We start from the raw sequence: 121,896 nt of genomic DNA, 5'->3' as shown, positions 1-121,896 counted from the left end.
ATATACAGAGTCTAGGGTCCCCTGCTCATGTAGCATGTTGAGTGGGCTCAAATTTTGTGAACACTTAAAACGAGATCTATGGTACTTCAATGTAGGCCATGAGCTAGCAAACATTGTAAAAGGTCGGGAATACCCTTCCTCATGCTAATCAAAGGGACAAATCTCAAAGGTGAGGAGATTCTCTCTTAACCATGGCCATGGGTGAAGAAAAACTGGGTCCAAGCCATAAACATGGGAGTTCACATGTATTAATAACATTAGGTGGTATTATTAAGGAATTTGAAGATTTGTAGACAAAACTGAAGAAACAAAGCAAGTCAAAATACCACAGAAAGAGGCATAGGACAAGAAATGATCAACAAAATCCCTGAGAAACTAACCCAACCTTGCCCATTGTCCATTGCCATCAAACCAGTAGTGAACGGAAAAGGGAACCTATTTCCTGCACAAGTTACCCACAAACCATTAGAGATATACTGTACACATACTCAACAATAGAATTAAATTAAACATGTTAAATGGCCATAGGCCATTAATGTATCCGTACCAAGACACTGATCATCCGAGTATTAAGTATCTCCTATTTGCCAGTTTTTACTCGCCCCAGTAGGTGTTTTTTTAGGAAATACAGATATTTGATGGGAAAGATATTGCTGCCTGGGACTCTACAGCCTGCAGGCGAGTGCACAAGCATAGTTATCAAGGCGGAAAGGTGACCATGGCGTTTTAGAGGGTCAAAAACAAGGAGACACCGCCATGGCGGCAAAGCCCTAGGCGTACAAGGCGACGCTTTGATAACTATGCTCGTAAGCATCGCCCTGGGCAGGATTTCTGCCTTTCCATGGGGCAGCGCGGTACTTTTGTGTGCGTCTGTGTCTAGGCACAAGAGCCACGCGACCAGGTAAAGTTCTTTTCCCTTTATTTGATATATAGGAACCACATCAAAGCTAATGAAAGGAATACTTTGATAGGAGCATCCATGTAATTTGTGGTTCAAATATCTAAGAAGGTAATAGGAAAAGATATGCATAGGAAGAAATTAGTGTAGCTTTGACATTGGAAAGTGCATTAAATTTCTCTGTCAAAGAATAAATATTAGAGATAAACATGAAAAGGTAACCAACAGACCTTTTTCTCTTAGTTGTGGGGACAACTAACCCTCGTTTCTGCAAGCTCTTGAATCGATCACTTACTAGTGTGCAACAACCCTTGATTAAAACAAACAAATCAGCAAATTTCATGTTTTGAAAGAGAAAAAAAAATTGACCGAGCAAACCAGATAAAATAAGAGGTTAAGGTTTGCAAACCTTCAGCTTACGAAGGGATCCAGAGATGTCTTCTGATAATAGGACTTGATGAGGGGCAGGTTCAAATCTACAATAAAGAACTTGCACCATTCAATCCTTTCAAATCTACAATTAAGTAGTTACACCACTCAGTCCTGTTAAGCTAGAAGGTATTATCACATTAGGATGGGGAGACCATATAGATTACATAAACAAGAAATACATGTATTTGGACAGGAACGAGACATGTTGTCCCCCCTGCCTGCCCTAGGGTAAAAAGGGTGGTTCGGGAACCCCCTGTGCTTGGGATCTTTTTATTTCCAATATTAATCCAATAAGATTGTTGGTGTGGGGTAGGTAAGCTGAACCCTAGGTTCAAATTTCACACCCCTTTAACAAGATCTCAAGAAAACTCTAAACCAGATATTAGATTAAACAATAAGGTCAAAGTCAACCTTTTCTGATTGAGCCCAGATTCTGGTAAAAGGTAATAGACTGTTAGGATAATGAAAACCCAAAATACTGCAATAATTTATCGATCAGATTGAGGACAACAGTCAAAACAATATAGAATCTGAACTTGAAAACCCATAATTTGGAAGATTTTCTGTCACAGCAAATCAGAGGCGGCTCTGATCAACCTCAAAGCCTGTAAGGCCCTTTAATACCTCCAAATACGGAAGAATCTGACGTGCAGATTCCTGATTACAGATCTCGATTTGACAAAAATAAGGCCCTAAACAGGGCTACCGCCAGGTTTTGTTTTCTGGTGGTTTTGATGTAATTTTGATACTACTAATAACAGCATATAAATAGTATCAAAGGAACTGATAATCCTGTAGTCGACTCAATGGACAGCTAGGCGAAAGCAAGGTTTGGAACCCTCTCAAATTAAATCAAGTTCCAGCAAGCACACAAATAAAAGATGATAACAGTACTTACCTGAGAGAAGAAGCAGAACATAGAGAACGTGATATAACCATTCATTTCCCATCAACAAGTATAGATCAGAATCTCTCTAATCCTAGAGTTTCTCAGTCCTCACTGAGTCTCACAGCAGCAAAAGAGGCAAAGCCAATTCTCATTCATCAAAACTTAGAATCAGTTTATTTAAAAGAAAGTCTCTCTTGCTAAGCAAGAAACTTGCCTAACCAAACTCACATAGCCAAGAGGAAACAAAAAAGACACTTGAAAGGAAACTGATCTTTTGCTTAAATAAAACATCTTAAACAACTGAAATAAAGACGCTTGGCGAATCTGTAAGCCTAGCTTCTACCCATATTATAGGTCCATTAAAGTGACCCATTACAATAAACACACATTGGATCAAAAGCATGGTTCAAGAAGTCAACTATTTCAGTCGAAACCAACCGAATTAAGTCAGTTTCGACCCTGGTCATCAAGAAATGGACCGCGATTCAGTCGATTCACAAAATTTCAACCGAAACATTCAGGTTTTGGTCCAAATCTCGGACCAACTTGGTTGTGCTGTTTCATTTCGCCGAAACAGTACAACCATGGGTTTAAATGCTTAAAGTAGATCAAAATAAACAGTGTTTTGATTGCTCCGTCTCGATCTCCCAAGTTTCGTCTGAAGACTAAAAAGTTCAAATTTGAGTTGATTTTGACCATTCTTCTTCCATTTTTTTTATGGAACAAGCTGTTCTAACCTTGTGCAAGTCATCTACAACAAAGATTTGGTGGATTTGATGGAGATTGGTTGAAGATTCAAACCTTGAGGATAATATCCTTTTCCCTAAACTAATTTAGTACATGTTAGATAGTATTAGCCGATTATATGTTAGGCTTCAATTTATTATATGTTAGACAGTATTAGCCAAGTTATGACTCCACAAAGTTGGAATGTTATTTCTCTTATTCCATGGTTAAAAAATATATTTTCTTGCAACAATTGAACAATTTTAAAAAATACAGGGTTAATATTGAGTGATGGGAGATCAATTTTATATATGATGGCCATCGTTGGCCAATTTACGGCTGCATGGTTTAACTTTTTTTTCCTGCAAAAAAATAAAAATTTTCAATTAAAAAGCAAAAAATTATGGAAAATATCCTGTTTCGGTTTGAAAAAATAGTGATTTTTTTTTAAAGCATTGTGGTTATCTTTTCAACCAATAATGATGTGTTTATGTGTTGTTCCATACTTAAATATTGGTTAATTATGTTATTATTTTAAGGGAAATATATAAGACTTAGGTAGAAAGTAGGAAATAGCTTTCTTGTTGTCATAGGAAATTAATTGATGTAGAAAATTCAATGATGTGATATATTTTGTTTCAACAGTGTAAGAAGAGCACATCATGGCTTCTCAGGGAAAAGATGGGGGTTACATAGCATAGAGGCATAGTAAACTTATTGGGAATGACAAGAAGAAATTTCAATGCAACTATTGTGGGAAAAAAATCTTGGGAGGTGGGGCCACTAGGCTGAAGTGGCATTTAGCAATAGGATCTAGGGATGTGGCCAAGTGGTGTGACTCGGTTCCTGATGAGGTGCATAAGGCCCTGACTCAACTCATGGAGGGAGAGAGAGAGAGAGAGGAAAGCTGAAAAGCAAAGGGCAAGGGAAGAATTTTATGAGGCAATAGGGGAGAGATAGGCAGAGACAGGAGGAGGGAACTTGGAATCTGATTTTGATTCTGTTGAGGAGTTTGTCTCTGCCGATATGGAGACAGAGAAAGAGGCCAGACAAATAAGACACGCAACCAGAGTGAACCGTGTCACACATCAGATGGAACAGGATAGACACAGAGACTTCAGGGGAGGAGCTAGTTCCTCCAAAGCAGCAGAAGGGGAGGCTGGTCCTAGTGGTAATAGTTCTAGATCGGCTGCAGGAGGGGTTGTGGTCCTAGTGGTGCTAGTAAGGTAAGAAGAAAATGAAACGGTAGTAGTTGCCATTCAGGACGACACAAAGTGTGAGGACAGCCCCAACACCCCATCCCCAGGAGACAGTGGTGATGATGGTGAATTGATGATCCTGTTGAGATACTTCAGCAGTATCCTACAATTTACAGACCGAAGAGTAGACAACGAAAGCTGAAGCAGGTGTGGGGTCAAATGGAAGGGTATGATAGGGGAAGCAGTGTCAAAGTGGTTCTTTTACCACAGCATCCCAGCACATGCCACTTAGGGGACCTACTACAAAAACATGTTGACACAGTGGGGAAGGCAGGGGATGGAGTGAAGGTCATGCCTATGAGTTGATGAATGTGTATTTGTCCCAACAAAAGAAGTTAGAGGAGTACATTGAGACTCTCTAGGGTCTATGGTCAGATTATCGGGTCACTGTGATGTGTGATGGTTGGACTGGACCTACTAGACAGTCCATCATCAACTTTATGGTGTATTGTGCCTCAAGTTAGTTGATGCATCCACGGAGAAGAAGTATGCAAAATATAGTAATAACTTGTTGAAGAGGTGGTCCAGAAGGTGGGGATAGAGAATGTTGTCCAAGTGGTAGCAGACAACGGTAGTAACTTCAAAAAGGCGGGAGAGAAATTGGTAACCAACAACAGAAAATGACTTTTTTGGACCCCGTGTGCAGCTTTCTGCGTTGACCTTATGCAGAAGGGCATAGGGAAGAAGACATTAGTACGGCGTGTGGTCAAGAGAGCAAGACAACTGACCAAATTTGTGTAAAACCATGGATTTGCCCTAAAGCTACTAAGGACCAATTGTGGTGAAGATCGGGCAACACAAGGTTCGCCACCAACTATATTGCCCTAAAGAGCATTGAGGCAAAGAAGGTAGGACTGAGATCTATGTTTGTCTTAAGAGGAGTAGTTTGGTTGGATGGAGGTAGGTTTTCAGGGGGTAGAGCTGCACAGTCGACAATATCTAGTAAGCTCTTTTGGTAAGACATGGCGAAGGTCGCCAAAACACTTAAGCTGATGGTGGAAATGTTGAGGATGGTCGACTCCAGAAAGAAGCCTAACCTACCACACTTGTATGAGACAGTGGAAATGATGAAGGACCAAGTGGCAGCAGCGGTACCACGTGGAGGTAGGAGAAACATTCAGATCGTGAAAGACTGTTGGGAGAGGATACTTATGCATCCACTACACAAGGCTAGTGAGTTTGTAATTTATAGATTATACTTTGTACAACCCAAGTCAAATTACTTTCCTTTAATAACTTTATAAACATTTACAAATTACCGTAGTTATCAAGGCGAGAAGGCGACCATTGCGTTTTAGAGGACCAAAATTCAATGCAACACCGCCATGGCGGTAAGGCACCTGAATCCCAAGTACCACTATAAGCACAAACTTGAGTTGAATCAAGAGTTGATAGACGGAATAGAGGATGTGGAGGCCAAACTGGAGCTGAACGCAACTATTTAGTCATTGTGCCTTAGTGAGGTATACTTGTGTTTTCTTAAGTTATTAGTCCCATTAACACACTGATGTTGATGTATCAAAGTTGCAATGGAAATAGATGAAGGCCTTCGAGGATGCAATAGGAAGTTTCAGTCGTGCTGCCACACAGACCAATCAAGAAAAGACCTACTAGTGGGTCTATTAACTTAGTTTCTTTGTTCAATTCATAATTTTACATATGTATGTATCCAAGTTCTAGCACTTACCAAGAATATTATAATGCAGGTGAATGGTGGGTGCTCTATGGGAGAGAGTTGCACCTAACCTGAGGAAGATAGCAATTAAAGTGCTCTCTGAGAGATGTTCACCTTTGGATGTGAGCGCAATTGTAGTATGTTATCACTCATCCACTTGAAGAGGCGGAACTGATTGAGCCATAAATGTCTAGAGTAGATGGTGTTTGTGCACTACAACATGAGATTAAAGATGGACCACATAATGGGAAGGACAATGACAAAGACCCAATCAAACTCAAAAACATCTTCCAGATGGAGTGAGATGAGGAGGATACGTTGTATGAGTGGGTAAGGGATTGCGGTGAGTCAGTGATGGATCAGGCTGGTGGTAGGCCCGCCCAACCATGAGATTGTCAATCAGATGAGGGCAATGTCAACGAGTTCATGTCTTCTCGAGAGGATTGAGTCCATGATTGTCAAGGCGCCTAGGCAAACCAAGGCGAGTGAGGGGGGTCAAAAACCAAGGCGACAAGGATTCGCCTAGGCGACCAAGCCGACACCAAAATTTAAGGCGTGACAAAGACGCCTAGGCGATGCCTTGACAACTATGGTTGAGTCCACTCACAGACACCCCGACCTTTTGAGTACCAGCCTAGCGAGGAGCTGGGGATGATGAGGAATATTGATTGATCGCACTCCAATGACCGCATGCGTACACCGTCGCTCTCTGTTGTGGAGATGATGGTGGTGGTGGTGATGGAGATAGATATGCAAGCCTCCAAAAGGATTCTAACCGGGCTGAGGAGGCAGAACCGGTGCCTGAGTCTATCCAATTCACCGGAGAGATGCAAGTTTGATCAAGCTACCTAGGATGTCAACCATGGTGCACGTGCAAGTTATACAAGAGGCCCACACAGCAGATGGGGAGTAGGTGAGGAGCATGACAACGTTGACAATTGACATGGAGAGAGATGTTTCTTCTGTGTCTGACTCACTTGAAGACCTTGTCTAGAGGGTAGTAGTGGGGTTCTTGCAGCTGGGACCATTTTCCACAGACATATCCAATGTTGGGTATGGTGGGTTTGCTCAGCATGGCTCTTCATCTTCATTCCACACTACTCATGATGATTAGTCACAGCCTCATAGGGGGTGGCATCTTTCGTTGATATAAAATCTTCACCATCCCAGGCCCTAGCAGCAGCCCTATTAGACTGGTACAGTGAGCAGTCTTCACAGTGGAGGCACATTTGCGTCATCTTCCTGACCAGATACCTATATCCGAGGTTGGGATACCTAGAGTATGTTTATAATTTGACCTATCAGGCTGTTGTGTTGGACTTTGAGTGTTTCTTTCGACATACCATAACATGGCCACATTTTGTGATCGTGTCGAATGGTTTTGTTAGCATCAGTAATCTTCTTCATCTTTCGAGCCTGCCCAGAAATTTCTCTAGTTTTAACATAGAGGAGACTAGGAGGAAGGGCAGGGGACTTTTGCACCTTTGGGCTTTCATGTGAATTGTGACTTGTAATAATTGACCTCAGGGTCAGTGACTGTACACTTGCACATTTGATGTAATATTCTTAAATTTAATAATATTAAGTGAGTTTTTCTCCATTTGTCACTTGCAATTGCATATTTTAATTTGTTTCTTTATGTTTGGTATGTTATAGTACCAAATTGAGTGTGTTTTTCAACACCCTAAAGGTTCCCTGTGTTTAGGAATGTTTAATTAGAAACCAAGTTAGACGAATCCACCAGCCGACCATGGCAAAAAGTTGACTAGATTTTGGTCGACTCCCGAAATAATTCAGTTTCGACCAAGGTCGAAATCGACTTCTTGAACCTTGATCAAAGGCCCAACATACATAACCCAACTCAAAGCTTATTTCTAATAAAATAAGCTCACTCAGGTGATTTAACAGCATCAATTGTTCTTAACTGAAAAATAATTGTTGAACATGCAACCATTAAGATTGATATTCGTTCAGTACAAGTCTACAAAAGTTAATCAGAAAACACAATGTGCAATTGGTAACAAAGAATAATTCCTGTGGTGGACATAGATGTATTACGTATTTGAATACATCCATTTCCACAATCTTTGAAAGACATTAAATTTCAATGCCTCCTTTCATGCAAGGTTCTAAAATCCAGATCTCGGAACCAACTCGGTTCAGGGAAAAACCGAGTCGAGTCGAGATCTCGACGAGTTGGTGCATTTTTTTTTTCCGACTTGAAGCCTTATCTTGGTGGATTTTAGACTTAATTTGGATTTGAAACTTGGTATTCAGCCTATTTTAGGCTATTTAAACACAATGGCAGTATCAGATTTTGCAAAAACAAAATCCAAATATGAGTTTCACTTCGGACCATAGGTTGGTAGGTGATGATGTACTAAAATACCCTACTCTACTTATAATTTAGTAATAGAAAGCAAGCAAAACATTCAATTAATAGCTAAACAACTTAAATAAGAATCAGAATTGTTAAAGTGATATATCAAACTGTTTAACAGTGTTAGAACTATCATCACATAAAATGACTTTGAATCAAGTATTCAGTCCCCACTAGTGTCACATAGTCTTCCCATGACATAGTGTTGCTATAATGTTGCATATAGTGCTCCACAACAAGCATATAAGAGTTCTGTCGAGTTAGGTAAGTCAATACATAGTAGATGGGTAATTTCCATGGGTTAACCCGAGATCCGAGATCCGAGATCTCGGCAAGATATGGACAAAATGCCTCATAAAAATGGTTCAAAACGAGATCTCGAACCGAGATCCGAGATCGAGATCTCACACTTTTGGGACTCGCCTAAAGTCTCGTCTTGTTTTTTCCAAAAACCGAGAAACTCGACGAGATCACGCGAGTTCTCGAACTATGCTTTCATGGACAGTATGGTATACATAGTACTAAAACTCGTTTCGTGTTGGTCGAGATTACGAGAATTTCGAGTATCTCGGTCGAGTTGAAACGAAATGCAACATCGAATTGAAAAATGCAATATTTCGAATATTTTGTAAATTTCGGTCATCTCGTTTCGGAAATCTCGGTAATTTCGGTCATCTCATTTCGGAAATTTCGGTCATTTTTGGCATTTTACACCCACAGAAAAATACCATATTTCGACGAAATTTCGATATCTCGGAAATTTCAGTCAGACTGAAACACTGAAACGAAACGAGATTTAGTACTATGATGGTATAGTGTGCACATCTGAGCCAGAAGGTCCCTAATCAGATGGAAGGTCAAGATTTTCCACAATATCGGTAAATTTCCTTATGGAGTGAGTCAATTAAATGATGTTCATTTAAGAGTATTTCAATCTTCTCCTATTTTATGTTTCAACAGAACATGGGAAAAAACCCAACAAAGAGATCCCATAAACCTTTGGAAAAGCTCCCAGTTTTTGGGTATTGTGCCATTCAAGTAAAAGTATCAGTGTAAAACCTACTCAGGAACTGGAAACTTTAATATGAGTTCAAGAATAGTTACTTTTGCTTTCCCAAGCGCGGCGGAGCTGATTTAAGCCTTTCTTGTTTAGCTATAACACGCCTGACATGTCTCTTATGCTTCTCTTCATCCTCTTTAGCTATTTCTTTAATTATATCAGGTAAGCTGTCACCAAAAACCAGAGCCAGAATAGATATTAGTTAATCATCCAAACCACTGTATGCACAAGCATACAAGCACAGTTACCTGTCAATCTCCTTCGAAAGCTGTTTTATCTTCTTTGCCTTAGCTTCTGTTTTCAGCTGTTCCTTCCGTCTAGCTCTACGGTTCAGCTCCACATGGGTCACTCTCCTTGTTTTTGAAGGCCTGCAGCATGATGGTCCCAGCAAGATAAAATCCTCATGACCTCCTCTAATATTAGCCATAATCAGAAGTGAATGACATCTCACGTATTACACCAATTAGCATCTCCTGCATTTAATAAAATTATACCCAAAGATTTCCGGGAGTTCGCATCACTTTGTGTGCAATGCATTCTGTAAACTTCTTAGGGCTTAGTTTATTGGTGAACATAATTTTATTGAGCATATAATTCTTAGGTATCTGTATTAGCACCATCAACTAGTCACCTTTAAAAAATCCTACACTCTGAAATGACTTGGAGAAAAATCCAAAAGCACAAAAGGCCAAAAAAATAAAAAAAGAAGAGCACGAAGCAAACCTTTGCTCAGATGCAGCATCTCCATCATCACCTAAATTCTCCTCCTCCAAATCATAATTTCCATTGTCCGCATCAAGAAAATACATCTGAGCAAAAAATTTCTCACAATAAAGCTAACTGAAATTAATAAAGTTTTTCCAAATTAAAAATCTACTGAGGGTGGCAGAAATTAGTCTTTTAACAGTTGCTTTAAATACAAACATCAATATTCAGACTTAAATTAACCTTACAGAAGCCGATTTCAAGGCATACAGCAGAACTTTGCTGCACGACCAAGGTGACTTGGCAGTAGGTCTGTTATAGGTACCACCCTTGCCCAACCCATAAATCTTGGTAAATACAGGACACCAGCCTACTACAGTTTAAAAGAGTAATAATAGTAGCACACAGTTATTTCTATTATAAGGGCCATATTATTACAGAGTGGTTGCTGTGCAAATTTTAAATATTTAATTATTTCAATAATTTTAGATACAATTCAAATATATAATATTAAAATGTCGCAAAAAAATTTTGCACGCCTCACAAAGGCCTCCACATGTATCCTTTTTGCTGATGATATTGTTTTGGTGGATGAAACAAAAGCAGGGTACATGGTGTGTAACTTTAGTAACAAGACGACTAAAAATGAGGTGGTGAAAATTGATGATATGGAGATACTGCAAAGTTAAATTTTAGGTTCTTAAGTTCAATCATGAATAAAGGAGGAGAAATAGAGGAAGATATTGCACAAAAAATTAGAATAAGGGGGATGAAATGGAGGGTTGTATCCGGAGTATTGTGTGATCGACATATTCCTCTAAACTCAAAGGAAAATTTTATAGCACACTTCTACGACAAGTAGTGATGTATGGAGCTGAACGTTGGGGAGCGAATAAACAATATTAGTATAGTTGAAATGAGAATGTTGAGATGGAAGAGTGGTAAGATTATAAAAGATAAAATAAGGAATGAACAAAATTAGAGCTTATTTAGGAGTATCTCCGATACATAATGAGTCGACAGAAAGTCGTTTGAGGTGTCATGGACATGTGCAATGGCAGCTTTTGAATGCCCCAGTAAGGAGGACTGATTTTATTCAGATTGAAGGAGTTAAAATAGCTAGGGTAAGCTTAAAATGAATCTAAGAGAAGTGTTGAGGGAAGACATGCATAGCTTAGGACTATTAAAAAGTATGACTTTGAATAGAGCTGAATGAAGACAAATGATCCATATAGACGACCCCATTTAGTCGGGATAAGGTTGAGTTGAGATGAGTTGAGTTCTCAAGAGAGGCCTTCCCATGTGGTCCACCCAATAGTGACACGTGGAAGAGTGTCATGGCAATTCAAAATTCCAGCTACTGAATAGATAGGGCAAGGTCGGGATTAGCCAAGTAATTTAGGAATAGATCACTAGTAATCTAACCCACAATAGGATCACAGGTACCAAAACTGAACTCAATCTAATGGCTAAAATATAAGGGAATAAAAACTAATTTGCGTTCAGTAAAATAAAAATAGGAATAAGACTTGATTGGGACACTTTGGCTTTGTACCTATACTGTTTTGCCAAGGATCTCGTAAGCGGATCCCTTTTGATTTACGATTCAGGATCCTCAGAGAATTCATAAATAGTTAGGAGTTAAAGTCAATCAGTAATAAATTGAAAGTATCAATTCAAATAGCTCTATAAAGTATCAATTCAAATAGCTCTATCTGTCTGGACCTCATAAACAAAGAGTCAAGGTCAATATGTAACAGATGTATTCGTGTCTAGCTCTAATGAATAATTGTCCATGAAACATGCTCTCCAGAAATCCAGATTTGATGGTGTAGAACCTTCTGGAAAGTTGCAATTAAAAAAAAAAGAAACTAAGAATACAACAAAAAATAGAGAAGAAGGGGAAGGAGAAGGAGATAGATGGTTTTGGATTGAACCTGTCACTCTCTCAAGGAATCTCTCTCCCCACTGCATCTCACAGCATTCATGGCTATGAAACCAGAATTCTCTCTTTTCTTTAAATCGTTGGCTGCTGAATACAGCCGCATGCCTTTATTAATAATATCAATTGATTACAGCCATGGGTTACTTCCTTGAGTGGAAAGGAAATCCCGTACAAACTAGACTTTTTACAAAGTAAATCCAATCACATTAGCTAACAAAATAACAAATCCTAGAATTAGAAACTAATCTATAAAATAGAAACTAAAACCGACTACTTATGTCCCCCACGCAAAGACAAAAAATGAATCCTAAATTATCTCCTTGGCAGCTCAATCTCGCCTCTTTCCTCTTACTTTCAGCTTTCTTCTTTCATTTTCCTTTTACTGTCCATCTTTCATTTGTTCTTTTCCATTTCTCATCTCACTTTTCATCCCTCTTTTCCCATTTCTTCATTCCCTTTTGTTTAGACATCAGTTTTTCCTACTTGGTTTTGTTTGGATCCATGCAGCCGACCCCATTAAGTTGAGATAAGGCTGAGTTTGTTGTTGTTGTTGTTGCAACTCAATCTCTTAGAGAGAAAGTCTCCAAGCAATGACATGGGGGGGCCCCAAAATCTGAAAAATCTTCATACGAGCTGGCCATGATCTCTTCCTTGTTCAATGGTCTTTGCCTTCCAAAATACAGCTGGTGATCTGATGTAGATAAGTCACTTAGGGCTTATTTTATTGGAAATAAGCTTTGGGTTGGATCATATAAGTATTGGGACTTTGATCCCCATGGGTTTATTTTGTAATTGGCCAATTTAATGAGCCTAAAATATGAATAGAAAGTAGGAAAACGGGATTTACTTCATTAGTTTAGTTAGAATCCTATTTTGAGTCTGTTTTCCTTATTATTTCACTTTCTTAATCAATTTAGGTTACCTTATTAGTTAGAGATAGGGTTAGGGCCTTCCTTTTTAGTGTCTAAGTCTATTTTTGAGTCCTATATAAGTTTGCAAGGGAGACCAGCATTGTACACGAATTTGATTAATGAAATATTGGCTTTAGCCTTTGTAAAATCCTGAGATAGGTTGGGTGAGATGCCTAGGCTGAGATAGCCATTCCTTCCCCCCCCCAATCTCCTTTCATCGGTTATTGAATCTAAACCCTAATTTTGTTCAAATCGAGTTCAAGAGTGCTACAAGCTGCTGGGATGTCTTTCAATTAATTGTCACATCGATTTCTTGAAGATTATCACATCAAGATCATTGCTGCTTCAACAGGTTACAAATTTGTGGTTTTTTTTTATTTGTTACTTCAACCAAGGAAATTGTTCCCTCATTTGAATTTCCATTGTTCTCTCGTTTCCCTTATTTTTAGTTCCCATTGTTCTCTTTCTTGTTCTTTGGAAATTTTCTATTTGATCCTGCCTGGTATTAGACCTATTCAGGTTCTAGTCTTACATTATGATCACCTTTATAGCACAAATCGATATTGGCTGATGTGGCTGAATGGGGTCCAAATCATGGACAGGTACATGACCAATTCTACAGCACCAAGTGTAACCATTCAGAGCCAAGGGATGTATTGGCATTTCCCTTGTATTTCCCTCCACCCATTTGTTTCCAAACATTTTTCAAAAGTTCCAATTTTTGTAGTGAAACTTCTACACTTTATATTGCTGTGGACAACTCCTTCGTGCTGAAACTAGACATATAAACATGGAACCTGGCCCCTACACATCGGCAAGATTTGGTTCAAATTTGACCTTGCTTGTGGCAGATAATAGGGCTGTACAGAAAGGTCTTCAGCCTTCCTAAATGGGCCTTCCAGGAAACCAATGCTCAAAAACAATGGGAAACAGACAATATCAGAATAATATTAGTCCATACTGCTTACAAGTTATCAAGCGTAACTATTAAGGTAACTGGCATTCAATCCTTCTAGGCCTTGTACCATTATGACACCATAATTAACAATTACGTTCTAAAGGGCATGGGTCTAATACTGTACTGTTTTTCACATTTGTTTTACTCTGTCATTTCAATGCATTCAAGACCATTAAAAGGTTCAGGAAAATACAAAATGAACAGGAAAACAACTCACATTTTCTTCATCCACAGCTTCACCACGAACAGTTAATGGAACTGGCTCAGGTCCCAGTTCATTCTTGTATATTTTTTGCATTTCTTCTGCAACTGCTTGAGCCAATGAATCCTTGTGTCACAGTCAAACAAATAAAATAAGCATTTGTGCCTGAAATAAGGCCTGTTTACGTACAAATTGCCTGCACCAGGTTAAAAGGTTACCTGATGATCTTCAACTGAGGGATTGTATGAGCATCCAGGTGGCTCAACTTCAACCGCTGGAATAAGAGAAGGCTTTGACTTCTGACAAGACCTCAATTATCAAATCATTAGCTGGGGTCTACAAAGCACCTATTTTATGAGTATGTATAAGCATGCAGGCAACTAATAGAGTATGGAAAGCTTTTGGATTCAATGTCAGCCACCAACGGGTCCAACAAGTCAATATATGCTTCTTATTATTGTTGTTTGCAATGGGAGACCATCGTCTTTGTGAACATATGTCATGTTGTGTTTGTGTGTGTGTGTGTGTGTGTGCGTGTGCACGTTCATATTGATCACCTTGGGGGGAGGTGAAGTCCTGAAAAAAGAAGACTAGTAACCTTACCCTTTTGGCCTCAGCATCAACTCCAGCTGCAACAGATCAAAGGAAACCCATATGAACAAAGTCATACCAATACCTAAAACCGTAGACAACACACCAGTGGTAATGGTAATGGAAAAACCTTTGTCACTCCATAAGTCAACCAGACCAGATGCTGAGTCCTGTTTGTTCTGAGAGATGCAAACAGAAAGAATAACTTAAACAGAAAGCAGAACTTCCTACAAGTTAAATTAACATCTATTAAAGACATCACCTTGGAATCATCTTGTGTTTCAGCTCTTTTTGCTTTAAGGTCTTCACTTTTCTTCTTGGACTTCTTTGCTGTTGAAGATGGGATAGGCTGAACAAAGGGATTCCTTTGCAGCAAGCTGTCATAATGGAGGACCTTCTCCCGATGTTTTTCAATCTTCTTCTTAACCGACAAATCTGAATTGACAAATCAGAGAAGTTCCAATCAGTCCTCAAGGTGGACACATGTAATGTGTTCAGAGATATGCAACCCCCCCCCCTCCCCAACAAACACATACAAAAAGAAAAAAAAATAAAAAAAAATGAAGAGATTGGAGTAGAAACAAATAAGTATCTAAAAGAAATACATTGATAAAGTAAAAAATAGAAACAAAAATGTACCAAAACCTATCCTATCACACCCCGCCTTGGACAGCCTAGGCGTAGCATAAACCGATGCGGTCTCACACCCAACATAGCCAGGAAGCTCTGTGCAGCACAGTTACCAAGCATAAAAGTAAATAGTTCTAATAGCGGAAAGATAAGTATAAATATAAGTATTTACATTATGTCCAACGAGGGACCACATGGTATACCTGTAAAGTATGAACAAGTTATATACCCCCAAAAGAAAAACCCATAATTACAGACTATCAAAAAGACTATCTACATTAGTATTATACACACATCAAAAAAAATATAAACATGCACGACCTATCCCATCAGGCCCACCTAAGAGAAAGCACATAAATCACAGACGCAGGGCCCGTCATGCTCCTCGGGCTCTGGGTCTGTAAAGTCCTCAAAGGCATCGTCCACGAACTCATTATCAGGTAGTCCGTCACCTGCACAATCATCTAAAAAAGAGGGTTTCCACGAGTGTGAGCTCACACTGAGCCCAATGAGGGGGGAAACACACAACATACAAATGATGCATGATCATATATTTTAAATGAAATCATCAATCACACTATATGATGCATGTTCAATTCCATTTTTATTAATCCACCTAACAAACAGACTAAGTCATTGGTTTGAACTACGATATTGACTCGAAGAGTACTTTGGGTCACTTCTTTTATCGCCGCCGCACCCCCTCAGCCAATACAAATAGGGAGCCTGCCTCCACGCTTGGTACCTTGGCTTAAGCCTTCGGGCAGACCCCGATAGTCAAGTATCCCTGACCCTGGGTTAAATCCCTTTGTTCCAGGCGTCAGTAACCCGACTACCCAACACCTGAACCCCTGCTGGTAAGGGTTGTAGTTCGGGCTTCCCATCCTAACCATGATTTCTAGATGATGACATGCTGTGTTCAAGAGTGCACCGTGTTCCATATACACGTCCACTCAGGAACACAGGGTCACACAAATCATGTTATGCATATCCAATACAATTTGTCAAACACACCACAATAGTTCACAACCAGCCATCACTAAAAGAAACACATCATAAGAAATACAATAGTTTCTTTACAGTAAATGGAACAATAAATACTCATACATTATGATAGCTAAATTTACATCTAGGCATAAGACAAAAGCATTAAAAATGGAAGGTTCATACATATTAGGGAGACCAGATTTGAAATCCAAATACTAGCATACAGAAAATTAGATAGAAATCATCTAAACAAACAAACACCCCACTCACCTTGGGTGTCTTGATCAAGCTACTCAACCAAGTGTCCAAAACCAAGGAGAATGACTTCAAAGCAAGTTCAATGTCCTAATACAAAGTTACAGAAAGGTTAGGACACTTCCTAAAAGGCTAGAGCATCACCCCAACCCATCTAGGATCCCAAAAAGTCACTCAGGGAAGGCCGGAGCCTCTAGCTCCAGAAGGGCCGGTCAGCCTGCTCTGAAGAGCCAGCCCAGAAAACAGAGCCAAAATCAGCAACCTATTTGACTGGGTTTTGTCCACCAGGCTATGTTCAGCCATTCAAGGGTCTTAAGGGGAGGAAAGAATACCCATTAAGGGTTATTATTCATGGATTGTATGCATGATCAAGGAATCATACATACATTACACAATCTCAACCAAAATGGGAAGAGTTTGGAGATGAATTTGGTGAGTTAAGTGGAAGCAACTCATGGCAGTAACATTTAAGCTAAAAAGAGGTAAACTGAACATGGATTGAACTAGATACAGGTTAGGAGCTTACCTATAGATGGATTAGAAAGGATTTGGAGGAAGAAAATCCAACATGCAAGCACTCCAAGAAGGTTTCCAAGCCAAAATCACAAGCTTGAACACACCAAAACAGCAGCCCAACGTTTTCAGCAGTCTAAACTTTGAGAAATGAATTCTCAAAGCTTAGAGCCATATAAATATGTGGCCCTAAGGGCATGTTTGTTAAAGGGCAGAAATAGAATGAGTTTCTCCTTGATTTTAAAATGTGATTCTAAGCCTTAGTGGAAACCGATTTCCGAGATAAACTTATTAATACATAAGTTATCGATATGCCGGGGTCGTACCGATACGACACGGGGTTTTACAAGATTTGATCGCATTGGACCCACAAGGTACGGCTAAGCATCGAGCCGGCACGGCCAACCATGGTGGTAACTGATTCGAAGCCGGCCGAAACAAGTATAGAATAATTAACTTATTTTAAATTCTAAAACAGGTGTTATTACTTAATGTTCGGCATCCGCCACAGATAATTGTTGCAAGTGGTCCGCCAAACATCTCTCGCACGTAAACCTTATATGCAACGGGCCACAGGGTTCCTCGGATTCCATCAGGGCCTTGTTCGATGGTTCCTCGGCACAAGGTGCAATAGGGTGCGGGTTCGTTTCAACGACGGGCAATGCCCACAACGCGGAGATGGTCATGGCACCTAAAACCGCACCCGCAGGACCTATTATTTCAATAAAAAATTTAAATTAGGCCCGATTTATGAGATGGGTCTCACATATCCACTGGAAAAATTGAACAATACCTATGCCTTTAGAAAAGTTTTTTAAGACCTAAAATATCTATGTCAAAATGTCCATTTTGATCAAGTAAAAGTTTTTTAAGACCTAAAATATGTGTCAAAATGTCCAATTCGATCAAGTTCACGGTAGGGCATGAAAGGAAAAGTATAGCATTTCAGAACTATAAGGAGCCTACTTATCAAGTACCTTTGAAAGCTAACAACAAGACCTCCTCTAGGTCTCAACTGAGTGCACTGGTTCTCTTGTTCCTCAGATATGAAAAGACTGGATTCTTGTCCTTGTATAGCCTCATGGGGGGCCTAGGGCCTTGCATAGCATTTATGAACTTTTATTTCTCAATAAAATTTATTGATAATATAAAGTATTTTAAAAAAAAAGGAATCTTTGGGCAATAAAGAAAAGAACAGGAAAAGAATTTAGGCTGATATATTGTTGGCATTAGAGGGAGGACCTTGGTGTAACAGTAAGGTTACTCCATTGAGACCTAGTGGTCGCGGGTTTTAGTTGGGAAACAACCTTTACGCAAAGCAGGGGTAAGGCTGCACATATTATGACCCTCCCCAGACACCGCAGTGACGGGAGCCTTGTGCATTGGGTATTCCCTTTTTACATTGGTTGACATTAACATGCTAGTACCTACCCACTCATTGTCCCCAAGCAACGACCCATATTAAGGGTTATCCGCAGGGGAAAAAAATTGGTTGATCAAACTATTAACAAATCAACAAAATGGTAGTAGTTTTATTTTAAAAAAAAAAAACAACAACAACATCAACAGAGAAAAGAAAAAAGTCAGTTATAAATCTCCCACCTTATGTTAGCATGAGTTCAAGGTTCTCAGCTTAAATCAATGCAAAGCACTTGGTAGTAATGACCAGAACACCAATGGACAATACTAGGGTAGCTAGCACAAATTTCTCAAATTGGAACAGTGGCAAAAACGAGTTTAGATTTAATCAAGTTTCAGGGCTCTCCTGTAAGGTATTCATTTGCTTACCTTCGGTTCAGATAGAGAGTCGAAACTCAACGTAACTAAAATCTGTGTTTTGTAATAGATGTAGTCTCTCCCCAGTCCCCACCTCCCCCAACCCAACACCTATTGATCGAAATATAATTGTCATAGTTGATCCCATGGTTCAATTTTCTAGTCTACTACTCATTTTAGATGCAGCGAGTTAACTCACTACTCAAGTTGAAAAGAAAGCTTCGTCTTCTCTCAAAGCTAAACGAATTGGTTCTTCGTTTGATGTACGAAAACTAGAACCGACACAGATAGAGGAATCAAACACACCCTTTAAACAACAAATAGAGCTCACAAGATTGCACGAAACCAGCCACTCCCAAAGCTCAAAAGAAAGAGAAAATGAAAGAGAACAACACAACTGTAAAGAAGCAAAGGAGTTACCCCTAGTTTTGTCGACGTAGAAGAGAGACTCGCTCGGAACCGCAGTTAAGGATCCTCCACTGAGAGCGTCTTTGGTGGATTTCTCGAAGAACTCATCGACGTCATCGGTGGGTATGTTAGCCCTCCAAGCCTTCTTACCCTTTCGAGAGGTCTTCGCCTTCTTCCCCATCTCTCTCTCTCTTTCAGTCCCAGCGAAAACAGCCACCGAACCAACTGAAAAAGATAGAGCTTTAGGTTTGGGTCTGTATGAGACTGAACTCTGAATTTGTAACCTAATTTAATTTTCCTTAAATATCCCTATTTTATAATAGGGACATACCTGGATAAAGGGGTAGTTTTGTCATTTAGATCGTAGAATTAGAATTGGGTAAATTACACATCACCCCTGATTTTCAAACAAAACTCAAATCACCCATCGTTTTTAGAAAAAACTCAAATCAACTCCTCTACAGGAACATATTGGTGTAAAAGAACCATTTTACCTTTGTACTAAAACATTATAATTAAATTTACAATACTACCCTTCCTTTATCTTCAACATTGGTTAAAGTAGTTTAGGGATTTAAATTTAATTAACTGACTGACATCATCACTTAATAGCATAAAACTCACGGTAAGGACTAATTTGTCATATTGGGGTCTAAACCAGGGGGTGATTTGAGTTTTTTCTAAACCAGGGGTGATCTAAGTTTCGTTTGAAAACCAGGGGGTGATGTGTAATTTACCCATTTTTCTATCATTGCTTTTTGGTTTGTGAATCATTTAGGGCACGTTTGGTAACGATCTCGGGAGCTGTTTTTCAAGTCCGGGAGTGTCTTGGGACCAGAAAAATGGAATCTAATGTTTGGCAAAACTGATTCTGATTTTCACTCCCAAGAACGAACCGGGTACCAAAGCTGGTCTGGAGATTGGTTTGGAGAAACATGGTTACCCATGTTTCTCACTCCCAATATCAATTTTAGGGTAACTTGGTAGGTGAAATCCCGATAAAATCTTAAAATCTTTAGGCTTCTCCACGATAAAAAAAACGAAGGCTGCTGGACGTCTCGACGGCAAGACGCAAGACTCAAGAGCCTCTCAAGTATTCTTCTTCTTCTTCTGCTTCTGCTTCTTCTTCTTCTTCTGCAAATTCGTTTTTTCCCTTCATTATTGTTTTAAAATTTGTATTTGTATGCCTCTTTTTTTTCTTCTTTAAATTTGTATTTGTATGCTTCATCTTAAGTAGTTTTAGAAAATCTGCAGGTTCCATTAGAGGATGTTCTATGAGAGAGAGAGAGATGGAAACTATACACTATTTCTTTTGTTGGGTACGGTAACCGTCTCTGTGTTCATAGGAAAAAAAAATTCAGAATCTTTTATGTGGTAGCGATTGCGTATTCTCAGCTGGATTTGATTAGTGCTCGTTTTTTGGAGAGGTAAATTTCCTGGTTACAAAAAGATTTCTCTAATTCCCTGGTCACGTGTGTGTAAACCAAAAAGCTGCAGTGGTTTGGTTTTACATGAGCTTTGTGCACAATAAATCTGTTCTTGGAAGACTTGGCTTGAGTTGTGCGTCTAATATGGAAAACTAAAGTGCATCCAAAATTTAGGATTTTTAACTGTTGAATGGTGGAATTACTACTAGGGGGAATCTTACTCGGTTTCTTTGTGTTGGGGATGCTCATGTATTTTATTCAAAAGAAAAAGAGACTGGTTGACATTTATTTTTATCATGTCCTTTCTCTAAAGGTTACAGGCAGAAGGGGTATTAGGATTAAGATCAAAAATGATTTTTATGTAAATAATGGCAATAGTTTTAAATTTCTGTCCCAGACCATGTTTTACCAAACACCATTTGGTTCATGAATGATTTCGAGAACCGTTTCAGAACAGGTTTACCAAACGCCTAACAGTAGGACAAAAATGATCTTTCGAAGAAGAAACAGAAAAAGATCATTTTATCGAAGAACACCGTTCTCAGAACGGAATCGTTACCAAACGCGCCCTTATTTGATCTATAAGATCATCTTTAGTAAGCACATTTATTCCTAAACCATTCATTTTAAGAATAGCTTGGCAAGAGTCACATCGGCATTCAACAAAATGTTCAGATTGTTCGATTATAGAATCCTCTAAATCTGCTAGAAGTTATTCATCTTCAAGAGTAACTATTTGATTTATGTCATTAGAAAAACATTATGAGTCTGAACTATATAATAGAACTCGACACAAATGGTTCTTAAGGTTTTTATCTCTTTCTACTGCATTGATTTTTGTTTCAGTTCGGCTTTAGTTCAGCATTTATTTTTATAGTGCCTAACTTTCCTGCATTTATAACAAACATGTAATTTTTGCAAAGATGCATCACCTACTTGTTTAGGAAATTGTTTTGTATAGCGAATTTCACCCATTTTACCTTTCGGATAAGATTTCTTTTAGAAAAGCGGTTTTTTTGGAAAATATATATATGTTTTTCTTTTAGATTAGGAGGAGATTTTATAATAGTATTATGACTAAAATGTTTGCAGAAGTCTCCTAACTCTTCCCTGGCATCTTATCTCTATCTAACTGTGTCAAGTGCACCGTCAAATGTATCTTTTTGGTGCACTTGAGGTTGTACCGTACTTGAGGGGATAAAGCGTTTCCCCTCTTACATTCTAAGAGGACTAGTCGGAGTCAACCGTAGAACTCTTGGAAAATCCAAGCTTCTTCGAAACAGATGTTCTGTAGGGTTCATTAGAGGACTCAAAGATCTGAAATTGTTCTCTTTCTGCAACTTTCATACTTCAGCGAGCCTCTCCCTGATGACATTTTCAATCTAAAAGCATGCCAGTGTTACTCTCATTAAATTTTTCTTTTGTTTTTAGCATTGATTCTTCTTAACCGAGGGATTCACTATGAGATTTATTGATTTCAAGGCTTAAGGTTTACATAATATTGTTTCATAGTCTTGTCGTTCTTGTATTAATGCATTTCTTTAACAAGGATTCATCTTCACCAGGGATCTAATATAGGGTTTCACATTTCATGGTTTAAGGGTTTATGAGTTTGAGGTTTCATAGTTAATGATTTAGGTTGAGAAATCAATCTATGATGGAAACTATCTGAAATTGGCAACTCGTAGAAATACGAAAGAATCATTACCACAGTCGTAATATGGATACTAATCATGTAATTTTTCCTTTATTTTTCTATTTTTGGCTCCATCTTAATAGGAGATTCAGATCCTCTAGTGCCAAGGTCCTGGCTGCCATCGTGCTGCTAGGCATCTGGTGGTGCCACGTGTCTTTTAAAGCATTCGATGGTCGTATTTCAAAAAAATTCAAATCTGAGCTTAACGTGAAAATGACCACTTCAACCAGAGACGGACCCAGACCAAACCAAACCAAATGGTCATTTTCTAAAATAACCACCTAAGCAAAAGACCGAACGGATTCTTCCTCCCTCTCAGTTGCTCTGCTACAAGGCTTCTTCCACCGGATTCTTTGGATTGCTTGAATGCAAAGAATTATTGCTTGGCCTCTAACTTTCCTCGGTTGTGTATGGCCTAGAGAAGCACTCAAAGTCATTGAAAGAAGCAGGATTGCATCATCAAGCTAGCCTTTTCGTAGAAGTAGACTCATGAGGGAAACCTCTGTTCAAGGTTGTATGACTGCTAGTAGTCTGGAATTGGATAATGGACCCAACAATGAAATTTTCTTTCTGAAATTGTCTTCTTATATTCTGCCCCAGTTGTATGTATTGTACCATGAGATCATGGCCCTTGAGTGTAAGAAAATGGAATTTTGATGGTACACTATACTTGAAGGATTTCTATCTACTTAAACATTAGTATTACAAGATGTGCAACATTATAAAATGAATTCTGTTCAAAATATGTAACCCGAATTTGCTTCCCATAAATTGAGCAAATATTAATTGGCAAATGATGTACCAATGAACCTGTTTCCAAGTCCCTTACTTGCAGAACATACATGAGCTCAATGAAGTAACTGGCCAGAATTTGGTTCCCGTTAACAGCATAAGCTGATTCGAGCTTATCTTTCTCAGATTCTTGGAGGACATCAGTACAAGATCCAGTAGCCTTTGAAGATTTTTTGCTTTTGGACTTCATCTTCTAACAGAAAAACAAGTAAATCACATACAAGATCAAAAAGGAACAATGAAAATTCTTGGTTGTCCCAATTCAAAATAGAAAACAGTAAGCAAAGAACACATACTTCATCCCTAGCTTTTTTGCTTTTTCTCCAAGCATTTCAAACCCAGTTCTCTGTTGAAATCTTGAGAGGAAGAGTGTCGATTGTTGCAGAGCCACAGTCAATAAGAGTTCCGGCCAAATCCTGAAGCAGGGCAGATTTGGGAGAATGAATCAGCCACGAAGAGCACGCAGTTCGGTTGTTTCCTTGGGCTTTCGTCACGACGGAGGAAGATGAGCAGAAAAGGTTGCAGATGTGGCTTTCGTCGCACCTTGAGAAACACAGTTGCAGAGTCAGTGGAAGAAGCCTTGTAGCAGAGCAACTAAGAGGGAGGAAGAAGACGATGACCCCAAATCGAAACGTTAGGGTTCGTTCGGTCTTTTGGTTAGGTGGTTATTTTAGAAAACCGACCATTTGGTTTGGTCCGGTCCGTCTTTGGTTGAAGTGGTCACTTTCACGTTAAGCTCAGATTTGAATTTTTTTGAAATAGGACTGTTAGATGCTTCAAAAGACACATGGCGCCACCAGGATGCCTGGCAGCACGATGGCAGCCAAGACCTTGGCAGTAGAGGATTTGAATCCCTTCATAAGAGTAGAGAGAGGGGTACAAAAGTTCTTTGTTTCTTATGTGTGGGTCCCACTCCCAAGAATCATTATTACAGGATTTTATAAACCGCGCAAGCCCATTTTGTAATGAAATGTCATTGAATTTTTTATAGCATGTAATTTCATTTATACCTGAAAGCAAGACTTTTTTTGAAAAAGTGAACCCCAATCATGGATTTTTGAAAATTTTAGATTCTTCTATGACAAATCATGACTTTGAAGTTGAAGGTAGTTTTAGTAATAAAAAATAGTTTAGAAACATGGGATATATCTAGCTTTTCCCCTTAAGTTCATTTATCCTTTTAACACTTAAAATATAAGCTCCATATATTGTATGTACCAAACTTAATAAGATTTAAAGGAAAATATGATCTTATGATTTATAAAACAATAATCTTAAAGGTCTATGATGGAAATTTACATACCAAATGGATTTTTATAATTTGATTTTCTCCAATATCTTAGTCTTTCAATTCGAGTCTTCACTATCATAATTCTTTTTAATATTCTAACATGCATAGAGATGAAAGTCTTTCTAATATTCTAACGTGCTTATAGAATGAGAGAAAAAAGGAAAGATGCGGTGTATGGAGTATGGTTTATGGTGAATACTTTGGTGTAATGAGTTATTATAAACAAATATCACGCCAACAACGTATGATGATTCAGCGGTTGTGATGAATGCATGCCTTTTTAATGACTGTTCAACATATTTGACATGCATCTTTTCAAGGTAATGAATTGTATGTTTTATGTTTGAAAATTTTTATATTATAAAATAAATATTAGCGAAGAGTATTTGTGCACGCCCATACACCATTGGATGGAGGTGAGGGGTTGTGTACCATACACGGTTATGCTCATCCAATGGTAAATCTGGATCCTCTCCAACTCCTTGACTGCCCAACTCCCTCCCAATCAGACACAATTAGGGGTGGACCCCACCTTGGGCAAGGGCCCGGGGCGGGGTCCACCCCTATTTATGTCTGGTTGGGAGGGAGTTGGGCAGTCAGGAAGTTGGAGAGGAGCCAAATACTCCAATGGTTGGGTGTGAGACCGTGCACAAATCGTTTTGCCTAAATGTTATTACATTTATTAGTAGTACCATTTTTTATGGATAATTGTAAATGATTCTCCTTGGCGGTCAATCAAATAAATTAAATGAAAAATCTTGTTGTAATCAAAGTTGCTAGAAAAAATTCTAAAATTATTTTTTTGCCCTTTTAGTATAACACACTCACAAAAAAATGTGCAGCTTTTAATAATGATAAAATGACAAGTCACTTTTGAATTAATTGAAAAACTCCTTTTTACCATTACATTAAATAACTTTTGGGAATAAGAAAATGGGCAATGAAAAGAAGATTACAACTTTTCCCTTCACCATTTTAACGACAACAAAATACATTGTAAATTAAAAGTTAGAACAACAAATAAAGACAATATTAAATGAGATATGTTGGAGTTTATCCTTCGCTCTATTCCCTTTCCATATAACTCTAATAAGATTAAAGAGTAGCTTAACTCAAAATTAATGTTAAAATTTAAACACCACACAACCGTTAATAAATTATGAAGTTCATTTACTCACCAATAAATTTTTTTTTTTTGGGTTGAAATTTACTCACCAGTACTAAAGCATGTAATTATTGGAACTGTGCATTAAAAGTTAAGTCATGCAAGTGTAGACACAATCACATACTTCCGGTGAGTGTTACCAAACACAACCTAAGCTTTCAAATGTTTTTAAGAATAATATGTGAAGTTTTTTTTTTATCTTTTTCTTTTCTTTTTAAGTCAAAGTATGAAAATTTTATTAAAGGAAACCGGCTCTAGAGAAACTCCAAGCCACAAGAAAGAAAATGTACAATTTACGGGGTTGGATGAGGCCACCAAACATGAGATGGAGAAAACCTTGAGGCACCCTTTACCAGTAGACAGGCGTCACCAAATTAGAAATAATTAGTTCATTCAATCGGAGAAAAAAGTGAAACTATCCAGAGAAGGGTTTGTGAATCTCCTCAATATTTCCATTACAGAAATTGTTGACACGTGACTCAAGAACTTGATTTGATCAATTGATTTAATTTTTTTTTTCGTTTGAGTCAAAATTACACAAAGTTGTCTTACCAGTTTTTAGATTGTAAATATTTTTAAGCTTAATTGTATGGGCATTTCTGGGGGTTTTGAGTTAGAGAGAGCTTTTGTTGTTATAGGGCTTGGAGTAAGGCGGGCTACGTCCCCCTATGTTATTCATTTCTATATTCCACTAAATAAAATTTTAAGGCCCGGCCCAGGTTTTAGATAATATTCGGGTTTTAAAAAGACAAAATCAAAATTACACCTTTCATGGCATTGTTTCTTCACGAATAATATGTAAAGAAACAAAGAAACAGTGCCCTCAATGCTACAATTTCAAAACAAAATGTATGTTCACATGTTGCTCTTGCAAGTGGGTAGAGACCAAATTTGTCTTCGACACCCAAGCCTTTTGTTACCCAAATGAACGCGTCGATCATCTGAAAGAGCGAGCGAAAAATTAATCTCTCTCTGGTTTTACTAATCTATACCTTTTACTTTCCTGTTTGCGATTAATCTTTATAATTTGCTATGGACATGTTATTTGCAGTGAAAAACCGTTTAATTACTTTAGCTTATCTGGCATAGCAAAGTGTATTGGTTTACTTGTAAATAAACCACGGCTTTGTAGTTGTAAAATGAGAATTCAATGAGTTATGCTGAAATAAGAATTTCCCTTCACCGACAGCTCTACTTCAAATGATTTTAATCCTTTCTTTTGCTTCATCAATTTCATGCTTAGGATGCTCTGTACTTGAGGTTGGATGCCTCGATGATAAGCTTATATTGGAAAATCTATCACTTACTACAGATGTTTATATATGCTTAGTAAGCTTCTACAAGGACTGAAGGAGAGCATTGAATAGTTTGCAGTTTTGCTACCTCAGAATCTAAAGGTGGCTAATTCTACAGAGCTCCTTAGTGAAATGGGGTCAATTAGGAACCTTACAACCATATGACTCCAACTCTAGGGGTTCAACCTAGGAATCCACCCATCCCCCACCCAAAAAAAACTTGGAAACATAAGGGTTTCATTGATGGGTTGGTTCAACCCTAGACTAAGAAGCAACTATACCAAAGCTAAGAGGAAATTGCAAAATTGTACTATGCTAGAGAAGGTCTGACCAAAATTCCAATTTTAAGGGAGGAAGAGAAGGAGAGAGATTGGATTGCTCCACTCCCTCACACATTGTCTATTAAGACCAGTTCAAAGTAGCTTTTCCCACCCATGGTGAACCTTATTCCACCATGTTTCTTGCATGAGACCTACACCACCAATCCCATTATGGATCATATATGAAATTGTAACACCTAAAAAGATAGGCATAGAGAAAACCCAATCATAACCTTTGGTAGAGAACAGGTACAATCCCTCTTTTGTAGATGCCAATCTTCTCCCACACAGGTTGAGACATATCAAATCAAGGGAAATTACATTGCTTAGCATTACCAAATCAATGATCTAATGAAATTCAATCCTTATAGCAGAGGAAAACCATACTGCTCTGCTAATTACAAACATAAAAAACAAACCGATGCATAATTACATACCCATTGTTCTGAAGGTGTCGCTACTGCTGCAGAAGGTGGTTTTGGCTTTGCTCCATCCAGAAGGCTTAAAGGTCTTGACATGATTGTACTGATGAAAGAACCCCAATACCATGAATATTAATTCAAGATTGATGGTCCTAACCATTAGTCTCTAATTTACAAGACAATGAGAGGAAGAATGAAAAGATAGAAATGAAGAGAGGAGATGAGGTTTGAGACTCCATTTGTTTATAATTAACAGCTTATCCAACTTCGCACAAGGCGAGGCTCTTGTAGTAAACCTCTTGTGATAGGGAAGCTACAAGTAAGAGAGAAAACAAAAAGGTAGTTTAAACCAACGATTTAGAATATTTACATCAAATCACATCTAGTTGTGTCAATTAAGAAAATCCATAAATCACCATTCATTCATTCATAAATAACTGACAAAAATGATTTACCTTAAAAAATCCAATTCGAATCTTCCGATCCTAATTGGATTTCTGAAACCATGAATAGATTTGCCAATGGATTGAAAAAATAGCATATTAAATCAACAGTTGTTGAAATTCAGCAATTACAAAGGCCTTCCTACAATCACCTCAACTTGATTTTTCTCCACATTTATCTCTCATTGCCTCCTTCATTTCTCTCCCTCAAAATTTAACTCTTTCAGCCAAAAAGTTCTGAAGTTTTGCTAGTTTGCTTGTTTCTTTTAAGATTCTTAGTGAGTCCATACAAGTAAAAATTCATGCCAGAGTAATACCATTTAGACTGAAAATGAAAGTAAAATTGAAATAAGTTAAAAGGAAAATTAGAAGATTACTCTTTGAATTTCATATTTTTCTTCTTTTTCTTTTGTGATTTTATTGCATTAAAATGGAAAGAGCAGTCTCTACTATATGAATTTCATTTTTTAGTGGACTTAGGTTTATAAACATCTTTGTTAGCTATTACTAATTATTTCAGGAAAGAAGTAGGTCATGACCATGAATGATCTCCGTAAGTAATCATATTTACATGAATTGAAGCTTTACTTATGTTGCAAATAGACACAAAGCATCAATCAAAATATTTTACGTGCAAATACTTCTGGTTCTATGGTCTCTAAGAATAATTCTTTCTCTCAGGAGTAAATTGCTGTTAGTTGGGGCTGTTCTGAATCTTTAGATAATAAATACTTTCATGATTCAAAACGTATGGGTTGAAGATGAGTTGAAATCAAGGTTGGTGAAAAAAATCATTTTTTTTAATGAAAAAGAGAGTATTATAGTACTAGATAGGTCAATTTACATTATGGTTAGGACAGGGTTTGGTACATATATTGTTGATGGTTGACCGAGCTACGTTCAAAACATTACTATAATAGAGTTTGTTGTTACACCAGTTAAAACTAACTTTAGTGAAATTGGTAGTTTCATCAGCTAGATTGAAGTAAATATTAATTAAGTTCCAAGGTAAGTTCATAGAGTCAGTAGAGTTGAGGAGGGAGTAAAGTTCCCTGTTGTAGCATCATTGAGCTTACTGTTTGCCTTCATAGCATGTCTCCACCCCTATAAAATTGCATGAATTTCTGCTTATTTTTTATCTGTATTTGTGAGGTTACCTGTAGATGTTAGAGCATCCTGGCCAGCTATCAAAATGGAGAACGCCCAACTGGCTAATGTTACTTCAGAGTCATAAATGCCTGCACAAATTAAACTAGGGAGTTGAAGATCGTTGTTAGAAACCTATTGTGACTCATGAAAAGGATGTGTGCATGGCGGAGATGCATGTATATAATTGGATGGGGGGTGAATGCATAAATACTCAAGCCACCGAGATACATCCCTTAGAATTAACATGGGATCAGCCTTGGTCAATCCCTTAACAACTTTAGTTCTTAAAGACCAAATAAAATAGCAAGTAATAATAAAACTGAAAAAAAAAAACCCAAAGGTGAAAAAAGTCATTGAATCTTTTATATAATATGTAAGCTCATTTATACCCTGAAAGCATGACTTTTTTTTTTTTGAAAAAGTGAACCCTACTCATTGCTTTTCGAAATTTTTAGTTTCTTCTACCATGAATTATGCCTTTGACGTTAAGAGTATTTTTAATAATGAAAAATAGGTTACAAAGCTTTTGTAACTTACATGGGACACATCTAGCTTTTCCTATTAAATAATTTATCCTTCTAGCACTGAAAGCATAATCTTCATATATTGTATGTACCAAGCTTAATAAGATTAAAGAAATATATAATCTTCATGATTTATAAAACAATAATCTTAATGGTCTATGATAGAAATTTACATATCAATAGCTTTTTGTAATGTTGATTTTCTCCAATATCTTAGTCTTTCAATTCGAGTCTTCATTATCATAACTCTTTCTTATATTCTAACATGCATATGAGAGATGACTCTGGTGCAATGAGTTATTATAAATAGATATCACAATGTATGATGCTATCATGTATTCCTTGGTTTGTGATGAATGCATGCCATTTTAATGACTGTTCAACATATTTGACACGCATCTTATCAAGGTAACACACATCATATCAAGGTAATGAATTGTATATTTTGTGTTTTAATTTTTATATTAGGGGAGAGGTTTTGTGCATAGTGGTGCATCATTGGATGGAGGTGAGGGGTAGTGTACCATACAGAGTCATGCCCATCCAATGGTTGGGTGCACAAGACCGTACACTTGCCTAAATGTTATTAAGACACTTATTATTAGTAATACCTTTTTTTGCATGATGATTTTATTTTGAATAAATTACTAGTATCTCCTCTAGAACTAGCCCCAAACCCATGTAACCTCCACGTTTTTTAAAAATTACAACTGCACTCAGTTTAAGTAACGGTGTCAACTAAAACTCTGAATTAAAAAAAGAACCATTTTAATCATGTTGTATCCCGGACCTTTATCTGCTCCATTTCCTGGGCAGGTCCATTTTCCCAAGTTTCTCTAATAGGGAGGGGGCAAAAATGACCACCCTACCCCTGCCCGAACACACTGCCCGGGTGGGGTCCACCCCCCTCTATTAGAGGAACTTCGGAAAATGGAGCAGATAAAAATATGTTTATGTTTACCCTTTTCGTCTTCTTCCTCCTCCTCCTTAGAATAAGAGCTGCTGTTATTTTTCTAATCCTGTTTAGGATTTTTAGAGGAGAAGCCATGAATGCTGACCATGGAACTCAACAACCAGAGAGGGTTTTTCCTCTTTGTTCTCAGAGTCACAGCATATAAGTTACACCTAATAAAAATAAAACTTATCCATTGATAACAAAAACAAACTCAAAATGGATTCATGCATGAAATTTCGGAATTTTTCATTGATTTGATCTACCTCATAATTGTGGTGGAATTCATGTGCCTCCTTGCATCAAACAACTCCAGAATTGGGAAATCCTTCACGATGAGCTAATTCGAGCCATCTCTTCCCATCTCTGCTCCGGTGGGTTTCTCTTTCTCTCCCACGCTAATTTGATCATAGGCTTTGGGGCTCCTCCTTATCAACACTACCTTCATTCTTTTCCGCATCTCCATTGTTTCCCATCTCTAGCACTTTCTTGTAGGTGCTCTTGACTTGTTTCATGTTATCAACACCTTTATCTCTAGCCCTCTCTGTTTCTGTACCTCTTGCTTTTGCAATCTGATTCAATTCATGACGGATTCGTGGGTTCACCAACAGGATCATCAGCAGGAAGAGGAGAAGGAGATTTGTCCATTGAAGACTTGAAGATTACCTCATCCACTGTTGTGTTTTTAAATGGTTTTTAAAATTAAAGATTCAAAATATTATTTTGTTTTATAGATGGTGTGTTAGAGGGGAAAAGGATTCTGTCCAGCCCCACTAAATGACAACAAAAATAGGGGTGGGGTGGTCATTTCACATGTGGGCCCTAGCCACGGCTGGACATGAGCTAGGTCCGTGTTAGAGGTTTGAGGTCTTTCCTAATGGACACCTAAATAGCCAATAGATGTGTCTATTGAAAGACTTGTTTGAATGCCTAATAAACAAGGTTTGTGGGAAAAGACATGGGTTTGGGGTATATTTTTTGGAGACGTCTCTTAGTAGTGCCTCTTCCTCTGTTATATGAAGGGAGAAAATCTTGTCAATTTCTCTAATATTGTTTTGAAAACAATCTTAAATATTGTTTTCTTCTCGAAAGTAGTCTGTCAGTGTCTATGAGTTAGTGAGTATAGCCTTTGGGCTCCCTATGTAATTATATTTAGAACTGCAACCTATGTGATTTGAGAGTTGTTTTATCTTAGAGGTATAAGTGCAGGACAATCCATCATCTGGCCTAATCAAACATATTGGGAAGCGGTCTACCGACCATGAACGCGTCGACCATTTGAAAGTGCAATAGAAAAATTAATCTCTCTGGTTTTACTAATCTATCCCTTACACTTTTCTGTTTGCGAGATTGTGAAAATGTTTAAAAGAGGCGAAAACTTTGCTATGGACATGTTATTTGCAGTGAAAAGCATTTAATTATTGTAGCCTATGTAGCATTGCAAAGGGTATTGTTTAACTTGTAAAGAAACCAAGGCTTTGTAGTTAAAATGAGAATTTAGTGAGTTGTGCTGAAATAAGAATTTGAAGTTTCACCATGGCTTCCCTTCACCAACAACTCTACTTCAAACAATTTTAATCCTGTCTTTTGTTTTATTAATTTCACGCTTAGGATGCTCTGTACTTGAGGTTGGATGCCTCGGTGATAAGCTTAAATTGGAAAATCATCATTTACTACAGATGTTAATATATGCTTAGTAGGCTTCCGTACTATTAGTCTATAGCAAATTCATTTGCAGGAATTGATCCAAATGGTGATGGTCAATGGTTGAGGAGATTGGTAAATTCAGGCTGCATATGTATTTCAAATGATAAAAATAGTTGTTTTTATCGTCCAAGAATGTGAAATCAATCTAGAATACATACCAAACACAACCTCGATATTTAGATAGTTATTGAGTATGCATGAGATGTATAATTGAAGGAGGAGCTTGACAAGGGTCGAAGGAGAGCTTTGAACAACTCGCAGTTTTTGCTACCTCAGAATCTAAAGGTGACTAATTCTGTAGAACTCCTTTCAAAGAAATCAATTGTATTAATTATTAAACATGCTAATATATTTAGGAAAGATAAAATCTAAGAAGATGACAAGTGGCAAGTGTTGTAGGTTTGGTATTACTATAATGATGGCATGTGGAATTTTTTTAAGTATATTATATTTTAAGGGTCGATTCTAGGGTTTGGGGACCGATTCCAATCAATTCTAATATGATTTGGAAGAGTATGGTAGGTATTGATTCAATTACTGATTCCGTGTTTAAAATCTTTGTTCGAATTGTCCAATTGATCGTGACCGATCCCAATTCCAACCATTCTGGGCCTACCAATTTTTTGGGTCTAGACCGCTAGGCTTTCAGATTTGGGGGCCAATTCTAGAGTTTTTGAGACCATTCAATCTTATCCGGATCAGAATCTATAGGGACCAATTTGATCTCAGGTTCCAAATTTATAATTCTTTAAGTTGGCAGCTTAGGAAAGAATCTCTAAGTGGAAGCAATAGTAGGGAGGGAGACGTTTCATATAATAAGTGAAAGGACGATGGAGGAGAGAGTCAGAAAAAAAAATTCAATGTATGTGGATCAAGGTTTTAGGAATCAGTATCGGGTAAGGGATCGATCTCAGCCATTACCGATCCAGATTGACTTGTATCAATCTGGATCGGACATATTTACCCTTAGTTTTTCTTTAAAAAATAAATTTTAACCTTTTTACCTTTGATCCATACAAATCCACTGATATTGGATCACCCTAGGAGTGGGATTGGGGACCATCGATAACAATATGGATCAAACGATTCCATTGATCCAATATTGATCCCTAAAACCATGATGTGGATTCCTCTAGTGCCCGCTTAGATGACAAAATTTTTGTGGGAATTGTCATTAATTTTTTTGTTTTGCAGCATAATTTTTTTTTTTTTGGTTGGAGGCATAAAATCTTAGAACCTAGTGTAAACAAAAAATCGCTATTGTAAAGAAAAGTCCACAAATCATGTAATTTTTCCTTTGCTTTTTCTAGTCTGGCTCCATCTTAAGAAGAGGAGAGATTGATATGAAAGTTCTTTATTTCTCATGTGTGGTCCCACTCCCAATAATCATTATTAGAAGTTGTAAATCAGGCCGATTTTTGCAATGAAATGTCGTTGAATCTTTTTGTAGTATGTAATTCCATTTATACCCTCAAAGCAAGACTTTTACTGAAAAACTGATAAAAGTATACTCTATTCATTGCTTTTTGAAATTTTTAGTTTCTTCTAGGACGAATCATGCTTTTAAAATTGAAGGTATTTTAGTAATGAACAATAGGTTACAATGCTTTTGTAACATATCTAGGTTACATCTAGCTTTTCCCATTAAATAATTTTTACTTTTCCGCATATTGTATGTACCAAATCTAATACGAATTAAGAAAAATATGATCTTGATGATTTATTGTTGTATTTTTATAAAAGAAAGTTTCAAAATACCTCTATATGTTCCGACTCTATTTGACACTGGTCGGTTTTGATTGAAATTGATTGTGACTCTTGAAATGATACATCCCTTGGAAAGGGTATTACACATTGTCTCTTGTATTCAATTTCTCTCAAGTTTTCTTTCTAGTTTTATTGTTTTGAGAGGTCCTATTATTCCATTCCTGTTATTGACTGAGCACAACTCGTGTATCTTGACAGGGCTCGACCAATAAGCTAGTGCAACAACTACTGAAAGGATCAAGGGTTGTTTTATCTTGGAAGCTAATTCGTAAAAACCCGACTTGCATCATAGGGGGCTTCTACAGTCTTAAGGACAGTGTCCATTGATACGACTCAACCCCTTAAATTTCTCAACATAATTTCAGGTTCGTGACATTATATTTGGTGCTTGAGTTACCGACGTCAACTTTGGTTTGTCTACAAAACAGATAAGTCATTTAAACCCTTTGTTACACGCATTTTCATGTATAATTTGGATGATATATTTTCAACAATTATAAAACAAATCTCTAAAATTAAGCTTAGTCTAAGAGCAAACAAGAAAGTATAGGGAGTTTCAAGGAATGGTGTCTTTACTGTCAAGTCGGTTTACTTTCTTTTGGTGAGTTAAAATGAGGAAAGAGCGACCTTGGGTCCTTCTAATTCTCGCTTACATCCATAGGACCAAATTCCTACGAGTGTTTGGAATACCATTTAATCTCTACAGATGCTACCAAAGATAAAATCATTCATGTGGAGAGCTTGTGATGATGGTTTAGCATCGGGTGAAGGCCTTTTCTCACCGTGTTCTAATAGATCCTACTTGTCATAGATGTGGGGCGGCTAAAGAACATCTCTTGTTAGAATGTCCTTTCGTCAAAGCAGTTGGGATCTATTGATATGCCAAGACAAGATGGTTGATTGATAATCTCTCTCCCATACTTCGTTTATATGTTGACATTTGTGGTGTGCTAGAAGTGATGGAGTATTCAAAACAAAGAATTGGATATTAATTAAGGTAAGAGCATTCCTTGAGTTTCAGTTAGTTATTACATCTCCAAAACTTTCTTAGGTCAATTTGAATGCCAATTTAAGTCATGATAATGACCGGTGGAATGCCCCTCCACTAGGTTCTATAAAGGTGAACTGTGATGCTGAAAATCCTCAAGGAAATACTGTTGGCGTGTTATTTTTAGGGATTATAATGATCGTACTCTAAATGCGCTTTGTATTTCCGAAGTCTTATCCTGTGCCATCCAAAGAAAAGATCTAATCATTAGAGATTGAAGCACTAATGCAAGCTCATGACTTAGAAAGAAAAAATTTCCTTGTTGAATCAGACAATAAGGAGATTATTAGCTTTATTGAAGTTCAAACCGTATTTCACCTCTTGACATTGCAGCTGTCATTGAAGATGTTCGTGAGATATGTTCTGCTTTTGGATCTAATTCTTTTCTTTTTATTCCACAGGCTATGAATGTAATATTGTTGTTCTCCAATATCTTAGTCTTGCAATTCGAATCTTCACTATCATAACTCTTTCTAATATTCTAACATGCATATAGGTTGAGAGATGAAAGTAAAGATGATGTACGGTGTAAGTATGGTGAATACTTTGTTGCAATGATTATAAACAAATATCACGCCAAGAACGTATGATGCTATTGTGTATCCATTGGTTGTGATGAATGCATGTCATTTTAATGACTATTCAACATACCTGACATGCATCTTATCAAGGTAATGAATTGTATATTTTGTGTTTTATTTTTTATATAATAAAATAAATATTTTTTTGGTAAAAATATCATAAAGGGCATATTATATAAAAAAATATTTTTATAATTTCATATTTATATAACTTATATTATAAAATAAATGTTAGGGGAGATGTTTTTTGCATGGCCATGCATCAAACCATTGGATGGAGGTGAGGAGTCATGTACCATATATGGTAATGCCCATCCAAATGGTTGGGTGCAAGACCATGCACAAAAAGTTTTGCCTAAATGTTATTAAGAAACTTATTAGTAGTACCTTTTTTAACTTGTTTAAAAAAACAACAAAATCATATAGATAGTCATATAGGATTCTCCTTGATGGTCTACCTAATAGATGAAAGGGTAAATCTTGTTATAATCAAGGTTGGTAAAAAGAGTCACAAGTGTACTTTTTTTCTCTTTTAGTATAACATACTTTTTTTTATAAATGATGACAAATCTTATCATTTCACATGATTACACAAAAATATGCAGTTTTTAATAATGATTAAAAGACAAGTCACTTTCAAATTAATTTAAAAACCTTTTTTTACCATTACATTAATTAACTTTTAGGAATAGTACAAGCAATCAAAAGAAGGTTACAACTTCTCACTTCACCATTTTAATGACAACAAGATGTATTGTAATTTAAAAGGTAGAAGAAAGAATAAAGACAATATTTTTTTTGGGGGTAAGGGAATAAAAACAATATTAAGGGAGATAAATTGGAGTTTATCTATCACTCCATTCCTTTTCCATATAAGATTCTAATAAGATCATAAGAGTAACATAACCACCAAAACTACAAAATTAATTTCAATTAAAACACCATACGGCCATTTACAAAATATGAAGTTCATTTACTCACTGGTATTAAAGCATGTCATTATTGAAACTGTACATTCAAAGTTCAATCGTGCAAGTGTCGAAAATCACACATTTATGGAGAGTGTTACCAAACGAAATTGCATTTTCAGAATAATATATTATTATTTAAGTCAAAATGTGAAAATTTTAAGAGAATTAGTTTTCTATTAGAGTGTGGTCTACACCAGTACTCCCATGTGTTTATCTCTCTTCCTCAAAACAAAAGGGCAGAGGTGCCTTTTCATATAGGGATGAGAGAGACTCATGGGAATGCTGACATAGGCCATACTCCCGAACAGAAAACTTTCTCCCGAATATTATTTAAGGAAATTGACTCTAAAGAAACTCCAAGCCACAAGATGGAAAGATGTATAAGATAAAGGATGGATAAGGCCACCAAACATGAGACGGAAAAAACCTAGAGACGCCCTTTGCCGGTAGATAAGACTCACCCAATCAAAATAATTAGTTGATTCAATCAGATAAAAAGGTAAAACTATCCAGAGAAGGGTTTGTGAAGCTCCTCAATACTTCCATTACAGAAACTATCGACACATCACTTGTGAACCTGATTTGATCAATTGGTTTTTTTTCCTTCCTTTCTTTGAGTCAAATTACACCTTTCAGAACTTATCTTTGAAGACGAATAAATGGTTTGCTAAGCAGTTTAGGTGGTCCGTCTAAATCAGAAAAGAAAAAATGCCCTCAAAGCTACAATTTCCAAACAGAATGTGTGTTCACATGTAGCTCTTACAAGTGGGCAAAGACCAAATTTGTCTCACACCCAAGCCTTCTGTTACCCAAATGGTATCATTAGCAATTCTATCGATTTCAAACCCATGTATTCCAACCAGTCCATTCCAAATTAATTCCACTGAGCCAGACACACCCTGTTATGAATCCAGGAATCCATCACCTGACCTAATCAAACATATTGGGAAGCGGTCTAATGGCCATGAACGCATCGACCATCTGAAAGAGCGAGCAAAAAATAAGATAAAATAGATAATATGGATAACAAAGATATATTAAAAAATATGAACGATGAACAACAGAATATGATTTCATTTATACAAGATAAAATGGGAAGTATTAGATTTTATGTTCTCTTTGGGTGCGAAACCAGGAAGCATTATGCCACACAGCCACAGTATAAAATCAGAAGAATAATCTAAAGAATATATTATTCATTTTTAATGGACCTTCCAAGTCTAAAATAAGCATCCACTATTTGTTCTTCTTTTTAATGGCTAAAGATGGTGGGTGTAGTGATCTATCTATAAAGTCGAATAGTTGGAAATATCAAGAGACTGGTTTTTGTTCTCCTACAGGCAAGCTGGGATAACTAATATGCTCCTTGTCAATGGGAAATGCCTAGAGTACACTAGGAAAAATCATTGTCAAATATCAAGCAAGGTGTATTGTCTGGATAGTTTACCCCCAAGTAAATCTCGTTTCTCTATTGAAAGTTCTCATGCACTTTGTTGCATTTAAGAACAAGAAAAAACTTGCAACTACAAAACGGTCATCAATGGTCCTAAAACGGTTCTGAAATGTCATTTTTCTTGGTGAAGAAAGTGGTATTGGTCCCCTTCTCCCCCCCCCCCCCCCAATAAAAAAAAAGTATTGGAGATCTTTGACAACATTAATAAACCACATGGGAAAAGGGGTCATAACTATTACAGGGTCACCTCTGTCATAAACATTTGATTACATGATACAAGAGCATTTAGAAAACCAAAGCCATTCATCAGATCAAAATCAAAATTGGATCCAAGTGACCAAGTGGTGTAAAACATGTTGTCTTGTTGAATGTTGATCGCACACTGACATCAATATGATGGGGGATCTTGGACAGGAAAAGAGAGAAGTTGCATTTTTCATCCCTGTATGAAAGACTGATAGATTGATTCACCCGAGAAAAGCCCATTAGACACTACAGTCCATTGATCCAAATCTGGTCCAATCCCCTTGCCAAAGAGAATTTCCCAATCAGGTTGAACAGCTAACACAGAGTACGACACTTTGCAACAATTCTTACTAGTTTCAGCAAGCTTTTTCTCTGAAGTTTTTTGGTCTGTGGGGGTTGATGTTCATGTTACCAAATAGGTTTCAATACATAGTGCATGGTGTTAAAAACAACTTTTTATTGGTGAAGTAGATTACAAAAATGGCCAGTCAGAGTCAATTTTGTGTTATTGGCAGCCATTAGGTACTTTGGGGAATTTTAATGCTTTTGAGGCCTATTAGTAGTTTTAAATTGTAATAACTAGGCTGGCCAGCTGCTATGGGGAGGTTTTCTACTTCGTGGGTTGAGTCTTTACAAGGACTTTGAAAGTCCTAGTTGTCATAGGACTTGGAATGGGCACCAAGTCAGCAACTAGATAAGCACACAAAATGATTGAAGAGAATCACTTTAAGTCTCTATAACTTCATACATTTGGAGTGATGTCTCATGAAACAGTTGGAAGATGGAATATGGTCACAAGAACATGTCAGATTTACTTACATCCTGATAAATTAATAAGAACACAAAAATCCAAAGAAGTGATAAGTTCCAAATCTGGGGTGGATGTTTGAGATTGTTTCCTCCACATTTTTAAAACTATGGTAACGCACACAGGAAGATGCAAACACCATATCATACAATTCTACAAGTCCACCTAGCCTGGCCTTTTTATGAATTTACAAATCAAATTCTGTTTAAAGAAACTTCAATCACGATACTATCAGAAGCACCAGGAACTTGATTAGCCATATTAACCCTTGCAAACATCAAGGACACTATATTATGCAATTCAACAATTCCATTTAACCCAGCTCTTTTATGAATTCACAAACCAATTATTTATGGAAACTTTAAGCGGTATAGTACTAAAAGCACACGGAACTTGATTAACCATTAATCCTTACAAACATCAAGAGGAGGAGAAAAGGTCAAAAAGTGTCCCTACCTCATCAGTCACTGCAGCCCGTGCCCTACAATGTCTTTCCACAATTTCGGTTAAAACTTCTATAAGGCGCTTCTTCACCTCACCTGTTAGCATCCTCCCAGCAGCATATTCCTGAAAGATAATGAAGTAATACTCAAGTAAGAAAATGAACCAGTCATCCATCCAGCTATGTAAGAATGGATTCACGTGTATAAATTAATAGAACAGAGCAACGTAGCAAACTTTCTCCACAACATGGAACAAGATAGATTTGATGTGGTGATCTCACCTTCTGCATGTGTTCCAGTTCAGCATCATCTTCCAGGAAAAAACCAAGGTACTTAATTGGTATATCTACCTGAATAACATCAAAAAGAAATATGCCAGTCACAAAGCTAATCCATTGCAAACACTGAGCAAAAGAACTTTCATAACACAAAAACCAACATTCTGTGCACAAATATACACACAGACAACGAGCAAATTCTTGAGCCCTTGGATTGGAATTGGTAAGGAGGTTTAAGTAGTAATCTCAAAGTTCCAATTGAATGAAAAAAAAAAATCAAAATAAAACTACATTTGTTATCCATTTTGAAGGCATTGACCTGCCACAAAGTTCTGAGAGCACTTTGGCCCCGACTCGACCTGAAACTGATTGATGAAACCCCCAGCATTGTGTCAGATAAGGCTGCTAACCTCAGAATTCACATTGGGCTAGTTTCAGGCAGTGGGCAACTGAAGTCAACAATAAGTATAATGAATTGCATTATATATAAACAAATAAAACCATGACAGATACTTCCAGTAAAAGTATTCATTCAGAAGTGCAAAACCAAGAGACTGAGCATTATGAACTTCAGCTTGGATTAACTTTTGCTTCAAGGATAATAAATAACGAAACCTAGCAGGATCTAGCCTGACAGTTGACTTAACTTATAAGTAAATAGCTTTGTGTTGATTTCCAGATTAAGTTATAAGTTTACTGGTCAATCCTAGGGTTGGATTCAGGATAGGCCTCAACCTGCCAGATGAGCAATGCCAGATCTTTCTCTGGGAGAGACTTATAGATGAATAAGAATAGTTGTTTATGGTGGCCCATTTCGAATACAAGGGTTACAATATAAAATAAGAGGAGACACATTGGATAGGCTCCCATTCACCATGTTAACACACAAACAACTAGAACTATGGTTTGAAGAATCAGAATCTGATTGCCAATTTCCCACCCAATTTGAAGTGGAACCAGTGTTCGTTTCACCCAAAAGCTCGAACCTGTTAGGGAAGGAAGCGTCAATATATACATTAACACTCCTCCACACGTACAGGCCAAGATCCCATGGTCCTTGCACGTGGAGCTCATGCAGCACCGAGGACGAAGAAGTGTCGGCCCTTACCTGATTTTTGCACTTCCCAGGAGTCAAACAATCGACCTCCCGGCTCTGATACCATGTTCGCTACCGTTTCACCTTAAAACTCAAAGCCTCAAACTGTTAGGGAAGGGCAGTGTCAATATATATACATTAACAATCAGCTGATCCCCATCTGTTCCAGATGGAACGGGCCAAAAAAACGATCTGAAAAGAGGTTGATTTGACTTTAAAACCCAGAAAACATGTATTTCTCCTCCCTGAATGTTAAGAGCTTGATCTTTCCTTCAAATTTCAGCCAAATCTTCTCAAATTTGGGGATCCTTACCTTTTTTTGTTGATCTACACATCACAGTCTTTGATCGTGAAAAAAGTGAGTGGATTTCTACATCTAACCTCCCAGAATCTCACATCTTCAACCTCCACGCAGTTCAAGGCGAATAACTCGGCTTTTTAACCTTTTTTTTTGTTTATTTGTTTGATCTGTTAGTACATGGTGTGCAATACCTCTGTTTCCAATTTGAGTGCCTTAAATCGACTTTTATGTTGGTTTTTTGTCAAAATATCCAAAAAAAAAAATGTGATAATTTGTCCTCTAAAAAAGAAAATATTGAATGAATTGATCGTAAATTACGAGATTTTACAGAAAAACAGCAAACCCTACGGGTTGCCGCCACAAATTCCACCCCCAAAAACCATATCTGGATTGCGCCTCAATTATATCAATTGTACTCGAACTGTTAGATAATTATAGTCTCTACGAAATCGTCACTTTTCCAAGATAGAACAGAAGCTTTCTTTTGATACGAAAAGAGAGAGTTTTTTGTGCGAAGTTGACATCAAAGCTCTGTCTTGATACGACTCTTACCCATTAGTACACCTTCATCACTTTACTTGATGAGCAGAGCGGAATCCCATTTTTTTGGATTTTTTGATATCCAAAAAAAAAAAATTCAAATAATGATGGGACCACTCATTACACAGTGCATTAGTGACTTGTCTACAATTTTGTTTTATGCATGTGCTTTGAGTCTTTTGACTGAATTTGTTTTAAAAAATGACTTTTATCGCATTTTTTTGGAAATTTTCTTAATTATCCTAATTTTAAATATTTAAAGAAACATTTTTTTGAAAACCATGATTATATTTGTAATGTTAAACCACTGTACTGAATGATAAATTTAGCATCATTTGTGTTAACAATATTGCATTTTTGGCCAAAAAATAAAATGAACTTTCATGTTGTTTTTTCATTGGTGCAAAACAGATGGCCGGCAATCAACCTACTCAGTAGGCTAATCCCGGCTGCACATATGGGATCTAGAGACCGGAATTGGACAGCGAAAAAGTTCAATGCAAGTTGTGTAGAAAAACTATCCCGAAGGGACATCAACCGACTAAAAATGCACCTTGCAGATGTGACAGGATGCCTAGATGTCTGAACAGATGTTTTACTCTCTTTCCAAAGATAACTGGGTACGGGGAAAGCTGTATCAAGAGCCAGGCAGAGACAGGAAGAGCTCTTGCAGGAGCATACTGCACCCCAGTGATGTAATATGGGAGCCATTGATGAACAAGCAGATGATGAGTATGAATCCATGCATGCTGGAAGTGGCTTTATTGACATTAACTTGGAGAGAGAGGAGAGGAGATAGCATGCTGAGGCAGTTAGGTCTAGCTTGGGCAGTTTTGACTTTTGAGGCAGATGAGTAGGGGCGGAGATTCTCTGTTAGTGGACTATCTTCCTCTGCGGGAGTCGGAAGTAGTAGGGGGCCATTTCAGTGTGTTCTGCATAAGTTAGATAGAGGAACCGATTTGAGAGGACGTTGGAGAGGGAACAGGCTATGCCACAGAACCAAGTTCCATTGGACTATAGAGCAGAGTCTGCTAAACAGACAAAGACCACAGAATACTCCAGCAATAAGCTGAAGGATAAGTTCCAAAGGCTTTGAATGGCAGTGATGAAATTGTTCACATTCAATGCATGGTAGGGGTGTCAATACCTAAACCAAACTGGTTAAACCGACCCGAATGAGACTGAACCACACCGGACCGGTCTTATTGGATCGGCTTCAATGTGTGGGTTTAGAAGGCATTTGGTTTTGGCTCGGTTTGGTCTAACCCGATGGTGCACCGTTGAACCCGAACCCAGACCGAACCGAACTGACCTGGTCAAACCCTTAAAAAAAAGAGTAAAAACTAAACGAGTAAATGCCCTAAACGGCTAAACCCTAATCGATTCCTTCCTCTTCCTTATTCCCTTTCACTCTCGACTCTCAGCGCCTCAACAGCACTTTGCACTCAAGCCTCAAGGTCACTCAATGGCACCGGCACTCAGGCAACCGGCAACGGGCAATGGCACACGCGCATCCAGCAGCGGCACTGCGACAGGTTCTGATTTCCCTTGTTTTTTTTTCCATCTCAACTCTTGATTCTTTTCATTTTGCTCCCTATTCTCCGGACTCATGAAATGAAAGGAAGTCCTGTGCTTGATTGCAAATTTTTAAACTAGTCCTTCCCTACCCTGAGAACTCTTGAATCGACTCAACAATATGAACTCCAACCCAGCTGAAACTTTAGACAGAGATTCCTAACCAGCAGTAAGACTCCCCGATTGCAGGTGACAGAACTCACCATATGAACTCCAACCCATCAATAAGACTCCCCAATTGACAGTTTATTTACTCTTCACGATGACACTCGCTGACGGAAGAAAGTATTCTTATTTAAGGGCAAATCCAAATACGATTTGGTAGTTTATTTTAAACCATTCCAGAATTTTAAGTGTATCTTTTATTTATTTCTTGGCTTTGAAACCTTCTGGCTGCAAAGTCTCCGTTTATGTCTATGGAACCTGATTCAATTGTGACTCATTTTTTAAAGTGCTAGAAAAATCTATAAATGTGACAAACAATTTCATACATGACAGAATGTGTGGCTGGTAGTGGTTCAATTGGTGTTGTGTTTCAAGTATGGAGAATTGCTTTGTTTTTGTCTATGGAAGTTACTTTTTGGTGGCATGTTGTATTCCTCTCTGACAGAATGTGTGTTGTAAAAGAGAAAGAGAATACAAATAAGCACAAACCGAACCCTACCCCTATTAAAAAATCGGTACTGAACTGAATCCAAACTGATATCAACTTGTTATCATAAACTGAAACCGACACAAAACCAAACTGCACTGAAACTGAAACCGGACCAAAACCGAACATTTCTTATTGTTTCGGTTTCGGTTTCCCTAAAAGCCACATTGAAACCGAAAAAACCGAACCAACCGATTGACACCCCTAATGCATGGGCATTCCATGCTGCGAAGGATCCAACTTCAAAACCTATTAAACATTGCTACAGAGCAGGCAAAGTAAAGGCCCCTAACCCATGGGAGATTCAACATAAATTCCTGTCATTGGAGGTGGAGGAGCTGAAGCAGTACAGCAGAGGGCATAGGCTAAGTTGGGAGAGGAAGGAGGTCAGGTCACCAGAATATGTGAGTGGTGGACTTCGATGACTAAAAGAGGGCTCATCGAGTTTGTGGTATACTCAGATGGACATATGGTGTTCTACAAGTCCATTGATGCTTCTGGTAATCGAAAAATGGCTAATTTTATCATAGATAGATGAACATTATGGTGGAGGAAGTTGGAGAAGATTATGTTGGCCAAATGGGGCATTCTATAGGGTAGCAGGAAAGGTTTCTTGAGATTGAGTGATGTAAACTGGCTGTCTAAAACTAGCCGCAGGTGTAGGGATTCTTCCCTACACCAGCCTAAGTAACCATCGGGTAGGTGCACCAGTAACAGTCGTGGGGATTTTTAGTATTTGTTTTATTTTTATTGAGTTGTAATCTAATTAGGATTCCTAGTGCAAATCTGAATCCTAATTAGAAGTCCTAAATCCTAGTTAGCATTCCTATTTTGAGTCCTAGTCATAGTTAGGATTTATTTTATGTCCAGCCTTGAAGGCTATATAATGTAAAGAGCTCCATTGAGCCCCCACGATTTAATGAAGAAGATTATTGCTTTAATGCATTCCACTGTCCTGAGATAGGCTGTGAAGGTGAGGCTGAGATAGCCTTCACTGGTTCACTGTTTTCTCTCCTTTGAGTGCATTCAAGTTTGTCAAGTTTGTTGCTGCCGATTGTGTGAAGGTTCAAAGATTAGTTACTCAGATCTGTTATCAATCCAAGGATCCCTCCAACACAAGTAAGGTTTCATCCCAACCCCCCAACCCTTCTTCTCCTATCCATACCATCAAACCCTAACTCCATTAAACCCTAACCCTAAGTTCATCTAATCCTCCATTCTGCCCTAACCGATTGCATTAAACCCAAGCAGATTCTGGTTCTGGTTTTAGTTGCATTGACATCCATCTGGAATTACATTATTGAGAGACCACATTTATTTAGGACCCCTTGTGTAGCCCATTGGCTTGATCTGATATTGGAGATATGATATAAATTCCTTCGATCAAAGAGGAACAGCTGATGGGAAGGAGTACTACAACGGCAATCTACAACTTCACATTGGCTGTCAATCAGTTCAGGACGTACTTAGATGGTCATGATTAGTTGAGGCCTGGGATTACTCAGTTTGCTACCAAGTATGTAGCACTGAAGAGCCTCATCGATTGGAAGCTCGCATCATAGAGCGTCTTCACAGATGTTGTTGCCAACTCCGTCTTCCTCTGCTGCTATTGTTGTTGCCGCTGTGGCAGTGGTGATGTAATTTAAGACTAGATCCTGAATAGGTCTAATCCCAGGCAGGATCAATAGAAAACCCTCCAATAAACAAGAAATCAAATGAGGAAACCAACAGAACAATGGGAACTCAAATGACAAAAAATTTCCAAAGAACAAGAAAAAAAGCAATGGGATCTCAAAATTGGTTAGAGAAGAATGATGAGATCTCGAAAGATAACCAAAAGAAAGAATCCCACAAAATTAATAACCTATTGAAGCCATTGGAGCTGCAATTGAATGATAATGTAGAAGTAAAGAAACTCCCAGATGCTTGTAGCACTCTTGAACTCAATTTAACAGAAATTAAGGTTTGGAATCAAGAACCGGTGGAAGGGGATGGGGCAAGGGAATGGGAAAGGTTGGCCTAGGCATCTCATCCATCCTTTCTCGGGATTTTTCACAAAGGCTAAAGCCAATATTTCATTAATCAAATTCGTGTACAATGCAGGCCTCCCTTACAAACTAACATAGAAGACTCAAAAATAAACTTAGACACTAAAAAAGAAAGGCCTAACCCTATCCTTAACTAATAAGGTAACCTAAATTAACTAAGAATAAAGAAATTAGATTCAAAACAGAACTATAATTAAACTAAGGAAGTAAATCCCGTTTTCCTACTTTCTACCCATATTTTAGGCCCATTAATTGGCCAATTACAAAGTAAACCCATGTGATCAAAGTCCCAATACAAATATGACCCAACCCAAAGTTTATTTTCAATAAAATAAACCCTTTAGGTGACTTATCTACATCATGATGGCAGTACAGCTGCTTCCTCCTCCTCCTTCCCTATTTTCCCCTCCTCCCTCCCCCCTCCACAACCCCTTTTACCCTACACTTTTTCCTTGTTTTCTTCCATCTGGGTGCCTTGACCAGGTCCACAATGGGCCACCTAGGGACTCGAAAAAGCTTTGCCACCTAGGCAATGCCTTAACAACATAGGAAAATCCTAAAAGGACAACTCAAGCAACAAAATTGGAAACTACTAAGGACCCCTACAACTTAACTACCCATACTAATAACTAAACTAAGTTAAACCAAGTCAAGGTGGCCCATTACAATAAAAGCCCACTCAAAATTTACAAAAAAAGAAAAAGAAAAATTGGAGCTGATGTAAATAAGTCACTTAGAGGGCTTATTTTATTGAAAATAATCTTTGGGTTGGGTTATGTAGGTTTTGGGCCTTTGATCCCATGAGTTTACTTTATAATTGGCCAATTTAATGGGCCTAAAATATGGGTAGAAAGTAGGAAAACGGGATTTACTTCCTTAGTGTATTTAGAGTCATGTTTTGAGTCTGTTTTCTTTATTATTTCACTTTCTTAGTCAATTTAGGTTACCTTATTAGTTAAGGATAGGGTTAGGCCTTTCCTTTTTAGTGTCTCAGTCTATTTTTGAGTCTTCTATATACGTTTGTAAGGGAGGCCAGCATTGGACACGAATTTGATTAATGAAATATTGGTTTTAGCCTTTGTTAAAATCGTGAGATAGGTTGGGTGAGATGCCCATTCCCTTCCCCATCCCCTAGCATTGGTTATTGAATCCAAACCCTAATTTTGTTAAAATCGAGATCAAGAGTGCTAGAACCTGCTGGGATTTGTTTCAACTGATTGTCACATCGATTTCTTGAAGATTATTACATCAAGATCATTGCTGCTTTTTATTTGTTACTTCAACCAAGAAAATTATTCCCTTATTTAAGTTTCCATTGTTCTCTTGTTTCCCTTATTTTTACTTCTCATTGTTCTCTTGTTTCCCTTATTTTTACTTCCCATCGTCCTCTTGTTTCCCTTATTTTTACTTCCCATTGTTCTCGTTTCCCTTCTTTTTACTTCCCATTGTTCTCTTGGTTCCCTCATATGCATTTTGTTTCCATTGCTCTCTTGCTTGTTCTTTGGAGATTTTGTTTTTGATCCTGCCTGGGATTAGACCTATTCAGGTTCTAGTCTTACATTAGGAGCCCATAGGGCTTAAATGCATCAATGGTGTAGAAATATGAAACTAAGACTAGTAAATACACCAGTAAGGAGTGATGGGGTCCTAATTGACAGTAACAGGACAATAGGAAGTCCAAAGACAACTTGCATTGAAGTTGTCGGGAAAGACACAAGAACGTATCGTTAAATAGCTGCTATGGCTTAAAAGAGTAGAATGGTAGAAAAGGATTCATATAACCAACCTCAAATAGTTGGGTAATTGAGTCAAGTTTACTAGAAGGTCAGAAAAATGTTTTATCATGACAATTCTTGGTGCATATAAAGCTTACAATTGAGTTGAGTAGACTTGATGGTTAAAATCATCCAATGATTACAATTCTTAGCTTAGATAATTGTTTAGATGAGCCTTTCCAATTGGGGGTCCCAATCTTTAAACATGAGAAACTAAACAAGTTATGATAGCCCTCCATCTGTGCACCTTAATCTATAGAAAAGACTATGCCCTAAATTCACAATAGTATTGCTATACATCAAACTATACTTATACCTTGATTCTTTGAATATCATCAAGGTATAAAACCTCATTCTATTTTATCAGGTCACAAAAAAAAATTCCACAATAGTGGCTACTACAAGGTTTCATGGCCTTGGGTATCATTCATTTATATATTTGTTTGACAAGCCTATGTAATTTAGCAAATGAAAGTGTTTTGTGTTGTGAGGAACCTTAGGCAGACATAGTTGTGTCACCATGGCTCCAGCCTCTCCAGTCTCCATTCATAAATTGTTTAGGCATTTAATGGTATCTGCTAAATATCATGGCATGGATGAAGTTGGACTTTCCTGATTACATGGATTACTGTGCAGTAAAAACAAGAAACTGATACCTCTAGATTTGCTCCATATTTCCTGTGCTTCTCTATGGATTCTTGCCCACCAGAAAATGCATATTTATTTACCTGAGGATGGAAACATTCATCCTAGTTAGTATATTGGTATATATTATGGTAAAAGGCAACCTATACACAGAGGATGCTATACAAAAGCAGTAATCACCACCCAAAAACCCACTCCTTACATCCAAGATCCTCCCCCCTATAATTGCAAAATGTTCAAAACGCCCTACCCATTTACAATTTCATCCCAATTGTCCCATACACAAATATTATTTAGCCCCCTAATTCACTCACTTTAGACCATAGTTGTCAAGGCAACTAGGCAACCCAAGGCATTAGGGAGTATTAGAAGGGTGCCTAGGCGCTCGCTTAGGTGCTTCCTAGGCACCCTAGGCATCCCGCGTCCAGTAAATGACTATATGCAATAAAGCCATGTTAACTTTATACAATTATGAGTATATGCAACATGGAAACCATATCAATGCAATATGATATAATCCTGCCCGTAATGATCTAATATGAGAAAATCAACATATAATAAGCAAAGTATAGGATATAACAAAAGCATATTCATCGAAAAACGAAGCAATAAACATAAATCAACGTAAACTCGTGAAGTGCCAACAAGGTGTGTTGTCGCCTTGGGCCCAAGCAAAAGCCTGGACGCCTAGACGGTACCTAGGCAATGGCTTGACAACTATTCTGTATTCAATCACCCAAAAATCAGGCTCTCGTCTTTTTTTGCCACATCTGATACGCATTCCACCTTTGCTTCAAATATCCTTTAGTTTCATTCCTTCCAAAACATCAAAACACAAGCAAACGAAATCATCTGCCACAAAATAACAGCCATCCCTTTCATTGGGCCTCCTTCCATTGCACCAAAACTGCCAATATTGTAACCTGGAAAACCCAAGCCACCCCTTAATGCAATCACAGATCATAAAACCTTACTTTGGGATCACTATGGGTCCACAAGAGTAGTAAATAATTCATTTTAATGATATAATGGCAACTTTGTAAATAAATGGAAGTTCTAGACACCTTTTGACAAGATAATTGAATAGGGGACTATTTGGTAAAAGTTTGAAAGAAAGGTGGTTTCTAGCACTTAGAATAGAAGGGGAAAAGGACAGGAACAAACTTAAAGGAACAAGGGCTTTTGCATAATTCTCAAAGTTAGGCCTTATGTGTAAAATAAAAAAAGGATTTCTTCTTCCTTCGACAGAAGGGATTCACAATAGAACCAGCGGTAACCTACCCTATAAAACGATTGAGAGAACTCAACCGTAGAGGCTCCAATCAACGTGAAAGTTCAGATCTAAGTTACTAATCCACAACCCTATGAAAACCAACAACCATTCATCCAATCAAACAATCAGGAAATCAAAGAACAAATTCCTGAAACTCATCTTGGCTGTAAGAACAGGTTCCCATATAGTTGCAGTTTGATTCTCAAAATAGGAGGGGATTTTGGGAGTGATAATCAAGGGCTTGAATTGCCATAGGGAGGAGTGCTACTGCCCTAAATCTCAGACCAAACAGAACTGATTTGATGGGTTTGTGAGTTCTCCTGTGTCCCAATACTATCACCTAGCACCATCCATAAAATTCAAATTTCATTTAGTATGTATATATATAAAGAGGATAAAAAGACTCCTGATCTTATCCTGAAACTGAAACAAAAATTTAACTACACTTTATCTCCTACAATTCTACCAACATGAATAAAAAAATAACGAAAACTACAAAAGTAACCCCTAATTAACCCTGCATATAATGACATCAGCGCTCCCACTCTTAAAAGAATTTGACTCCGTTGAGTTAGGTCGCAAACCCAAGATACCCTTGTAATGAATTTGCGGGCACATATCTCGGGGAAGATGGCCAGAGTACAACTCCATGAATAGAAAGACTAGTCTGGTTCATAGCTGGAAACGGAATCTGTTGCCGTCAAGGCATATCCAACAATGCATGAAGTGACATAAAAAAAACATAAGCTTTCCTTGTTTCACTTTGATGTGTTCCGTGCACCATCATATAGTATGCCAACCTTACATTGCCTTGATTGTCCTACTAAACGTCACAACGCGTTATGGGGCCAACTAGACAAGACACCTGGTAGTAAAGCGGCCCAAACTGTAAATTAACTCGTACGACTACATCATCTTCTTTTCTAGCATCAAGCTCGAAACTTCACATATAAATTTTTTTGAAAAGTTGTCTCAACCATGGTCACAAAATGGGTCTTGTTGAGACACTTGCTGCCGAAGAGACCTTTCTCACCACAATTGTGACACATGACATTTTTTTACCACTGGCTACCTTAGAGGCCTCTAGCTTCTTTTCTTCAACCTTATGGATGGGCCTCAACTTTCCTTTCTTCGGTCTTGGGTATAGGCCTATAAGCTGAAGAAGTCTTGAGCATGTCCTTCAAGTAGTTGTACTTTTCTTCAACTGTCTTAGCATATGTAGCTTCCAGATCAACCAATCTGAAATCTTTGTTAGCAAGCTCTAATTGAATCTTTGTATTTAGTCCACTAGTGTATCTCAACACCTGTTGTTGATCTGTCTCTTGAAGTCTGCATCTGGAGGACAACTTCTGGAACTCTATAGAGTAGGTATCCACATCTTTATTGCCTTGATGAAAACTAACTATCTTGTGGAAGAGCATCTTCTCAAAATTAGGAGGAACAAATTTCTCGTTCAATATTTGCTTCATAGCCTCCCAATTAGTGACAAGTCTTAGTCCCCTGATAAGCCTTGATTGTAGCACATCATCCCACCATGAACATGCATACCCAAACAATTTGATGAGGATAAGCTCACACTTATTATCATCTACAAAGGACTTGCAGGAGAAAACCCTCTCGAGTCTCAACTCTAGTCGACCAGTCAAGTAATTGGCTATGGCGGTGAACTCAGAGGCATATCTATATATCCGTAGATTACTAAACTGAGGAATTGGTGTGGACAGTCTTGCTCAGTCTCTTTTGTTAATGTTTAGGCCCTTCAAAAATAAATCCACCTTGGAATTGGGGGCTGCTATGGTTGCCGAATTCTCCTGACATCGGGCTTCGGAATGTGCCATGCTGGTCAAGTTTCCCTTCAGTCTTTTGTTGACTCTCAATTTAGCTTATGCAACTCAAGGTTGGTGGTGTGAGGGGATCCAGTCATGGTTAGAAAGCTGCAAGAATTTCGACTCTGATACCAATTAATGCAATCTTGGGTCACAAAACCTTGCTTTGGGATTGTTATGGGCCCACAAGAGCAGTAAATAATCAAATTTAAAGATATAACTGCAATTCCATAAATAAATGGAAGTTCTAGACCCCTCGGGCAAGGTAATAGAATTGCAGACTATTTGGTAAATAAAGTTTGAAATAAAGGGGTTTTCGAGCACTTTTGTAAAAAATTCTTCATCGACAAAACTGATTCACAAGAGAACCAGCGGTAACATAACTGTAATACGATTGAGAGAACTCAACCATAGAGGCTCCAATCAAAGTGAATATTTAGATCTAAGTTGTTAATCTACAGCCCAATGAAACCCAACAACCATTCATCCAATCAATATGGAAATCAAAGAACAAATTCCTGAAACTTATCTTGGCGGTAAGAACAGGTTTTCATATAGTTGCAGATTTGCAGCTTGATTTCGCACAACAGGAGGGGATTTCAGGAGTGATATTCGAGGGCTTGAATCACCCTAGGAGGACTGCTACTGCCCCAAATCTCAGACCAAATAGAACTGATTTGATGGGTTCGTAAGTTCTCGTTTAGTCTCAACACTATCGCCCAGCAGGAGAAGATGAACAGTAACAAACTAGAGAATAAAAAGAATAATGGAAATTTTGAGGAAGAACAAAAGACAGAAGAAATAGGTGTTGATTAGGAAGGAATCAGACCTGAGTGGAGAAGCTTAAAAAGAGAAGAACTGTAGCAGAGAACTTACTCGAGTTGTGCAGGAGAGAGACCAGTCGTGCACAATACCATCCATAAAATTCCAATTTCATTCAACTTTAATCTGATTAATCATTGGCTGCATGTATGAATATACAGAGGATAAAAAGACTCCTAATCTTATCCTGAAACTGAAATAAAAATTTAACTCAACTCCATTTCGTACGATTCTACCAACATGAATAAAATAATACAGAAATTACAAAACTAACCCCCAGATTAAGCCTGTGTAACTGCATCACCACCTACCACAGACCAAAAAATCCCACCACCTCCACTGGATATTTTGACCATACAAATAAATGTCTCCCATTTGTGTTCCCCTTACGAGACAAATTCTTCAGCCTCCACCCCTACTACTGACCAAAAAACACCCACACTGCCACTGGATATATACATCCCACAAAGAGATGTCTCCCATTTTCTTGTTCTTCCTCACACAAGACACATACATTCCTCAGCCTCCACCCTCAAATAATCAGGTAATCAATCATCAAGATCTTATCTAAAGGCAAACAGCACATTAAGAAAGAGAAACAAGGTGAAAACCTCCGGTTCCAAATAATCTTATGGGTAAAGGAACTGCCTTCTTCATGCAACATCCACCCATCAGAATCTCATGAACCAAAAAAATCCACCCAAGTGAATGATATCAACCGTTCAATCAATTATGTAATTTAAAATTGTTATGATTTAGTTAAGTGTCCTACACTCCTACAGGGAAAAAAATAGAGTTAAAAATTATAGATCACAGTTAAGTTCATCCATCTCATTGATACTCGCCACCATAGAGTAGGCAATTGTCCTTAGGCACCAGATGCACATAAGAGGCAAATATAACGACTATCCAGCCTATCTGCAAAAGTAAATTTGGCTATAAATAAAACCTGGATGAGGAAATTTAAAGACATACTTTGTTTTTTATAACTTTTGCAGAGTCTGTCACATAAATTGCAGAATTTGGATCACTGGCAGACATTTTCCCTGTTTCCCCCTGCAAATTCCAGATAAAAGGAACAAATACTTATGCTTCACAACCAGCAAAATTAATAAGACGAAGAAAACTTAAAAGCTGATACTATGAACCAAATGGTCAATAATTTGCCACATATAAGCCAAATTCTTTTCCCCCCTTCATTGCTTGTTGTAGATAAATGCAAAAGTAACACACAATTCAGATCTTTTTACTGCTGCCAATATGCCACTAACCAAATTTTCAGGACGATAGATACTCTTTTACACAATCCTTTCAGAGTTTAAAGAACATATGCACAACCAATATTGTGTCCTCTAGAGAGAGAAAGCGTTGAACGCCTTTTCTTCTCCTGCTAAATAATCAATACTGTCCATTTGTTTCAACAGAAAAATATCCCAGAAAATTGACCACTAGTTATAAAACTAGTTTGGTGTTTTTTTTGGATGAATAAAAATTATATTACAAAGAAAAAAGGAAGAATAAACAAGCCTGAGGGCCAAAGGAGAGCAAGAGAACCCGCCGGGGGGGGGGGGGGGAGCAGCTAGCCTAACCATCATTTTGTTTGGTATTACTTCATCATTTAGTCTATTTCCTACTTTTATTGCACATGACAAGGTACAATAGCTGGGCATGGGAGATTAAGGAAAAGAATCCATCCATGTAATGAGCGAGGTATCCTTCATGGGTGGCACTAATATGACTGACCAAACCATTTATTTTAATAACCAATATATATATATATATATATATATATATATATATATTTTGGGTGAATAAAAAAATTCATTACTAAAAAGAGAGAACAACAAGGGGTAGAAGGAGAAAAGAACCAGAACCTCAAACATGGGAGGCTTGGAAAGAGATAGAGGAGAGGCCCCAGGAGACAACAATAAGCCTGTTCCTTGGGGAGTCAATACAAGAGGATGGAGGAGCAAAGGAGAGCCTAGCTTCGATTTCAAAGGAAATGGAATCCCAAATCCGTTGGTGAGATCGAGATTTGGATGTCCATTTCCTAAGGTTTCGCTCCATCCAGATGTGGTTGATGACTGCACAAAAAGCCAACTTGCCAACTGTGTCGCAATCATTGTTCAAAATTCTTGCAAAATCTCGATCGAGATTTCGGAAATTTCGACCTGCTCGAAACGAAATGCTAGTTCGAATAAAAAAAAATACAATATCTCGATTGAAATTCCCAAAATTTCGTGATATCTCGAGATTTTTCCAATATCTCGCGAGATTTCGAATTTTTCGTCAAATCACTTTATATAAAAGACCCCATTTCGTTAGTCTAAACAGCTCTGGTTTTTGGTTTTTGCTCATTTTTTCTTCATTCTTTCACTTCTCATTTGAATCCTTGCCACATCTACGCCGGAACCACTTGGAGAACACAAGATTCAAACTTCTTAGCACATCTGTGAAGCCTTTCCACTATGACATGGCATTCATTTGTCCTACAGTCGGAGAGCAATACACGTCGGCTCCAGCGGACCATGAGTGGGGTTGATTCTGGACGGCTAGACGGCGGAGTAGTTATTATTAGCAAATTTGTAAACATTTAAGTCACTTGATGAATGATGAGTTGATGACTACTTGACTTGTAGGGGACAATTGGGGATATTGTGATTTTGAATTTTTTATATCATCTTCTTAACTCTTAAGTTGTTATTTGTTAACTTATTATTGACTTAATGTCTTATGTACTTAATATTATGATTTATGACTTAACTTATGAATCGTTATGTTTCCAACTTAGTTCCAAGTAAATTTACTTAATTACTTGTTTAATGTACAATGTGTATGTGTAATTAACTAAGTTATACATTAGGGTTCGACCGTACATTGCTAGTCAATGGTGCAAATCCAAAATACCATTTTGGGTGACTATTTTTGCAATTTGAACATTTAATTGTGTTTATATAGCCTAAAATAGGGTCTCCATGAAGTTTCAGGCCTTAACTTGGCCTAAAACCCACCGAAATGAACTACCGAAACATACCAGAAAAATACAATATTTCAACCGAAATATCCGAAATTTCGAATATTTCGGATATTTCGGTCAGCCCGTAATACCGAAACGAAATGAGTTCTCGAACTATGGTCGCAATAGAAGATCCAGCAAAAGTCTTGTCTATCCAAATTCACTCTCTATTGAAGGGAAGAATACTCCGACTTCTAGGCCAACATTTAGCTAAAATTCCCTTCCAATTAGCCGATGAAAAAGGGCAATCAAAGAAGAGGTGCTCAATATCTTCCTCATTGTTCCAGCAAAGGCAGCACGAAGGAGAGACTGCAATCTGGCGATGGCGAAGAAAAGACTACATTGGAAGGCAATTGGAGAGAGCTCTCCAAGCGGTGAAGCAATGGCGAGGAATGTGATGCTTGAACCAAAGAAGATTTCTCCAGGGGACTAGAGAGCTCTTGAAGCGAATGTGATCCCAAGCAGCTTTAGTACTAAAAGAACCTGACGAGGAGGGCACCCACATAACACAGTTGCCTCTCCCAGAGGGACTTCGAGAGATAGAGGCAAGAGCTGACCAAATGTTGAGAAGGGTCTAGCACGCGAAGGGCCTTGGGTTCCAACTGATGGGGCCAAGAATAGCAGCAACCTGAGAGTTTCTAGGGAGACCCAACCTGTAGATGGTTCTTAGGCTGACTAGGTGGAGAAGCGTGCCCATGGGGTGCCAATAATCCAACTAGAAGGAAGTAGAAGAGCTATCTCCAATGCGAGAACAGAAAGCTCCTTGGACAAGGGAGCGAGCATCTAAAATCTTATGCCAGACCCAAGAAGCATCCGGGATTGTGGAGGCAGTCCATGAGGAATCATGCTTGAGGTGCCTTGAGTATATCCAATCAACCCAAATACTTCTCTTTTTGGAGACAATCTTCCAGATCAATTTGATATTATTTGCCATGTTAACCTCTTTGATTCTCCGAATACCCAAACCACCCTCTTTTTTTGGAAGGCAGATTGAAGCCCAACAAACAGGGCGGAGAAATCTAGAGGATTACGTGTCTTTCCAAAGAAAAGAAGCCATCAGGGATTCCACAGCTTTGATGGTAGAGTGAGGGAGCCCATAAATACCAGACCAGAAGATGTACGAGGATTCCAACACTTATTTGATAAGAACCAAATGGCCCGCATAAGAGAGAAGTCTGCCTTTCCAGAGCTTAAGCCTTTTCCTGATGAGATCCAGCATAGGAGTGCAATGATGAGCAGAGAGCCTAGCAGGAATCAGCGGGAGACCCAAGTATTTGGCAGGGAATTGGCCGATAGAGAAACCAACTTTCTCAATGAGGGAGGCTCTCTCCATATTCGAGATCCCAGCAAGGAAGAGAAGAGACTTAAATGGATTGATGCGCAAACCCGAGATCTCCTAGAAGTGCTGAAGACAAGCCATGATAGATTTAAAGGAGCTAATAGAAGCCTTGGAGAAGATCACGAGGTAATCTGCAAAAGCCAAATGGGAGAGCTTGAGGGACACTTGGGGATGGGGTAGATTTTGATCTGTGTAAGTTTGGAGATCCCTTGACAGAACTTCCAAGGCTAAAGTGAAAATGTAAGGAGAAAGCGGGCATCTTTGTCTGATTCCCATAAAAGTAGAGAAGTAGCATGTTGGACTGCCATTGACAAGAACCGATAGATGAGGCGTGGAGATGCAAGCATGGATCCAGTGAACAAAAACAGGAGGAAATCCCATCTTGTTCATCACATTGATAACGAAGTCCCATCTTAGAGAGTCAAAAGCCTTATGGATGTCTATCTTTATGAGGGCTGCTGGAGAGTGGTTGGATCAAGAAAAGCCTCTGACAATCTCATTGCAAAGAAGAATGTTATCAGCAATGCTTCTACCTGGGATTAAGGTCGATTGGTTTTCACTGACTAGTAAATCAACCAAACCCTTGAGTCTGATTGCTAGGATTTTGGTAATGAACTTATAGATCAAATTGCAAAGAGCTATAGGCTGAAATCCGACATCACTGAAGCCCCATCCTTTTTAGGGATAAGGCAAAGAAAAGTATGGTTTACCCTTTGATCTGGCTTGGATTGTAAAAGAAGCTTTGAATGGCTTTGATGAGCTCATTCTTAATGATATCCCAGGGTGCTAAAAAGAAACCCATGCTGAAATCATCCGGGCAGGAGCTCCTTTCACTTTGAGAGTTCGAATGGCAGCCACAATTTCTGCTTCATCAGGAATAGCTTGAAGAGACGGGAGCAGCTCCTCAGGGATGAACTTGTTGAGCAGAGTGTTGGGGAAAGGGCCAGAGTCATTTAAAGAGCCATTGAAAATATCCTTGAAGTGCTTCACAGCCATATCCTGTATATCATTTACCCCAGTGATAGTAGAGCCATCCGTATCCCCAAGCATGAGAATGGAATTTGCAATTGTCCTAGCTTTCAAGGAGCAATGGAAAAAGGCTGTATTTGAGTCTCCCAATTCCAGCCACTGGATCCTGGACTTCTGCTTGAAAAAACTTTCTTCCTGACCAAGAAGGGATGAGAGTTCAAGGGTAACCTCTTTTTCTTCTTCAGCCAAAGCAACATTAATAAATCAGATTGGAGCTGCATCTGAATGGTAGATAGCTTGTCTTTGCAATTCAGAACCTGCTGAAAGATATTACCAAAGGAGTTGGTATTCCTGAATTTGAGGGCCTCCTTGACATTGCGAAGCATTCTGGCAAAAGCAACAAGAGGAGAGGAGAAGGCATGGACAGGCTTATTCCAAGCTTCCTGAACAGTGGGAAGGAAAGTGGGATGGGACCGTGGGAAGACCACATGTCAAAGTATTTAAAAGGTTTTGGGCCAAAAGAAGTGTAGGGTTGGATGGGAAGGGTGATTGGGCAATGATCAGAGACACCTGGCGAGTCAAAGGTGGCACTGGAGGAAGGAAGGGAAGAGAGCCAAGTTTCATTTACCAAGAATCTGTCCAACTTGCAAGGGATGCGAGTGCTGCCAGACCTTTTATTGTTCCAAGTGAAAGATGGACCAGTCCATCTTAAGTCATTTACCCCTATGTCTTCAATGCAGTCATTGAAAGAGCTCATAGCTTCACTGATCTCCTCCCAGCTTCTCATGGCCGAATCTTATAACATTAAAATCTCCTCCAATCCCCCAAAGGGATGTTTCCATTCAGATTTGCAATTGAGCGTAAATCATTCCAAAGGGAGAGCTAGGGGTGTCAATAAAGCCCAGCTGGCCCGAACCCGTCCGAACCCGCCTTGAGCCCGGCCCGGGCCCGACCCTGATTTTTCGACCCTGAGGGCGGGTTTGGGTTTAGTTATAGTCTGACCCTGGCAGGGTTGGGTCGGGTCGGGTCAGGGTTTAGATCCTGGGCCTAGCCCGGCCTGGCCCGACCCGACCCTGTATTAATTATAGGTATATAATATTACATATATATATATATATTATATACTTAATATAAGTATTTTCTTGACAAAAAAAAAACAGAAGAGAATTGTACAGAGATAACTACTAGCTTTGTCATCATCATGAAGTGGGAACCCATAAAAAGAGTAGATCATCTACTATTTTGATCAGGACCATAAAAAGAGTCACTGACATGATTGTTATTTAGTTGTAGCCCCTATAAGCTTCCAAGCCTATTGAGGGGACACCGTTACAATTGTAGAGAGAGAGTCTATACACACGCCATTTTTTTCAACATATTTATTAGCTGTCCTACAGGTTGAGATCTTATGTTACAAAAACATGGTCTAATGAGACACGTGGACGGTGCCATAAATCAGGACCAACCCGACCCGGCCCGACCCTGGTAGGATCGGGTCAGGGTTGAGAGTTTCTTGACCCTGACAGGGTCGGGTCAGGGTCAGGGTTAAGGCCTCTAGGGTCGGGTCAGGGTTTAGGGCAGGCCCGGCCCAACCCGACCCATTGACACCCCTAGGGAGAGCCTTTGAGTAGGACAATTTGAAGCATAGACTACAGTGAGGAGAAAGTTTGATTGGCTGGAACAGTCAAGGAATTTCAGGTGTACACATTGGGAGGAAGAGGAGAGAAGAGAGATGCTCTATTTACAAGGATCCCAAAGAATCCAAATTTTGCCATTTGGGTGGTGGGGGTAGTTGGAGAGAAAGGACCAACCATGGGCAATGGAAGCCAAGATTCGACCAGAATTTGCCTCCTTTATATGAGTTTCTAATAAGCAACAAAAACTTGCACGAACAAGCGTAATATGAGATCAGACAGCAGCATGTTTTGAGGGGGAGTTTAGCCCTCTGGAATTCCAGAAAATACCCTTATTCATTTGGACAGCTGTGGGGGAGGCTCCAAAGGCTCACAGACCCGAGAAAAAAATGACCTGGTCAGAGAGGGGCTCGGCAGAAAGTGCTGGCAGGGGATAGTTTAGCTGGAGGAGCAGCAGGGGAAGAGGGAATCACAGAGTCCTGAGGAATGTGAGCCTGAACCGGGTCTAAGGGAGAAGATTTTTGAACCGGGTCAATGGGATCAATTTCAAATGGCAGGTTAGGAAGGTTTTGGTTCTCAGAGGTTAAGACCCGAGAACCCGAAAGCTGGGGAGAGGGGCCAGGACCAAGAATCGAAGAGTAGAAATTTAAGGTGGGGGCCACAGGGGGACAGGTGGAAGAGAGAGAGAAGTGGAGGGATGGGAGATGGGAATGAGGGGGCATAGACGAAGGTTTGGCAGTTTTCAAGGCTCTTTTTGAGATCCCAGAAGAAAGGGGAAAACCAAACTTCAAAGAGGAAAGTCTCGCAGTGGGGCGCACATCGAGGCTTGGCGACAAAGAGGAAGAAGCACTACCAGAAGGTCTTGGCACAGAGGAACCTCGAAGAGGAAAGTCCGTCATACGAGAGCAACTGCGATGGGAAATGTTGAACTGAAGCACCTCGGGGCAGGAGAGAGGATCTGTTGCATCATCAGAAGACAGGATGGAGAACCTATTGTTACCAGAGGGTAAGGACCCCTGGCTTAAAGCACGATCCCCTGAAGTCGTAGAAGCTTTCCGATGGACCCCAGCGGCAGTAGAAACTTTCCGACGAAGAGACTGTTGCTTTACTCTGGTTCGAGGTCTTCCATGAGAAGGGCCAAAGTCATCAGGTGAAGGCTACTGGGACTCGATACTTGCAGAGGTGGAGATGGGATCAGAAGACTTTGCGGCGCAGAGCTTAGTATCGTGGCCAAAAGATTTGCAGACCAAGCACTGAGGAGGCTTCCGATCGAAATGGATCTCTTGCTCGAAAGTGTAGTCATCACTCTCATGCACCGTGATGAAGGAGGGGAGGGGTTCAGCAGTAGAAACTTTGATGTAGATTCTTGCATAAGACGATCTTTCCTAGAGGTTCGAAGGTCAAAGAAAAGTGGGGTACCCAAGACAGAACCCACTGTGCGAAGTCCATCAGTGCACCAGTAATGGAGGGGTAGTCCAGGAAGACAGACCCAAAGGGGCAGGGAAGAAAAAACCACTCGCCGGAGCTGAAGCTGGCGGTGCCATTGCCGAAGGAAAATTGGGTTTTTCCCCACATGCCAGGGGCCACCCTCGAGGGCACGAACCTTGTCCAGAACCTCAGAAAACTTGAAAATAAAAAACCCATTATCGAGAAGAGAGATGTCAAGATTTCCTTGAGGACGCCATTGCTTGGAGAGCGATAGCTTCACAGTGTGGAATGCAGGTCTGGAGCCGAGAAAATTACCCACCAGACAGTTTTCCCAGAGCTTGGCTTCATCTTCGAAAAAGCCAGGAGGGCAAAGGGCCACTTTTGTAGAGCCAATAGTGGCAGGGGCAACAAAATGTAGCGGAAGACCATCGGAAGCAATAGAAGAAGGGTTGAAAAGGGCTTTCCAGTTGGGGGAAGTGCAAGGTAAGGTTGGTGGCACAGCGTCGGGGAGCGGAGGTGGTAGCTGGGGGGGGTGGCGAGGAGGAGGGGGAGGTTCTGGGGGGTGGCTGCATATCCCTAGACAGTCAGAGGAGAGGATAGGGTAAGCTGAGCAATTACAGAGTCCACCGTTGAAGAAAGCTCATCGCTGGAGAAGAAAGCTCATCGCCAGAGAAGAAAGTTTCACAATTTTAATATTCAGAAGCCTGCATATTCCTATACACTTTTCATTTTGTTTTATCCACAATTGGTGTAAAAGTTGTTGAAGTACTGTTCACGTGACACTGTTCACGTGAACAGTGCCTTGAACAGTGATTTGAACTCCTAGTTCTATTTTGAGAAGTACTGTTCGCGTGAACAGTGTTACGTGAACAGTATTTCAACAAAAGTAATTACCAAACAGCAACCAAAATAGATATCGTGATGATATTCATAACAGGAACGGTTACTATAAGATGGTAAAGATTACAAGGGTACAACAAAACTTTAGCATAAAGAGTTTGACATAAGAATTCAGCATCCATAATATCATAAGAGAGGAAGCAAGAGAGTAAGAGTACCTGCAGGGCAGGGAAGAATGATGACTCAATCAATGCAGGCTTCTGATATCCAATTCTAGGAGCAACATCTCGTGTCATTCTAAAATAAGGATCCTGAGCAAATCACCCCCCCATCCTCAGTTGGGGGTACAGGTTTAGTTAGGAAAAAAGAAAGATGCAGTTACCTTGCTTCTATGAGATGCATAGAAAAGAAATTTATAAAAGTCAACAGTGATAAAATTCTAGCGCAATAGAACCGTTTGAGTAGGAGAAGACCTAAACATAGTACTTGTGATTCATATGCATAAATATTACCAAATTCTCTCAGTGGCACATAAATACATTTGAATATTTGTAATTTCAGAGTTACCTCCCATTAGATGGGTTCACAAACGGAAAGTACCATAAGCAAACCTGATGAAATGATCATAACCTTCCATACTGTAAACATTCTTCTCCTGGAGCATTTGCATGAAAATTGTGCTCATTATACCCATCAGTGGGGAGGGGGGAGGGGGTAGTGGGAAGGGAGGAAGGGAAGGAGAAAGGGAGTCTTGAAAGGACGACTACGATCATTTAAAGTAGATTAATCTAAGATGCATACTGAGTGGGAAACACCAATTATGCAAGTCATCCAAATGGCACACGTCCCGCAGACATATACCACTTATGGCGTGTGTCACCATAGCCTACATTGACAAGTACCTAACTTAAGTTCCCAATTTCCAATTTCAGGAAACATCATGGTACTAACAAGAAGAAAAGGTTTTCAACTGTCCACGAAATTATAATAAAAATTATTATGCCAAAAGAAAGGGAATATTTTAGCACACATGAAAAGCAGGGAATGAAATTCACAGCAACAGAAACATCTTTAAAGGTCCGTTTGATGGCTAGTGGGAATGCAGGCAGTATGTACAGGCATACACATGTACACTCTACAACAACACCAAAAAGCCTCATATAACAAGAAGCCTCCCAATACATTCCCCATACACCCAAAATACAAATTGGAAGAGAGATGGTTATAGGCTTAGCACTACTACATTCAGCATTTTACATTTTAAGTTTCAATATCTTTCATTAAAAATTGTCAAATTTTAAGTTGACTAGTACACGGATCACATAAATGATATATGTTTCAAGTTTTTCACATGAACTAATAGATTCAGGAGAACCAATTAAAGATTTTAATTCAGAAACATAGTACAACTGCGTGACATCTCCAATACAAATAAATAATCGACACAAAATACCATACCTGGTCAATTGCACATGGAATCAAGCAACGGAGATCATCTTTGCCAGGGAAGAGGTGGGGGAATGAACTGGGGAAGGATGGAACAGCCTGCAATCAAATTTAAGATGTTGAGTGGGTTCAATAGGTACCAATGATGTATCAGGCTAACCATTAAGGGACAACCATAGATCGAGAACTCCTGAGATCTCGGTTTTCCAAGGGGTCGAGACGAGATGGCATACAAGTTGAAAAAGTGCAACAACTCGAGCGAGATCTCGAAAATCTCGACCCAAACTCCTTTATATGAGTGCCAGATCTCGGTGGGAAATCTTGGTATATAGACACCTATCTATGCAAACCTTGGTATAAAGACACTTATTTATGCCAGAAAGGAGGACAGATACTTATCTATGCCTAACATCATTTAAGTAAATGTTTTTGTAATTTTTTTGTATTTGTATTTCATTAATTAAGATATTATTCATAAATAAGCAAATACCCCCCCCTACTTGAATCCAATAAAAATTGTTAAAAATTATAATTCCAAAAGGAAAAAAAGACAACCCCCCAGTTCAAAAACAAAAACTGGATTTTTGGCGGTAGGTGCAATTTTCAACTTTCTAATGCTGGGGCTTTTCTCAAATCTAAAAATTCCATAAATCTTAATAAGGTAAAACATTACTAAAAACCAAAAGTGCAGTAAAATATTCATTTGCTTTGATGTCCAAAAAAATATTTTCATTCAGAGCGGTTTTGACAGAATTCGCGCATACTAAATTAAGTTTGACCGGTACATAACTCCTTCAATATAAATCAAATTTAAGAAATCTTGGACTTGTTGGAAAGCTTTCAATAAAACTAAGTACCAAGTTTCAAATCCAAACTAGGTCTAAAACCCACCGAAACCAGGTTTCGAGTTGGAAAAAAAAATGCACCAACTCGACCGAGATCTCGGTTTTTTCCAGAGTCGAGTTCCGAGTTTTAGTACCTTGGGGACAATACCTTAGCACAGCATTACTCATCCAATGCTATTTTAAACAGACATAGTTACTGCTTTCCTTTTTACTTTCTCTTTAAACCCAGTAGTTTTAGGGGAGGCAAAGTTCACAAATTTAATTTCTAAATGTGTCGGCCCATATTTGTTTAAATTGAGGTACCGTGACCATGTTAAAATTTTAATTCAAAAAGTGAAACCATAGCAATCAATTTCAAGTTGTTCATCATTACATAACATCATTATTTCCATTAAATATGACACTTGAATATAACATTATTGCCATATCACTGTTATATGGTAACAGTATATTGTATTATATTTCCATTTCAAATAAATAATATCAATGCTATTAATATAAAAATACTCAAAAGTTTAAATTGTACATCCATATTTATGTATTTAAAGCAAATAATGTGTGCATTATTAAAAACCAAAGTTCATGTTATCAATGAAAAGCCAGAGAGAGAGTCTAAATTAGCACTAGAAGTAAAAATAAGCAAATACAACTCCCATGCAAACATATAATTTGACAATCAAATGACTAGGAGAAAACCTACCTGCACTGGTGGAAAACTAATTTTCCCAATATGATCCTCAGCAGTAAAACCAAATATTCCCACAACCTACATTGCACCGCTTGACAAAATAATCCTTGTTATTGGGTTAAGTCAATCAAAACAAAGAGGAAAATGCGCATGACGCAATCACGTAAGAGAAAAAGAAAGAAGTTGTGAGAAACCTTTCATACAAGAGGTTTAGTTTGATCCTCACCTTATTGAATGTGACACACTTTGCAACTTTCACCATATTCTTGTAAAAGGCGCTGCAGAAAACAAGTGTAGCATAAGCACAACTGCACTAGAGCAAAAAACAAAAAAACAAAAAACTGACTTCATATCATGGGTTACATTAGCTAATTAGCTTGGAAAGCAAACCCAAAGCTAGTTCAATTCAATTGATAGAAAGTGTGAGCAGAAGTAAACAAGGAAATGATTTAAAAAATAAATCAATATTTAGATTGCCTAGTTCGCACTTAAAACCATATGCTGATTGACATGTTCCTCTAGAGCTTGGAAAAACTTGAAGATTGTGGGGACTCTAGCGTCTTTACTAATTACACATCCAAGAAGAAGAAAAACACACATTGGAGGCCTTTGAACATCACCAAACAAACCCAAGACTTAAATAATCTATATGCAAGCATTGTATGTGTTAGAACATCAGGATCCTATAATCAGACCAGAATAATAAGGGAATGAAGAAGAGAGGAGAAGAAGCACACAAGGTTCAAAGGTGGGAGAGAACCTACGGCTAGAACAGAATGTTCTACCGTAGGTCTGTCGCTCTTATATGTATAATAAAAAAAATATTGAGAGTAGAACAATAATGCCCCTACAACTTAAACGACACTGCAAAGAACTCCAGAACTGACACTAAATAGAGAGAAATACCAAAATACCCCTGATTCTAATACTTCAACACTCCCCCCTCAAGCTGGAGCATATACATCACCAATGCTCAGCTTGTTACAACAAGAACGAAAACTAGGAGCAAACAGGGACTTGGTAAACACATCAGCTAGCTGATTAGACAAAGAAACAACCGGTGTCTCGATCAACTTCTTCAAAACAGCACTACGAACGAAGTGACAATCCACTTCAATATGTTTGGTCCTCTCATGAAAGACCGGATTACTAGCAATGTAGATGTCTGCCTGATTGTCACAGTACATCTTCATAGGAATCGGGACCGGAAAACCCATCTCAAGGAGAAACGACCGAATCCACATCAACTCAGCAATAGTATGCGTCATAGCTCTATACTCTGCTTCAGCACTAGACCTGGAGGTCTGTTTCTTGCTCCGCCACGTAACCAGGTTCCCGCCTACAAAAGTACAATACCCTATGGTAGACCGACGATCATTTGCTAAACCTGCCCAATCTACATCAGAGTACACAACTAACCCCATATGTCTATCGGGACGATAAATAAGCCCCTTCCTAGGAGCACCATTCAAATATCAAAGTACCCGAATAACTACATCCCAATGAGACTAACAAGGTGATTGCATGAACTAACTGAGAACACTAACAACAAATGATATGTCTGGCCTAGTGATGGTCAAGTATATTAACTTCCCAATCAAACTTCTGTAGGAATGGACCTCTTTAAGAGGTTCACCATCATCAATTCCAAAATTTTTTATTAGGATCCATAGGAATATCCACTAGTTTGGCAGCAAGCATACCAATATCAGTCAAGAGATCTAAAATATACTTTCTTTGAGATAGGTTGATCCCCTTTTTTATTCTAATAAACTCAATCCCAAGAAAGTAATTTAGTTGGCCTAAGTCTTTGGTCTGAAAATGCTGTTGTTAATAATTTTTTACCTCCTTAATGCCACTCTCATCATTTCCTGAGACAATGATGTCATCTACATAGACAACAAGAACAACCAATTTCTCTCCTTAGCGACGAACAAATACTGAATGGTTAGAAAAACACTGAGAAAAACCATAACCAATCACAATAGCACTGAATTTCTCGAACCACGCCCGAGGGGACTGTTTCAGCCCATAAAATAGCCTTGTGCAATCTACACACACGTCCACCATTCTCCCCCTGAGCAACATACCTTGGAGGTTGCTCCATATAGAACTGTTTGAGTAAGTCACCATAGAAGAAGGCATTTTCGATGTCCAGCTGAAATAAAGGCCAATCAAAGTTTACAACCATAGAAATAATAATGCGAACGGAATTCAAGTGTGCACAGGAGAGAAAGTCTCAAAGCAGTCAACACCATAAGTCTAGGTGTATCCCTTAGCCACCAGACTAGCCTTAAGCCGCTCAACAGAACCATTAAAGTGATACTTAATAGTATACACCCACCTACACTTCACCAGGTCTTTGCCAAGAGGTAACTCTACCAACTCCCATGTATGACGAGTCAATAAGGCATCCATTTCCACATCCATGGCTTTCTTCCAAGCATGGAGTCACCATGGCGTCTAGGCTCCTTGGTCGCCTTGGACGCCATGGCGGTGTCGCCTTGATTTTTTACCCTCTAAAATGCCATAGTCGCCTTCCCGCCTTGATAACTATGCAAGGGCCTCAGTATGGATACGAGGAATGGTATAAATAGATAGAGAGTGAGCAAAGCTATGGTAACAAGAAGGAAGATGGGAGAAGAGTGACACATACTTATCAATGGGAATATGGGATATGCAACTAAGGATTTTTGGGTGCATGACCATTTACCTTTACGAACGGCAATTAGCAAGTCATCTGGTTCAGCTGGTAAGTCAGGAAGAGCAAGTAAGTGAGGATCCGCACCAGAGGTTGAGGACGGTGCAGAAAGAGATGGGGATGGACTGATAGTATCTGTACGGAGCTGCCCAATATGCCTCTTGCGCCGATACACCTGCAAAGGAGGGGTAGATAGAGGGACCAAGGTTCGAAAACTCGGTGCCAACTCAGACCCTTGAAAAACCGAGTTGAGTCGAGTCAAGTCGAGATCTCGCCGAGTTGGTGCACCTTTTTTTTTTTCTGGACTCGAAGCCTCATCTCGGTGGGTTTTAGACCTAGTTTGGGTCTAAAACTTGGTATTCAGCCTATTTTAGGCCATTTAAACACAATGGCACTATCAGATTGTGCAAAAACAAAGTCCAAATAGGAGTTTCAGTTAGTGGGAAAGCAGGACAGACACTTACTTATGCTAGAAACCAGGACAGACACAGGACAAACACACTTATTTATGCCTAATATCATTTAAGTAAATGTTTTTGTATTTCATTGACTTAAAATATTATTCATAAATAAGCAAATACCCCCTATTTGAATCCAATAAAAATAGTTAAAAAATCAAATTCCAAAAGGAAAAAAAGTCAACCCCCCCAGTTCAAGAACAAAAACTGGATTTTCGGCAGTAGGTGCAATTTTCAACTTTCTAATGCTGGGGTTTTTCTCAAATCTAAAAATTCCATAAATCTTATTATGGTAAAACATTGCTAAAAACCAAAAGTGCGGTAAAATATTCATTTGTTTTGACGTCCAAAAAACTATTTTCATTCAGAGTGATTTTGACAGCATTTGCGCATACCGAATTAAGTTTGACCGGTACATAACTCTTTCAATATAAATTAGATTTTAGCAATCTTGGACTTGTTGGAAAGCTTTCAAGATTGCTAAAATCTGATTTATATTGAAAGAGTTATGTACCGGTCAAACTTAATTCGGTATGCGCGAATGCTGCCAAAATCACTCTGAATGAAAATAGTTTTTTGGACGTCAAAACAAATGAATATTTTACCGCACTTTTGGTTTTTAGATTGCTAAAATCTGATTTATATTGAAAGAGTTATGTACCGGTCAAACTTAATTCGGTATGCGCGAATGCTGCCAAAATCACTCTGAATGAAAATAGTTTTTTGGACGTCAAAACAAATGAATATTTTACCGCACTTTTGGTTTTTAGCAATGTTTTACCATAATAAGATTTATGGAAGTTTTAGATTTGAGAGAAACCCCAGCATTAGAAAGTTGAAAATTGCACCTACCGCCGAAAATCCAATTTTTGTTCTTGAACTGGGGGGTTGACTTTTTTTCCTTTTGGAATTTGATTTTTTAACTATTTTTATTGGATTCAAATAGGGGGTATTTGCTTACTTATGAATAATATCTTAACTAAATGTTTTACAAAAACATTTACTTAAATGATATTAGGCATAAATAAGTGTATGTCTTGTCTGTCTTGGTTCCTGGCACAGATAGATGTCTGTCTACCAAGAATTTCTAGCAAGATCTCGAGATCTGGCATTCATATAAAGGACCTATATGGGCATTTTCCTATGTCAAACCGAGATCTCGGCGAGATATTGACATTTTGAGACTCGTAGGCAATCTGGTCTCGGGGTTTTGAAAAACCGAGAAACTCGGCGAGGTCTCGCGAGTTCTCGAACTATGAGAGGGACAACCATTGGAATGAGAGGAGGGTCAGACACAATCAAGGGATCACCCGGCAAGTTGTACTGATTAAGTAAGAGGTACCTTCAAAGAAGGTGACATCAGCACTGACAAATTGTCTCCGAGTAAGGGGGTCATAACACTGGTACCCCTTCTGGGTACGAGAGTAACCCAGAAAAACACACTTAGTTGACCTAGGGTCTAACTTATCACCCGGTTGATGGAGATTATGAACAAAGCAGACACATCCGAAAACCCGAGGTGGTAAGTTAAAAATCGGGAAGTCAGGAAATAATATAGAAAAGGGAGACGTATTGGCAAGCACAGAAGATGGCATTCGGTTAATTAAGTAATAAGCAGTAAGAACTGCATCACACCAAAAATGTTTAGGCACTTGCATATGAGGCATAATAGCACGGGCAACCTCAAGCAAGTATCTATTTTTCAATCCGCTACCCCATTCTGTTGAGGAGTATAAGAACAACTAGTTTGGTGAATCATTCCATTATCAACACAAAAAAAGGAAATTTCATTTTGAACAAATTCCAAAGCATTATCAGAATGAAAAACTTGAATGGAAGCTTTAAACTGGGTTTTTATTTCATTGCAAAAATTCTAAAATACATGTAAAAATTCAGAACGATCCTTTAAAAGGTATAACCAAGTAAGCCGACAATAGTCATCCACAAATGTGACAAAATACCGAAAATCATGTCTATTACTTGCACGACAAGGACCCCATGCATCTGCCAAAGAAAAAGGAGAGGGACTACGGGACACAGTACGAGATGGATAAGAAGCACGACGATGCTTTCCCCACTCGCAGCCCTCATACTCTAACCTATCTAAAGACTTAAATTGCGGAAATAAAATTTTTCACCTAGACAAGGACAAATGTCCTAACTGACAATGCCATTGCAATGGCAGATTCTCCACTAACAGTAATAGCAGCAGTAGAACCATATGGGGCAGCATCATAAAGATAATATAGGTCATCTTTCTCACGCCCTCCACCAACTGTCTTTTTTGTGTGAAGATCCTAAAAAAGAAGACAGTGAGAAGGAAAAAATGTTGCTGAACAATTCAGATTTTTAGTCAGTTAAACTGAAAGAAAACTTAGGGGAAATTGAGGTACATGTAATACGGAAGAAAGGGAAGGTTAGAGTTAATGCAAACAGCACCATGCCTAGTAAATGGTGTAGAAGATCCATTGGCAAGGATAACGGGTGGAGTATGAGAGTCAGAGGAAATAGAATTAAAAATAGACGACTTACCAGTCATGTGAGCAGAAGCCCCCGACTCAATAATCCAAGGTGTGAAAGTGGTGGAAAGGAAAGCAAGTGTATCTGCAAGAGCCAATGTAGCAGCGGAAGTAGATGCCCCAGTAGTGGAAGTGGATGACTCAAGACTCTTGTTGCGGCGCATCAGGTGATGAACCTCACCACAAAGATTGGTGGAGGATTCTGCCGCTGAACCTGATTTAGTATTACTGGATGCAACCATGTTTATACCTTCTTCAAGAGTTGCATGATTGGCCAAGTGTTGGGCTCATTCTGGTTTCCCATGCTTGGACCAGCATGTATCAACAGTGTGATTGGATTTCCCACAATAAGAACACTGCCAGGTAGCTTTGTCAACATGCTGCCCACCAGATCCACGGCCTCTACTAGTAGTGAATGCTGAGTTTTCCTTGGAGGGGGTATATGGTTTGTAACTAGCAGAGACAATACGTTGTAGCCTAGAGTAAATATCATTGAGAGTGCGAACCGAATCACCGGCAAGTAAGTGACCCTTCACAGCCTTCAGATTAGGATTCAATCTAGACAAAAATTCATTCTGTTAGGCCTTCAATTTTTCAATATCACTGGTAAGGAGCTAAAACACATTCAATTCTTCAACAATCCCCTTAAAAGCACTGTAGTACTCCTGAAAAGATTTATTGGACTATTGGAACCGGAATAGCTTCTCATAAAGCTCATAAATACGGGTCATACTCTTCTCTTGAGAATATGTCTCCTTCAAATCATCCCACACTCTCTTAGCAGTCGTGTGAAACATGACATTAGCAGCAATGTCAGGTTCCATGCTATTCCACAACCAAATCAGAATAATTGCATTCTCCTTCACCCAAATACTGTAATCCTTAGAATCTGGAGCCGGAGGATTAGAAATAATGTAGCTAAGTTTGTCCTTAGCCATAATGTAGACACAGACAGCTCGGGCCCATAGTAGATAATTAAAACTCCCCTTTAGTTTAATAGATGTAATCTGAACATTGACATTGTCTGTGGAAGTCTATACATCAGCCATAATAAGAGTAGGATCTTCAAAAAAAATAGTAAGAACAGCAGCAGTTGATTCAGAAAATTTTTCGAACACCTATAAGGCAGCAGCAGTCGATTCAAGGAGCAACAAACACACCTAATTCCAGTATGTACAGGTAAAAGGGAGCAACAACTAACTCCAGTAGGTAGAAGGGGTTTGAATCTTCAACAACAAGAAGACAAACCAGCAAGATAGAATCATAGAAGGCAAAATCGAACCAGCCAAGAGGAGATCGATATCAGGGTTTTGAGAAGAATACCCCAAACTTCAAATAAGCAGTATTGGCATTAAACCTGAGGTGCAGTCAACTGCAAATAGCCACTAGGAACCATAGCATCATAATCTTCAATAACACCATACAGAGGAGATCGTCATTGATAGGGTTTTGACTTGGAGTCAATTTTTGAAAGTGTAGGCAGAAGTAAAACACTCCATTAATATGGAAATGAATGGTTTTAACTCATAGTAACCACAGCAATAGGTGGCTGCAAACCACAAGGGAAAATCGTGGAAGAGAGATCAGCAAGGGAATTGTGGAAGAGACTCTAATCTGATTATAGGTGCTATGATACCATGTTAGAACATCAGGATCCTATGATCAAACCAGAATAATAAGGGAATGAAGAAGAGAGGAGAAGAAGCACACAAGGTTCAAAGGTGGGAGAGAACCCGCGGCTAGAACAGAATGTTCTACCGCAGGTCTGTCCCTCTTATATTTATAATAAAAATAATATTGAGAGTAGGACAATAATGCCCCTACAACTTAAACAACATTGCAAAGAACTCCAGAACTGACACTAAATAGAGAAAATTACCAAAATACCCCTGGTTCTAATAATTCAACAACGCAGAGAAAAAAATCTTGAGAACCAATCATACTATTGATTACTGCTCAAAGCGTGCCACGCTTCTTCTTCCTCATTATAAAGTCTCTACAAAGATATTTCAAATTAAGTTGCTTGTACTTTGGGGAGGATAACCGTGGACCTTGGTGCAACGGTTAGGTTGTTCCATTGTGACCAAGTGGTCACGGATTTGAGTCTCTAGAAACAGCCTCTCTACAAAGCAGGGGTAAGGCTGTGTACATTATGACCCTCCCCAAACCCTGCAGTGGTGGGAGCCTCGTGCACTGGATACGCCCTTTTTTTGTACTTTGGGGAGGATATACAAACCAGTTTCTTTGTGCGTCACCATGTCTTTCCTCTAGTTGTCCAATTTGTACCTCTTTTTCTCCATATAAAAGTTTTTAAAATAGAAGATCGACCAGCCAAAATCAGTGTAAGCAAGCATATTAGCCATTGACCAGTTAATCCATGGACATTGGAAGACTAGATATTCTATGTGCTAACAATAAATTCAAAGTCTACAGCTACCTCCTCTTAGATAATGCCTATAAATTACACCATTCAATAATAGGTACTGTGGATTATTCCAAGTTACAATGCGGACTTTTTTTTTTGTCCCTATTTTCTTAAGTGTTCTCCAGTTTGCATTTATCACATTGGGTTTACACAAAACATTAACCGTCAACATTGGCCTTTCAAACTTAGTTTAATATGATCTTACAAATCCAAAAAAATGAACAGAACCTCCATACAATTGAAAGCTCAAGTAGAGAAGGTGAATTATACTGACCCTCCAACATAATCAAAATCTGAGAAAATAAAGGTTTTGGTAATGTCAAAGCCACAAGCTATAATATCTTTTGCATTTTCACGAGCAAGTCTTTGACTCTCTTCCACTGAGAGGTTTTTCCACATGCATTTTTCGTCATCCGTTAGTTGAATTACCAATGGGACCTTGAAAGCGTCCTGCAAGTATCTGCATACGATTGTACACAAAGCTCATGAGCTAAACTCAAGACAGCACAAGATTCAAATATTATTCAGTTCTGAGGAAATGTACTTGGTGAACATGAATGGAATGAGATGGCCCAAATGCAGAGCTTCGGACGACGGCCCTCTTCCCGTATATAGATAGAATTTTTTGCCTCTTTCATACGCGTCGAGGATCTCATTAAAATCTCTATAAATAATTTCAAAAAATAAAATCAAATTTCGGTTTGTGCATCAATCCATGAACTAGACAAACAGGGAGTGATTAAGAAGAGAATATAATTGAATCAAGAAATAGAAACCTGTGAGCAAAGAAGACGCCTCGTCGAAGAAAGACATGAGGAGGGCGAGAGGTGAGACGTTCGACGCGACTAATTAGGGACTCTTCGAGTCTTTGACACCCGAACTTATCAATGAGCTTATCATAGTCGATCTTCCCTCCATCCTTTGCTGTTACTTCCCATGGATTCACAATCTGATCCTCTTCTTCCTTCTGCTCTTCTATTTCACTCTTCTCCATCTCTCCTTCTCTGTAATCGGAAGTCGAAACAGGAGGAGCAGAAGAGTGAGCACTGAGCAACAACAACAATGAGTAGGTGACGAGAAGTAGTTATTCGGTGTCTGGTCTTGCACACAGAGTCTAGTTCTGTAACCGTCGAATTGGTCTGAGAACTAAGGAGAAACTCACACAAGAGTCAGGTAGCAGGGTAAGAGTCTTGATGGGTCTCCAATCAGATTGCTGCATGTTAACAGAACATTCAGAAAACTACATTAGTCCAACTGCTGCACATTGTCAGAACATTCAAAAAACTACAGTAGACCAACTGCAAGGGTATATGGCGGAGAAACACATATAGTATAGAAATTTAAAAAAAAAAAACTCTCTTTTTGGTAATCTTTATTACATTGGATAGCCCATATCACCACCAAAAGATAAAATGTAGGAAATTACAGAAGAGTTTTTAATGGACTTCGGCTCATGTCCCCTCATCAGCATTATTCACCCACCAACTCCACACTAAAACAAGTGAAGAGGGCGGTGGGATGGGGGGGGGTGACTAACCACTCATCAGGCTCCGTCAAAACCAGGTGAATGTTAAAAAAACACAATCAAAACACACAAGCGTAGAAAAATCAGCAACTTTGATTATCAAAACAAATACTCGATTCGTATAGTATATCAAAAGTCTAGACAAAACAAACATGACCAAATACATAGTAAACAATAACGAGTAGAAAGCGGAAACATGTGTGTCATACATATACCACTCATGGTTAGTAAGTTCGAGTACGGCAAAAAAAGGGGTACGGATATGTATGGGTATTAAACGGACTAGACGACAATAATACTTTTCAAAATTTGGCACAATAAAGTGCGACGGCTATAATACGGCATGTGTTTAATACATGTTTAATACCGTTGATCTGGGAGCAAAAATACAGTCATATATTCACTTTGCAACAGACATGTACACCACCTAATAAACAAAATAACAGCATGTATCATTTCTCACCTAAAAGCTTTCCATCTTAGAATGACTTGTTGATTTCCAGCAATTTCTTTTTTTCTTTCCCCACTTTTGGCATATAAGAATATCATTAAAACTCCAAAACATATTAAGACTTCACAGATTGCACAAGGGAAGCTCCAGGAGAGAGGGGAGGGGGGGGAGTGATAAAAAATAGATAGAGTAAAAACAGAAAACAGCAACCCACCTCCGAGAATTGAGATTTTGGTATTCCCTGGCAGGACCAGAGTGGTATCTCGTAGGGTGTGTAAACAGATTTGTGAAGGACAGAAGGTGGCTAAAAACTTTACTTAGAAATACTCAATCACAATATCATTCCATTATTCAAAAATCACACAACAGTGTCAACCAGCTATTAAGACGCTCATAATTTTCTGAAATGAGAAGACAATAATGAGAAAACCATAGGTATAGAGTACGGACTACGGAGAAGGGGAAGGGACTTACCGATAAGAGATTCGCCTGTTGCCGCTGCAATCAACTGGAACAAAAACTCGCAGCTGGTATCAACTGGGAAAGAAACGGAGTAGGAGGAGGCAGCCAACACCCTCTGCGAACGGAGACGGCACTCAATTAGGAACTCCCACCTGCTTCTGCACTCTATTGGGGATTTGTTTGTTTCGATTTTAAGGTGTAAGACTATGTTTGGATGCCATGAAAAGAAAACAAAACAAAACAAAATTCAAAACAAAAAAAAAAAAATTTTGGGTAAATTAGGAAACACTTCCTAAAAATGGAACGAATCTCAAGTCACCCCTTTTTATTTAAAAATACTCATCCGTCTCCCTCTACAGTAACGGTGTTAATTAAAATCAATCCAAAAAGTGAAATGGCATATTTAACCTCAACCAAAATAATACCAATTTTGATATTTTCAATTATATCCCAAATCACCACCACCACCACCACCACCACCGCCACCCACCATTACCGCTGGTTCACCCGACCACCCTTGAACCCAGATTCCCATAAAAAAAAAACTCCTGGAATATTCTAAGGAAAACGGTCTCTCTTCTTGAACAGATGGCTTCTTCTTTATCCAAAGATCCCACTTTCACGGCAGCACTTGCAGCGGCCATCTCCGGAAGAATTAGACAATAATCCGTAGCAGTAAAATGGTGATTGATTGTTTCTGTAGAGGAAAATTTTCTTGTAATTTATTTTTTTCTCTCTAACTAGCCTCATCGATTCTCTGAACCGAAAATAAAATTTGTATGTTTCGGCATAACAAATCAAGAGAGAATTGATGATTTGAGGGCTGCCATACGTAGAAGACTAACCCCCCCCCCCCCTTTGAATCTAAGAAGTCACCATCTGATATTATGGAAACCAGCCCCCAACTATGACATGCACTCTGAAGAAAATATAAGGTATTGATGATTTGTTATGCCGAAACATATAAATTGATTCAAGGGAAAGAAACAGATTATACTCAAATAGATAACTTGGCATGCTCAAGAGGGTAGAATAAGAAAGAACTAGTAGCGGAGAATGAAAGGAGGGAAGTAAAGAAAACCCAAATAGAGAACATAATCAACGAAAGAACCTATAACCATTCTAAGGTTTCCACTTATGCAGCAGCTTGCAATCCTTCAACTCTCTTCTTACGTTGTTACATCACTTATATAAAGAGACTTAAAAATTTCATTAAACCTCATCTGTTTAATCTTTATGAAAGATCAAAGTATCAAAAACTTCGGGAGGTTCTCATATCACAAAACCCTTGACAAACAAACACTTAGCTGCCCATCTCGTCTAATTTTTATTTTTCCATTACCCATTGTTTTGGGGGTTCCAATCGCAGCAAAAATGGGGTTATCAAAACCGCAAACGGAATACACAATGCTGTGAGACTTATGGGCTTCTAAAGGTGAAGAAATGGTCAGCCTCGCAACAGTATCCCTGTTCAAAACGTAAACGAACTTCTGCTTCTCGCAAGCAGCAATCATTACCGCACGGTCGTTGGGATCAACAGTCGGGTACTTCCCCGGAACAATGCGACAACAACCCGAGAGCGGGAGAGAGAGGGGGTGTTGTTGGTGGGGGGGTGGGGGAAGATGGTGGCGTCGTGGCGGCGGCGGCGAGGTGGGGAGATGATGAAGACGAGAGGAAGAAGACCTAAATTTTGTTTTGGGGTTTTTAGATTCAATGGTAAAATAGTAATTATGCACTGGTCAAGGGTAATTTAGGGTTTTAAAATTATTTAACCAGGTGACTTCATAAGTTAACAGAGTAAAACTAACGGTAGGGATTGATTTGTAATATAGGTTTCTAAAGGAGGGGGTGTTCTGAGTATTTTCAAATATGAGGTGTGACTTGACATTCATTCCATTTTTAAGGGGTTCGTAATTTACCTTTTCTTTAGAAACAAAACATGTGAATTTGAAAAAAGAGATAGACACATAAATCACTATACCAATTGTTGTCTTGATTTTATTCTTTGTTTTTTTAATTATAAAGCAATTTTATCTCACGTTTTATATTCATATAGAATACATGAAATACACAAGATTTTGATAGAAAATACATGACATTAGTGTCTTATATGTAATAATAAGAACTTCCCAGTTAGAGGATGGGCAAAACCAATAAATTCCCTAAAAACATAGAAGAGCCAACTTGAGAAAACCACTAGTGTAGTCATGGCAAAACAAACGGAATAAACGCCTTCTTTGATGTCGGAAATCTTCCCCGATCCCGACATGTCATCTTGGCCACATTTAACATGTATTACACTAGGAGATGGATTTGGCAAAGAATTCCTCTCGTCTTTTCTTTCATATTCGACTCTAATAATGGCAGCTTCATAGGTTCGACCAGAGTAAGCACCCTCAAGCCCAAGAATAAGGAAAGAGTTGACTTTACAAGAATGAAAATGGTTGCCATGGTTCTTCAAGAAAGAGAGAGCTTCCAACATAGTCCCTCAGAATTCAAGATTGGACCAACACAAATGGAGGGATGGATAGTGACTTCCATGGAGCATCCCTAAGATGATCACAATAGCTTGTCGTATGCCTAAACGACTCACCATTGCTTCATCCAATACCTCAATCAACAATATTTGAATTGGAAATAATCATCACTAACCACTTGATGATCATTAATAGTTGAAACCACCAAAGCCATTTGATGAGCATATTGAGATGTGGAGCTAAATCCATTTGATGTAGAGTATAGGACTGCAACAGAGTCGGGTTGGGCCCGGCTTTATAGAACTCTAGCCCAACCCTAGTCCCCTTAGCTAGGCCCAGGCCCAACCTGATCCTGACTCAGGATCAAAAAAATCCAACCCTGATCCACCCTTGGGGTCAAGCTAGGCTGACCCTGATTGGCCCTGAACATGGGGAGGGGGAAGGAAATGCATGGGCTAGAATGGGCAGAGGAAAAAATTATCAATTTTACATAAAATAACACTGTAATAGAATGTAGGGAATTATATCACTTATTGTCTTCATATATAATATATTATATAACACAATGTGGGTGACGTTTAAAGTTTATATTATATCAATATATATTTTATAGTATTAACTTAAAACAAGGTCGGGCCTGGCGGGCTGAGCTAGGCTTAGCCCAAGGCCTTAACCCTGATTCAGGGCCAGAAATTTACAGCCCTGACCCGCCCTCGGGGCCAAATTTCTCAGCCTAGGCATTGTTCAGGCTCAGGGAGGGCCAGGGCGGGTTCGGGCTGACAGGGCCAAACTTGGACCACTAATGGAGCATATTAGGGTGTAACCGACTAGACACATTGACGAGCATTAGAATTCACAATAGTCATGGCTGACTAGAGATTTATTGAACCATGAATAACTCAGTGATTTGTAGGAGTTGGAGAGTTTGGGGGGGGGGGGTTGATCCAATGATAAACATGGAAGAGTTGAGGTGGTCATGTGGAATGTAATGGTTGAGCATAAATGATACTATATCCGAAGCTAAGTGGGAGCCATGAATTTGTTTGGCAATAAGATTGCATTTTGTATGCATTCTAGGTCGATTTCGCATTCTTAGATGACAAAAACATATATTTTTATCACCCAAGAATGTGAAATTGACCTAGAATGCATTTCAATAATTCGTACCAAACACAACTTGAGACTCATAACTACTTTCGGCTTTGTAGTGAGGAGAGAGAGTGGTGGATCCGGTAAGAGCTATAACCATGGGAAAACTGAGGTTACTATGTGGATAAAAGTGGGACGTAATTGAAGTGGTGATCGTAGCCAAGTTGGAGAGGCTGTCGACAACTGTAGTTGATGTGGTAATGTCCATAACGTACAAACTGAGGATTCCAGTAGCTTTTACCACATATGATCAGTGTTAATAAGAGAGAGACGGTTCCAGGTCTTACAATGTTCAAGCAACATTCTTATCAGAAGGATTTTTTAGGAGGCTCGGACACCTACCGAACATCCCTGAAGGATGGAACAACATGATAGAGAAGGTGGCGGAGTTATGGAGGAAAATCTGGTAAGAGAACAAGGAGATCTCTGAAAAGGGGGAGGCAAGGAAGTAGATTACATGTTGAAGGGGAGACAACCCGCTCTTGGACTTAAGACTATGCATGCTGCGTGTTTGATCTAGCAATCTTGGACAGTTGTTTTTGGTGAATTGTCACTACACTAAAAAAGAAAGAAGAGAACGTGTAATTAAAATACGTATTTTCTAACTTTGATAGAGTAAGATAGACTTTTTCCAGCTAACCCGTGATCATGAGAATCGCCGGCGTGCTCCAATCGTAAATTGGTATGAAAATATGTAATTTGATACAATTCATTCTTATCGAACGGTTTCATTTTTTAAACCAAATCGAATAAACCAAAACCAGCGGTCCATTTTGATTTCGATTTACGCCAGCGGATTTATAATAATATTTGTATCATATTGTCTAATTAAGTAGGGTTTCACATAATTTTGTACAAAAAGGAAATTTCTCCCAAAAATGATACCACTGCAACTGTCTTTTATGTTTTTTTGGGCCTCTATCTTGATAATACTCTGCATCTGGGCAAACAAAAATTAAGGACTGAAAGAAGAAAATGAAAATGAATCTCATGTCGATCTGTTCATCTTCTTCTGAATCAGGGAGCAGCAGCAGCAGCAATGCATGGTTAGTAGTATCGCACGGCTTAGTTGCCGGAGCTGCCATCGCATTGGCAGCTGGTGCTTATTTTCGTAGATCATCCAAATTACGAAGCAGAGTCGTTGGAATTATTCCAGCTCGTTTTGCTTCTTCGCGATTCCAAGGCAAACCCCTTGTTCAAATCCTCGGAAAACCCATGATCCAGGTATCCATCTCGATTGTTATTAGTAATGCATCCATTTTTTTTTTCCTCTCTTGGGCACTTGATCTTGTGGTTTTTGCCATATTTCCCATTGAATTTCGTTACATTCACATTCTTGTCGATTTTCTTTACTTGTTCTCTCCCTAGAAATATATTTTATGTCACCCCCGTGGAGATCTACTTCTCAGGTTATTGTTTCTTCATTCATGTTTTGGTTATTTTTATACCTATCACAACAATATGGGTGGAAATTGGAAAAAATTGAGAGTTGGAATTGAATTTCTGGTTAAGTTTGATAAGTTTCTTACAGAGCTAAAGTTGTTGTACATGGAATCACAGCTGGTTTCGGGGATTCTGAATGTTATGTTTTGTTTGAAAATTATAGGTGATGTGGTAGCTTAAATAATACATATTGTTACAAGAAGAGAACATCCTACAGATAGGGACATCGGGCAATATAGATTTGCCAAGCATATGCCGACAGTCTTGTTTATTTAATTTTCTTTGATGTTGTACCGGGAAGGATCTTATGGTTCTGAATTCTCTACAAGAATCAAATTGACTCTTCAATTGTAAATTAAGATTATTTTCTGGAATATAATAAGATTATAGTGACCCAAAAACCTTTTTAATTATACTAGGAAGGTATCTTCTAATTTGGAATCAAAGTATATTCCTGAAGTATAAAAGTCAGAGTAAGGTAATAATGCATTTATCAAAAGGAAGAGAGGAAAAAAACCAGAATAAAGTTAGGATCTGATAAGTGTAATTCATTAATAACATAGCAGATGAAGAAAAGGTTTAGAAACATATTTTATTTCATACTTCTATGAACAATTACTGTCATCTGTTGCAGTATAAATAATTTAGCAATTTAAATAGCCACAGTCTGTCAGCTTTTGCTTCATTGACCCCTACAGGGATTGATTAGGTGCATTGGAATTTAGTTAAAGGAGAAGCTGATGCCTTGGCCACAGGATTTGGTCTCTCAGCTTATGCTTCATTGACCAAAAGATTTTAATTTTTTGAAATCTAGAAAAGTTAAACATTGTTATTAGTGGAAAACTATGAGCGATCAAAACAGAAATATTATGGCATGCACATAATGACTCTTACATAATGTTTTTGAAGATATATAAGTGAAAAGATAGAGAAGAAAGTGATTTAAAATAGTAGAAATCTGAAGTCTAATCTGTTAAGTGTTTGCTTGATCTTTCGAAGAAAGAAAAAGTTGGAGCTTGCTTGGATCTAATGTATGTTCATGTGGTCCTAGTTACTACTCCAACTGGGACCTAGATGTCATCAGCAATGCTTGACGATGATCTGGTGGTCCTTTCTTTTAGGGGGGAAAGAATTGGCTTCTTAGGCAATGCTTTGACTCCAGTGGTATGGTTGAATGATCAGTTGGTCCATTCTTTTTAGGAGAAAATTAATAAAGCAGAATAATTTTCGTCTTCTTGGTCCATTCTTTTAGGGAAAATGAAGAAAGAAGAAGAATTGGCTTCTTGTTGTTGTTGTTCTTCTCATTGTCTGATAAAAGACAAAGCAAATCTGGTCTGTCCCAATTAAATGTGCTTTGCTATTGTTCCTTTCTATTTGCCATCTGTTAAGACACAAAGTTTTCAGCATATTTTAATTTTAAACATTTTACTTTGTCAAATCAATTAATATTTCAGGATATTATAGTGCAGACAGGTAGAAGTGTCACATTTTAAATTATTCACTTGCTGATTTAGTTGCTCTTGTACAGAGAACATGGGAAAGAGCCAAGTTGGCAACCACATTGGAACACATAGGTATGGATGCTTAACTGCGCTTCATATATTGAGATGGTTCATGGTTAGCATTGTAGTTTGTTGCTAGGGATAGGATAACACTCCGAATAATGTGTTTTGAAACTACGTGTTGCAAACCAGAGTTCCAAACTGAGATGCTCGTCTAGTAGTTAAATTTAGCTGTCGAAAGATGTTTTACAAACCTTGCTGAAGCTAAATGGTAGGAACCCGATTGATATAAAATCCAAGATAAAGTGTAACTGTGAAGGTTGACCATGCTGGGAATCTATACATTATGATCGATCATTAGTACTTTGTGAAACTCCACAGATGGAGGATTGGTGTGTCTTGTGGAGCCAGTTTAATACAAATGGCCAAAATTTGAGTTTCATGTGCTGCATATGTTTGATTTAGTTTAGTGCTATCCATTGTTCTTATAACATCTCTTATCATTGTGGCTCCTCTAAATCCATCATGATCCAGACACCAATTAATTTGACCTTTTAAGTAAAGCAGTTTTTTCTGCCAAATTCTTCTTTTTGGAGTTGTATATGGTTGATGCTAATATCATTGCAGCAATACCAATCAGATACTGATACCTTTCCCCTGTAATGTTAGTTACACAATCTCCCCCCTCCCTAAATACCAGGCATTAGAATGGAGGCATTCACCAATTTTTGGCGGTTGTCATTCCTGCCCTTGTGGTAAAAGAGGGAAACTTCTTTGGAGATTTGCCATCTTGGTAGATTTTGGTGCATTTAAGTAGAGCACAAAGATTCAGGTTAGAGAGGCATGATGGCCAACAACATGAAATAATGCTAGAGGTTTATCATTTAATAATGCACTGAGAGCTTGTAGTGAGGTGCTCAAGTCAGTCCCTTTCTCCCATTGGGGAGGACTCTTTGGACTTAGGACACCACTAATACAATAAAGCTTCCCCAGCTCCTTCTGTGACTGGGTATCATGAAGGTTGCATAATCATGAGCATACTTGGGCATTGCTGAGTTAATATATCACTTCTTTGGATTGAGGTCTGCTCACTCTAGGGCAGTCATCAGCTAGGAATTTTCTATGTCTATTTCCTGTGGAGACTCATCTTACTTGCTTATATGCTGAACCTTTGTGCACATCGAGGCAAGGTTCGAGATTTCGGTTTCGATCTCGAAACCAAAATATTTCAGGTTTCGACCAAAATTTGACCTAAACTCTACATATTTTGTTTGGCCATTTCAGTGGTCAAAATGGCCATATTTTGGCCTGAAACTTCAGGGAAACCTTAATTACGCATTTTTAAACATATTGGAACCTTTAAATCGTCAACAAGAAATCAGAAGTGGTAGTTTGGTTTCATAACCTAGGTTGGTACTGTATGTTGTACCCTACTGTATACTTTCTCAAATATGACCTATTCTACACATAATTCAGTAACGCACAAAATTCAATGAAAACAATAAAAATATGCATTAGTTTGAAGAAAAAACCGTTTAATATTACACAATGTCAAAGTGTTACAAGCATAGTACTAAATCTCGTTTCGTTCGGTGTTTTGGTCTGACCGAAATTTCGTTGAAATATGATATTTTTTCTGTGGGTGTAAAATGCCAAAAATGACCGAGATTTCCGAAAAAGATAACCGAAATTACCAAGATTTCCGAAATTTCCGAAACGAGATGATCGAAATTTCCGAAATATTCGAAATATTGCATTTTTCAATTCGATGTTGCATTTCGTTTCGACTCGACCGAGAGACTCGAAATTCTCAAAATCTCGACCGAGACGAAACGAGTTTTAATACTATGGTTACAAGTACAAGTGTACAAGTGTTACAAGTAGTCAAGTACAAGTGTATATCAAAGGTTAAAACACCCCTACAAAACCGTTTGTCCAACTCTATGGTAGTACCACATAGAGTTCTGGGAAGGCTCGAAACCTTTGGGAAAAAGAGTATGCATCTTAAGTTTGTATCTTACACAAATCATGCTCAAATGCAGCAAATTGTCTTTGTAGTAGTCCCTAACATTTTGTTCCAGCAAAAAGTGTAGATGATTTGGCCAAAAATACCAAATCTAGGGTTTTTTTTTTAGCTTTCCCCCTCTAACAAGAGAAACCACTCAAAACTTGCAATATGTGTCGAAATTTCGATTCATTTTAATTGAAACAGTGCTTTTATATGCACTGTTTTGTACCAAAACTGAGTCAACACCAAAACTTGCAATATGTGTCGAAATTTCGATTCATTTTAATTGAAACAGTGCTTTTATATGCACTGTTTTGTACCAAAACTGAGTCAACACCAAATTTCCGGCTAAAATGCCAAGATTTTGGTTGAAACTCTGAATCCCTACTGAGTCACACCCAGTTTCGTTTCAACGTTTGTCGAAACCGAAATATTTTGCGAAATCTGTGGTTTCGGCCGAGATTTCAAACTATGCACCAAGGAATGTTTTGATCTAATGGAAGCGTAGTTCTGGTGTTGGGAGATATGTTAGGTAAGGTGGATCTTGAGAGGAATCAATGTCCAGCTGGTACACTTATGGACATGTAATATTGGAGGATATCTGTTTTCTTATCTGTACATTATGACTCTCCTCAGACCCCGCAGTGGCGGGAGCCTCGTGCACTGGGTACGCCATATTCTTAGTTGCATTGTTTCTTTTCCCACTGTAGGAGAATTGTGCACTTTGTAGTTTGTAATAGTCTGATTTTTCGGTCCTCTTCTTTATCAATAAAAGTATCACTCTCCTGCATATTAATTGAAGATGAAGAATCACCATTAAACAAAATTGGGGGGGGGGGGGGAGACACAATATGAGGTACATCATCAGTCTCTGGGTCTCTTTCTTTATCTCGTATGATCTGCAAGGAACTTACCATGATGGTTCTTTCTTGCACTAGTTGTGGCAACAGATGATGAAAAGATTGCAGAATGCTGTCGAGGTTTTGGGGCTGATGTTGTAATGACATCAGAATCTTGCCGAAATGGTATGACTTTTTTGCATGTTCACTTGATTAAACTTCTTATTTTTTGATTCAGGTTTATGGATCACTTGCACTGTTTGTGTGGTTGGCAGGTGCTGAACGGTGCAGTGAAGCTCTTCAAAAGCTTGGCATGAAGTATGATATTGTTGTTAATATTCAGGGGGACGAGCCTCTCATTGAACCTGAGATAATAGATGGAATTGTTAAAGCTTTGCAGGTAGCGGGCTTCTTTGGTTTTGCATCAGTTTATTTGATGTTGCATTACTTTCTTGAGGAATTATTATGGTGGATGACCTTGTAAGCATAATTCTCACGTATGGAGAATATAAGCAAATGGTTGCTTTTTTTTTTTGTTGTCTTAGTTTTTATGGGTGCATGCAGAAGAGAATTTGATACTTCTTGCATATGTTGAATTCTTACTTAGCTGTTAAAGGACGTGGAAGAGTTGAAGTTTGTTATACTAGATGCTGAGTAGATGAAGTTTTGTACCTTGTTTTCATATTTGCTTAACGAAATTTTAGCCTTCTAGTATTTATCTTTTCTTGTTTATTAAGAATCTTATCCCTCATTTATCAATTAGTAAATCAATTTTCAATCATAACCTTACCCAAGCTTCAGAGGAGGGGGAAAGGTCAACTTCTTGTTTCTTTGTGTGGTACCTTTAACAAGTCAAGAAAAATATTTAGTTTAGTGCCCTGTGCCCCACAACATCTCATGTAGTCTGTTGATACCCTGTTCGACTCTTGGGATGAATTGTTGAACTTTAGATGATTGTGCCTTCATTGAACTGCAGTTGTTCCAAATGTATCATATGGGAGAGGGGGGGGGGCATGTAGAAGAAGAAGAAGAAAAAAAGAGTTGTTCCAAAATGGTAGTTATGGATAACATGTTCTTATACAGAATTTGCATACAAATACCACTAGGAAATTGTAGTTATGGATAACATGTTCATGTATAGTGAATTCTATCTCTCCACAGCTAATTTAGATCAATACTTGTGCTGTTTTAATAGAAAACACTATTACTTGCATTATTTTTTTATGTGATACTTGCATCTATTTCGTTTGGTTTGATTACTAATGGAAAACTAATGAATGTGCAGGGAGCCCCTGATGCCGTGTTTAGCACTGCTGTCACATCCTTAAAGCCTGAAGATGGATTTGATCCCAACCGAGTGAAATGTGTGGTAGATAATCATGGATATGCGATATATTTTTCAAGGGGGTTGATCCCCTATAATAAGTGAGTCTTTTGCTTTTTTGCTAACTGGGTTCTAAATCTGTGCATCATCTTTATATTAATTAGTGACATCAATTATCTGTCTCCAAATAATCCATAGGTCTGGGAAACTCAATCCGAACTTTCCGTATCTGCTTCATCTTGGTATTCAGGTATTAAGCTTCAGTTTGCTTGTACTTTTCTTATCTTGAATTCGCTAATTACAACAATGCATTTTTCATAGTTGTCTACATCCGTTACCTTGCAGGAGTTGCTTATTGCCTTCTAAAACTTCCTTTCTTTTGTCTTGCTAGTGCTATGATTCTAAATTTTTAAGGATATATCCAGAGCTTCCCCCTACTCCTTTGCAACTAGAAGAAGATCTAGAGCAGCTTAAAGTCCTTGAGAATGGGTACAAGATGAAGGTATCGTAGGAGATTTCAACAGTTTATTTGTTCTATTAGACTGTGACTAATGTTCTTTTCCCTCTCACTTCTTACACATCTTTCAATTAATTTTGACATGGCAATGCTTCAAGCTTTTAGCTTTAGGTAGCTTAATTCTTGAATCTTGAGTGTATACCTGTCTTGCATTTAAAATTTTATGTCGAACTCACTTTTCATATTTTTAATTGAAAAAAGTCACATCTGTGATCAAATGGGACAATCTCGGTGATAACACTGAGGATCAAGCTATCCTTATGCATATAAGCATTCTGGATTACAGTACAACCTCTTATAATTAATATGTATAAACAAATAAGCTCTTATAGCTAATAATATCTTGAGGAGGTTTCGTAGTTTATGACAACTACTTATAACCAGTATTTGTATAATGAATAAAATAAAATTTCTCCCCCCTCCCAACCCCCCCCCCCCCCCCCCCCAGGCAACGATCATTAGTTAAAGATATCTTACTATGACAATGTATCAATCATGAGAGCTGATAATTTTTACATATAGGAACCATCTTGTTATTTTTCTCTTTCTTGTGCTGTCTTGTCGCATAAACAAATGAGAAAGACAAGGATTGATAATTTTTAATAGCCAAAAGAGATGCAAAGGTATAGTTAGCTTTCCTGATTATTTTTTAAATTAGTAAGTCAAATTATTATTTCTATCATCATTCCCTTATTGTAATTTTTTATGTATTTAATTTCTTTTGGCAAAAGGTTTTGTACACGGTCGTGTATGGTGCACGACCGTACTATCAACCATTGGATGGGGATGAGAAACCGTGTATTGTACACTGTCATGCTCATCTAATGGTTGGCATGACCGTGTACCATACACGGCCGTGTACAAAAACCTGTCCCATTCTTTTTTTAAGATATTGGAATTCATAATTATGTATTTCTATCATCATTCTATTTTTTCCCCAGAATCTGTCAATTTCAGATAGTATGTCCTCACAGGTCAAATCATATATATATATATATATCAAAGACAAGCCAACAGTTCAATTATGGCCAATTACTCTATGCTTTTCATCTGTTACCTAGCCCATTCATTAACTTTTTCATGGTAGAAAAATATCTCGTAAGAAGAGAGTATTGGTTATTGTTGTTCAATACTTCATGTTAGATGATGGGTTTTTTGAGTGTAAATGGCTCACTAATGGTGGTTAACTACTTAACCCTCCCAAACTTTTTTTTAATCTTACATCATTCAAGTATCACTTGTGACATGCAATTATCTGTATGACAAAAATATATGTAGACTGTAGTTCATTGACCAAAACTTACGTCAGGTATGGAAATTTTGGCTTTTGAAGGATAAAGCTTGTACTTGTATCAATTATCAATCCTTATGGTGACCATTAATTATTTGTTACTTTTTTATTTTTTGATGTCTTGGATATTCTGAAAGTTGTTACCTTGGTATCTTTTTTAGGTGATCAAGGTTGACCACGATGCCCATGGTGTGGACACTCCAGAAGATGTTGAAAAGATAGAAGCTCTGATGCGTGAAAAAAATTTGTCGTGATCACTGAAATGCTAATGCATTAAAGAAATGTCATTGGAAGCACTGCATGACAGAATATTCAGAATATAATAGGAAAATGCTGAGAAGATAGTCTGATGCATGATAATGTTCCTGCTGTCTTGGGTTGGGGGGGGGGGGGGGGGAGGAAAAAAAGTGAGGGGGGTTAGAAGCAGTTACCAAAGATAGGGCCTGATTTTTTTAAGGTGATCAGTTTTGCCAAGGTTGACAGAGTGGTCTGACTGCAATCAAAATTTGGTTCTTCCTTATCCATGATATATCATTTGTTCATTTATTCGTTTTATTGATTTGTTTGTACTTTTATAAGTGTATTGTGGGACATGATAGAATAGACTTCACTATAGACAGACCAAGAACAGCTAGTTGTGGTAACTGATAGGATGTAATTGTATTCTATGTGAATTCAAGTTCAGATTTCCTGTATACAGAAATTGTTGGATTGGAATCCTTCTTCCGTTACCTAGGGAGAGGGGTGTGCTGGACTGCTGGTGCATCGACAAGGAAGCATTCTGTGGGACGGTTTCAGAGAGTACAAGGCTATTAGACAGGTAAAAATGGGATCCAATCCCAGGTTCCTAGGTCTATTCTATAAACCCTATTGGTATACCATCTGCTGGGAAGCATCCTTAGAAGAAATTTTACAAAGAAAAAATGGTTTTCTAGGTGGGTCACCTAGATTTCTTTACTAGATGAACATTCTGAATTCAGCGCGCAGATGGATGATCAATTGATAGGGGTTGTTTAATTTTGCTGCTCGCCTGAATTTGAGTTTAAGGTGAAGAATCACCTTGCCACATTTCTCATATTAGTGGATCTTGTTCTGAAGACTAAGGTTCCATCTGTTTGCGAGTAAAGGGTAGGGAGATCAGAGTAAAAAAGAATATGAAATTTTTTTTGTTATCATGATTTTGTAATTATCTTAAACTCTTACTAAATATGGTAAATCAAACTTTTCGAATGAATGGAATCGTTTATTTTACTTCTTAAATTCAAAGAATTGATTGCAAAATGTAGTAAAATTAATAGCAAATTTGAGATTTTTTTGGAATCAGTTACACAATAATGTTAAAGTTCCCATTTTAGTTTTTGATTTAGTTTAACTTCTATTCCCTTCATTTCCTTTGCGAGCAGACAGCCAGAATGAATCCAAACTCCACCCCTACCTAAAGCTGCATTACATGTATAGACTAAATTGAATTTTTTTTTTTTTTTTCTTTTTTCCAATCAAACAGTCTGTCCTCATTGGTTACAATGGTACTGTAGTTCTTCCATACTCAACAATAGTCATTTGAAGAATTTTGATTACTGAGGAATGGAGAGAGTATAACCATGCTAAAACCCTGTTAGCAAGAAAGCTTTACCTACTGATAACCTGCCAAAGAAAATGTTGAAATCCAAGTTTTGTTTAACTTGAAAATCCCTGAACCATGGACAGACTTGGAAGAATTATGAAAGAACATAGAGGTCCAAAGAACAAAAAAGGAATGAACAGCAGAAGGTAGGGGTAGACGTTTCTCAGTCCCGAAGACCAGAAATAAAAAGGGTTATATCTGCATCCATAAATGATTCAAGTGCAAATAAAACCAGAGGTTTATTCCCAGCAATTGAACCACGGCTGACACTGTTAAAACAAAAGTTCACAAGGACTCACCATCACTAAAATTTCGTCTTCCTAGATGCAGATGGCAGATCTTAACCAAAATTTAATTTATAACTGCGAATGGAAGACTCTAGGATCCACATTACTGTCAGGGCTTCAACAATAAAAAGAGTGATCCAATAGAACTCTTGCTATCAGTTTTTTTTTTTGGGCTTGATACAGAAGTTTTTATCTCAACTTTGTAAATAGTGTTTCTTTGGTGGAAGCATATTAATGTTGATTTCACTTCCTGTGTTTTCTTCTCCCATGCAATAATGTGTCGTTGCTTTAGACCCCAGTGTAATGGTCTGGCTTCTTTTTGCACCACCTAATGCAGCACTGCATCATATCCTTCTAATAATGATAGGTGTGATCACTGTACATATGGGCTGTCATGTTCAAGGATTGGAGCATAGCTTCTCCTCGTCTGTTGAAGCTAAATACAGAAATCCCGCCATTATTTACATCAACTGCACGAAACCTGGACCAACATAACCATGGTTAGTTTACCATCGTTCAAAGTGAGGCAACGCAACTAAGATCTCTTCACTAAATTCCACAATGAGAAGGCATAAATGAAAACTGCGAAGCTAACTAAGAAAAAATGCATGTAAACTAGGTTATCTCCTAGGGACCAAAGTCAGAGTAGTGGTGGCATTGGGCCAATATGCATCTCTTAAGCCATTTCAGTTACAAATTAATAATAAATGAAATTCAACTTGCCATGGAGGGCCCTTGATGACTGTTGGTCATTGCAACCCCAAAACAGGGCCTAAAACTTGATTAGGGTCCCTAAATTGGACATTATCAATAATCTAGACCCACTCCCCATGTAGCTCAAGATTAAAGAGCAGTTGAGGTCTATCAAGGTTTCATGGTCATGGCAAGCCCAAAACAGGACCTAAACTCAATACTGGCCCCTAAAGTTGGGAATGGCTAGCAAAAGGCAGCCAACCAGGGATGTCATGCATGGTAAAATTTCTACTAAAAGTCCTATGGGTTGGAGGCCCCACATGGGCAGAGCATGCACAACCTGGAAGATCATGCAGTCAAGGCACAGGGTGCCATAGTGCCTAGCTTGGCACAACCTCCCGGGGAAGTCACTTATCTGCACCCATTTTTCATGCCTAGCCTAAAGGATTCAAAACAATCGTTTACACACCATGGCAGTGGAGATGCCATGTGGCTACACAGGCAGCATATCAAGCAAAAATAAGGGCCATGTGGCCACACAAACATGACCAGTTCAAGCAATTGCATAGGCCAAATGACCACACAAGCATGGGCAAACAAGGGCTAAATGGAAGTATTACATGGCAAACCAATATTTACTAGGTAATAACAAGGATGATGTATGAGGACCAAAAGAAGCACTCTCCATGCTTTGCCTCTGATAGGAAGAATCTTGGGTGGTCGGAAAAACACCTTTTGACAGGTCTCTTGATTCAGATTTCAGTTGCTAGCAAGAAGAGGAGACAGACGTCTTGCGGCTGCATTAAATCAGGATTTCCTTTTGGTGTTGCGGTTCTTGAACCTAAACCAGTTTTGGTTTGATAGAAGCGGTGGTTCAGTTAGTGGGTCAGTCCAATCATGGGGTTTAGATGTGGTTCTAAAAAAAGGGCGTACCCAGTGCAAGAGGCTCCCACCACTGCAGACTCTATTTTTATTATTTTATTGATGTTAGTTGACTGGAAATAGGATTGTTTAATCCAGTCCTTAACAGAGTTAGTTGCCTTATATTATTAGTATTTGAGTCCGTTTAGGACACTCCTTCACAACCTGTGGCTGGGAGTTTCCTAGTTATTTCCTGTTTTATTTCTTTTCTTTTATAAAAGCATGGGAAGCTAAACAGACCCCATGATTTGAGTTGAATGAAAGATGCCTTTTGCCTTTGGTTCTGTGGTGATTCAGTACATATCTGTTGGGGTGATTCAGTAGAAGCCCTGATGGTGATTGCAGGTTAGATTGGTGGTAATTCCAGTATAGGGATCAGGTGGTGATTCCTGATTCATATCCTTCTTTTATTTTATTCTTCCAATTGGTTCTCAGGACAGTTTTCTTTTAACTTTCTATCCTGCACATACTAGGTTTGCTATTCTTTTTAACTTTTCAAGTTCTGTTTTCAAACCTTCTTCTAGTCTATTGGTTTTCTACTTGAAATCCAACTCTTCAAATCAGAGTTTTTTGACATGGTCTTCAAATTTTGGTTTTATGATCCTCCCCAAACCCTGTAGAGTCGGAGCATCATGCACTGGGTGTGCCCTTTTATACTGATCTGAAACTCTAGATTGCATTTTTATTGTCAAAATCCTAACTTTCTAGTTGATTTCAGGAAACCTACTTCAGGTACACCTCCTAAATTTCTGGTTTTCTGAATCTGAATTCTGTACTCTGTTTTTCTGGGTTTCAGTTCATTAGTCAAAATCTGTTTATTGACCTATCTGACTGCTGGTTTAAATCCCTGAATCTATCCTGCGATTCTGCAGAAATTTAGTTTTCCTAATCCATTGTAAATCTTACCATTGGATCTAAGTTGCAGAGGTTTCCTTTGACCTTCTGATCTCTGTTCGAGTGTTTCTCAGCTGGAATCAACATATCATTAAGTTATTGACCTCCACTGAAAATTTCAGGTTAATCTGAGATCTCATAAGTGAGATCTCTCACTTTGAATCAAACAAGATCTCACTTCGAATCAAACCAGTTCAACGATGGTTCTGTTCGATGCAAAGGAGAAGAAGATAAGTGTGGATATTTATGATTAAGGATTTCTTTACATTGGTTTTCCCAAACAGCCCTTGTCTTTTAAAACGGTTCCTATCTTAGCCCCAATCCATATTAAATTTCAGATTGATCCTTTTCTTTCCAGGTTAATTACATTAGTCCCAGTTCCTATTTGCCAACAAGCAAGGTCCTCATTGTGCTGTGAAATTACGAAATTGTCATTAATCTTTGATTAATTGAGTTTTATCATTCGGGGTGGGCCCATAGTAACCCAAAAGTAGGGTTTTGGAACCCGTGGTTGCATCAAGAGGTCTTTAGAAAATAAATATGTATTCTTCCCTCTGGCCTGTATCATATGAAAAAATCTTCAGTAGTACTGTATTCAGAATTTACAAGAGGAGGATCATATTCATTGACCAGAAAACAAATAAAAATCAAATTAGTCATAAAATTAATATAGGTGTTTCAACAAAACCAAGGCTTAAATGGCCAAGTCAATACAATTGTTTTCACAATGCTAGGAAATAACAGCTCTCACAATGATGGATCCTTTCTCTACACTTTTACTATGTTCAATGCTGTATTGTTAAAAGATGCTATATTTCATGCTTCCACAAAACAATAGTATTACTGAAAAAAGATTATAATGGTCTAAAGTATTGGGACGATGGTCATCATTCAAAAGAAACTTGTCTGCATATATAACATAAAGGTTTGGGGCACTGTACACTATAATAATGTTACTGTAACAGTTTTCATTAAAATCAAGCATAAAATTACCTCTCAGGGCCAAGCCCAAGCGCAGTGCAAACCAGTGCTCTCAAGATCGACTTGTGTGTAATAACCAAAAAATTTTCCCCCTGACGAAACAAAAAAGGTACAAGGAATAATCAGAGAATTTGATATCTTGAAAAATCAATTTTCAGTATTGCCACCGGGGTAGGGAGGTTTGAGAAGTTATAAAAGAGATTACAGGTGCAGATAAGATTTCCATCCACGCTTCTTGTGCTGTTCCCCATAGTCTCTTAATAGGGTAGACACCGTTCACATAAAAATTAGCTGGATCTTCTCTCCACGTACGAAATTCCTCTGGATATTTCTTCCTAGCATCCACTGCCTCCAAATTCTGAAGATAATTAAGTGGGGAAGTGCATGTACGATTGAGTGAAAGCATGTGATCAAGGAAAATAAAATAAGAACTCACCATTTTTCATGCCCTCTAGAAAGAACAGGTGGGCCTCTTTCAGTGAATCAAGGAAAACCAGTGGTTCTTCCCTCCCTTGCCATAAAATTTCAGCAGTTGACTGCAGCAAACACCACAGTTGAAAATTAACTGGATGAAGCAAGCTTTTCCATGAAGTTTGCTATTGAATCCACTTAGTTGTAGCAATCAAACCTTGGCACGAGAAATAGGACTAGAGAAACACTGATCAAAGCATATATTCGCTAACGCTCTCCTGCACTTATCTGCCTGTATTGCTCCAGTGTCTGTTAAGATGGACAAGTTTGAGCTTCCCTAAACATGAAAATATAACTAGGTTAGGATGCATCTCACGATACAAAGTTAAAATTGAGGTAGGCAACTAATCCACAAGAGCCTTCAATGATCAAGAACTTTTGGTAAAAGTATAAAATAAATTGCTGGAAGGGGGCTAAATGCCCTTCAATCTAATACATTAAGATGAGAAGAAAAAGAAATTAAGGATGGCCACTAGATATAATCCTAGAAATTAATTCCCGAGTTATAACCTGGGTGCAAGTAGGTTTAGAACAACAGTTTATGCCAGCTGGGTTCTTTTGAATATCTGGACAAATCTCATTGAAAATTAAATTCTCACACATGCATGCGTTCCACTCAATATGATACCATTATTATTCAAAGTATGTTTTCTCATTTCTCTTTTCATACCTCTAAGTGTCTTGCTATTTGGTAGTTACAATAATAAGGATTGTTTGCATCAAAACAAAACCCAGTTTCCTTTTATTTGATGAGAAGAAGATTATTAAACTCTCTCTTTCTCTCTCTCACTCACACACACACACACACACAAACACAAAGCAGTACAGGGAAGTCTTCCTGATGTAAAATGTCCTTTCCTCAAATACCTACTGGTTGTAAAATGTCCTTTCTCAATGACTTCTTCTATTCTATGAAAAGGCAATGAGAATTAGTCAGGTCACAAACTCTAGTGTCATCCCGTACCTTAAAAGTATAGTCACTAAGAGAGAAAATATATAAACCAGGGACGAGGCAATCTCCAGTCAAAGAACCAGCTCTCAGGCTCCATTTCATAATTTAATCAGACAGACTAAACCGGGGAACAACAAACCTGAACCCTGCTTTCTTCATTCCAAGAGCTAAGACCATGCCTGACAAGGGTCACCTTTTTTGGTGAAGACAACAATTCATGAGTAAGCGATGTTGTTGCTCCTTTGAAATCATATGCACCACCAGTCACAGAAGAGTCTTTCTCAAGTTTCTCTGTCACATATACATTGTAGAAAACCATTTACAATTTGGATTCAAGAACATCTAACTGATTTGAATAGAAGAAGCTGAATAAAGGGAAAGAAAATTAGCAAATAGACTGTCTTCAATTTATGTAAGACCATTTCCAATCTGGTCTGAAATCAATTACTTTGCATAAAAAACTGTTTCAATCGCATCCACCAATTACAGTACAGAGTTTGTAAATAAGAGGATCTGATAAAAGACAATGTTCCTATACTTTGTCTATTTAAGGAAACACTCATGGGAAAAGACTAAATTTTGCAGCAAGAAATTGAAAAGGGAAAGGGCAAGCATAGACTTAGCAACCAAATTCCTACGTTGAATTATTCATCTGAATTTCATTTCTCCTCAATATGCATTTATTACCATCCACATCAGGATGAGGGACAACATTCCTTTATTACCCCTATTGTAATCATCAAATTTACTGCATGAAAAGCCTTTTCTCTTTGGAGGGCTGGATAGAACCCACCAGACCAACCATTTTATTTTTCACTTTTCAATTTATGCAACTCTCATTACTGGGAGCTTCCCCAACCCCCCCCTAAATGATGTGAGGACTGAGGAGACCACTTTACATCATTTTCTGCAAGACTAACCAACAGTTTACACTCTAAGGCAATTCAACCATTGAAAGATAATTGAACCCATAAACCACTTGCAGACTTTTTCAACTGTCAGAAAATACAATTTTTCTAATTAAGAGTTTCTTTCCTTCGTTATTAAATGATGCATTTGAAAAAAGACAACCTTTCCCTCCATTCGTTAAGAGACTGGCCCTTTTTTCACATGCTAGAGTAATGCAAAAATCTTGCAGCTAATTCCTAGTGAGTATATTGGGATATACATATCTTTCATCCCAAGAAAATCCATTAACTTATTACGAAAATTAGGCTGCAGAGAAAGCTCTGCATTTCCTATTGACATTTTTGCCTTACTGTGCCTAGTAAGTTGGTTGGCATTTGAACCATTTTTCTATCATCCAAATTAGAGAGTAGGTCCTAGATTCTGCTCTATATGATGCAGTAAAGTCTAAACTAGGCGCAAAAGTTTGTGGAATTCACTGTGACATTGAACCATAGCACTGGAGACTGTCAGAGTACACAAAGTGGTATATTTCATCAAATTACATGCTATAAACACCTACCAAGAGAAAGTTCTTCATGATGGCTTACCATAAGGAGCATGTAGCTTAAAACTCTGGATCCAAATCCGTAAAGGCACCATGAATTATGCATGTAAGATTAGAAAATCCAGTAACAAATGAGTACATCCTTCAATTAACAGTAATTTCAGCTTATTATAATTACCATTTCCAAATCAAATAGAGCTTCAGAAGAAAATAACCCATTCTCCATAATACATGCTACTCACCACTTCTCTCCCTTATGACATATACTAACTGAAGAACTCAATTAAACCATCATTAAAAATTCTTTATACTAGACAGATGTAAGGAGGGTTCTTGTTGTTTCAGTAAGAAAGAAAGACTAGTAGTCTATAAAATGAACCATATTATAAAACGACCCACACCCATGATTTCCAAATTCATGGTCAGACAGTTCTGTTTTCTTCAAAATTTTGTGGTGCAACACCCAAATGTTCCCCCTCCTTTCCCTTTTCTGGCCTTTTAAACATTTTGCAATAGCAATTTGGCCTCTTGGGTACTTCTGATTTTCAATTCATGCATCACTTTCCTTCCATTCTACTCTTGAAATCTTTGCAGAGTCCATGTTCAAGTCTTTAAGTAGGTAAAGATATGAGAGAAGGGTCAATTTACCAGTTCGTACAGAGACATCTGGATAAGAAGATGAGCACCAAATTCTTACAGAGGTCGATGGACGACGCTGAAGAATTCGAGGGCTTTCATCAGTAAACGAGTTCGACCAGAAAGGGCGGCTATTCACGACGAGATATGCGGAACCCATCTCTTGAAAGCTGAACTTCCGCTCTACCCTTCCGGCTGTATTTAAACGTTTTGCTTTCAATTCAATTACCACTCTTTACCGGGAAGCAATTCTCAGTTCCACTTCCCTCGAAGAACTGAAGAAATTTTTTGTGGTTCTATCCAGGCAACCAATCAAGATCATCCAATGAAATGTTGATAAATTAGTGTGAAATCCGGAGCTTTCATTCTAGCCCACTTATCCTGATTCCTGACCGATGATAAGCCATAAACATGGAATTACTTGGGTGATATTAAGGTTTTGCCTATTCAAACTGGCTTTGATTTTGATAGATGTGAAATGGGTTTGAAGAGAAGAACCAAGATACTGATCAAGTGAGCAGGAATATCCGATATTCATGGATTTTGGGCTACAGCCCATTCACTGGTTGCAACTTGAGCAGCTAAGCCAGATTCTTTTCACTGATGCTACTATCAGGGAGATTTTTCTTCTTCATGGGTCATGATGACAGTATGATGGATATAATAATACAAAGAAGAATATTTTGGATATTCGACCTAATATTTTGGACACGATCGTGCATGCTTACACGGTGTGAAAACTTTCCCCAAATAATAATGATAGTAGACTCATTAGTGTTTCCTTTACCTCAGAAGAATGAAAACTTTCTCCAAAAAGAATGAATGGGACTATTTCTCACAAATGCTCTTATGATTTCCCTCCATTAGTGAAGAATACCAGTGGCTAGTGGTGCAACTTGAGCCTGGCTAACCTAGCTAACCTATCCTAAATAGGTCTGATCAACTTGAAATTTCCTAGGTTGTGCTGATTAGGGTAAAAAATGCAAGTCTTAATAATCCCAAGGAGGGGCCAGGGCTAGGGTTTTAGTGAGGTAGTTAGGCCATTGTTGAAAAATCAGGTTTTAACCTAAGCAAGTTGCTCAAGCCAAGTCAAAAGATACCATAACATAGGTCAAGAGTCATGTAAACTCGTCTAGCCAGTTTCAAAAATTGACCAGACTTGGCTTAGAGTTGCTTGTGACTCTATATTTCTTTCTGATTCGATTGTAGGGTGTCCCTCCCCCTCCCCCTCCCCCTCCCCAGTTTCCTATCATTAGACCATATCTTAATGGTCTATAACCTAGCCATTTATCGAAGATGTCTTCCCCAATCGATCAAAAACGATAGATTTCGCCATTTTTCAAGCTCTCACTCCATTCATCCTCTCCTTCAATTTCCCTAAAACTTCAATGAGAAGCAGTCTGACAACAAGCTGCTGAGATTCATCCACCCCATCCTCTCTCTCTCCTCTCCTCATGGTAATTTAGTCATATGAAATTCATCATTGAACAGGTTTGTATTTGTAGAAACTCAAAGTTCACATAGATGTGATTCATTGATTTTTCCTATATTGTTTTAGGGAGAAAGAACACTGCCTAGTCGCATGACCCCTGCGTCCACACACAAAGGAGGTGAAATGACGACCCCGCCTCTTGTGAAATACAATAAAATTCACTCCTATTAATCCTCCAGTGTGCCCCAGCATTGGCCGAATTTAGCTCGTCTCCAAGGAGGCATGTGCCCAGGGGGCATCCAGTGGTTGAGCTGTGCCACACACATTTCGGCGCACGCCTAGGGATGGGATGTGTGCGGCACAACCCAACGGCTGGCAACGCCTTGGGCATTCCCTACTCCCTAGAGACGATCCTGATCCTCATTGGCCTCGCATTGGTGCAGAGGCTACACGATCAGGCAAGGTTTTTTCTTTCCATTGTTCTATTTTTAAATAATTTTCACCCAACAAATTTTTTTTTAAAAATAATTAATACATGGGTAGTTATCCATATAACAATTGAAGGCGATGTTTATAAAAATCACAAGACAAATCTTAGCCACCTATTTTTACAAATTTTTTTTTTTTTAATCTAAAGAGTTGGAAAAGTCTATTTATCATCTGTCCATGTGGCAGAATAGATGCTTTGTAACATTTGAAAGACTAAACAGACCTTTGTGATGATAATAATTCCCCTCAATAAATGTTTAATGAATAGGGGAAACATGACTTAACATATTCATTATGTTTTGAGGAAGGCGAGTTGAGTTGAAAAAACCTAGTTTTCCAACAATGGTTAGGCTGTATGGTCAACTTGGACCTAAAAATCTGACAGGTAGACAATTTGCTCTATCTACCTACTGGCAGGAGTAATCAAATCAATCCTCCTCATAAAACTGGTGGGCTACTAGGATAACTTAGCTTAATGTGTCTAAGTAAATAATCCATACCAATCCCATGTATTTACATGTTCTATATATTGTTCACTCAATTTTTAATTAAGGGAGAAGGTTTTTTACGCCGCTAGTGTAGGGAGAATGAGGGTGTGAGAAGGCATCCCCATTCTGACAATGTGAGGATCATCTTTTGGAGCCAGAACTCACGGCGATGATAAAGGGAATCAAACATTTAGACTTTTGACTTTCAGCTGAAGGAAATTTGGTGCTCGAGCAAAGATTTACTGTGTTTATCCCTCAACCCAAAGGAGAGGCTTGGCCGTGGACCATACTTTCTTTATTTTTAGAACTTAATACAATTGTACAGGAAGATACTAAATTTCTGCTAACCAAGGATAACTCTATAATTTTTTGGTTGTCTAAGTTGGCTTGACAGGCGAAGTTTGACTGTAGGGACATTTAGGACCCTAATGACTCTGTACACTCTCTAGTTTATTAATATCAGTTTTTTTTTTACCCTAAAAAAAAGAACAAACTTGAATATTCGGGGAATAGGCTTGCATACAATATCCAAAGGGAAGGAAAGCATCAAATGGGTATCTTAGTTAACCCATCGGTTTTGATGCCATTGATTGAAGGGTCATTCATCTCCTTTATCTCACTCCTAATCAAGACACGGTAAGTTGGCAAAAATTTTCCTTCACCAATGGAGGAGGAAGAATCACCTCACCACCGATAAGGTGATAATGTGATGGGGTTATTCTTGTCCCATCATTAACTTCCATACCCTATTGTTTGGGATCAAAACTTCCTCTCCCCTTGAGTAGTGAAGGAATTCCTCCTCCACATGGGTGAAGGGAAACTTGATCCTCGTAAGTTTGTTCCTAGAGACGTATTCTAGAGGGTCCGTTAGCCCAAAATTCGAAATAGTGATTACATCACCAACACCTAAATTAGTTATCTCACTAAATCAAATTTTTTATTTTTATTTTTTTGGAGGTAAGTATCTAGAGCAGTTTAAGTAAATACTTGAGGGGAGTAATAAGTGTAATTACGGAAATATGGTAGATGCCTTTTTTCTGCTCATAAATTTGTCAAGGACTAATCAGAACAAGGAAACCAGGCAAAGGTATATGAGCAAATAGTGATTTGTTAGCTCTCTTACACAGCATTAGTTGCTCACCCGATTATTGTTTTTTGGCGCTTCAAAGCCCACTAGTGGGACCAGAAGATGGAATTGGGTACCCAAGGGGGGCCTTAGGGGATGCATGGCACGCATTGGTGCACATTTGTGAGGATTTGATCCACTAACCAAACCTTGAACACACTCTTAAGTGGAATTTTTCCGCTGCTGTACCCATCGTGCGGTGTAGCAGCGGCCATGTGTGCACAGCAGGCCCCACTGTGCAGACATGGCCGCTACTGCACCGCACAATGCATACAACAGCGGCTGCTGTACTAGAACAGATAAAGGTCCAAACGGTCAGGCCGAGCATGGGAGAGTGTCATTAGCTGGCCACCTGATTTTGCTATGTTCCTTGGTTGGTTTGGGTTAGGTTTGTGTTATTGATTTGCCTAAGGAGCTCAAACTTTTGTCGATCGATGCCCTAAAAGACTTTCATGATGTCCTCGTGGTTAAGTTTCGTTGCCTAGAAATGTTGAGTTCCTATGGACCACCAAATAATTAGGGGGAGAATGTTCTTTGTCCACGAGTGTGGCCTATGCCAATGCTCTCTGAAATTATCTCTCTCCTCTCCAATTGGTGGTAAAGATGTCATTTCATAGGGGGAGGAGAGAGATAGACATGTAAGAACATTAGCATAGGCCATGCTTCCGGGCAGAAAACATTTCTCCAAACTAGGGAGAATGGTTCCTACCCGGGGGTGTAACCTCCGCTAGCACCCCCTTTCTCTATCTCTCTCCTCCACCTATGAAATGACATCTTTGCTCTCCTATTGATTGAATCGATAGGGAGCGCTCATTGACTATCGTTGCCTACATAGTCTCTGCTACCAAACAGGAAATACCCTCCGTAATAATTAATATAAAAATGCTTCCGATGACTAACTTACCCTTGAAAAACCTTTTTTCCCATTATTTTCCATGGAAACCCAATGGTTTTGAACCAAACAAAGCCCATATGTGTTGAGGTGCGAGGTTTGCCTAAAAAGTCCTTCAGGTGGCTCAACCGTGGTTCGATCAAAGGTACATACCAATCCTGATTTGGACTTTATTCCCTTTGAGGTCTTACTCATAAAAAGTGCCGACCACTTTTACAGTTGACCTACTTTGTCTACTATTTGTTTTTTTTGGTAAATACCTACTTTCTCTACTTTCAAGTACAAAGAATTGTTAGGTGATCTCCCTCTTCTTTTTCTCTCTCTCTCTCTCTCTCTCTCTCTCTCTCTCTCTCTTTCAATTCTAATTAATGATAAAATAAAATTATCATTAATTTGATTTAATCCAAAATTTAAAATTATCCAATATTTATAGATTTACCATTTAGTGTTAATCTATAGTTATTGTGAGGGGAAGGATTAATTAGCATCTAAAAGTGGTGCAACATTGCATTAAATTCACCCTTTTCTATCTTTCACAATAGCTAAAAAATACAAAGAAATTAGGTAACTATTGACTGTTGTTAGGGAGATTGCCTTTCATTCATGGACCACCTATTAACTACCTCGCATTAGGGATCAGAATTGAAAACACTTTAATTTAAACCCCAAATTTCCCCTAAGAGATTACCCTGACAATGGCAGTTCAAGATATGTTGCATGGTCTCCTCAATATTTCTCAATTGAGAGAACACCAAAGTAACCACGTACTTAAAAGTTTATGGAGGAGAAGATCCTACATAGGCTGCTTAGATCCTTAATGATGCAGAAAACAAATGGAACTCGCAAATAACAATCACCCAATGTACACAAAGATTTATGTGGTTTGATAAGATTACTTACATCCACGGTAAAATGAAATCTGCTTCACTATCAATGGAGAATAGGGTTACTGTCGCTCATCCTCACACCTCGTTCAGATCGATTACAGAGAAAGAACCATCACTACAAATATATACCGAAACCCTATACAAGCATTTACAGAAATACTCATGTGGTCCTAAAAAAATTTCTTCCCCATTAATGTAAGCAACAAAATACAAGACATCATACCATCAACAGTTGTATAGCTATTGTAGGAGCTCAAGGTAATTAAGCATCATCAAAGATATGCTGACATCAGTAAATCTCTAGCTATAGCTACAAGAAGAACTAAAAGGAACGACAACTAACCCCTCATGGGTTTGCTCGGCTGGTTTAGGACAATGTGCTTTGGTCACAAGGTCCCAAGTTTGAGTCCCTACAAATAAAGTATTACACGGATTAGCCAAAAAAAAAAGAGAACGATAACGACTGAGGATCTTAATTTGAGCGAGGGAAGGATCACAAAATGATTTAGTTATATAGATACTTTGATATGACAATGATCAAAGTGTTAAGAAAAGAGAACTGAATCTACTAGTATCATAATCTAGGAGCTATTAGATTACTATTTTTGTGTTTATGATGAAATTTCAAATTAAAGTGTATAATTTCTTAGTCCTAATTAATTCTACATAAAGAGCAAACATGGCACTAAGGTTGGCATTGTGTCTCTATCAAGAGGATATGGACATTTAACCACCACCTCTCATATATTTCCATCCAAAGAGTCTTACCTTATATTACACGAATGTAGAAACTATGGAAATTAAACAACACTATATGAAGAATAAAGAAGTTGGCTTTAAATCTATATGGTAGAGACCGTTGAGACTTAAGAGCTCTTTCCTCAAAAACCAACAAAAACAAAGCTTACTAGTGCACCAAAACTTCAGCCCACCTCCCTATCTGCCTTCCTAACTCTTCCTCACAAGCTTTATTATTTAATTTCAAACCCCACCCTTAGTAGTACTCCTTTTCATTTACACAACATATCTACCTTCTTCCATCAATTCTTTCTTGAAGTTCTTGAAATTAGCTAGCTAGTTATCAGCCATGGCAAAGACCAAGAGGATTTTCACCCTTCTGTTAAGGCTCTTAGCCTTGGCTGCAACACTTGCGGCCGCCATTATCATGGCGACGAGTAATCAAACTACTACCATCTACGGTATATCGTTCGAAGCTAAATATAGCTTTACCCCGGCTTTCAAGTAAGTTTTCCTTCCTAATTTGTGTGAAATTGTTCTCTTCTCTTCTTCTTCTTCTTGTTTGTTTTGGTTACTAAAAGCTTTATATAGGTTTTTCGTGATTGCGAATGCAATTGTTAGCATTTACGGGTTTCTAGTTCTTTTCCTTCCTTCGGAGAGTTTGCTTTGGCGATTGGTTGTAGCCGTTGATGTGGTAATTAATTTAACTCCTTAATTATCATTGTTAGTGTTCTTGCCTAGCTACTAGGTTGATTTTGCATTCTCCAACAATATATAAAAACAACTATTTTTATCTTTCGAGAATGCAAAATCGACTTAAAATGCATTCCAAGAATACATACCATACACTGCCTTATGTGGATAGATTTAATAAATGAGCTTCTATGGGTGTTTGTAGATTATAACAATGCTGCTCACTTCAAGCATTTCAGCAGCTTTAGCAATTGCATATGTGGGTAAGAAAGGGAATAGCCATGCCGGTTGGTTGCCTATCTGTGGCCAAGTTTCTCAGTACTGCGACCGAGTCACCGGAGCTCTTATTGCCGGGTTCATTGGAACAATCATTTACTTGCTGCTTCTTCTTCACTCCATCCACACTGTCCTTGATCCACTTCTTGTTAATAAATGAGAGATTAGATATATATAGATCATTAGTCAATTGGAGTCCTTCTCTTCTTTATCTACTTTTAGTTGATGGAATGTACTTTCAGTAGTAACCTCTCTTACAATCAAAGAACAGATAGTGGCTCAGAGTACAGAGTACAGAGTACTTGGTGGGGGGGGGGGGAATTGATGCCCTGGCTGTGGTTGTAATAGTGAAAGTCACTGTTGATGCCTACTATAATTCACATATTTTTGTTTGATTTCAAATTCACCTAATGACTTTAGGGCTATATGTGTTTTTCATGTTAGAACGAAATGTGTGTGAATTGCAGAATCTCGTGAACCATCTAGTTTTTGGGTGCAAGTTGCACCCCAGGACATTGGGCATGCCTGCTTAGGCATCACTCATGCATAAAAAAAAAAAATCATCCAAAAAAGAGTGATATGGACTTCCAGTTCTTGAAACCATTGCACATTAAAATGGAGCTTTATCCCCTCAAGTGCACTAAAAAGGTACATCTGATGGTGCACGGAAATTCCATTAAAATATCTTTTGAGGCTCCTTATTTTTGGAAAAAAATATAAATATTTTTTTGAAAAATGAATTATTACAAAAAATTTCATTTTTGGTATTTGTTGCAAAGGAATACTAAATATTTCTTAGGAAAGTGAAATATTATTCACAGGGAAATGCAAATATTTATTTTCCCTTCCTTTGCAACCAAACGGAACCTAAATGTGTTTTACACTTCGTCTTCATGATAAGTATCATGTTAAGAATTTAAACTGTACTGACCGATCGAACCATTTGATCCTGACTCAATTCGGCCAATATTGGTACCAACTGAACCCTATCCAAATCCCTAGATCCATGTGTAAGTCTTGAGATGTCAGTGAAATTTCACTATATAAGGTATTTTGGTAATTTTATTTAAATTTATTTTACATTTTTTGTTGACCAAAATACCCGTATTATTAATTCATTATACTACCCTTGATTTAAAAAGGATAGGGGCCATTAATTTCGATCAACCAGGTTAATTTTGGGTTTGTGTTTTGACTAATGATCCAATCAACTCAGGTTTAGTAATTGGTATCGAACAATTTTAACCCTAAATTTCAAAATATAAAGGTTTTATTTACATTTTTACCCTTAGTCAATACCCTAGATTAGTATCGATCTCCACCAATATCAATCCGAATCGGTCAGATCGATCGATCTGTTACCAATTCCTCAAACCATAGGTAAGAATCATGTTTTGCTAAGAACAGCACAACTTGTGGATTCGCTTGGTATTAAAATCCTCTCCAGTACCGGCGGGGCGGCGGTGCACATCCAGCGGCACAGCAGAGGCCTTGTGTGCCATATGTGAGACCTGGCCTCTGCTGTACCGTCAGATGTGCACCGTCGCCCCACCGGTACTGCTGAGGATCCTGGCCCATTAGCTTGAACTAATCTCTTTGGGCACCAAAAAGAGTTTAAAACAAAGTCCCTGATAATGCATGTTATGTCTCACTTACTTGGATTTATCTATGATTAAAACAGCACTAAAGCTTAATCATTGAGCTTATTGTGCATAATTGATTGATTTTAGTGTTGGGTTTACCACGTGTCGACCCATACATAGCTGATCCACACCTACCAAAAAAAATAATTCTCACCTAATAGAGTGGTAGGCAATTACAGTTATTTCACTTTTTTATTTATTTTTAGGTACATAAATGATATATTTTATGAGGAAAAAGGATTTTGGAGCAAGAAGTCCTCTTAAGGAAACCGTCCCCCCTATCATTGGTGTGCTTCTTTATGATTTTTGTTAAAATAAACTCTCCCACATTATATTTAGGGGAGGAGTTTTCTGCCCGGAGTGTGGCTCTTGCGTCGACATAGGGGTCAATGGGAATGCACAAGATAGCATCACTAGTGGTGGGATTTTCACCTTTCATAGGGGTTTGGGTGGTCATTTCATCCAATTACATGTTTGAGCATAGGAGCCATGCTTTCGAACAGAGTTCTTTTTCTCTAATATTTAACCCTCTAAAATCTAAACCCGTTTCCCCATGACCTTTTGGGGGATTTGGATCCTCTCCAGGGAGCCCCAGGGAGCCCAGAGCCTAGGGAGTACCCAGGGACATCTGACGGATGGGCTTCCATGCACACATCCCAACGTGCTGCACATGCTGACTTGACACACGTCGAGATGTGTGCACGGCAGCCCAACAGTCAAATGCCTCCCTGAGCACTCCCTGGGCGCTAAGCTCCTCCCTAGAGAGGAGCCAGATCCCCTCTTGGGACCATTGCTATCTACCAGACAAGTGTACTATCTTTTTTTTTTCTTTGGGGCTAATGAGGGTATCCAAATCCTCAGTCCGACTAATCTCTTGGGCACGCACAAACATCCTACACAAGTAATCTGCAGCTATAGGCTATTGCTACAGAATTTTGAATATTTTATTATGGAAAAAATCACAGTTATAGACCCTTTTTTGTTGTAGTGCATGTTGACATCGTGTCAATACTAAATCCTATGAGAACCATAGAAGCCGTGGGGCTGGCCCCAAGGGGATAGATGTAGTTGAACTCAAGATGCATGTCGATTTAGGCACGCTCCCTTGCCAACTGAGTTACATTTTTGGGATTGACAATTGGACTATCAACTATGTTTAGAAGAACTATTTTATTTTAGTTATATTGTACTTTTGATAGAGGAAAAAATCTCCTGATATTTCAGATCTGATTTATAAATTGAATGGTATGCAAAGCCTAATAATGTGGGACAAAGATCAAAGCTGCATATACTATCACGGTTGCTCTCAAAAAGGGAAAATAAGAAATCCCCTTTCAGGTTTTGAAAGTCTCAAGTCTCAACTCTCAAGTTTGTCAATTATCAAGTAGTTAATAAAGCTGTTGGGTGAGATCAATCCATTTTATAGAACCCCACAAATACTATTATGAGAAGTGGAGTCAAGATATGCAGTCAATTTCTATGTTTTCCAAAAGAATATTGGAATCCATTGTTCAGGTGTCTAGAGATTTTTTATTTTTTCCATTTTTATTTCAGGGAAGGGATCTTAGACCCCTAATTAGGATTAAGGTTTCCTTAACCAGAGAAGAAAGGAAGATTTCTTTATCACTGATGTGATCTTGTGATTGGATTCTTATATTATCATTAATGACTCTCACCCCTATAGTCGAGAGTTAATGATCAAAACAGATCTCCATCATGGTTGAAAATACTGTTCACTATACTAATCAAAACAGATCTCCGTCATGGTTTTAGTGCACGGTATCGGATCAAGTATCAGTCACTGCAAAACCGATATGATATTGATACGATAACAACATGGATAGGCCTAATCGGACACATTCACCCTTGATTTACCTTAAAAAAAAAAAAAAAAAAACAGGATTTTTGAATGTTTACCCCTTGTCCGTACCATATCAGCAATACTGGGTATCGACATGGTATTAGGATCGGTGACTAGTAAAACTGTTACGCATCGACTAATACGGGTGGTATGATACCGACACCTCATAGTCTCACACCATGAATTCCATGGTGAGATGACTCTTTTTTCACCATAGGTGAAGAAAAATTATGTCCTAGAAAGTATTGTGGAATGTTGTACATACTTTGGTTTTTTTTTTTTTGTACTCTATAGCAAACCCACTGTAATGGGATCAAAGTGTGGTGTAGTCTTGTAGAATGAATAGAGGAGTTTAAAGAGAGTGTGGTAAGTACACAGCCTTACCCCCGCTTCGCAGATAGGCTATTATGGGTTCGAATTGGGAAACAACCTCCGCAAAGCAGGGATATGGCTGTGTACATTATGACCATCCCTAGACCTTGCAATGGCAGGAGCCTCATGCACTGGGTACACCCTTTATCATGGTTGTTTATTAATTCATTTTTAGATTGTAAGGATAGATAATAGTTTTTATTACGTGTCTCAATTCCAGGCCCGGTTTGACAGAACCGATCGAGCCCGTCAGACTAAATCCCGGCTCGACAAGTTTACTAACCGGGCGGTCCCGGTGTAGGGTTCTAGCCCTCGGGCACCCGATCGGACCGACCGTTCTAGGCCCGACCTAGCCCGACCCTTTAACTTGTAAACTTTGCTATGGGCTTGAACCATGTTAGATTTATTGGCCCAAATCTGTTTATGACATTAACTTTCTGTTGGGCTGGGGTGTATATTTTTATGACATTAACAATCTATTGGGCTGGGTCTGATGTATTGGTATATTTTTATGATATTTTTTGTAGCTTCATTTTATATCATGGGACATGGGCCAGCATGAGTTGCACTATTTCAGCCTATTTCTAATGAATCAGTCATGTTCGAGCGGTTGGAATATTCAATTTTAATGGAAAAAGACGGAAAAGATGTGGCAAGATGGTACACCTCTGTGTAAAATTAAAATATTCAATTTTAATGGGCTGCACCGTTTAAAGCCCGTTTACATTTAAATAGGCCCATAGCCCGGTTTTGCACCGTTTAAGGCCTGGCTAAGAACCGATTGTAGCCCGAAGCCCGACCGAGCCCGATCAGACCCGGCTCAAATACTTAAATGGGCGATCACGATACAAGCTTTAAACACGTGAGGCCCAGATAGGCCCGATCGAGCCCGGCCGGTTGAGACCCCTAGTTTTTATCTTCTATGGATACAATTTATATATACATGACAATTTCTTTCGGACAAAAGACTATGGATCAAACTATGTGAGTGATTTACTTTTTCAAGAAATGCCGAGTAAGTCAAGACATGGTTTGGTCATGTGTCAAATGTCAACATCAAATTCAATCATTTATCTTCTCATGTAGTGACGTACACCCATGTATGTCCATACCATGCATCCCTCGTAGTCTTGTGCCTCCTCTTCATAGACTTAGATCTTGATGGTTTGTTTTGCCACCTACCCAACTTGAATGAGAGCATCTAGATACAAGCGAGAAAACGGAAGTGTACGCTAACGCACTACAGCTTTCAACTGCTGACCAGTAGCTCCTCGAGATAACCTGTTTTTTGATCAGGAATAACCCTTTAGGCTGGCCCCTGGGATGAAGCTTCATATGTGGCAGAGACCTTAGTCCATTCTATCCACAAAATTTGGGTCCTATTGAAGCTATCATGTGGAACAAATTTGACGTCGATTGTAATTTTGAAGGGTCTCCTTGGTGGATTTCACATAAAAAGAATAGGGCAAATTTCATGGACACCCTCTATAACTATTCAAAATGACAAGTACATCCTAAATTTTGTCAAAATGGCATAGATTACCCTTATTTTATATTTTTATTTCAACTTAGTCCACTCCGTTAGGTCTGTGCAGTTAAGTGGCTGTTAACTCTTTTATAATGGTGAAATTACCCTTACCATAGGGTGAACTTCTTATTATACCCTTAAGGTTAAATCCCCAATATCCCAAATACAAACCAGATTTTCTTCATCATTTTCGCTGAGTACATTCTTAACTGAGAATGAGAACATTGTCTGTATACATGTTTGGTTAAATGCATTCACTGATGATATCAGTGGCGGCCGGCAACTGAAACTCTTCACCTAGCCCTTGCCCTTCAAAATGCGAAATCAAAGAGCACTGTGGTTGGAAGTTGGAACCCTAACGGCGTAGTCCCCTTCTTCTCCGACTCCGGTCAATTTGTTCCCAGATGATTTCAATGGCAGTCGGCGATTGAAGTTCTTGAATATTGATTCAAATACCTCGAGTTGATCCTCTGCCAACGGTGCTCCCTTTTTCTTCTTCTCTGTCTCTCGCAAATTAACGAGAATTGCTCCTGTAATTTTTTTTTTCTTCTATAAATCTAAACTTATTTCTCTCTGTATATATAAAAATTAAAGAGAAAAGTAATGAAGATGTGCCATTAGTAGTCTGTTTCAGATGATCGCTTTGTTCTTTTTCATTTCGTTAGTGTTTTTAGCTTCTTGTCCTCTACAAGTCCTAATAGATTCTACAATGGTCCTTTCAAATCTGGTTTTCATTTTTATGGAGACTGAAAGACGGATCAAAATTGCAAACTTTTTAGTTGATGGTGTTCCTATTTGACGTATTTGATGGAGATAAACTTTGAGGTTGGTCATGAGATCTATTATTGTTAATCCTACTACTGAAATTTTCTAAATCTGAGTTTCAGAACGATGTGCGCAAGCTCGTTGATTTGCTATGGCGGTTGAGAAGAGGGGAAGAAATGAAATGACAGTTTTTTGTGACTGGAATTTATTCTCTCCGGTCGCAGAGAGCATTGCCGGCGGTGCTACTGCTCATCGTGTCGTACTTTCCTGTTTATGGGCTTCTGGGTGAAATCAGTGGCAGTCGGAGAGACAGTGGTGGTGATGAGGAAGTTCGATTTGGGAAGATGATGGAATCTTAGTAATTTTTATTTAAATTATTAAGAGGGTAAAATCGACATTTTAATTTTTGGGGGTAACCTTGCTTAACTTTAGGAGGATGGTTGCCATTTTGACAAAATTTAGGGTGCACTTGTCATTTCGAATAGTTATAGGGGGTGTCCGTGAAATTTGCCCAAAAAAATATTATTATTATTATCTTTTTTTAAAGAGTAAATTAAGCAGACCTCCCTTGACCTTTTTGACAATTTAGGGAACCTCCCTACGTTTCTGACAATTACTCAAACCTCCCCTACTTTTCAAACTTGGCTTCACTTAACCCCAGTCCGTTAGTATTTTAATGCTAGTTAACGGATAAATTTGAAAAACCTAAGAAACCTGACAGTTATACCTATTTTCCCTTTAGGAAGTTACCCTATTGCCCTTACACTCTTTCCCTTTCTTCTTCTTCTTCTTCTTCTCTGCAACCCCATCCATGCAGGCCCTAGAATCAAGTACCAAAACCCTACAATCGATCAATCCAGAATGGCTGGACTAACTGTTATTTTTTTTTTCCTCTTTGTCTCTCTCTTGAATGACTACACTCCTTGGGGTATTTCGGGCAAAAAAGTAGACCAGACACATACTTTTAGGCCAACTTCAAGATATTCCCCTTCTCATGTACTTAGGGCACCAAGGGATTCTCGAGGGATTGTCCGTGAGAGGGAGGAACCTTAGGAGTGCTAAAAAGCACCAAAGGGGATAAAAATGGTCTTGCCACACTTACCAAGGCGGTTTTCCCATCTGTTGTGGTATGGAGTGGGAGCGGTCCTCTATTTATAAGGTGACCTTGGGATTCTACAGCTCTACGGAGGTGTACTTTTTCCCTCGCAGAGACGCGGAAATAGGGTGTTGTGATGTCATGGGGTTTGGACCTATACAACATACAACCATGGTATCACGGTGTAGATACCGCGGTCTGAATCGGTTCCCGATGTCTCTCTGGCAATGAGGATCATGGTGGTTTTCAATTGAGATTCTTCATTGAGATGGGGGTTTGGGATCATACCACATACATATTGAAATTAAAGGAGTCACCACCTAGGATTCGGTCTAGGACCCAATAGGTGTAGCCCCACCCAGGATAAGTGGACAGGGGTACATGATTCCATATGGTCTGTTTGGAGAGTCTAGGTAAGCGATCAGGTTACAAGGATGGGAAGGTGCTAGCACCCCACCTCGCTCAGATAAACCGATCTTCCTACTAGATACTAGATTTTGAAAATTCTCCGTTAATAATATGTCATGTACCAAACATACGAAGGAAAAGAATAACCGACATTTACTATGTATACTAAAATGAACGACTTTAATGATCTACATTATACCGTAATAAAAGGAAAAGTGAAAATATATACCTATGTGCAATAATGCCAAATCACATGATATGCAAGTTGTCTCCCGGCTCAGGTGGAGATGGATGGTCGACTCACAATCTACTTATTGAACAGGATAAGGGCTATATAACATGGATTTTGTTACTTAGACTTCGAGCAGAGCAACGACTGAAAATGGAACTTTCGCTACTAAGACTTCAGGCAGAGACGACTTGAAACGGAACTTGATATGATTAAGGATGATGAAAAAGTAGGATTTTTGGGAACTCGAGTTACAGATAGAGTAATGGGATCTCAAGTTTCAGAATGGGAGTGGGGTAGAACCCTAAAGTAGGCAAAGGGGTGTTTAATGCACTGAAATGGGGAGAGAAACTAGCAGGGGCGCTTCCCAAGAAAGTGGAAGTCCTCCTCCCAAATAAGGAGGGTCCTCTATTTATAGGAGACCCTAGTGCTCTGTGACGCCACAGAATGGTCTCTGCGGCGCCACAAAGACGACTAAAATTATCCCTCTGCGGTTTGCGGCAGAATGATAATTTTGAATCCCTAGAGCTGGAACCGTCAAGGGTCCGGAACGATAGCCCAGAACCGGACCAATTGACACCCTTAGCTCAGAGAGACGTTTCCCTTCCCATTATTCTACATTAATTACTACCTATATATGGTTCTTTTGTCAAGATTATAAGTATCTTTTTCATTGATTTTTTTACTTTAACGGCATCCCAAAAAGAGTAACTGACACACTACCATTGGTTATAAAACTATGAATTTTAGAAATCCGCCCATTGTTACAGATGAAAAGCATTTTAGGTAACTATAACAATTCTACGGAGAGAAATTGAACAACGGAGATCCTGACCTACCTCAAGCATTTCTCTCTCACTTAATCAAGCCCTGCGGTGCCCCTCCACAGTCTCAAGAACTCGAGCGCCCTCTCTGCACTAAAAGGTTCAAAAACTCCCCCTTTGACTCAAAAGAATAGCATTGTTCTATCATATAGCCCCTCTAACTGGTAGTAACTGCATGATCTCATTTGAAAGATGCTAAGCCCTAAGTTTGATTGCATCACTTAGGGAAGTTTGTAAACTCGTTGTGTGTGTGTGTGTAAAAGAGAGAGAGAGAGAGAGAGGTATATTGGTGATTTTTATTTTCATTTGGTGTTTAATATAATACTAGCCATCACTCATCTTTGATGAAAAAATGTGATTTGATTTATTTTTTTTTAATATAATTAATTTTTTCTTGATAATTGTCCCTCTCTCTCACCTTCACTTTGATACCTTCTTCCTTTTCCTCCTACACTCTCACTATACAGTTTCATGCATACTTTTCTCTCTCTCTCCAACCCTCATTTAGGGTTTTTTTTTTTGGGCCTAGAATCTCATGTGTGATGTGAATACATAATGATTAGATGGCCTCACAGTCGTAATTGTTAGACTAGCTTTGATTTCGATCAATTTCAGTGTTAATGCATGTTTTTATTTAACTTTGATCTTGCATGGTAATAGTTTGCTGCAACGTTTGAACCATGGCTCCTCCATTTACTCGTCGCTTGCGGTATCATCCATACTTAAGGAATATAAGAAATACTGGGAAATTTAAGGTATGATTTTTTTTTTGTCCCCTTCAACTTATCACAGATCTGTGGATCACTCTATCTGATATATGATGGGTCATTTTTGAACCTCCAATCCTGGTGGATCTAATCAGATAGCTCTGATCTACTTCTATTTGGCCTTTCCACCTCATTTTCTCCTTCTTTTGACAGTATAGCTCAGTCTGGTTCAGTTGGTTTCACTAGGCATATATTCAGTCCTTTTCTTATTGGGCTATATCGAGACCAAACAATTAACCAGGCCAAGCCTACGAGTGTATAGGCAGTTTCCCTTCACCCATGACAAAGGTAGAATTATCGACTTCGTATAGTAGGAAACATTATCAACTTTGTACAGGAAGCAGAGTAATAATAACCCTAGATAAGCGTACTTTTCCTTTACCCACGGTGGTAGAAAATGTTCTTCTTAACTTTTTCTTTCTTATCTTTCCTTAACTATTTTCACATTGAATAGTATAGATTTCATAATTTTAAGGTCTAAGGTTCAATTTTGATTTAAAAAGCAAAAAAGGTTTCATTGTCTTTTCTCTTTAGATTTTATGGAGAAAGGTTCAAGATTCCATACATTCATGGTTGTACATGTTCTTTATTTTTTTTTTGGGTGGGGGGGGGGGGGGTAGTGAAATTACAAGTTTTATGGAGTTTAGAGAGAGAATTCTAAGGTTTTGGACCATGAATCATGGTATCGAACTAATCAAAATCGAGATCAATCACGGTCACGGTCATAGTCAATTCTGATCCGAATCGACGATTCACCAATCCAATTCCCAATTCTTAAAACCGTGAAAATATCTGATTTTTTAAATATAGCCTACCATGTTGGGATTTTTTTATCCTCTTGTGTTTTCAAATTTCAATGTTACACACCAATATTTATCAAGATATTTGGGCCTTTTTTGGGAAGTCAAATTGTTGGAACCGCTTCCTCTAAAAGGCCGACCTTGTAGAAAAGGGAAGAAACAATATATATATCATATAGGAGCTCTAACATGGTGGACTATCCAAAAGGGGACACGGGTGGATAAATAATTTAACATCTACCCACTCCCTAGGGGATTCGATACCATGACCCCTACCTGCTCTGATACCATGTTAGAATCGCTTCCTCAAAAAGGCTGACCTTGTAGGAAAGGGAGGAAACAATATGTATATCATACATGTGCTCTAACACGGCGGACTATCCAATGGGAACATGGGTAGATAAATAATTCAACACAAAATCTGTAAGTAAAAAATGTGAAATGTTGGGGTATGGGTTTGCAAGACTTATGGGTGCTCACGGCGGCCCAATTTCGTCGGGCCCAACTCAAATGTAGAATGATCCGGCCGAGTTACCTATGCAAGGATGAAGGAAAAAATGGAATAAACTTTCAATCTAGTCATCTAGTTCGGGGTCCAAGCTAAACTGGAGGCTGCTCGGCGGCTGGTGCCCTAACACATGATTTTATCTGGTCCCTACGGGTATACTTGAAACCCTGGTGGTCGGGCTTACCGGCCAATGACCTGGTGTGGACAAGCCCTGTGTACTTAGGCCCCCTCACTAGCTTGTTTTGAAGCCAGAGAGGCTCTCCAAGAAGAAGACGGAGAGGTTCTTGGGGAGGGAGTAGACGCCCGTTCTTTCGTATAGATGAACTTGTGGGGACATTACCATGAGTAAAGATGTGGGAGTTGGTGTATCTCCGCCAGACTCTTCCAAGTCCACAGGTAAGTCATTTTTGTTGTTTTTATTTTTATTTTTTTGTTTTGTTTTGACTTGACTGTGCTTTGGTGTTGTGCAGGAAACTATCGTCTCAGAATCTTCTGCGACTGCTGTTGTTGATGCCTACAGCAGCGGAGATGATACTTCTGTCGGGTCTACTCATCCCACTGGAGCTCCTATTGCTCCGACAAGGTCGTCTACTGCGCAATCTTGCTCTCCCAAGGTGCTGAACACCACCTTTCAGCCGCCGGGATGGTCATACGTCAGCTCAGGCAGGGAGGTGCCTATTCCTAGGCCTTCATCGCCCGTGGATGGATACTCTTGCGGTGTTGATTTCGTAAGTATCCAATTTATCTATTAGTAAATTATCGCATACTTTGTCTTGTTTGTTTAACCTTTCTTGTGTAACTGTGTAGGTCCCCGGTTATCAATACGATGATTTGTTGGGGATGGTGGCGAGCCTCAAGGAGATCGTGTCGACACTTAGTGAGAAGGTGGCCCAGATGGTAAGTTCTTCTTGTTTCCTGTGTGGTTATGCAATTTGCAAAGAAGATTTACTAATGATGTCATGTAATGCAGGAGAATGACGTTCAGGGGGAGGGAGATGAGGCTATGGCCTCTGCCAGATCTGCACCGACTGCAAAAGCCTCAGAGACTCACCCTTCGATGGCTCTGATTGCGGTGATTACTCAGGCTGATGGTGGTGATGGTGATGACTAGGAGGGGTTAGAGGAGGAGAGTTGAGAGGACGAGGACGAGACCAACAGTGAAGAGTTGAAGATGGATGGTTCGTTGGAGTGGTAGCTTTCTCCTTTTTTTTTTATTGCCATAGTTTTATCCCCTCCATGGATGTTTTCAAGCCCTTTGGACTTGTAATTTTTACTTTTCTTGGTTTTAACGGGTTGATTTTGTGTGGAAATAAGATGCCTAGAATATCTTAGTTTTCGATGCCGATTCTAATCTGGATCACTCTCTGATCTAGCAAAAGAGTTTATAAATGGTCTTATCCATATAGTATTTTGGGTGACTCACCTAGTTGTGCCATATTTCTATAAAAAAAACAATAGTTGTGCCATATGGATTGCTTATATTATAAAGAATGATCAGAATTAATAACTTGCAAAATTAAATATGTATATTCAATCATATATCCTTTTTAATCAGTTTACTCTATTTAATCGATTTTACAGTTTATCGCTTTTAAACGGTTTTTACTAATTTAAAACTGTTGTTTTTCGGTCCAAAAATCGATTCAAACCATTTTTTATTCATTTTCTTATTAGTTGGGTTATAGTTTCGTTTTAAATTGTTCAGTTCAATTCTTGTTCAAAATTCACACCTTAAGCTTGATTTGATATGATTTTTATTTCAATTTTATGGGGTGACTTCTATTACGAAAATTGTTTGATTTGATTTTTGCACCTTGTTTCTACGAAATAGAAATCAATTGGAATAGAAATTCTTAAATAGCTGAGGAGTTGTTTCAGAATTTCTATTTCATTTAATTTCACTCTTGCCCTTTAATGAGCAAATGGTTAGTTTGATGGGCAAATTAAAGTAGTAATTTCATGTAAAAATAAAATACCACCATTTTACCAGTCCTATTGTTTGAGTCTTAGGTTTTTACTCTAGTAGAGAGCCCAAATGAGGAAAGGCATTGGGTGTGTACCAAATAAGGTTGTTTGTTTGAGTTGGAGGGTAGTTGTTTGCTCATGAGACGAAGGATGGGAAGGTGCTAGCACCTCACCTCTCCCGGATAAACCGGTCTTCCTACTAGATGCTAGATTTTGAAAATTCTCCCTTAATAATATGTCATATACCAGCATGCAAGGTTAAATTATGATGTACCAAACATACGAAAGAAAAGATTAGTAACCGACATTTACTATGTACACTAAAATAAACGACTTTAACGATCTATATTATACTGTAATAAAAGGAAAATTGAAAATATAAACATGCGTGCAATAGTGCCAAATCACATGATATGCAAGTTGTCTCCCTGCTCAGGTGGAGACGGATGGTCGACTCACCTTCCACTTATTAGACAGGATAGGGGCTATATAATATGGATTTTGTTACTCAAACTTTGAGCATAGCAACGGCTGAAAAATGGAACTTTCGCTACTAAGATTTTGGGCAAAGTAACGGCTTGAAACGGAGCTTGATATGGTTAAGGATGACGAAAAAGTAGGATTTTTGGGAACTCGAGTCACAAACAGAGTAACGGAATCTCAAGTTTCAGAATGGGAGTGGGGTAAAACCCGAAGTAGGCAAACGGGGTGTTTAATGCACTAAAATGGGGAGAGAAACCAGAAGGGGCCGCTTCCCAAGAAAGTGGAAGTCCTCCTCCTAAATAAGGGGGTCCTCTATTTATAGGAGACCTTGGTGCTCTGTGACGCCGCAAAATGGTCTCTGTGATGCCACAAAGAAGGATAAAATTATCTCGTCGCGGTTTACGATGGAATGATAATTTTGATTCCCTTCTGCGGCGGAGCAGAGAGGAATCAAAATTATCTCTCACACTACCGCGGTGCTGCAGAGGTCAAAACTGATCTTTGCACAACCGATGCCTTCAAAGGGGCTTTTCAAGGTTCTGGGAAGTCCTTGAGAAGTGTCGACACCCAACAATGTCCATTCATCGTCATAGCCAGGAGGAGTGATAAAATGCAACATCTACACATGGGTACAAACCACGTAATCCACGGTGCCGAGCAAACAACCATAGGATACTCCCTGCAGCGCCGCGGCTGTCCTAGTAGTAGTGGGCACAACTCCATGGTCCGAGGGGGCCAAATTTTGGGATTTTTCCAATTTTTTGACCTTTATACTTCATACAAAAAAATTCATCTTGGCCTGGAAAGGTGAATAGTACCTCCTTCAACATTAATAAAAAGGTCTTTTAATCATTATCATTATTATTTTTAATATTATTATTATTATTATTATTATTATTATTATTATTATTATGGATATGAGGGTGATATGGTCATGGTGCATGAGCAAGTCCTGTTGAGAGAGATACGAATGTCAGTCTGCGCCCTATTGTTGTCATCGTCCGGGGGATGACAACTCTAGCGTCTAACTACTTGATTAAGAACATGTTGAGTTCGGTAATTTCACACAAAAGCCAACCATAAACCAACACATATCTACACAAGGTCGAGGATAAACAACATTTTAATTAACATTGAAAAACATGCAATTTGGTTAGACCAAATCTAGAATTACCATCTAAGACAATATTACTATGTTTTAAAAAGACAGATTTATTGTTATTAGGTACCAGCCTAATGAGATGGAACTAATGAATATTTGGTTGTTTTGTTTATAATGTTTACATGTTGGGAGAGGGTTCTTTCAGCAAGTGGGTAGCCTACGATCCCATCACAAAAAAAATTCTATTCATTTTTCTTTCCTCAAAAGAATTAACAAAAGAAGCATGTGAGTAGGTGTACACTATGCCCCTTGCTCAGAGTAGAGGTGTCAATTTAGGACAAGAATTGGAATTCGGAATTGATCCGGATCGACAAGAACCGGACCACCCAATAGCTTATTGGGACGGATCTGGTCCTAGTGATATACTATTGGTCCAGGCCAATTCTGGTCCGGGTCTCCCAACGGTTTCAGAACCAATAGCCTATTAAGGACCCGGTAGCACTGGACTCGTTGGAACCGGATGATATGTAAGCAAATCCAATGGGATATTAGAAATCTGAAACCCTAAAAGGCTTTAAACCCTAACCTATTGATAGTATTACATTGTTTGGGACTTTTAAGTGGCGCTTTTTTGTTGCTCTTTAAGTCATCAGTTTTTAAAAAATAAAATAAAAATCATCAGTATATGAGTTGAGTTTGAAATGGAAATCATGAACTCTTAAAGTTGTCTCCTTGTGTATGATGAAGGTTCCGTTTTCCTAGAGAAACTCTCATTGTCCTTGTTTTGGGCTCAATAATGTTTTGGAACCAATTAGGAACCGAAACCAGATCACGCATTAGTTACCGATCCTGGGTATCAGATTTGGATTTGGTAAGCTTATTGGTCTGGTTATTGTGTTGACACCTTAGAGCGGGAACTGTTAAGGGTCTGGACTGATAGCCCGAAACCGGACCAATTGACACCCCTAGCTCAAAGAGACGTTTCCCTTCCCTTTATTCTACATTAATTATTATCTATATATGGTTCTTTTTTCAGGATTATACGTATCTTTTCATTGATTTTTTACTTTAACGGCACCCTAAAAAGAGTAACAGACACATGACCATTGGTTATAAATCTATGGATTTTAGAAATCCGCTCATTGTTACAGATGACAAAAGCTTTTTAGGTGAGTATAGCGATTCTATAGAGAGAAATTGAACAACGGAGATCCTGACCTTCCTACATCTACATAGCCTCAAGCATTCATCTCTCACTTAATCAAGCCCTAGGGCAGCCCTCCCCAGTCTCAAGAACTCGAGCGCCCTTGCTGCACTAAAGGTTCAAAAACTCCCCCTTTGATTCAAGAGGTTTTTTTTTGTTTGCCTAGGATTTCTTGTGTGATGTGAATATATGATGGTTAGATGGCCTCACAATCGTAATTGTTAGGCTAGCTTTGATTCTGATCAATTTCAATGTTAATATATCTTATTATTTAACTCTTTTGATATTCTTTGTTAATTGTGATCTTGCATGATAATAGGTTGCTAACTGCAACATTTGCTGCACAATTATGCCTCCTTTTGCTCGTAGAAATAATAGGAGATTTAAGGTATGAATTTTTTCCCCCTTCAACTTCTCACATATCTGTGGATCACTCTATCTTATGATGGGTCATTTTTGAACCATCCAATCCTGGTGGATCTAATCATATAGCTCTGATCTACTTCTATTTGGTCTTTCCACCTCAGTTTCTCCTTCTTAATTTTGAGGGTGTAGATCAGTCTGGTTCAGTCAGTTTCACTTGGCACATATTCTGTCCTTTACTTATTGGGCTAACTAGAGACTAACCAATTACCAGGCCAAATCTGAGAGTGTATAGGCAGTTTCCCTTCACCCATGACAAAGGTAGAATTATCGATTTCGTATAGTAGGAAACATTATCAACTTCGTAAAATAAGAAGAGTAATAATGACCCTAGATAGGTGTAGTGTACTTTTCCAAACCCACGGTGGTAGAAAATGTTCTTCTTAACTTTTTCTTTCTTATCTTTCCTTAATTACTTTCACATTAAATAGTATAGATTTCATAATTTTAAGGTCTAAGGTTCAATTTCATTTAAAAAACAAAAAAGATTATGTCTGTGTCTTTTCTCTTTGATTTTATGGAGAAAGGTTCAAGATTTCATACATTCATGGTTGTACTCGGTCTTTTTTTTGGGGTGGGGTGGGGTGTTGAAATTTCTGGTTTTATGGAGTTTAGAGAGAGAATTCTAATGTTTTGGACCATGAACCAGGGTATCAAACTGGTCGGAATTGAGATCAATCACAGTCACGGTTGTAGTCGATTCTGATCCGAATCGACGATTCACCAATCCAATACCCGATTCTTAAAACCGTGAAAATATCTGTCTTTTAAATATAGCCTACTTTGGGGTTTTTTTTTTATCCTCTTGTGTTTTCAAATTTCACTGTTACACACCAAAATCATCAAGATATTTGGGCCTTTTTTAGGAAGTCAAAATCTGTTAGTGAAAATGTGAAATGTTGGGATATGGGCTTGCAAGACTTATGGGCGATCTCGGCGGCCCAATTCAGTCGAGCCCAACTCAAATGTAAAACGATCCGGTTGAGTTACCTATGCAAGGATGAAGAAAAAATGAAATAAACTTTGAATCTGGTCATCTAGTTCAGGGTCCAGGCTAAATTGGAGGTTGCTTAACGGCTAGTGACCTAACACATGAATTTTTCTGGCTCTACGGGGTATGCCTGGAACCCTGGTGGTCTGGCTTACCGGCCAATGTCCTGGTGTGGACAAGCCCTGTGTACTTAGGCCCCTCCCCAACTTGTTTTGAAGTCGGAGAGGCTCTCCAAGAAGAAGATGGAGAGGTTCTTGAGGGGGGTAGACGCCCGTTCTTTAGTCTAGATGAATTTGTGGGGATGTTACCGTGAGCATAAGATGTGGAAGTTGGTGTATCTCCGCCAGACTCTTCCTGGTCCACGGATAAGTTATTTTTGTTTTTTTTTGTTTTGTTTTATTTTGACTTGATTGTGCTTTGGTGTTGTTCAGAAAACTATCGTCTCGGAATCTTTTGCGACTGCTGCTGTTGATGCCTATAGCAGCGGAGATGATACTTCTGTCGGGTCTACTCATCCCACCGGAGCTCCTATTGCTCCGGCAAGGTCATCTACTGTGCAATCTTGCCCTCCCAAGGTGCTGAACACCACCTTTAGACCGTTGGGCTGGTCATACGTCAGCTCAGGCAGGGAGGTGCCCATCCCTAGGCCTTCGTCGCCCGTGGATGGATACTCTTGCGGTGTTGATTTCGTAAGTATCCAATTTATCTATTAGTAACTTATCCGTACTTTGTCTTGTTTGTTTTAACCTTTCTTGTGTAACTGTGTAGGTCCCCGGTTATCAATACGACGATTTGTTGGGGATGGTGGTCAGCCTTAAGGAGATTGCGTCGATGCTCAGCAAGAAGGTGGCGCAGATGGTAAGTTCTTCTTGTTCCCTGTGTGTTTATGCAATTTGCAAAGAAGATATGCTAATGATGTCATGTCATGCATGAGGAGGATGTTCAGAGGGAGAGAGATGAGGCTATGGCCTCTGCTAGAGCTGCATCGACTGCAAAAGCGTCAGAGACTGGCCCTTTGATGGCTCCAATTGCGGCGATTACTCAGGCTGATGGTGGCAATTGTGACAACTAAGAGGGGATAGAGGAGGAGATTAGTGAGGACGAGGTTGAGACCAGTAGTGAAGAGGAGAAGAGGGATGGTTCTTTGGAGTGGTAGCTCTCTCTTCC

At 38.6% G+C, this 121,896-nt stretch overlaps 5 protein-coding genes and 1 long non-coding RNA gene across 7 annotated transcripts; 3 read left to right on the top strand and 3 right to left on the bottom strand.

Moving 5' to 3' along the window:
• Positions 1-244: 244 nt before the first annotated feature.
• On the bottom strand, positions 245-19,436 carry LOC122639931 (ribosome biogenesis protein NOP53). The gene is made up of 12 exons (XM_043832980.1): positions 19,213-19,436; positions 14,894-15,066; positions 14,762-14,810; positions 14,644-14,669; positions 14,259-14,339; positions 14,056-14,166; positions 10,043-10,128; positions 9,568-9,687; positions 9,364-9,486; positions 1,308-1,374; positions 1,129-1,208; positions 245-442 (listed from the first exon to the last, which is right to left on the bottom strand). The coding sequence occupies exons 1-12, from the start codon at positions 19,379-19,381 to the stop codon at positions 436-438; spliced, it is 1,092 nt and encodes a 363-aa protein (XP_043688915.1). The 5' UTR covers positions 19,382-19,436; the 3' UTR covers positions 245-435.
• Positions 14,271-14,826, top strand: LOC122639933. The gene is made up of 2 exons (XR_006329605.1): positions 14,271-14,402; positions 14,741-14,826. It is a non-coding gene; the product is annotated as an uncharacterized LOC122639933 (long non-coding RNA).
• An 18,011-nt stretch (positions 19,437-37,447) lies between the features above and the next one.
• Positions 37,448-73,869, bottom strand: LOC122639930 (tryptophan--tRNA ligase, cytoplasmic). Its single transcript, XM_043832979.1, has 12 exons — positions 73,616-73,869; positions 73,384-73,503; positions 73,114-73,299; positions 64,963-65,014; positions 64,749-64,814; positions 63,216-63,302; positions 61,976-62,068; positions 53,507-53,587; positions 48,622-48,693; positions 39,982-40,050; positions 39,714-39,824; positions 37,448-37,731 (listed from the first exon to the last, which is right to left on the bottom strand). The coding sequence occupies exons 1-12, from the start codon at positions 73,831-73,833 to the stop codon at positions 37,681-37,683; spliced, it is 1,206 nt and encodes a 401-aa protein (XP_043688914.1). The 5' UTR covers positions 73,834-73,869; the 3' UTR covers positions 37,448-37,680.
• A 6,008-nt stretch (positions 73,870-79,877) lies between these two features.
• LOC122640427 (3-deoxy-manno-octulosonate cytidylyltransferase, mitochondrial) lies at positions 79,878-88,201 on the top strand. Its single transcript, XM_043833616.1, has 8 exons — positions 79,878-80,127; positions 81,875-81,920; positions 84,795-84,881; positions 84,971-85,095; positions 85,981-86,120; positions 86,218-86,269; positions 86,411-86,521; positions 87,989-88,201. The coding sequence occupies exons 1-8, from the start codon at positions 79,879-79,881 to the stop codon at positions 88,079-88,081; spliced, it is 903 nt and encodes a 300-aa protein (XP_043689551.1). The 5' UTR covers position 79,878; the 3' UTR covers positions 88,082-88,201.
• A 1,723-nt stretch (positions 88,202-89,924) lies between these two features.
• LOC122640428 (probable 2-carboxy-D-arabinitol-1-phosphatase) lies at positions 89,925-96,963 on the bottom strand. Of its 2 annotated transcripts, XM_043833619.1 has the most exons (8): positions 96,752-96,963; positions 94,790-94,941; positions 93,856-93,975; positions 93,664-93,763; positions 93,433-93,572; positions 93,240-93,319; positions 90,084-90,219; positions 89,925-90,053 (listed from the first exon to the last, which is right to left on the bottom strand). In XM_043833619.1, exons 1-7 carry the CDS (start codon positions 96,897-96,899, stop codon positions 90,093-90,095), a joined length of 867 nt encoding a protein of 288 aa, XP_043689554.1. In that variant the 5' UTR covers positions 96,900-96,963; the 3' UTR covers positions 89,925-90,053; positions 90,084-90,092. The 2 variants fall into 2 exon arrangements, with proteins under 2 accessions (XP_043689554.1, XP_043689553.1); XM_043833618.1 differs by having other exon boundaries at positions 89,925-90,219.
• Positions 96,964-103,116: 6,153 nt separating this feature from the next.
• Positions 103,117-104,020, top strand: LOC122640569 (CASP-like protein 1C1). The gene is made up of 3 exons (XM_043833790.1): positions 103,117-103,295; positions 103,383-103,485; positions 103,690-104,020. The coding sequence occupies exons 1-3, from the start codon at positions 103,141-103,143 to the stop codon at positions 103,918-103,920; spliced, it is 489 nt and encodes a 162-aa protein (XP_043689725.1). The 5' UTR covers positions 103,117-103,140; the 3' UTR covers positions 103,921-104,020.
• Positions 104,021-121,896: the final 17,876 nt, after the last annotated feature.

The sequence above is a fragment of the Telopea speciosissima genome, chromosome 9 (assembly GCF_018873765.1).
Source record: "Telopea speciosissima isolate NSW1024214 ecotype Mountain lineage chromosome 9, Tspe_v1, whole genome shotgun sequence".
Classification (NCBI taxonomy): Eukaryota; Viridiplantae; Streptophyta; class Magnoliopsida; order Proteales; family Proteaceae; genus Telopea; species Telopea speciosissima.
The sequence above is the reverse complement of the archived record's forward strand: the minus strand, read 5'-3'. Positions and strand labels throughout refer to the sequence as shown.

Excerpts from the sequence above, each read along its gene's own strand:
- LOC122639931 (XM_043832980.1), bottom strand. The coding sequence starts at position 19,381 with ATGGGGAAGAAGGCGAAGACCTCTCGAAAGGGTAAGAAGGCTTGGAGG. Across the intron at positions 14,670-14,761 it reads TGACTTATGGAGTGACAAAG|CTGGAGTTGATGCTGAGGCC; the intron begins GTTTTTCCATTA and ends GATCTGTTGCAG. Across the intron at positions 1,209-1,307 it reads GATCCCTTCGTAAGCTGAAG|GGTTGTTGCACACTAGTAAG; the intron begins GTTTGCAAACCT and ends GTTTTAATCAAG.
- LOC122640428 (XM_043833618.1), bottom strand. The coding sequence starts at position 96,899 with ATGGGTTCCGCATATCTCGTCGTGAATAGCCGCCCTTTCTGGTCGAAC. Across the intron at positions 94,942-96,751 it reads AGATGTCTCTGTACGAACTG|AGAAACTTGAGAAAGACTCT; the intron begins GTAAATTGACCC and ends TATATGTGACAG. Across the intron at positions 93,573-93,663 it reads TCTAGAGGGCATGAAAAATG|TGGATGCTAGGAAGAAATAT; the intron begins GTGAGTTCTTAT and ends ATTTGGAGGCAG.
- LOC122640569 (XM_043833790.1), top strand. The coding sequence starts at position 103,141 with ATGGCAAAGACCAAGAGGATTTTCACCCTTCTGTTAAGGCTCTTAGCC. Across the intron at positions 103,296-103,382 it reads AGCTTTACCCCGGCTTTCAA|GTTTTTCGTGATTGCGAATG; the intron begins GTAAGTTTTCCT and ends AGCTTTATATAG. Across the intron at positions 103,486-103,689 it reads TGGTTGTAGCCGTTGATGTG|ATTATAACAATGCTGCTCAC; the intron begins GTAATTAATTTA and ends GGGTGTTTGTAG.
- LOC122639930 (XM_043832979.1), bottom strand. The coding sequence starts at position 73,833 with ATGGAGAAGAGTGAAATAGAAGAGCAGAAGGAAGAAGAGGATCAGATT. Across the intron at positions 48,694-53,506 it reads CAAAAGTTATAAAAAACAAA|GTAAATAAATATGCATTTTC; the intron begins GTATGTCTTTAA and ends TTCCATCCTCAG. Across the intron at positions 40,051-48,621 it reads AATATGGAGCAAATCTAGAG|GTAGATATACCAATTAAGTA; the intron begins GTATCAGTTTCT and ends GATGTTATTCAG.
- LOC122640427 (XM_043833616.1), top strand. The coding sequence starts at position 79,879 with ATGAAAATGAATCTCATGTCGATCTGTTCATCTTCTTCTGAATCAGGG. Across the intron at positions 80,128-81,874 it reads TCGGAAAACCCATGATCCAG|AGAACATGGGAAAGAGCCAA; the intron begins GTATCCATCTCG and ends GCTCTTGTACAG. Across the intron at positions 85,096-85,980 it reads GAATTGTTAAAGCTTTGCAG|GGAGCCCCTGATGCCGTGTT; the intron begins GTAGCGGGCTTC and ends ATGAATGTGCAG.